The following is a 144179-nucleotide window of genomic DNA, read 5'->3' on the forward strand; positions in this document are numbered from 1 at the left end:
TGGCATCAGGTCGCATTAAAACATTTTACAATACAATATGAGAATTATAAAGATCATTCGGGAGACACGTCGGTGCAATATAAAGATAAACATTCGCGGGATTAGATTTCAGGAGTAAAACGGATTGGATCGCAGGTTCAAAATAGCGTCAAGATAGCGGAGGAAGCGAACGGTGTCCGAAAGCACCGCAAAGAACAAGCCCGAGAACAAGAAGAAGGCCTCGCAGGCTCGCGAAGGCGCTCGACCGCGGGGACGTTCGTCGACGTCGCCGTCTATCGGCACTCGCCGCGGATGAACTTGCGAATCGTGGTTCAATTTAAAAAAAAAAAAAGAAAAAGAAGAGGAAGATCGGACCGATTATCCTCAAAGAGCAAGACGCGAGAATAAAGCGAAGGACGTCGAAGAGCGGGACCGGCACGGAAACCGGCGAGAAGTTGTAGTAGATGCGAGAGCGAGAGATCGACGCGCAGGCGGGAAAAAAAAGGAGAGGGAGAGAGAGAAACGAAGAGTAAGGAAGGGGAGACTTCCGACGCTTCGTTTAAGAACGGATCTACCGGGTGATGGAAGGGAAACTCGCAATGGGATCCCAAGGCAGATCCGAATGGAACCGAGACGGACCGATGAACGGCGAACGGACGGACGACCGGTAGAAAATGTAGGTAGAAGGACAGGGTATGAAACGTGGTTCACCGAGGGAAATGAGGATGGCGAACCGGTCCTCTCTTTCTCTCTCTCTCTCTTTCTCTCCCTCCCTCTCCCTGCCTACCCCTCTCCTCTCTACTCTTTCTCTCTCCCTCTTGTTCGTCTCGGCGTAACGTTGCGACGGTTTGACTCGCTGACGTCACAATATGGATTTGAACGGGCCAATCGGCACTCTCGGTCTTGCTCGCCGGTTACACATATGTTGGGGGAATCGCAGAGAGCCGAGGAACACTACGACGTAGGGGGATCAAAATGATGGTGGGGCGCAAAAGGTGCGTCGGCTAAGATGCAGACAGTCCATCGTCAGTTGTACAGTGAGTGCGGTAGTTGTCTCATCTGGTATCGTGCCAGGTGTTTTCCCTCTCTCTTTCTCTCTTTCTCGGTCTCTGTGTGTCCTTGGTACGACGGAGACAGTGAAGGACTAAATTTTGGGAAATTCTCCGTTGTCGAAACCAGGTAAACTATTTCCGAAAATAGGTATAGTTCTCCACGTGAGAGTAGCAGACTCGCGGTAATAATGCGTAGTTTGGAGAACGCGCGGTGTAGAACTCCGCTCGAAACTCAGCGCTCCAACTTGAAAATCATCGATTTTATTTCATATATACTCGAGTAAAGTCCGCGCGGGGATGCAGATCGATCGGGAGTAGGGTTAGTTGAAATAAATATGAATTTAAATTACAAATTATCGATCTGTTCTTCTTTGTTCTTCAGGAGGGAAAGGATTTCGAATGTTTGGAGATTACAAAGCAATTAGTTTTCCAAGGTCGAGGAAACATCCTACATAGTGAAACCGCAAAGTCATTTCGATATATATGCGAGCGAAAATATATATAATTTTAGAAACTTTTAAAATTGCAGGATATAGAAAAGAAATATTCAACATTTATTAATATTGATGAATAGATAAAGAATTTACTCGCGGAGCAATTAATAACTCTAACGGCTGCGCCGGTATTAAGAAAGAATCAGGTATTTAAAAGAAGCATTTTTGCTCATGATATCTTAGATTGTTAATAAAAATACGCACTGAAGCGTATATTACTGAAGCGAGGATTATTCAATTTGTTTAAAAAATTGCGTGCTCGGATGACTGCATGTGAAAAGTACCTACCAGAGACTCGATTCTTGAATTCATTCGCAAGATAAATGTGCGCAAATTTCGTTCTTATGAAAAATCTACAAATTAATTAGCCATGCGATAGCCAATCTTAAGTTGTAATTTTTCTGTAAGAACATAATTTGCGCATTTGCGTTTTTCTTACAATTGAATTCAAGAATCGAGTTCCATATCAAAATGAGTTAAAGAAAAATGAGAAATAATAAAATATGCAATATATGTACAATAAGTGATTAAACTATTATCATGTGCATGGCAAATTTTTGCAAAATTTATATTAAATTATGATAATTAACTTTGTTTTATTGCATCAGAACCACGTGGGTCAAAGATTTCAAACTGATTTCATGAGAATTGCAATTTTGATGGAGAGAAATTGCAAACCGTTGTCTAATATCTATCCTGGAAGGTCGAGCTCTTTGAAATTATTTATTATAACTGTTTATAGATTTCTGTTCTCCAAAGGACAACTTGATACCGTCCTTTGGAGGGCAGAAATAGTTTAGTGTCGTATATACTGAATAGCAAGTCTGGAATTTAAGCCTGCATCTTTTGCCCGACAGACAATTATACTAACAGTTATCATGCATGATAAATTTTTGCAAAATTTATATTCAAATCGTAATAATTAACTTTTTTTATTGTAGCACAGAACCATGTGAGTCAAAGATTTCAAACTGGTTTCATGATAATTGCAATTTTGATGGAAAAAAATGACCGACAGCCAATATCTATTCTGAAGGAATACTCAGCTGTTTAAAATTATTTATAGTTATTATAATTTATAGATTTCTTTTCTCCAAAGGACGATTGGATATAATACAGTATCACGAGTTGTTTACCCCTATTACCTTGAGATTATAACGTCCTTGTACGCTTTGTTTGTACCAGAGTGGAATATTTTCATATTCAAAATGCTTAGTGTCTTATATGAGAAACGGCAAGTCTGAAAATCGAACCCGGCAACTGCTCTAATAATTATTCAGCACTCCCAATAATTAACTAAGAATCAGAAAATCAAGTAGTAATAAATTAACAAATTTTCCGCGGCCAAGTGTCGTAATTATGATAACCCATATCTACTATAAATGCAAAAACTCATTGATACGTTGCGTCAGAAACGATGATGTTCTAGTACCGAAGAAAAAAATAACGAATGAGAGAATAAAGAAATTAGAAACGATTTCCACAATTAAAAATTTCAGGTTTCTCCGAACGCGACTTTTGCATAGAGCTATCTTCCGTCGATGATCGTACGATGAATACGTAACCAAGCACATTTTGGGATTGCAATTTGAAACGCTGTTGATACACTCGTCCGTAGATAAGAATTCTCTGATTACTTATTTCAATGACCTGAGATAATCAGTAATGCCTGATAGATCTTTTTTCAAGATTACAAAGCAGTAAAAGATTAGTTTTATTAATATTTAGCCTTTTTTTTACGAGCCGCTTATTTTAAGAAGATATAGAGCTAATGTCTTTCCAATTTTCGTCCTACCTGAGAATCGACATAAATGCACGCGCGTTCTTCTACCCGCATCGTTTTATGGAGATTCGTAGTGTTTCAGAACTGGACTTATATCATTCTCGATGTAAGCGGCTCACATACCGGTCGACACGAGAGATACATTAGTTGAAATAAACAGTTTTGAGGGTACCGAAGCGTGGAATGCCTTGATTTCGTGCCTAATAGCTGACCTCCTGCCAAGAACTTTATTTACATTCAATATTTAACCGTCGAACAATCGACGTCGTATTGAATACAGTGTTCTAAAGGCAAGAGAGCACAATAATATGAGCAGGACTCGCTTTCTTCAAAATTTTTAAATCATATAAATTTATAACGTTATATTGCTTTTATTGAGACAAATCTCGCACTTTTCAAAAGTTTTACAATCAACGTCGCGAGCGCAGCACATTTGTTTTCTACTCGTCGAATTATCAAATTATACACACGATTAATCAGCATTAACACGAGGATTTTTGTGTTCATATTCATACATTCATAAATCGGTAAATTATGGGCGTAATTTAAAATTAAAGCTCATTATTGGAGCATATTATTTTCTTTACTTAAATACATTCTTTATTTAAATATATAATACTCTCTAAAATTTCCTTCTGAATTACTAGCATTTTTTTTTCGTGAACATGCATACTCGATATTTATTAAGAATTATTTATGGAATACGCTGAACTTGAAATTCTCGTTTACATCTAGTCAGGAGATGATGATATTCACATTAAAAATTAGCATCCATGTTTAAAGAGGATGCGTCAAATAATGACGCAACGGACGTAATGGAACGGAAATGAGATAAGAAATGAGAAAGCACGAGGATATAAGTTCGCGTACCTCCGATGCGACAAGATATCAGAGAACTTCTTCAAGGTTGAATCGTCTCAGACACTTTGGTCGTTTAATTATCTCGGTGAATTCGAATAGGTCAATTATTACGAGAACGCTTTACGTGGCTAAGATCGAGAAAAATTTCTAATCCTCTTCTTAATCTTTAGATTCTATTAAAGAAACACCATTTCAATTTTCGTTTTCTATACTAATTGTAAATAATTATTTTTTCGCATTCATGCACTTTAGAGTGAATTAGAATTATCGTTTAATAAATTAATGTTTACAATAAATTACGAAAGAGAAATAGCTTCCGCTTACAAAAGGAATCCATAAAAGAAACAACAGGCATCCGAGCTTGACACGGTTATCGGTGGGTGAAATAATTTTACGTATTATTTTAGCAAAGAAACGTTGAAGAAGTCTTTTCAACGAAGGTAGAGAATAACGCGATGTCAAGTGCGTAATATCGAAACCATTAGTTTCTAATGACGTAATCGGTTATGCGAAAGTCAAGGAAGCTTTATCAATCAACTTACGTTCTCACGTTAGATATTAATGAGAAGTTGGCATTGCGAAAAATCTGCTCGCATTATCTCAAAAGAACCTTTTTATTATCTACCGTTAACTATCATTAACGTAACGTCTAATATTACTAATCCGAGCTTTCGCAATTTTTTTGGGGCGACGCGTTCTTTATAATTTCTTTAATTTTCGTACGTTTTATTTTATCTTTCCCAAAGACTGATCGCTGGTTCCGCATTCGCATCGTCCGTGCGCACATCCTCATCGTCGGCGATTCGCACCGTTTCGCGTGCGAATTTCCGCGGGCCTCTTAGCAACAAGTTACGCACACACACCTGCCGTGGAAAAGCCGGAGCCGCGTGAGCGTTCTCGTTGCTGCGCCGCGCGCTGGTGTAACTCAAGCAAGTCTCCTCCTTGTCGCTCGACGATCTCCGTCACATTATTTTTCGTCCGCCTCGTCTGGCTCGTAATCAAGTTTAGCTATTTTGCACGAGATCGTTGATACTTCGTTCAAGTGGATTCTTTTCCACGCGACGAGTGTATGAGAAAAACTGCACGAGATGCAAATTTTGAATTTCCAAGAATTTGGAAACTCGTAACAAGATCCTCGCTTGATCGTCTGTATTTCCTCTCAAAGTGAAATCTCGTGCTAAAGATTTGACACAGAGACCAAAATGTGACCTTTCTTCATAAATAGAATATTTTGGTCCCATTTTTTGGTCAAATATAATTAAACAACATTAATTAAACGATGAAATAAATTTCTTGTTATATTTCGCTCGGCTCGATCTTATTTGTTAGTTTGAATCTGTAACATAATTTACTCACTTCTTAAACAAGATCAGAAAGGAAAGAAATTGCTTATTTGAATCTGATAATAAGTACCTTCTCGCGAACGACGTGGCTTTATTTCAATATACATTTTGCAAAAATTCGCCACACACTGACGCGCACGATAAATCATCCATACATATTACATATCTGATATATTTTATTATATATAATTTATTTAACTCGTCTGATAAAATAAATATAGCAAATACCTTCCACACACAGTCACCCAAGCACGTAATTCTTTAAAGAAACTAAATTATCTCCGATTCAGTAATATGTTCATAAATAAAAGCATGCAGAACTTTTATTTGTGATATCAGCTATTACGGACAAAAAAAGTTCTGTAAAACTTTCTGTAACGTTCGTCCCCCCCCCCTTCATCAATTCTGAAAGTGAATTTCTCCCTGAAGATAAATATGTCCTGTACGAATTTTAACGTGCAATTTTAAATATCTTACGAACCTTGCGTACTATCTGAAAGTAAGTACAACACGTTTGCCCGCATCGATAAGACACAACCGTATAGGAGTATCGGGTATCTACGATAATTCACAGCGTCGTATCTCACGTTGGAAGAGCTTCAGCATCCTTGATTATCCGTTTACACCGTGTAACACGCGCCACCGGTCCGCGTTGAGGTACACGTGCGTATTATGCACAAATTTGCACGCAACATCAACGACGGACCGTTCTCGACCGACATCGGCACAAAAGCCACGTCAGATTTCCTTCCTTTGGATCACTTAGTCTTCAAAGAGATATATATACTTTTCCCCTTTTAGGTGTATAATTTAATTGTCTTACATCCCAGACAGTATACGCATGTCCCAAATAGAGACGTCTTAAGTCTCGATTTTGGACATGGTGCTGTCTGGGATTTATTGTAGGCGTATTTATTGATAATTGTAAATTTCCTTTGTCTTTCCATCTCTGAAATTGGGTTTTTGGGCATTCTTGCCTGGCGATAGCCAGCCCGACATCGGACGAGAAGTCGCTTCTGCGTGGCCGTGCACGTTTGCCGAACACCGCAACCGGTATCATTGCCACGCGGAAGCCTATATCGCGTGCGATCTTCATTGCGTCGGCGAACACGTCCGAGATCGGCACGGTAGAGCGAACCGAGCGTCCGAGAAGCAAAATGCAAACACGCCGCATCTGCCCGGTATTCTGCATACGTATGTACGGCGTTCCGCAAATTTTCGTTCAAAGATCGACGCACCGGCGGAAACGGATCTAGACTAAAGCCAATTAACGCAAAATTATTTCGAGAATGCCTGCCGCAAAATCCGCGGGGTTTCAGTCGATTTGAGAAATTTTTAAGTAGAAAATCGCCAAATTTTTTGAATAAAATAATCTTCCAGCCCGTTCGTCATATTTGGATAAAATATTTAACGCAATATTTATTCATTTGGATTTTGCAAATTGTCATAATAGCAGTCTTGTCTATTTATGTATCTATTATCATTTAATTGATATACATGCACTTTATCTCGTTAGAAGGCAGTCTCATTTCATGCAATTTGAAATTAAAAATATCTCAGCATTCAGCGATAATTTAAACGTTAAAAATGTCTTGTCGGTTTTATTATCGCTTTACAAAAACATAGCGAGAATTACGAATAATTTATCGCTAATGTTCCCGTCTCGGCTCGATCGATGACGTGTAAATATTTATGCATCGAAAGATTATTTTTTAATCAGTTTCGAGACTCTTCGCGAATCATCGATAAGAATACAAGAATACAAATCTATTTCGACCATGTCTGATTTTTAATTTTAATTGTTTCACATTTTTGACATTTAATTATTAAATAATTTTAAAAAATCTATTAGCTAATAACGAACAAAGTTTGGGATAAAAATTAAATGTTTTTTTTAAGAAAAATTTTGATATTTAAATTGCGATTTAATCAATCTAAATTATTATTTATGTTATATAAATTAATTAAAAAATTTTATTTTAATTATAACTTTAGAAAGATATACAAATTTGGATATAAATTTGGATTACATTTTACAGTTTTAAGCAAAATTTATATTATCTAGTTAGCTTTATAATTTCTTTATTTAAGAACAATTTTATTTAATTATTTTATTTAATTATTTAAATGTTTAAAATTATCTTTCAAAATCATTTCCATAGAAGGTACATAGATAGAATTTTCACAGAAAAATAATTTTTCTTACACTTGGGTGCGTTTTTTGCTTTTCTTTCTTACACTTTACATCGCGCGCACGAGTCTGCGCGAGGCGGGGAAATTAAATCGAGAGCTCGATAAGCGTGTAGTCGCAGTGATAATGATAGTCCCTACGTAGCGAAGCGACGGCTATCTCGAGTATTCGCACAGCTGTGTTTACGTAAACGATTGAAAATCACATTGAAAAACCGGGCTCGTTAGAATTGAAATTTATCGGCCGTCACGAAACACCGAGGATATACCGATCGCCAGAAGAACCTCGATCGAGGAGATCATGCGATTTTTCGGATACTTGCGTCGCGCGAAACCGCTCGGTTATTACGAAACGAGATAACAGGTACGGTCAACAGGCCGTATCGCCTGGAGATTTTATAACTGCTGAGCCGAACGGCGTAGCCGTTAATTAGATCGGCAAAGCGAGGACGTCACTGCTAGGACTCTAAGCCGTCTCGAGTCGGAAAGTCATTGCGAAGATCGAAATCACGTACCGAGATCAAATTATCGAAGCAAATATTAGATAATATTATAAATTTATTTCGATACGCGGTAGTTCTTGATTTTTTTTATTTTAGTTGAGATCAGATGATTTAAAAAGTCGTCACTTGTTCAGGTGGAAAAAGAATTGTTTATATTTATTTATACGAAACTTATGTATAATTCACCTCAAATATGTACCTAAATATTCATAAAAGTGTCTCGCAAGTATTTTATAGTTAGAGCTTCAATAATCGATCCGTCATTTACGATTACGCTTGCTTCTTTTAACATGTTAATTATTAACATATGCTAATACTGTCGCATAAATAATTCAGTTTAAAAAAAGGCATTTAATTTTTGGCATTTAATGCGTTTCAAACTTTCCGGTTTCAATCATTGCCTCCGATCTGCGACGCCGGTGTTCTTCGACATTCACGGATGTATTACCGTGAATTTTTTTATCTAATTCGGCCACGATATCATTGATATCGGAGATTAGCCCCAGTTTATAGAATTACACGTCGTGATCGCGGTAGGGATCGCTCGTCGATCGGGGAAAAAAAATTCTAAAGTCCTTGTTACCGATATCGGGAAACTTGTCCTTGAATTCCGCGGATCGACATGCTTCGATCGCATATCAAATTAGCGACGATCCCGCGGTCGTTCATTGATCTCGCAAACAACTTGGCCGCGGTCTTATCAGCAAACGCGCGTGTCTTCGTCTCGACGCGTGTGCCACTGCCGGTTATTTATCGTCGCGAGAATACTCTCGAAAGGTGCGATAATAGAGGCAGTGAATAGTTGAGTTGCAACAACACGGTGCGGGCGAAAAATCGAAGGCCGGTCGGTTATCATCGGCTAGATACTTGCAATATGTGTTCACCGTAAGCTACGCGCGACGTCTGATTTAACGAAAAAGTCGGATAAGGGGATTCGCGACAAAATCGAAAATCACGTTCGGGGGGAAGGCAGCCGAAATCGTCGAATTTATTCGCGTCCGAGATCCAGCGGCGGGAGAGCGCCGATTCGTCGCGACCATTCGGGATCGGCCTTGACATTTTGTGGCGTTGTGATTGCGTGATAATGAAATTAAGCTGTTCTCAACCGAGCGTAAAGTACCGCCGCAGTCCCGAGGCGCGGAGGGTCCGGGCGAATCTCGTCGGACACTTCGTCGAGCCACCGCACCGGTGTGTGTCACTGAACCTGACTCGACACGTGTACGGTTCCGATTCTGTCGCGAGAGCGACGGTTTACGGTGTCACCGTAATTTCTCCTCAGTCAGTTCTCGAGAACTTGTCTTGCCTCGTTCGAGTTACATCGCAACTGCGAACGTAGCCCAGATAGCACGGACGTCCTCAGGTCATCCTCAGTACATCCAGAGACGTCCTCAGGATGTTCTCAAGACGTCCTAGATGTATCTGGGAGATCTACCCCGCGTGGTGATCGCGCTTTCATCCATTTTAGTCACCGAGCGCACGAGATTGCACGTAATATCGCGACTGTGATAAGCGCGTTTGTTAACGATAACCGGGGCGACGTATAATTTATAAAAAAAAAAGAGCGCCACGAACGACTTCGTGATAAAGCGTCGACCGGCTCCGGTTTCTTTTTGAAAGCAGAGATTTATTTTAAGAGCAGAAAGTTTCTGCCGAGATAAAGATCGAGGAAAGGAGAAAGAGAGGAAGAGAGCGAGAAGGTGGAGAGGCGAGGGAGCGGTTTGAAAATAAAATCGAATCCAGACACGCGGGCGATATGGTAAGATCATAACTTTCTCCGAACACAGTTCTCCGAGGTTCTTACGAAACTTCGTACCGGTCTGCACACGACCGCCGCGCCACGCCGGTTCTCGGGGTCTCCGAATGAAAAGCGTGCGAGGCCTTTAATATCGGCAACGTGCGTAACGGAAAGAGCATGCGGATAATATCTCCGCGCCGCGAAGAGAGAATAAAGAGCCGATATATCGCGATATAGTTCTCGAACGGACATTACGCGCATAAAATATCGCGCATAAATCGCGCCTGCTAATTTGTAATTGCGCCTCGCAACACGTGCTTGCAAATCGTCCGTTTAAGTGATAATCCCAGACAGCACGCATGTCCAAATTCGGGACATAAGACCTCTTTAAGACATCTTTAAGACGTCTTATGTTTAGATTTTGGACATGGTGCTGTCTAGGATCGGTTAGGAAGCGAACGCGGATGGAATCGGTTACGGTGTGTTCACGATCTTTAAAGATTCATCGGCGATCCCATGTCCATATAAAACGCGGAAAGACGCGTCTTACTCACGTCGTTCCGCGAATCAATTGCCGGAGGAGAATATGGAGGAATCTCATTAAATCCGCGAAGTCTCAGTGACGTGTCGGCGCGGCGGCGCGGTCGCGTGAGCGATTATGACGTAAAAGAACGCGTAACGCGGCCTAGCACATGACGCAATAATGGTATCTTCATTGATAAAATAACTGATTAACGCGCTTAATGCTGTTCTAATCGGATAGTTTCACAATCAGGATTGTCTGAAAAGGACTCGAGATCGGCGATAATTGTGGCGGTTGGGCGATACGTTTCCACCGCGGGCGGATATCGAATCGAGCTTTAACGAGTCGCTTTCATCGCACGTAACGTTCGTTTTTTTCTCTTTTATTTTTGTTAGGCGTCTCACGCCGAGAAAAGGCCGGTTCTCTCTCTCTCTCTCTCTCTCTCTCTCTCTCTCTCTCTCTCTCTCTCTCTCTCTCTCTCTCTCTCTCTCTCGACGCCGAGTGCCTTTTACAAGAATTTTCAGGTGTATGTGTTCAGTCATCGACATTATGTATGTATCCGCGGGCCCGAGTTACGCGACTTTCACTCTGAAATGTCAACTGCTGTTTCACTTTTCAGCCCCCCACCGTGCGGCTATCGATCAATCCGATTACGCACAACAAAGGGACGACTGTTGTAAAGCGATTTACGATTTCTCTCTGTATCTGTTTCAGGTGGCAGATACGACAGCCGCGTCAGATCACGGAGGAAAGCGGGGCCGGGGTATCACCGCGAACCCCCTCCGACTGGGAAAGGAGAAACTCTCGACCCGGCTCGCGTCTTATATACGCGATTTATATTGATATTCTTATCATGTAGTATTATTCAAAAATTATCAGAGAAAGGAACGATTTGTGGAGTTACTTCTTAGCGAAGCAGAAGATTATTTTATCGTAATACTTGTACTGCGAGAATATTGCGAATTGTATTTATCTTTCTTTAGTTAAAAATTATGATCCGAAAATTAATGTTTGGAGCATTTTGTGGGAATGCAAGGAAATTCGGCGCAATAAAATACTAAACAAACTTAAAAGTCTGAAAATATATTAACAATCAGACTTTTTCTGGTATCTTTCTTATCAAAGGGTCAAGTCATCACGTTCTCAAGTCATCAGATCGAAGACCCCATCCTGGTGCTCAAGAGGATCTTGGCGCGGACATTCTCTTTGGTTATCTAGCTGTATGAGTTTTATTCGACATCATAAAGCTAGGTTACCGGAGTTAAGCTCCTCGCCATATCAACTCCGGCTATCTTCCCTTTATGCGTTTCTACGCTTCAGCGAAAATGAAGCGCCGGTCGACTGTTACACCCGACGCGACGTGTCCTGGACGTCCGTCGTCGCGGATACATCGACCTATCGGGGGCAACAAAGGCGCAGTCGAGAAAAAAGGAAAGATTTTAGTTTGCGATAAACGTTAACAGAGTCTTCAGCGGGCGATGTGATTCGATGGTAATTTGTACGTCGATATAATCATGGTTGCGACGACGAATAAAGCAGCGTACGTACATCCCCGAAATTCATTCTCCTCTCCCACGTTCTCGAATAGGGAAGGACCCACGGGTATTGTCGGGCAATTTTTAGCAGCCGGTTGGGGCCCTCTAACAATGGGTCGAGTGTTCTGGATATGAAGGAGTTTGCCCGGGCAAACACGGATCCATAAAGAGGACACTCCGCCGCGGTCCCGCAAATCGCGACGCGCGAATGCGAATGTCGTCTAGCTTGTATACGGCTCTCTGTATTCCCCTCGCGCGCTCTCGCGCAACTACGAGCTGGGCATTTGTAATTGTTGTTAGTGTCGGCCTGCTCGTGACCGGCCTGTCGAAAGGAGGAGGAGAAGGGGAGGAGGGCTCTCTTTTCAGAGACGCACCTACATCACGCGGTCATCACGCGCGGGCCGAAGACAATTTCTGCAGTTATGATAATCGCTTTGGAGAAAGTTTACGATATCACGCCAGAACCGTCTCGCAAACGAGACGGGGCTGTCCCAATTTCGAGTCTTTCGAGACTTAAAGTAAAGCGATATATTTGCTGGGGGGAAACGATTTTAAATTCGCCGAACGACCCGCGATTAAAATTATAACGACGAACGCCGCGGCGATTTTCGGACGCTTTTCGATTTTGCTGCGTAAGTCAAATTTTATTTTTGATACAATTTTATTAGCTTCAAGGCATTTTTCTTAAATATTATATTTTCTCGTAACTGCAAATATAGCATTATTAATATTATTTCTACTTCTTATTGTATTATTATTATTATTATTATTGTAGATGTGAGCGCGATTTCTGTGGTAGTCTCGTGATAGACAGGCTGATGATTTATTACAACGCCGTTGAACTTTTTGCCAAAGTGCAAAGATTCATGTACAGCACTAACGCAACGAAGGCACGACTCGAGAAAGGAACGAGTTGTTTCATTAAACACACGCTGTGCCTATGAAACGTTACATTTGTGTGCCGACACGGTGCGTGACGACGATGGTTCCCACAATAAAGAAGCCAGGATATGTTTACCAATTATACATATGTATATGCGACCACAGGAACGAACACGTCCGGCGTGATATTGCAGGAAAAACTACTGGCTTTGTTTAAATTGTATATAGAAATTGAAACAATACCGCGAAAAAACCTCTTGATTCTCTGCAAAATACAGAATGTCCAAAAGCGCGAAAAACGGCAATCGAATTTTTCCTCTTTCTGATCACGCTTATTTTTACGCGATAATTATGCTGATAATTATTCGCCGCAGAAAGGTCTTTTATTACATTAATTCTGTAATGCGTTTAATCAAATAAAATATATAATGTTCCTTTCATCTTTTCTCTTTCTTGAAATGGGATTAAAATTTTGCAGAGAGATCTGACAGATTAAAATAAAATAATAAACTGCAGCAAAAATTAATATTAACAGTTAAATAGCTATTTCTGGTTAATTTATTCGAAAGATTTTTCATTTTTGTAATTTTTATCATTCTAAAAAATTTCTCGAAGTCAAATTCGAAAAATGTATCATTATAGGTATTATATAGCTAATAAACATTTACAGGAATACAATAATTTTTAATCAAAGAATAATCATTTGCATATGAAAATGTATATGTAATTCTCTCATTCTCTGCCTCTCTACTGTATCAGTGAAAGTTTCGAATATTGTACCAACTACAGAGGGCAGCATATTACGGTGCTAGAACAAGTTTGCTGATGGGAGTTTCTTATTTATAAAACGCATTCACCTAATGTTAATGTAAAATTCTCATCTTACTTTTTACTGTATCAATATTGATTCAGAGGCATTTATCTTTCGCTCGGAAAGACATAAATTATACTTTTATATCTGCCTAGCCTTCCTCTTCTTGTATTTTTGCCGTAATTTAGAAAGCAATTCGCTATATATAAGATAGTATCGAAAATTTGGGATTTGCTTTATTTACAATTGATATCCATTTCCTTCGAAATAGTCCTCTTGTATTTTGATACAACGATTCTAACGCTTTATAGTCATACTTGAAACCTCGAATTTTTCCAACATTTTCGGGGATTTGTACTGATGCGCGACCACTCGGTGTGCTCGTCGTCTTCGATCGATATTTAGCCTTTTTTAAACGTGATTACCTTTCAAAATACCGTGTACGGTCTACAGCTTCGTCACCAAAAGGTTGACGAAGCATTTTGAGAATCTCGGTGGCCGATTTGCCGAGTTTCACCAGGGCATGGCGGTTTCGGGACGGGTATAATAGATCGAGGTCGAATCGCAGTGCTTGACACGCTACAAAAAAGAAATATAGAGAACGTTTGAAGCTTGGCTGAAGCCCTCCAGCCATGCGTGCTGAAGCATGGCTGGGGTCGCTGTATGAAATCTTAAGGGGGACCCTATTTCCAAGGGGATGGAGACTCTCCAATTGTAAATAAAGAATAAATCTAAAATTTGTTATAGACTGAGTCCAGAAAATTTTCGATATCACTTTGTCAGTAATTGCAGATTCTATATTCGTTCACACTCATTATTTTATCAAAAAATCATATTACCAAAGGTCGGCTGTTCTGTTATATATTGTATCTATTCTGTTATATATTATTAATATCTCGTTCCAAAAAAATATACAGTTGCTGGATTGTTGGTAATTTTAATAAATACGTAATCGTCGTCATTATTTTTTTCACAAGTTTTCACAAACTTGAAATATCTCAATAAATACTCAGAAAGATCGGTTCAAATACTTAATTTTCTTCTTTCGTGATTTAATAATGCTTGCTGCTTAAATCAATACAAGCGATTTAAGAGAGATACATTTTTCATATTTGACATGAGACATGTCTTTTAATGGTACATCATATTCATATTTTCCTATAATCATATAATGGATAATAAAAAATGCCACAAAAATATACATAATTTTTCGTTATCATTTAATAATTAATATTAATTTTCGTAATTAATAAATGACTAAATCTATCTCTGAATCGTTCGTCTCTTTCTTTTTCATTTTCCGTAAGGTCGAGGAAATCAATTCCATTCGTATTAGGAAACAAAATAAAAATCACACATTTTCGAGGAAACTGAAATGCTGTTCCAAGTTGGAAGTATCATTGTCGGTGAAATACGATTAAGTATATGTATACTATGTATAGAATAGGTGTTGAAGCAGCGAACGAGCGATTGCGATTTCCGGGCATGTTAAATTATGAACACGTGTATTCAAACGTGCGAACTCATCAGTTTCATGTCAACAAAACAGATGTAAATAATACGCTCGCAAGTCAAATTATTGTTGGAGCATTGATGGAAAGAGAGCAGACCAGAATATTTTCTTAGAATATTCATTATAATTTATATGTACAAACATTGACACATATTAATATACATATATACATTTATATATGTATAACATGTGTATATATATATAATTTATACATATATATTATAAACAGATTACGCTTTACTTAATCTTACATTGCAAACACATAACCTATGTTCTCAAAGTGAATCGTCAAATAGAAAGCGATCAAGTCCAGTCAGTCAATTTTATTGAGAAGGTATATGATATCTCTTTTTTTTAATATGTACGGCGATAAAGTTATTCTTATTACTGGAATAATTAATCATTTCTGTCTCTTTATTTGCGATAAAATAGTTATCCGTTAATTTCAATCTCAAAAAATGTGAAAAATCGTCTTTATCAGTGGTGGGTCTAAATTTCTGGCAGCTTGAAATTAGTATCCCTATTAGGTATTATAGAGAATTCTTCTCGACGAAAATTTAATTTATAAATATACAACAGATTTGTTTTTAATTAAAATTACATTTCAAAAAATGATATAAAGCAATATAAATACAAATAACAAGTGACAGTTTTTGATGTGGTTGATTGAAGAGATTGAAGATTAAGCTTTATTATATTCTTGTTAGATTAGATCCGCCACTGTTTTAGAAAGAAAAAAAGATAAAATATAAAAATAAACGTTTATGTTTCTGTTGCGTACTAGAACACAAAAATAATAATGTCTCTTTCTGTAAAATAATGTTCCTACATATGTTTTTTTGCAAAACAGAATTGATTTTAAATTATATAGGATAAATTACTTACGCACGTTATAGCTAAATCAAACCACACGCTTTATTTCGTGTGCAGCCCTTTTCTGTAGTTTCTATATTCTTCCCATTATTTTTTGCAATATTAAATTATATATTTTATATTCTTTGACGTAATGGATCATAATGGAAATCTTATCGGTTCGAGATATCTTTTGAATATCTTTTTGTTGAATATCATTACGGAGATGTAACTTTCACATATATACACTGTCATCCATATGTCACTGTAATAACCCTTCAGTGGACGCGTAGGGTATTTTACCCCACAACAGTTTGTAAAAAATGAGTGTTTTGGACTCATTTCAATACACCAGAACCGATTATATTATTATAAAAAAAAACATTAAAATTAAAGTTTCAACCTGTTAATGTACTTTAAGATATGTGCAACAATAAATATTATAATATTAAACAAAAAATAATGTAGGGTGTAATTTACACCCCACGAGCTCTTTTCAAATTTTCACGCGTTCATTGGAGGGTTAATGTTAGATAAAAAAATTAATAAAAAGCACGAGGTAATCCGTTATATTTATTAGCCTGTCTGTAAATTTTGTAAATAAATTCTATTTTATCAAATTTGTAAATATAATTTATATTAGCATTTATATAATTATAAAATAAATTGACAGAAATGCGGGAAAATTGTTTATCTGTATTTGCATATTATCCATAATCTAACTAATCTAGCCATAATAAAGTAAGATTATACACAGTAACTGATGTAAATTAGTGTTTAATCTCCACAATAATATCCATATCTGATAATTTTTTCTAGCAAAATTAATGCTGAGAATTAATTTTTTAGATGACTTAAGAAACGACCCTAAGACTTCGCCCCTTTGGTATAGACGTTCATAAATTTATACCACGGATTATCATAAATATCTACTCAAATCAGGAAATTTTTCTCCGAGAATTAATTTCAAACTTCAACAATGCTTTGGACAAGGTCCGTTACAACTCTTCCATTAATATTGATAACGGAGAAGAATTGTGCATTTATATCATTCTAAACAAGAAGAATCGTACTCTAGCCGTCATGAATAATGGTATCGGTATGACAGAAACTGAAATGATCAACAATCTCGGAACAATCGCAAAATCTGGAACTAAAATTTTCAAGAGTACAATAGATTGTGATTCTATGATCGGTAAATTCGGCATAGGCTTCTACTCCGTGTATCTTGTGGCTGATAAAATAGTTGTTACATCCAAGCGTTATGGTAATGATCTATACGAGTGGGAGTCCAATTCGCATCAACGTTACAGTATTAGGTGTGACCGCACTAACAATTCAATGGTACGTGGCACAAAGGTTGTCCTTTACATAAAAGACAGTCAGTCTAAATATCTAGAAGAGAATAATATCCATTAAATCGTTGAAAAATACTTTCAATTTAATAAATACGCGATCAAACTGCTCGTAGAGAAAGACTGTGAAAACCAACTGGACAAAAATGAGGCTGAGAAGCAGGAAAAGACGAAGAGAACAATTAAAAAAGCCTACAAGATCAATAGAGCAAAGCCTGTCTTTCTCACAAGTGTATTAAGCAACTGTATTACCCCCGAGAGCTTCGAAAAAATTATGAAATTAAACAGTGATCAGAATAGAAGTATGTGTACGATATATTTCTCTGTGAAAAAGCCATTAGAGTTCAACGCTCTATATTCCCAATGTCAATCGCATGTCATTCAATCAAATAAAGAAAAAGAATGAGATAAAATTATACGTTAGACATGTTTTCATTATGGACTGCGAAAAATTAATGCCGAATTACTTGAGTTTCATAAAGGGCATATTTCACAGCAAAAATCTTCCCCTCAATATCTCTCGCGAGAGGGTAAATGGCAGTATCTTGAATATCATCCGTAACAGTATCGTAGAAAATTGCGTCAAGTTCTTCAAGAACGTATCAACGGACCAACGCTACGAGGAATTCTACAATTTGGCAGGAACATCAAACGGGGCATTTGCGAGGACAGACCCAATCGCGATAAACTGGCGCGGCTTCTGAAATCTCGCACTTCCGCGTCCGGTGACGAGGCGTGTTCGCTGCAGGATTATATCAATAGAATGAAGAAGAACCAGCGATACATTTACTTCATCGCCGGCGAGAGTATAAAGCAGGTAGAGGATAGCGTGTTTATCGAGGCGTTGAAGATCCGCGATATCGAAGTGATTTACATGACTGATCCCATCGACGAATTCATGCAGTGGAAAGGATGAGGAGCTTCGATGGAAAACCTCTTATGTCTGTTGCTGAAGGCAAGCTGGTGCTTCCCGAGGATAGAGCCCAGAAAGAGACCCGCATGCTGAAAGTGAACAATCTTTGGGCGTTGTGCAGAGCTATGGAGAACGTTCTGAGCGATAAGGTGGAAAGCATCGTGGTCTCTAATAGATTAGTTAAATCACCTTGCTGCGTCGTAAGCTTGAAACACGACAAGACCGCCAACATGGAGAGGATTGTATAAAGACGCAAATTCTCTATACAAAATGCCGATGGAACGCAAATTCTGTACACAACTCCTATGGCGTTTAACGGCGAAAAAACAATTTGAGATCAATCCCGATCATGTCATTGTGCAGAATCTTGCAACAAGAGTTACTATTAGCGGTGATCTCGATGCAAGCATTAAGAATCTCATAAACCTACTGTTTGAGACTGCTCTGATTTCATCTGATTTTATTCCGGAGAAACCCGAGTTGTATATTAATAGTTATATTTATCAGCTAATCAAGAACAAACTTGGCATGAAGAAAACGGAGACTGGAGACATAAAATATAACGAATCCGCATATACATTTGTGGAGGATAATTTACAGGATGACTTTATAATGGACCAAATAATGGTTGACTAAATAAAGGAGGAAATAAATTAAATTCTGTACATGACGCTATTTTATATTGCTGTATAATAGTATTTATGACATCGCACTTTGTGTATTTATAAAACTTATAGCTCCAAAGTATATACGTGATTTGTGGTCGCGAGGTCCATAATTCGAATCGCTATTCATATGAGAATCATGAAATAGTGTAAACGGTTAGTTTTAGATTTATTGAGTTCGCGTAATTGTTTGTTATTCTGGTTATTCGCATTTCCATTTCGCTGAGAGTAAGATGGTTTTTTAATAAAGTCAAAAATTAATATCAATCGAATCACCACAATCCGATATATAATAATCAATTTGTTGATTCGCGTATACCCCAGACAGCACAATGTCCAAAATCAGATGTCTTATATTTCGATTTTAGACATAGGTCGGTTTTAGACATATAGTCGATTTTTATTTCAAGACCGGCTCTGTGATTGGTTCATGACATCTGAAGATTGTACTTAAGATGGTCTTAAATATAAGAACCGACTACAAATACCGGCTATAGTTATCTTATATTTAAAATCGTTTATCTTTATTTAAGTTAAGTTTATCTTTAGATCCTGTACGACTCGTTTCATTGGCTACGGAGTATTATCTAAAGATGAACTTAAGACGATCTTATATACAAAGAGTACATCCTTATAATAGCGAATGACGAATTTCCGTGAATTTATTGCGAATCGCGAATCATGAATCACAAATCGCGCATAGTCTGACTAATATATTTATTATATATTTACGATAATTGCAATATAAAAATATAATTCATTATATTATATATATTATACATATTATTTACAATAAAATAATTATTTACAATATAATATCATTTTGTTACTTTGTCATTATTCTGCAAATTTTTCCTTTTTAATCATCATTTTATTATTAATTATTATTCTTTTATTATACCATATTATGATCATTACTGCATAAAATTGTATATACTGCAAAGTAGAAGCGAACTCAACGTCAACGAAGTGAAGTAATTCAAAGATTCTATCTTTTAGTATTCTTATTCTTTTATAATAATTATTTATTATTATAATTAGTCTAATTCATTTTCGAGCAAAATTTCTTTCTTTTATTATATATAATTGTATCGTATATCTAGCATGGAAACATCAAAATAATACTGCTTACAGGAAATTTAATTAGTAGTAATAAAAATAGAGACGGAATCTAATCGAATCAATATATGATTAAATGTAAAAAAAAATTATAAAAAAATTTCTTTGAGATTCTGAATCATAACCCAGATAACATAAAACATGAGTGTGCAAAATCATGCAAATTATTACTGGAAACAATTTATGTATTGTTCCCACAAACATTGAATCGTAGCTCTGTTTAGAATTCATATTTATGGTATTTTTGCAGCAAAGATGTGTAAATTATTAAGTACTGCAAACTGTTTGCAGCAACAATATCTAAATTATTTCCATTAATAATATGTAAACCACACATATCCAATAAAGCCTCCGGGCGTAAACTGTTGCTGCAAAAATGTAATATTTAAATAAACCTTTGCTTGAAACAAATTTAATATTGTTGATATATGACAGGCGTTTTGTTATCTGAGTAATATCGAATTTTTCCGTCATTTACAATATCCAAAAAATTTATATTTCGACTAATAAGACTTCAATGAATTCTTTCTTATAACAGTAAAGTATAAGTGAATGGAATTCAGAAATATTGTCTTCAGAATCTGTCTGAAGAAATCTCGATTAGGATTCGGTCACGTGACAGAATCTCATCTAATGCGTTCATTTCTACATTAATTGGGTAACTTAATCTCCGTTTAACTTACTTCTTATCTTTTTAGGAATTAAAAAAAGATCAAAAGTAAATTAAACCAAGATTAATCTACATTGGTAGAAATGAACATAACTCTACTATTTTCGCAGTAAAAGTGCCAGCATCGTAAAACGTTCTTGTCTCATTCCTCTCTCTCTGCCTATGCCTCTTCTAGGCCTGTTGGCCTGTTCTTTTTAACTGAACTTCTTGCACGGTTCATCTTTTTCTCTTCACATTGGAGAAAAAAAGAGAAAAGATGAATTGTGCAAGAAATTCAGCTAAAAAGAACAGGTCCTCTGTTTACCTCTGTTTGAGGTTGATAAAGTTCCTAATTCCTATTGTTACGTGTATTCGTCAGAGAGGTGTGCCAAAACGCCATCTACATGCCGCTGCGATGCGTCGACTGTCGAGAGGAGCCCTTCCACTGCAGACGAAATTAGTCGTGGGCAGTGGGCTATCGCGCGGCTGTTCCTTACAGAAAAAAAAATTATGATGGCAAGCAAGGCTTGGAAGGTCAGTACTGCGGATCCCCGCTGGAACGTGCTGTCATGAGCCGAGTCGTTTCTACGGCCTGACAACGCGCGGCAAGCGACGATCGTGTTCCCGCGGTATGCGCCTCGGCCACAGGTACTGACGCCGTCTTTTCGCAGGTGGTCCAGCCGCACGTGCCGATGATCAAGTTCCGCAAGGGCGGCATCGATCGCGCAGGTAACGTGGACGAAATCAGCATAAGCGATCGTCGATCGTTCCCTTCGCGGGGAAGTGGGAATACCACCCTCTCGCCGATAGATTTTTGATTCGCATTGTTGGTTAGCAGTTGCGGGCACGATGGCCGCGCCATCTGGACGATCAGGATCGGCGCAGATGCAGCAGAGCGCGGGCGGCGCAACGGGCCCCCAGGTAATCGTACTGCCGACGATAGAAGATATTCACTTGCCGCCGCGGTATCAAAGACGACCGATAGATCAAAAGGAAATCGAATATATCAATGTAAGTGTCGACGGTTATTCAACAGATATTTTTATTAACAGACGTAGCACCATAATGGACGTTGGTTTTTACTTGTGATAGCATGTGATATATGTAAAAAGTCCTTTATATTATTTCATATTTTATAAATTCTGTTATTAATATTAATAATGCTGTTATTATATAAAAGAATATATAATTATATATATAATTAATATAGTTATCTTATTAATATCATTATTAATATTAACAGAATATTAATAACATATAAAATTAATAGTTCTGTTAAGCCCTGCGCACAATAGAGCTGCACATACTAGGAATAAGAATAAATATTAAATATTAGGATATACATATAAATATAGGAACATTCCTGCAATATTATTAATATTAAATATTAAATCTTAGGATATGTAAATGTAGGAATATTCCTATATTTATATGTTATAGGAATATTCCTATACTTATATGTTATATTTTATTCTTTTCCATTGTGCGTTACGTTTAGTTATTATTTCTAATTCCGATTTCTAATATTTAATATTTTATTGTTATTCCTAAAATATGCGCTCTATTTTGCGCAGGGCCTTAGTAATTAAGTAATTGATATTAATAATTCTTTATGTAATATTACTCTACGTTCAATGTCTTGTGTACATATAATACTTTCTTGTTTGTGTGTTTCAGCGTGGCGGGCCAGAGTGAATTTGCAGTGCGAGCATTTAGGAAACTCCGTATTTAATTAACTTTGTTATTGACCGACTCGGTGCAATGTGTGTTGTTAAAATAAACGAACCCCTGACAGAGAGCAAGCCGCCCTGCGCCGCGAGTATTATTTCATATTTACACCCGCGATCTATCGGGCAAGGTCTCTTGTGACATTGCCAGGGCCTGCTATTTCTGGAAACAGCTTTCAGCTCACTCCAATAACAGCCGATACTTGTTAATCCTGGATTTACGACAATGAGACTTTAACAAAATACCTTGCTATATCATGACGACTGTCTACTTGCGTTTCTCGTAGCTGAGACGAGACGAGAAGAGATTATTTCTCAATTCTCTGTGATTACGCGAACTACCGAGATATAAATACTGTGGACCTAAAATAAGTCACTATTCTCGATTGTCTTTGATTCATCGCTGTTGACGCGACAGGAGCGTGCGATAGCAGTCCATAAATCCGTAACTTACGAGTCGAATTAAAATCGCGCTCTTTTGCATCGAATCTTGGACACAATACTATCTAATAGAAAGCCTTTTGTAGATACATACTTGGTCTCAATTTTTTGAAAAACCTTTTATTAAAAGTTCATTTGCCTAACAATTTGTGTGATCTTTTTAGGAATATAGAACTCGAGATTTGTAGCAATTGTCTCTGAGAGTTCGATTTTTCTCTTGTTGCAATAATTTTGGAACAAGATGGGCTGCTTTTTGAAGCTCGAGGAAAAGTGACGTTCCGCGGGGCGACGGCGCGCCTTCGTACGGCCCTGCCGCGGCACGACGAAAATAGCAGACGACAGTGCGCTGCGACTCGACTGCGGCGGCCAGCGGCGGCCGCCGTCCCGCGGTCCCGCTCCCGCCTCTTCGCTGTATCCGTACTGTGTATACGTGAACGCGGAGGAGGCCGAGGAGAGGCGATCCGTTCATACTTTTATCGAAAGTTTTCTCGAAGCGCGAAAAATTTTTACGAACGACCGGACCCATCCGCTGCAAAAATGGCCGAGATAACGGACTTCGGACCGAGGAAAACGTTTTTTGTACTCGCGATCGTGTTCGGCTGCTTCACGGTGCTGTGGCCGAAAATTCTGCATCCCATGTTCATAGGATTTGTCACTCCACATCACTCCGCATCGGACAGCTCGGGTAAGACTCCGAAGTTTCTACGCACAAGGCGATGTTGACGACGCGAGAAAAATCGCTAGAAATATCGCTTTTTTATCGTAGAAATATACTTTCTACGTATATAAACAACTTAGATTTTTACGCCACAAAATTGGCTAGATATAAGAATTATTTAGGTGAAATACTTTGGCAAGGAGTAGTTTTTATAATGCCTTGTAAAATCGTTGCTCGTTGATTGATTCGAATCATTCGAATGATAAAACCCACTGAAGGACTACTTTACTGTTCGTATTTGCGCAGTGTGCTGCGAAGTGATATTTGAAAGCGATGTCACCGCAGTGGACATCATGCAGGAAATGTGTCAAAACATATTGAGGCACCATCCGATTGATCCACGCGTGAGAGACGCGTTAAAGCTTAGCAAGCTGACTCCGCAAACCGCGAGCTTGTGTAGGGAGGAGGTCCTAGCCAGATGCGGCATAGACCTGTCATCCTTTCTCGCCGAGAGAGAAAGCTTGGGGAAGACCTACAAGCAGGTGTTGGAGGAGATTAGATCGTTCAATAGCTCCCTTTGTCTTAAAATGAACTTTGGCGTGCCACTGTCACAATTAGGGATACCTCATCTTATCAGATATCATATCCTGATGCCGCACAGTAAGAATCGCAAGGATATATAAGTAATTGCGCGCCAATAGTTGCGATTTACTTGAATTTTATGCCACTCAAATATTCACTAATAACTAATTAACTCTCTGCGATTGCTTACCTAATATATTCTTGAGATAGGTTTGTCATTTTTATAACAGTTTGACGCAACGCTTTGTTATTCAGATTATATAGTTGATTCCGTATTAATATACTTTGACGGTATATGATGACCACATGGCTTGTAAATCGCTTATATAATAATAAGATAAACTTGGAGAATTGTGCCTTTAATGCATCGCATCATCAAGTATATATGGAAGACGACGATTTGAGTTGTTCATTTTGCTTTGGCTGAGTGCCAAAAAAGTAAGCGTGATGTTTGGCAGACAAGTCTGGCCTATAGTCAGTTTCAAACACATCCATACTAATGACCCATTATATTCTCCTCATTCTAGTTTTCAACCAAGGTTTTATCCCAAATTTTACAATATTAAGGTCACCTGGCTCAATACATTTATAACAGTTTTTCTGATTTCTGAATAAAATGCAAAATCCTACTAATCTCTGGGACATTAATATAGAGTAAAAATACATTTTTGTGAATTGAGATAAGCAGACGTATATTTTACAGACAAGTCTTTTCTATGTATACAGGTACTATACCACAGGAGCGTCGTACTCCTCCTCATGCAGGTGGAATGCATCCCGCGCTGAGGGAGAGGGGGAGGGCCATACCAACCTCTCATATTGTACCAAAGGTAACGGACAGACAAAAATCTAACCACGTTGTACCAAAAATGAGGCCACCTCTCGGTAGTGCTGGTCACGGTGTTCAAGCACCCAAAGGAAGCGTTACAATGGGAATTGTCATGCCACTGTATACGATAGGAATAGTCTTATTTTTCTTGTACACCATTGTTAAGGTAATATATAAATCTGCAGAACAATTCTAATAAATATTTGGACGCAATTGAGCCTTAAGGTTTACATTAATAGGTCCTGAAGAAAAATTCCGATAGCGAGATTATATCGGAATACCCGGGAGCAGCTGCTGAAAAGGAATTTCGGAAAATGGTATTCAGTCCAGAAGCTCTTGCTACTGCAATGACTGGAGGTACTCTGCATTATCCGAGAGAAAAGTCACCGCGCAGGACTGCTCCAACTATCGAAGAATTAAACGATCGTAAGTGCGTCTACAAATATATTTACTATTACAAACCACATTTCATTTACATCGTCATCAACGCAATGTTTTTATGAGGAGCTATTTCTTTCTACTTACGAGGAGAAAAATTTAGAATTAAGATATATGTTTTCTTGAATATCTCTGAACAGATTTTTAAGTGGTGTTGCATGATGCAAGGTTTGCACAATTAGAACACACACGTATTTATACACGCGGATATACATTGCAAGATTTCTAAATAAAAATGTGCATATTGCAAGTATTCGTACTTATATTCTGAACACGTTTGGTAATGTTCTACATGCTGGAACACATAGAAGCGGCAGGAGACATAGAGATAGATCAACTGAGACAACGTTTGGTCGAGACGGAAGCAGCCATGGAAAGAATCGTTGCCCAGATGGGCAACATATCACGTTCAGTAATGCATAACTCGAGCTCACAGCCAGAAATCAAGGTTTATCAGATTAATTTTGATGCCATTTCACAGTTTCAGTTTATTTAGTCGTTAGAAATGTGCACGTCGCTGTGTTCTGATTGCGTTACAAGCTTGACCCATCCAATGTACATTAAACATGTTGTACATTTAGTATAAGACCTTATCTTCAATATTTGGCTTCTTCAAATGTCGATGCTTGCGGATAACTGTTGCGAAAAAAATTACAAATTGTTGGTTTAAACGTTTATAGTTTATATGAGATTCATACTGATGTACTAGTCGAGTGCGATATTCGGATATACGACACATTTAGGTCAGAATATGCATTCAGTAATAGAATTCACGTTGTATATTTTACATTTTGAGTAGTAGATGGGTCTCCAAAGTCCAATGGTCTGGCAGGGGTCGATCGCGGCTCTAAGGTATATCCCTTGCCTCAGAAAATATTTCTAACAAGAGTAACCAAGAGTTTGTGGAACACCTATTTCCAGTGCACTAGTTTCACGAATAATGAGTTTATCACAATAAATGTTTTCTCAGGCTTATGTACATATATACGATGGTTTCATTATGACATGATTCTACAATAGTAACAATATTTCAGTGTTTTAAGTGCAGAATGTTATTATCATTTTATCTTTTACACAAGACATACATGATATTTCTCAATGCTAAATATTGTTGAGATATAAGTGAAACGATAGTTGCTCCTCCTATAGCTTCTCACAATTACAAATGCTAATTGTGTGCCTTGCATGATATCCGCTTATTTTATATCTTGTTGATATAATATATTAGGAAATGTACAAGAAAATTACATACATACACATATATGGATTTGTATGACATCTTTTTTGTGACTCGTATATATAATTATATAATTATAATTATATTATGTTTTTTAAATAGACGTAGAATCTTTAACATAGCATATTTTTTTATTCTGAATGGTTTTTGTTTTTGTTATATTAAGATTGTATATACATATAAAATAGCTCTTATCGAATTAATCCGCAAAATGGCTTTGATATTATTACTACATATGTGTTATTATATTTTTTATTTAAAAGATATGTACAAAGTCAGCATATAAGAAACAAGTAATAAATGAGCAGTATATTAAGAATTTAATTTATAGGAGGACACTGCAGACCAGGAATCACATAGTAGGGAAGGTGAAGAATTAGATGTAGCAGAACAGTCGCCAACAGTTAAAGTCATGAGTATGGAAATGACAGCTAGTTGTGAAAGTGGACAAAAATGTAGCAGACCCACCACTCCCATTATTCCTCCACCAAGGTACTTGTTTTTTCCTTGTTTATTTTGCCTATTATTTTATTGTGTATTATTAGTACTTTCCGAATGATTTATTAAATATTATTATATTTGTTTCAGTAATGTTGACAGGGAAAAAACGCCGCCAACACCCATATATTTAGAGGGTGCACTTCCGCCGCAATGTGAATTACTCGTAACCGATTCAGAAACTCAAGCCGAAAAGTCAGAGGACGACGACGACGCTCCAGTTGTTCTCTCAGGCAAAATGACTCTCTCTCTCATCAGCCTCGACCAGATTCCAGCTGTAAGGAAATATTAGAATTACCAACAGAATCAAATGAATCTGCGGAGCCTTGTTTTATTTGGTGATTCTTTCATTCATTTAATTGTTTGCCTAACTTCTGTATAGGTTACTTAATATCGAGATCACAAATCACAGGAACTAAATGCAGAATTAAGTGCAAAGAATGGTTTCTTGGCTATTACATGTATGGGTATGAATAATGCGCTGATTTCATCGTTTATTATTTCTATTCCCATTATTCTCTGTGATTTGTTCGAAATATTAATAACTAGTGCCTTGTATTTCTTATGTTTCGCTAATACCTCTTATTTTAATATAAGATACACTGGCTTGTTAATACAAATTTAAGTTCTGTCAAGAATACCCAATGCTTCTGAAGTAGATTGCCAAACTTGAAGAGTACTTTGCACTTTGCAACTTGGCGATTTATTTCAGAGACAATTTATATTTTGTTTAAGAGAACATGTAATTTATATTTATTTAATATTATTTATGTCCGTGTGTACACAAATTATATATGACTAAACACAGAGTGAATTTGTTTTTAATTTTATTTTTATAATTTTGATAAGTTTATGAATTCTTATACACTTAATGCTAATGAGATATGTTATGCAAATTGCCTTTTGCAAGAAACAACACTATAGCATTAATTATACCTATATTCACATTAACATATTAACCACTTCAACTATACAAATAGTGATATATTTTGATATTTAGTGAAATATATTTGATATGATGTTTGAAGAAGTCTTATACCGCTATTTTTATGCCACTTAATATTGACGTTAAAAATTTATTGATTACATAAAATGAGTCACGTAATTTAATCAAATCGTTTTCTTTTTTTTTTTTGCAATTGATAGCAGAAAAAGGATAGAAGAAAATGTTAATCCAATAATATACTTTGCCTTTTATGACATTTTTTTACAGATGCAACAATATAAAATACATGTATAAAATACGACTGCATTTTCAAAAATAGAATTATAGAAGTTTATTATAATATACAAGATGAACAAAATAAAGCGTGATAAATTTTTATCTCTCCAAAAATATTGTTTCTAGAGAAAAATGTTTCAAACAAAAGTTGTTAAGTTTGAAGGAGGACACATGGTTCCGATGCGAGTCATGTCATAAGTAGATGCTGTCATTTTCAAGAAATTTTAAAGGCGACTAATTTCTTAAATGGAACTTGATTTTTTCCCTTGAGATAAAAGTTGTATCTCGTCGAGACGTGTTTAAAACACTATAAAAAAACTCTTTCATTAAGAATTTTCTAAGATATTTAAATTTTTGTCATAATATTTTTAATATAAAATATGAAATATCTTGAAGTATTCACTTTTCGATTACTTTACCTTCATATTTTTATGAAAGAAAGCGAATAATAATATTAATTTTTACATTTGCAATTTTGCAAAATTGAATGCGTCTACAAAATGCAATCGAATTTTTTACAATAATTTTTTTTTTTTTTTACAACAATTGATTCCTTTCATTATTCTACGTATAAAAGTATAAAGGTAAAATTGAAAAGTGAATACTTTAAAAATATTATAACAAAATTTTAAATATCTTAGAAAATTCTTAACGAAAGAGAGCTTTATTATAGTGTTTTAAACACGTCTCGACGAGATCTACAATTTTGATCTCAGGGTGCTTCCGAAGAGGCGCTCGGGGTTAGGTTTTGGTATAGTGCACGTAACATATGCTATACCAAAATCTAACCCCGAGCCAGGCCCGAAAACGACATCTATGACATGACTCACATCGGAATCATGTGTCCCCCTTCAAACCAAATAACTTTTGTTTGAAACATTTTTCTCTAGAAACAATATCTTTGAGGCTAAAAATTCGTTTTATTTTGTCTGCCCTATATAAATTATTCTCAGTACTTAATATACAGAAGTATTTAAAAATAAAACCCTCAGAAAAGAAATATTTTGCAAAACATTTTAGTTGATATCTATATATGTTTATAAAACTGTTCAAGTATTTAAACCTCATATAATGAAATGTTTACTAATAACGTAGACTGTGAGACACTGAGTACTGTGTTTCTAAATATTCGGGAACCTGCGTACATGTGCGTACATTTTATATCTTATAAGATCGATATTTGATCAGTTAATAACAGCTATATAATGGCTTCGAAAAGTACAAAAATAAAACTCTTGCAATGCATAATCGAGGAGAACAATCAGAAAACTCGGAAACGTAGAAGAATGGTATTGTATTTCACAAATACTTAATAAAGAAGTGACTTGTCCAATGGTATTATTTTGAGTGAATAATTGATCATAAAGACTTCTCGTAGTTAATTTATAGCATCATAATTTTATTATATGCTCATTAACGTGAAAATTATGACAAAAAAAATGTTTCGTAGCCAAAACTTTTTTGTACTCAAAAATTAAATAATTAAAACGTTTGATTATTTTGTATCATCAAGTTTAAAATAGATTCAACTCGGTTAAAAACTGTGTGACTCATCCTTTATTTTATTTAATAAATAATCTGTTTCTTATGTTGAATTATTTTGTTTTCTAATTTAAAATGCAATTTTATAAACAATCATATTTAACGTATAGGATTCGGAGGCTGAAGATCCAGATAAAAAGAGAAAAAAGGTTTCGGACACTCAAGCGGAAATTCGAGATGTAAAAGATAAGAAAAACAAAATATTGCAAAAGAAAGAGGAAGATAAGGAAAATAGAGAAGTAGAGGAAGATGAAAATGAAGAAGTAGAGGAACAGGAAAATGGAGAAGTTAAGGAACAGGAAAATGGAGAAGTAGAGGAAGAGGAAAATGAAGAAGTAGAGGAAGAAGAAAGTGAAGAAGAAGAGGAAGAAGAAAGTGAAGAAGATGAGGAGGAAGAAGAGGAAAGTGAAGAAGAAGAAAAGGAGGAAGAAGAGGAGAAAGAAGAAAAAAAGAAAAAAGAAAAAGAGCTAGAAGAGGAGGAGGACGAGGAATGGGAGGAGGATGAGGAGGACGAGGAAGACGAGGAAGACGAGGATGAAGATGAAGATGAAGATGAAGATGAAGAAGATGAAGATTACAGAAAAGTGACTTACAACCTTAGAAAAAATATAGGAAAAGAAAAAAAATAAAGAACCCAGTTAAGAGTGAAAAGACTTAAAAGTAATTCTGTTTCTTCAGATGTGGATCAGTGTTTACCAATCTTTAATAAGTCCTCTTATTATAATGAAAATAATTATGATTACTATAATATGTAATACTCTCACAATATGAAGATGCATAAACTCGTTGGTTGAGCACTGCCAGATAACCTAAAATGTTATATGCATCACGTTTCCGTTTTCTTTTTTTTTTTTTTTAATCGACATATATTTCACATTTTGTAGAATCCTAAATTTATTAATCACAGGGGCCAAAAGAAAGAGAGGCAGTGCTGTCTATGCCACGTTACAATGCCATGATGGCATAGATACATCGAGCTATAACACATCTACTACTCGTAGTTAGAAATTCATGAAATGGTGTTTTAGGATTGCCCGATAGATAAGAATAACAGAGAGTCATTAATCTGTCCAAGTGTAGCATAATATGATATGCATGTAAAATTCGTGGTGATTGGCAAGCACTGATACAACTTTCACGAAAGTCAAAGATCTTTTCTTTTTTGTACTACAGCTAGGGTTCACTCTCGTAAACTTTTTCTTCATGTACTAATCATTGTTCGATAAATGTTTAATTTTATATCATATTACAGCATTTTTGTGTTTCATATTTTTAATTTTCATATTAAATTCTGTAATTTACGCGCGCTTTCCGATTTTTCTGTATTTATTGTGAAACATAAAATGCTTTATTATTTCTATAATTCTAGTCTCAGTTTGTAATAAATGTAAATTAAAATATATTTGTTTAAAGTATATAAAAATTTTATTTTATTATTAAAAATAAATTTCATTTACAGATTATTTTATTATATATAATTATTGATATTTTATAAAATATAATTTAAAGAACAGGATAGATATATTCGTTGTATTTTAGAATAATTTATAGTATCAAATAAGTTGTAATTTTAATTGCTTTTACATAAAAGTCAATACGGCAAAAAATAGCGAAAAAAACAGGATGTAATTGGTTTGAATAATAAAAATGCAAGAATCTATTATAAAATCATGTAATGGTATAGTTGATCTATATTAGGATATGGCATCAACAACATTCTTGATATAACTATATTTTATATTGCATGAAAATGTTACTGTTTCCGTAATAATATTACATGTTATGAGCATGATTAAATAATATTAGAACGCAACTTAATTAAACAAAGCAGGATATTGTTTAATGTTCTTCGGTCTTTAAATATGTAAACCTGTCGATTTTTTTTTAATTTAACGTTACTTGGAAACATATATTTATACTTAATTAGATCCCTTTGGCTTATACCCAAATAAGCTCTCTTGTGGAAATATTTATGCAAGATGATGATGAGACTAATAATATTTACATTTATTATTATTAGAAAACGCTACGTAGATAAGTTCTAGTGACAAAGCAATCTGTACGAAGGATAAAGTGTTTTGGGTGCAAATAAGGTATTATATAACTTATTAGACAATATTAGTAGTTGTTACTGATTTTTATTAAAAATTAGAAGTACTTGGTCGTGTAATAAAGACAGCCGTTTAAATACAAGTGCTTATTAATCATCCTTATGTAGTGATCAAATATTGTTATTTAAAAAAATGAATATGTAATCTTAATAATATATTTGAAAATCTTACTTACCGTATTATTGCTATATTTGCTTGCAAGATACTATCATGTTTTATCACACATATGTGCAGTAAAAAGTTTCATATTTCTCTTATATATATGCCGAACTGTCAATTATCTCAATAAAATGGGATCTTTTTTTAAAATGCTTCTTAGAACATAAGTTTTAAATTCTCTCATTGATTTGTTTTAAAAATTATGTAACTACTTAATTATTATTATTAAAAAAGGAAAATAAAAATAAGTTTTTTTCTTCAAGAATTGCGTGAATGTAGAAATTTTACTATTGTCAAAGAGAAAAGATTGTATAAATCTTTATATTTTTTAAACCGTAGATTAAATTACGAATTTTATTCTATTATTATCAAATGCAGATTTCTTTACTTGATTTGACTCTGTTGGTCTTGATCTCGCAGGTGCTCCGCACGCAGGCAAAACGGCGTATATACATTTAAATGTTTCACCTGTCTCATCTTACTTTTCTTCCTCCTCATTTTGCTTCCAATTTAACAGAAAAAGGAAACAATATTTTCCACGCATATAAAATATTTCGGTTTAAATTCCTGAGCGTTCTTTTCACAAAATACTGAGTCGGTTGCCATATACAGAGAATTTCGTACACATAACCTATACGAAAGGTTCTTCATACCCTTCATACAGTTCATACATTATCATTAACTTGTGTTGTGGTAATTATGGTGAGATTTGAGATATTTAAAATCAAATCAATTGCACAGGCAACGTAAGTGATGGTCGATCCTTCGTGCTGCCGGACCGAGCGCATTGAGGACGGAAGAGCGCTCCGCACGTTCTCCCCTTCGAAGGTTTGATAAATGAGAATCCCACGTTTTTTACGTAATGTCTTAATCGGCATCCCGATCGGGATTGCTTTCTGCGACACAGTCGGGTATGTCGCGAGGGTGGAAGGGATCTCCATGCAACCCGCGCTGAATCCGGATCTACGGTATCCCGATTACGTGTTCCTGAATCGCTGGGCCATACGGAATCGAGACATCCAGCGCGGCGACATAGTCTGCATCGTGTCCCCCAAGGTGCCGAATCAGACGCTCATCAAGCGAGTCGTGGGACTCGCCGGGGATATTATAGGCACTCACGGATACAAGATCAGTGCCCTTCAAGTATGGATACGATATGTAGAAGTAATTATTGGGTACATAACAGCAAATAACACATGCTTGGGCTCTAACACACTATCGCTATCGACTTGGTATATCGTCATTCTTTGTCTGTGAATTGATTTCAATCTTGTGATTACAGGTGCCGGAAGGCCACTGCTGGCTGGAGGGAGATCACGTTGGACATTCTATGGACTCTAATACCTTTGGGCCGATATCTCTGGGTCTGGTAACGGCGAAAGCTACTCATATAGTTTGGCCGCCAAATCGATGGCAACATTTACATCCTGCGAAACCTAATCATGAGGGCTGTTAGCTTTGTAAAGAGATTGCAGTGGGAATTACCCGGTACTGTATGCAGGTAAGTTCGATCATTGCCATTTTAGCCTAGTAAATAGTCTACAATAAAAATTACTGTTACTATGCGCAGGCATGGCTTAACTATAGGAGATGTTGATAACGATGGTGATAATGAACTAGTTGTTGGCACTGTTGAAGGAGAACTTTATATCTTCAAGGTAAATATGTTAGTGACTACTTAATTCATGTCTTTTCAAACTATAGATAACATTTGTTCTTGTGTAACAGGGATCAGAATTATGGCAGAAGATAACTGGCCTCGGTCTTATAACTAGTGTAGCAATTGGAGATATTTTTAATTACGGACGCAATGCGCTTGTGGTCATCTGTGGCGATGGATGGACGCATATATTTTACAGCCCCAGATCTGTCAATCCCAACAATCCTAACTTGCTTGTGGGCCAACATATTGGTAAAGATACAAACGAGCAAGACAACTTCAAAACAAGTACTGGTAAGTCTTGAGTTTCAGAAGGTACACTTTATGAAATAACTCAAATAACAAAAGATTTAGATAACTCTCATAGGATATATTTGTGCAGATGTAGGAAATTCCCAAAGCACGGAACACGTTGACAATACTAATGAAATAAATGAACTCTCTGGGAAAATGGAATGTGTGCATGTACAAAGAATCCCAACTAATACAAAGACAGTGCTGATAGCTGATGTCGATAAAGATGGTGCTAATGAGATGATACTTGGTCTGACAGATCGTGTTGTGAGATCTTACAGATGGTCAAGTAACGCTGACTTAGAAACAGGAAAGTTAGTTGGCCTAAATAAATGGGAGTGCACTAATCAAATAGGCACGGTTACGTTGCAAGTATGTTGACTGAAACACAGACTCCATTATATGTTATGTAAAAGTATTTGAAGAGTACAGGGGTACAGGGGAAAAACGTTATGCATTCCGATATTTACCAGTACTTTTTTCAATAACTTCTCAAGATATCTGATGTTCTAAAATTAAAATTTAAAAATTCTTGAAATTACTCCAGATGAACATTGATCGTTTTTCCCCTATACTCTTTATTTAATATAATAGTTATATAAGTAGACATTAAAACGATGTTGATACAACATAAATTATTGTTTAGCATACTGGTGATGGTACGCCAACTCTATTGGTTGCACAACCTGGCGGTACATTCATGCGGATTAAGTGCAATCCTGAAGATTGTCAATCAAAGAATAGTTCCTGCGAGGCTGTAGATTATCAGACATTAGGGATATCTAGGATGCGCAATCAAAATATTTCAACGGAGATTATCGGAGATTTAGAGCCGGGAGTAACGCCGTTTATCTCGACGATCGAACCTAAAATGTCTAGTTACATACTCAAAGATAAGTTGCCGAAGCAAAGTTTCACTGACGATAGCCAACTAGACGTGAAAACCTTCAAACCTGCATCGCTCGAGTTCAAAAGGAACTACTCGCAACCGGCATTTCGAAAGAATAGTCTGGATATGGCCGGCGAGTATGGTAGAGATTTTACAGCAGAAAATCCGGGACCAGTTAGATTTTATAGTCCCGTCGAGTCTTCAAGCACTGATGAAATGGATGGCAACTTTATCGGTGGCAATGTTATTCTCGGACAATACGATAGTAAACCTATGAAAGATACATTGTTACCATCTTTTAAAAATTTCTCCCACAATAATAATAATAACAATAATGGAAATAATAGTAATAACAACAACAGCAGCAATATCAATAAATCGAATCAACAGGATGAAATCATAAAAGAAGACATGGATTCAAATAATGAAGTCATTAGTAAAAATGCTCCAAAAGGGAAACCTTATGCCTTGGCAACGCTTGATGGAACTATTATGTTGGTACAAGATGAGGTAATTTTATGGTAAGCAATCACGCGTTTCGACGTTTAGATACATCTGTATGTTTGCCAATATATCGCATTGTTCTCTTCTTACAGGGCTATGCAAGTAGATCATCAGATATTCGCTCTGTGTCGACTGGACGTCACAGGCGATAGTTCCGACGAAATAATCGCCTGTGCCTGGGATGGTCAGACCTACATCTTGGATCAACAACGACATAGCGTGCGTTTTCAATTTGAAGAACCGGTCAGAGCTTTTTGCACAGGAAATTATAACGTGATTCCGGGAACGTCTAGCCCCAGCCTGGTGTATAATACCTTCAGTAACAAGGTTTTTATTCATAACAAGTGAAATAATTAATGTCATTTACAATTGTGACAATGATAATTACATGTATTTTCTATCTTTTAGATTTTTCTTTATTATGACGTCACTCTGCCAAGCATGACGATCACTCCTTTGAATCCCATGAAAGACTGTGAGTCTGATGAAACGCACGTCTTAGAGAAATTACTGGGCGAGTGTAATATAAATGACAAACAGCAAAAGATACAACAGTTAACTGAATGGTTGCTGTATGGCGTACAGTAACATATGGCAGGCAAACGTTATTACAATTATATATAGAGCGTGATTCTTATGTATCATTACATCTGTTTTAAAAATCGGCTTATATAGGCAAAAATGTGTAATAAAACAAACATATTCTGGTACATGTGTTAAATCACTATTCTTAAATCTTTATATCTTTAAGTATAAAAATTAATCGAAAAATATTTGTATCCAATTAAAAAATGTTCGATTCTGATCGTGATAACAAAACATGTTTCTACCTCGGTATCTCTCATATTCGACAGGAATCGCATGTGCGATCGTTCTTATGGGACACGTCACTGCGTTATCGCGAAGGATATACGACCGAAAGTTCGTGCAAATTTTTGACAAACAAGCCAGCGACGATATCGGTGATGAAATTAATTTTGGCGCAGAGTGCAGCATAAAGACGCCTGCCTATTTAAGGATTCTCGTCTATTTACGAGCCGCAGGGTTTTATCTGCGGTGCCGTAAATCAAGCTGATACAGCTGAATATCGGCCTAACATATAGCATCGCATTTCACGTCATCATTGCCAGTGGGTATGCAGATTTCGTTCGGTACTTTTCCAAATTCCAGCGAGGCTGTTTTATTATTAGATACATACATGATTAGATCGTGGACGCGTAAACGACACTTTTCCGAAATTCAGTCGCTTTGTTGCCGGCGCAGTACGTTACTTCAGACACTAATGCGGAACTTAGATCGCTCTACAGTAAGAAGAAAGTAATCGAAATATGTACGTATAATTGGCAATCGCAAAAAAATTTAGGATAAGATCATCTTAGGTTCGTACTTCCATTCGAATATAAAATAACGACATAATTTATTTCAACAAACGAAAAATAAATTAAGATTACTTTTAAACTAAGTAATTAAAGTAGCAGCATTTAAGCTAAGTAATTAAAAAATAATATTACTAAATATTATTACGATACGTAAAGTACACTATTGGGAATACTCCCAATATTTCTCAGTTTAATTAGCGTTCATGTACTTAGCGGAAGATTAATGAGCTTCACCCTCTAATCTTTGAAACGAGTTTCCCACGTTAAACGCGAGATAATCTAGCGACTATACCTTTTGCGCGTGTAACTGTAATATACATGTCGTTATTTTTCTCTGAAATAGTTCCTTAACGCGAATCTTTTGAGCTAGTGAATTCAGGATGAACGTCAATGGCACGGATCCGTTTTTCGCGGGCCACGAGCTGAAAGAACTCACTTTCGGATGGACCGATTATACCCTGTTCGGCGGTCTGCTGGGTATCAGCGTTCTCATCGGCATCTACTTCGGTTTCTTCAGCACGAAGCAGGACAACACCACCGAGTACCTACTCGGCGGAAAAACTATGTCCTTTCTTCCAATTAGCATGAGCCTGATAGCGAGGTGACTTAACACGTTTCGTGTATCTTATCGCCGTTCTCAAATAAAAAAATGCAATTTCTTCTTAATCATTTATTTGAAAGTTTCCTTTTGATATAAGCAATCTCTGATCGAGTAATTTTTATTTATTTATTGTTAGTTTAAAATTTATTTTAAAATTGTGCTATATGTGTAAAACTATTTCAATTCATTAATGTATGTTCGTAACTTTTGTTACAATTTTTAACTTTTATAAGGTTTTAAAAAGTCATTGAATATGTTTTTAACAACAAAATCTTTTGATTTAAATCGATTATTATTAGTGAGGACGAATATTATAATTACACAAAGACATCTTTCTGTCAAAAATAGAGAGTATAATACGCTAAGTGTTGTTTTATTTTTATTTTCTGATGTTTTTCGAAAAAAGCTAGATTATGATTAGAGAAAGTTTATGAAATATATATTTTGGAGATAAAAGAAGAAAGCGAATTAAAATTGAAGAATGTCTCTATAATTTTTTTCTAATTAGGCTTTTAATTAATTCTATTAAAATTGATTAAAGAATAAGATTTTATTACCTTTCAATTAAAGCTCAGCTCGCAAGAAGCCTTTTTATTTTTAATCGCTAATTACTTACAGAAATTATTTTCTCACGACGGAAACTCTACCGACGAAAAATTAATTTCAAATTGATAAGAAAAATTTGAATTTAAACCGAGATTTAAACAAATTGGAACACTTTGAATATATTAAAGCAATTCCTATAATATTTAATCGTTAATAATATCAAGAAAAAAATCCATTTCTCTCTAATGGAAACAAAATTTATTTCAGTCACATATCAGGCGTGTCTTTGCTCGGCGTCCCCTCCGAGGTGTACCAATATGGAACTCAATACGCGGTGTGCATTTTCACATCCTTCATCAGCTGTTTCATAATCGTAAGCGTATACCTGCCGGTGTTTTATAAGCTGCAGCTGACGAGCACTTTCGAATATCTGGAAATGAGATTCGCCAGGCCGGTCCGGCAATTAGCGTCCTTTCTCTACACCCTCGCGCTGGTCATCTACGTGCCGTTGATAATCTACGTGCCGGCGTTAGCCTTCTCGCAAGCGACCGGGATGAATCTGCATTACGTCGCGCCGGTGATATGCATGGTGTGCATCTTCTACACGACCATCGTAAGTGATATGCCTAGACATTTCGATTATAATTATCATTTTAAGAATTTTTAAGTTTTCATGATGAATGTCTGTCGGTCTAATCGGAGATCGCAAAATCTGCATTGCTCCTTGAATTCTTTGAGGAAGAGAGCGCTCAATATTTGTGCAAGTTTTTACGTGTTTTTTGGGACATTCAAATTATATTCTGCGTTCAAACGAGGGCTGTTACTTTTGATAGCTTCGAAGATTCGAAACTTAACTTCAAAGTTAACTTCGGAGCTTCGAAATATATTTGCGACATAATTGCAACATTAGAAATTTTATTTGGATTTTGTCATTTAATTTTATAAATGTATGTCTATCGCGGTACTATTATATTAAATTAATAATTGTATAATTTTGATTCTTCGAAGCTTCGAAGGTTGAAGTATTGAAGTTTCGAAGATTCGAAACTTCGAAAGTTCGAACATTGAAGCTTTCGAAATAAATCACCAATCCTTTTCAAACGGAGAATACTGGTCACCGTTATCGTCTATTAACATTCGCACGTGCTGCATATTGAAACAGAGGTCGTAAAAACCGTAGAATCACGCCTAGGTAATTGGAAGGCCGCGAAATCACGAGATAGAACACGTGTTTCACGCGCGTCATCTTGAAGCCATGACGCGTTATCGAATAAGAATATCACGAGGCGTGTTTGTTTTAGCTCAACTTCTTGCACAGTTCATCTTTTCTCTTTTTCTCAAGAAATTCAGTTAAAACAAACAGGCCTACGGTTTACTTAGACGAAACGTACAGCCGCGACGACCATCGAATAAACGGTTATTTAAAAAAGATTTTGCTGAACATGACTGGCGGTCTTATCAGTTTCGCAGGTTGCTGGATTATTTACGATGTGATGTCGCGTCAACAAACTAACGACTGCATCGCCGCGCCACTTGAATAAAATACACAAAAACGATGACGAAATTGATCGTAATTTGTCTTCGTCTTGGGCTTGTTTGAATAATAGTACGCTGGATAATGATGTGTGTGCGAAATGTGCATAGATATAGATCATGCATCGCTTTGCTTCGTAAAGATAACTCCGATATTTATGGAGATAAAGAACAACAAGCGCTTCTTCAAGGCTTATTATATGCAATAATATTAATATTTGCTGACGATTACTCTTTTATAGAATACACAAGCTTAACACGAATAGTTATGCGTTATAATCGTTTATGCAATTTGCATACCACGCTGTAACATCAACATTGTTATTAAAATATTATGATAATATTACGCCGATTGCGTAGGTTTCTTGATATATGATAAAAAATTTGTATCGATAACGATTTATAAAATGCACATATCGTCCCGTTGCATTGTAAGTATTGTAACATCATTATGCAATTGTGTTGCGATCTCTCCCCCGGGTTTACGTTTCACCGACTCCCCGACCGTTTGATTCTGTGCACGTCGCGCCGTGACTGACACTGATACCTTTATTGTGCGAGTAATCTCTCTTTGAAAAAAAAAATATATATCTTATATAGGGAGGTCTGAAGGCTGTCGTATGGGCGGATACGGTTCAGATGACGGTGACTGTCGGAAGTCTCATTGCCGTTTTGATACTGGGAACGATCGCCGTGGGCGGCGTCGGTGAGACCTGGAGGATAGCCGAGAAGGGCGGTAGAATTGTGTTTTGGAAGTAAGAGAACAGGTGTATTTTTTTACAACTTATTTACAACTTGTTACAATTTAGTTACAATTTATTAATGAGAGAGAGAAAGAGGAAAGAGCATTGTTCGTTAATTAACACATTCATTGCCATGACAGTGTCACTTTTGTCAATCATCAATGACTGTCATATATATTTTTGTGCAACTCAATATTATAAATTGAACACTTTAAAAATTAAGTATTTTATTGTTTGTTTTAATATAAAATTATTTAATCCAGCATGAATGGAAAATCAGCTAAAACATGTTTGGCGATGAATGTATTAAAAATGAGCAAACCAAGGAATATTGTGCGAACTTACTCGTATCTCCATGGATATAGCATTGCTTCATCAAGAATTATTAAATCAAGATGTATCGATTGCAAACCGATCTCGAGAAATGCAAAAATGCGCGCTATTTCTAATGCATGCGTTTCCGTTTTTGTAGATAATAAATTGCATTGTATTTCAACCACTTATTGTTAGATATCAAACATTACTCGCACGATGTTAGATTTAACGTACGGTACCTAGCTCTTTTATTGTGTTCTTCTCCGTTAAATTTGATACAGCAGTGTATATTGACAATAAAACTTAACACGTTTATTCAATGCGTAAAATTTATAGAATAATAATCATAATTTAATGTGCAATCATAACTTTAATATCGTTGTATATATTCTCGCAGTTAATTACGATCTAATATCGTTATTCTGACTATAAATTGATAATCTAGGTATTGATATCTTATTAAATAAATTGACTAATATTCTCAATTCTCTTTCATATAGTATGGATCCCAGTCCTTTCACCAGAAATTCGTTCTGGGGCATGTCAGTGGGAATGGTAATGACATGGCTGGCAGGGTTGGGCATCAGCCAGGTTTCTATGCAAAGATTTCTGGCAGTACCTACTATCAAAGAAGCGCAAAAGTAAGTGCAAAATATTTGCTTTTTGAAATCACTTATGATATAATAGTAGCATCATTCAAACGTTGAGCAACTTCGTGATAAAATAATCGCTTGTCAAACGAAAAAACTCAAGAAAAAGTCTTGTTATGCCGCGAATATAAAAATATATAAAAAATTTTGAACAAAAAATATTCTACCGTGATAAAAGTAAGACAAAAGTTAATCCCAAAGAGTTAAATAAGTAAATAAATTACGATATTATTATGTTCTTTGAAGGAATAAGAAAAATCTAAAAAAAAAAAAAAAGAATAATAACCAGCGTTGTTTTACGCATCATTTTCGCAGGTCGATATGGGTCCTGGCTGTGGGCCTAATATTTGTAAAACTGATTTCCGTTTTTACCGGCCTCACGATGTACGCCAGATATCACAAATGCGATCCCATAACGGCACACGTAAGTTCGACTTCGTTGTTTATTAGCCTTTATCTCATTCTAAGCCGTATACGCTAAGTGCGTAAATAAGACTTGCGAAGACATCAAACCAAGTTTTGAAAGGATGGTATAAGTATATACTCGACTGAAGTTAAAGAAATATAAGCAGATGACTATACCAGAACCGAGTCACCGAAGGATTGCACATGCAATTTTACTGTAAGTTTAGTTAGAGACAGTTTCTAAAGTATCCTATTTAACTCAAGCATCACAAATACCTTCGCTACTTTTGATAATGTAAGAAAATGGAAGGAATTGTTCACTTCGAAAGAACAGTTCGCTATATAGTTAACGATATATCTTTTTCAAAATTACTCTTTGTAAGATTTTAATATCATTGATGTCTTCTCTAACTTTTGAACAGCGCAAGAGATTAAAGCCGTGATAGATATTTTTTCCAAATTTATTTAAAAGTAAACTTTCTTAGATATATCGTATTATTAAACTCCTTTCTGAGATTCTTTATATACATTTCTCTTATCTCCTTCAACGATACTCACGTCCTAAAAATGCGATAAACCCTGTAATTAAAGTAAGATTAAAAAGTTGAGCAATCAAGGATTAAACGAATCGCCTCTCGTGAAGATTCCAGTGAAGAGAATTAGCTTGTTTTCAGGTGGTAGCAAGGAGCGACAAGATATTGCCGTATTACGTGCTGGACGTAGCCGCGAACGTTCCGGGACTTCCTGGCCTCTTTCTCGCCGGTCTGGTTAGCGCCGGTCTCTCGACGATGAGCGCCGGGTTGAACACAGTCACCGGCACGATTTACGAGGATTTCATCGATCCCTGGATGCCAGAGAGTAATGACAAAGAGACTAGAGCCGCCAACATCATGAAGGTACAAAGGCGTAATATATTGCGGTCCGTAACCGCAAGGAAAATAAGAGACTCGCGGTCTTCCTTTCTCCTCCATTTTTCCAGAAAGAAATGTTAAGCGAGAAATATTCGCTAAAACAAATAAGAGTAGAAACAATTCGGGGATGTATATCTCTTACAGTTCGATTCCGAAATTATAAACACGTCCGTGACGGTCCCGGCGATTCCAGAACGGTTTATGTCATCCCCAGATCACGGTGGTACTCCTGGGCATCCTGTGCGTGGGCATGGTGTTCCTCGTGGACCGTCTCGGCGACATCTTCCAGCTGTCACTGACCGTGACCGGTATCACGGCCGGCGCGATGCTGGGTCTGTTCTCGCTGGGGATGTTGATGCCCTGGGCGACGACCAAGGGAGCGGTGGCCGGCGGACTGGTCTCGATGGTGACGATGATCTGGATCATCGTCGGCGCACAATGGCACATGGCCAATCGCCGTCTCTATTACCAGCCGCTTCCCTCCACGACGGAGGGCTGCCTGAACGGGCCCGGTCTGTTTAATCGTACGACCGTAACGACGACCACGCAGAATCCGACGCAAGTCGAGTCTGTAGACGCACCTTTCTTCATGTACAGGATATCCTTCATGTATTATACGCTGCTGGGGGCCCTAATCGTGATGGTGATCGGCACGGTAGTCAGCTTCCTCTGCGGCGCTCCTGATTTAAGCGACATTAACCCAGATCACTTTCCACCGTTCATGACCAGGTATGTCTGAGGATACTTTGTTACGAAGTATAGATTTTTGTTTAAAACGTTTTGAAAAATTAAAAAGAAAATAAAGATATATTTTTTTAATTTTTTAATTAAAGTTTATAAATTTATTCATATATATACCACACATATTGTATCTAAAATTGGTGGAAAGAATATATTATATAGACTATTTATAGATACTATAAAGATGTGTGAACTATTAAAATTTATATCATAAATCGTTGCATCAAATATTTAAGTTTGACTGTTGGACTCAACTTATTTCGAGTATTTTAGTCGCGTTTGACTATTTATGCATTTATAAATATCTAATTTTTTTCGCTATATTTTTATCCATATATTCTCGTAATTTTCAGATTTTTCCCACCGAAAAAATACATGGAAGTGTCGTTACATACAGTGCCAACAGCGTTAGTAACTAATCCAGAGAAAGAAGAACTGAAATCTTGAAACGTGTATATTTGATTCCATCCTTACTTGTTCTCCGTGACCTTACAAGACTTGATTAAAACACACATACATGCACGCACACAATATAAATGTCCTTAAACGTTTGGAAAATCGTTCGATTACAAATTCTATGATCTCTCTGTAACAATATTACGTATTCTCTATATCAAATACATTTAGTACGTAAAGAAAAAAAACTTCTATCGAAATCTAGTTTCCACCGAATAAATTTAGGCCAGTCCACAAGCTTTCAATATATCAACATATTGATACTAAGATGTTTAGAGAGAGATTTCCGTAAACCGTCCGAGGAAGAAAGGCTCCAATCAATAAATTCTTAACGACATAAATTGTACGGGGGACAGCGATCGACAGACAAGCGGACGCATTTGTCCGGGAGAGATAACTGCATCTAACCGGCCTCGTCCTCGGAGTTGAAAGCACCCATTAGAACGTCGATGAGGGTGTCAAATTGACTAGATTATATATCTGCCCCACGCATCTCAATACAAACAAGTCCCCGGCTTCATCTGAAACATCTGGAGGAACGATGCCTATCGGATTAGAGAATGTAAATGCTGCGGGAGTTTCTGTCGAGTCATTCGTCGAGTCTCTCTTTAAAATCCGCGATGGATCGATCGGTGTGTGTGCCAGAGCGTGCCGTCACGCAGCAGACTCGTGACAAATTTCCAAGACTTTTCTCGTCTCTCGAGAGAGACGCGCGAGGCCACCAACTTGACGGGAGAGGGGACGGAGGGGGGACTTATCATTTCGAATTCGGGACGACGAAAGGGAGGACCCTTATCAGCGATCGCCAACTCGCAGAAGACGTAGGAAACCCTCGATCGACTGTTCCTCGCGGGAGAACATTCCACGTCTCCAGCGGAGAAACGACGCTTCTGTCTCGAAGCGGGCGACCACATTCCACCGCGGAACGGTTTTATTTTATTGGACTGAAAGGTGTCAAATATAGGCGGCAGAGACCCATCTACTTACATACCGATGCGCGAGTTTCGGGGAACCTCCTCCCGTCTAGCTCTCCTCGCCGCGTTCCCCCTTTCTATCCGGTCTGATTTCAACGTGTGGGTAAAATCCCGAACTGAGAGGGACCCGGCCTCGCATTGTGGGCCGGGTGACAGATTTTTGACAGATTCTGTCTGATTTGGTGTCGAATGACAGACCTGAGAGGCCCGATCGCACAGCCTCCTCGTGGTTGACGTTGTCGTATATCGCCCCTCTTTATACACCAAGTATCTCTTGAAAGCGGCGCTTGGTTATGCCCCGCCCTCGGTAATCCTTCGTGCCAATTATTATTTTTTTATTTATTAAGATAGAGCGATTGGAGAGTGAACCCGATGAAAAAATAAACCTATATCGAAAGCAAAAAATAATGCATCAAACTTAGGAGTCACGTAATAAAGTGACGAAAATTAAGAATATTGTGCGCAGAAAATAGCCACCAATCTATTGTTGGAAAAATTATTCGAAGATGCTTCACGTTAATTCTACTATATTATAGATATTATATATATATAATATATATGTATATAAAATATAGATATAGATATATAATCTATTTCATAATTTTTTTTTCTTATTTTATCTTTTTTTTTTAAATAATTTTCTATCTGTTTTTTTATATAATTTTTATTTTAATTTTTCTTTTGTCCTATCTTAATTTCTGGAACGCGCGCGTGTTGTGTGTGTATGTGTGTTTATAGCCTAGCTGCCATATTTCAAAATTCAGCTACGATTTGTATATAGCTTCTAAAAATATTATTACATGACGTTGATGACTTTTTATTTTACAACTCTTATATTTTTAAGAGCCGACTTTAAAGAGCCTTTCGTCCTGGAGTTCTACTTACTGCGCCCCTGGCCCGCAGACTTTCCGCTGCGGGCCTGCGGCATAGGTCGAAGACAAATTTCCAGCTTTGGGTCGTAGCTACTACTATACGGTCAAGGTTTCTGGGGGAGAGAGTCGCTGTATATACATGCGAAACGAGCATAAAAGACCAGGGAGCTGTCGTGGCGGGATACGGCTTATTTCGGCGACAATGCGCACGGTCAGGCGCTAGCATAAAGACGCATAATGCATCCCGCTAACGTGAAAATTATTCTGTCAAACATTCGGCCGTCGGATTTATATCGGGACACGCTTTTTCAGGAAGGACACGCCGATCGCGATTCTCTTTGGCAGATGCCGAAAGGATTTCTCTCGGTCAATGAGATGTACGCCGATCCGCCCCGTCGTCGCCGATATTATTAGACAAGCTTGCTGTATGTCACGGGATGTTCGATTCTTAAATAGTCAATTTAACATATATTTTCTAGAATATTTCTTTGGACTTTAAAATAATAACATTTAAATGCGTGACAATTATGTGAAAATCAGTTAAAATGCAAGATAGAAAGGAGAAACATTTTTATTAAACTTATAAACACATTAATTATTTAAAATTATTTTAATTTAAATTTATATTATTTAAGCAGATAAGTGTTAATTCTTTTTCTTATATATATATGACATTCAAATATTAACAGGCGCAATTGTCGATATACGCGATCGCGAGTGGGCAAAAATAAAATTGCAAAATCCAATCGGCTTACTCGAAAGGATCTGGAAACTTTTCGTCTTCGATCGCTATTACTGTTTTCGTTGTAAAAACTGTCGCGTGATGAAGCGCGGCACAATAGCTTTTCGAGAAGCGAAACGAGAAACGAGACGAGAGAAGCTACAAAACAGCTCTCCCGCCAGCCGACACGCGGAATATTGTGACGTTTCTTTTCCGAGTGACATTCAATTTCCCCAGGCTGGGGTAACGTCTCGTGCCCCCAACCGCACGCACTGTATACGCGACAGAATGGAGAATACGATATGCCCGTGCATCCCCAACCCTCCCCCTTTTCATAGCGTCGACGCAGCTTCTCCAGGCGCAGCCGGGGTGCTCTCTCGTAGTAAATACAAACAAACAACAATTGGCCTCCGTTTCTGCCCACGAGGAGACCGACGCCGCGACGCGACGGGTGAAGAGAAGGCATGTCGCATGTAATACAAGGACGATCGCAACCGGCAGCTTCAACGTGATCCTTCGAATTCGGGTTCGTGCTTTGGAAGTTTGTGTCGAAAAGTCAACCTTTTATTATCTTGATGATTCAACATCGGAAATCATATCGTATCATTTTTCTCAAATAACGTGCATAACCGACAAATGTTATTAAATAAAACTATTTTTCAAGTTTATAATTGCAAGGCATTGCAGGAATCTTTCTTTTGGAGAATTATTAGAGACCCCCCTTCGCAGCATTTTCAATTAAAATCTTTTTATAGATCAAATTTCAATTCTCTCAGAAGAAAGTTTACATTTATTGTGTTATATACTTCTTTGTTGTATTATCACTTTCTTCGTTTAAGTTTCCTAATTCACAAGAAAAATATGTTTGATCATCAAGAAAGAGCTCTGACTGTCCCTCTCTACTCGAACGTATTGTACGACCTTAGAAGTTTATGGATATACTAGCGGAATGTCTAAACACCCCTTTAAGAAAAAATATGTCTGAACCGATGCAAATCGCACAAAGAAAACAGCCCAAATAAGCGAGATTTGTCGAAGAGATAGTGAAATATCCATTTCTAAAATATCATATTAAACAGTAATCTCGGACTTTTCAGTACGTCTTGTGATCCCTGTTTTTTGCCTTTATAAATAGCATATGAAAACAAATCAATTGTCTATGTATTACATTGAACAAAAAATTAAAGTTTAACATTCTTATATCGTCGTTTTTCTATAGAATATCTTACGAGACAAAGTTTTTCAGGTCTAGCAAGTTATTTTGAACTGAAAGGCTTTTATTTTATGAACCTGTTCCCATCTATTGTCACAAATTTATAACAAGAAGAAGATATTGCTCACTTTTAGAAAAAAACTTTCTATCTTATGTGTTTTTTTGCTGGTTTTCGTCTTATGTCACAAGTGGAAGTAAAATAAAAAAGGCAGTAAACTAAATAAACCTGTTTCAAGTACATGCGGTATATGTATTTCTAGCAGAATTCAATAACGAATGGAGAGAAAAGTATCATTTAATCTCTAAGAGTTTTAAAAATGGTCTGCTAGAAATGCTAGAAATATTTTTTATTTACCTCGCAGAACATCTTGCATACACTGTTTCTTTTTCAAGTTTGGTTTTAATTTTTGCATTAACGTAAAAAATATCTTCAATTTTGTCAGATAGGATGCATACGTAAAAATTAGGGTGGAGATATTCTATTTGCGATTTCAAATAATTCTACGTTTGAATTTTCGCATGAATATTCGTTTATCTCTCTCTGTCATTTTCTACCATTTTCTAATTAGCCGGTTGAGGACCCGAGGAAAACGTAATATCAGACTGGATGAGAAGTGAGTTCCCCGTTTCTCTAACGCGTGCAAATATATGTGATATCCTGTCGACATAGAGTTATATGTGTACATTCGGCGAAAGAGAAGGAATACATGTATTATTCCAGTAGCGAGATCGTGCAAAGAAAGTTACGATATACACTGCCTGGTTCCAGACCGTCGCGTCGCGAAAGGGTCACGTTTATTCTCGTGTAAAACGTGCTTGCATATTAGATTGTCTCGAAAACATGACGTACTTTTCCGAGTACAGCTATTAGAAGACAAGCTAAGAAAAATGGTTTCTTTCAACGTTGGTTGGCTTCTCACAGTTTCTCACACGATGGAAAATTGAATTTTCGAAGAAAATAGAGAATAAAGTATATTACGGCTCAATCAACGGCTTTGAATACATTTTATTTTAACAAAAGAGTAATCTAGAATTTAAATGAGCAATTGCAAGAGAGATTGATTATATTTTAAACATTTTTCCGTAATATTATTACGTATTTATCAAATAATTTTTACGCGGAGAAATGGGAGAAAATTTCGTATCATCCTGTATGTATCTTCACAATAAATAAAATTTTGATAAGAATAAAAGAACTAGTGGTTTAGAGAAAAAAAAGTTTACTAAAACCAGCATCTTCTAGAACCAACATCCTTGAAAAATAGGACAAATGTTTGATTCATTTATTGTATGAAATGAATGAATAAAATTTGGAAAAAATAAGACAGAAAGAGATTACATTATTTCTTTATTGTAGCACTGGAAAATGATATGACCTAAAATATATGGAAATAAAGAAGTTACAATTAAATTTCTTAAAGTATAAAAAATAATGCTGATAAAAATATGAAAGAGAAAAAGTTAATTAAATTTGATAATTCACTTCCTCATCTTCGTGATTTATTCGCCCTATATAATATATTGCTCTCTGGGAACATCTCTGACAAACTCTCGTACGAATTCTCTCTCGCTCCACGAGCCCCAACTATTCTGCCTCTCAACCGTCGATGCTCAATAGTGGATGCGCAAAATTAAGCGTTCGCGAGATCTGGAATTTCCGGGACTTCCGCCAAACACAGTCGCGCGCGCGCGGGCGCGCACACACATCGGGAGAGACAGAGAGAAAGAGAGAGAGCGGAACAAAAACACGCAAAGTCCCTGGACACGGTGCGCGGGGCTTTTGGCCTGACCTCGCTTTGCCACCAATTAGCATCTCCCTTAATGACGATCGCCGAGCGTGCACGCGCGCTCGCGTGACACTCGCCTGGCGATGTATGTACGTATCGCGCGTATACGCACACGTATACGCGCGAGACGGAGACAACGTGAGATCCATAAAAAAGTCCTTTGCCCCCACCCCCACCGATCGCGGTTTGGCCCCTTCCCCTATCGCGATCTCGCCCTACCAAAAGCGCATACGGGCGCAACGTGCGCAACCCCGCGGATCCCCCACTCCCGGCGATACGCCGTTTTCTCCGCCAGCCGCTCGCCGCGACGAGAGATCTTTATTTTGATCGTCGACCGATTAACGGCCGCCGAGCGCGCGTTCTCCACGCCTCCGCCGTCTCCGCTCGGCCAATCGGCACGTGTGCCGCCAGCCATTTTGGTCCATACGGATGCTGCGCGCACGTGCACCGTCCTTCTCCCTCCCCTCCGCCTTTGCGGCGAGCCGCGAAGGGTGTAGCCTTGCGAATGTGTGCGCGCTTGTCAACCGTGCATGTGAGTGTGTGTGTGTGTGTGTGTGTGTGTGTGTGTGTGTGTGTGTGTGTGTGTCTGTGTGTATGTCTGTGTGTATGTCTGTGTGTATGTCTGTGTGTATGAGTGTGTGCGCGTCGTAGGCGCGCTTGTTCATCGAGGCAGAGTATTTCCATTAGAGAACAGGAGAAAGCCGCCGCATCCCTCACTCGCGGACACAAGCGCACCGCTGATGTTTCGTATGGTTTTCAAGAAGCCGGGATAGGCGATACAATCGTTGAAATCGCGCGTGGTTTCGTGATCGAGATTTTGATACAACCGAGAGAGGGGGAGCTTGCGCCCGAATAAAAAACAATGGCGGCAAAATATATTGTCCTCATCGATTTTTCCATGGTAAACGTGAAAAATTATGAGCAAACCGCCCGAGTTCGGTCTCATTCTCGTCACGTGTGCGTTGCATTGCGCGTAAATAGTTACAACTACCGGCGTTAAATCTCCGACAACGGAGTTGGCAGGGGGAGGGGGGAGAGGAGAGAGAGAGAGAGAGAGAGAGCAAGAGGGTAAGTTAAGAACTCGCGCGCGCGAGCTCGCTGTCCGCTTCTATCAGTGCGCTCTTCTTTTCCTCCCCGTACACGTCGAACACGTTTCTTCGTTCACGTGTGGAGGATATTGTTCGCGCGTTCACGAGGAGGACGCGGATGTGCCCCGCCGAGACACAGAGCCCAGGGAGAACGGGGGTGGGAGATAGGAGGACCGAGTGGGTGAATCGGGAGAGATTGCGCAGTGCCGCGCTCTCCTTTCGCGCGTATGTATCATCGGAGCCAGAGCTCGTTTATAACGATAGCAGAGGGAAAGAGGAAGAACGAGAGGGAGGACATCCCGAACTACCATCGTGAACCCTCCCGCCACATATTCGTATTCCGGCGCGCGGCGATGCGCTAGTGGGGGGACGTTCTCTCGGAGAGGTGGCTGGTAATCGAGGAGTGCATCAGATAGGCAGGGACGAGCCGGAATCTCCTCTCTCTCTCTCTCTCTCTCTCTCTCTCTCTCTCTCTCTCTCATGATGTGTGTGTGTGTGTGTTTGTGGAGCGTGTGCGTGTATGTGTGTGGAGCGCGTACTCACGGGCTGTGAATTCCCCGTCCACCCGGTGGTGTTGGTGGACCCGTCCCCCTGCCCCCTATCTCGTCGTCCAACGGTACACACACATACACAGTCCGCACACACGAGTCCGTCCCCCGCGTATCGTGCTGCGCGAATGGAGGCGGGCGGTTTTCGACGACGGAGAGGGAGGGGAGTATCGAAGGCAGGACGATCCGCGATCAACACACGTAGGTACTCGACTGCGTGCGCGTGTGTGGCCCTCCCCTTCCTCCGTGGCTCTCGCGCCCACATATTCACGCGTATACGAGTATCCCACCGGGGCCCATCCTCCATATACCGCGCGCATTCTCGCTCTCGCTCCAGCTGCCTCTCTCCCTTCCCTTCGTCGCCCCCGCTATCCCTCCTCCCCCCCTGCGGCTGGTCCGCGACACCGTGTATCTCCCCGGCGTCACACGGACACAGGCAGACGCGCCACGGCAGCCGTCCCTGGAACGGAGCTTGTGCGGGTTCCACGGGGGAGACGTGCAGGTTCAGTTTGGTGGGCTCGCGGATGACAGCGGGGAACGTGGTGAAACGGGGTTGATCGAGGGTGGAGGGAGGGGGGTGGTGGTGGTTGTGCGATTCCGGGGGGCACACGCCGTTTTCAGCACCGCCAAACGGCGATAACGCGAAGCGTGCGCGCGCGCGCGACGTCGTGTCGCCCTGCCACCGTCGAATCGTCGTCGCCGATCGACGCCGTCGCCGGCGTTGAGGGAACAACACCCGGGAGGTAACGCTCGCACGCTCGCTCGCTCTCGCGCGCGCGACAATATGAGTCCAAGTGAGTAAAGCTCGGAGCACCCACATTTCGACGGCGACGTCGTCACCCCGCGGCCCGCGCGTTTTCTCTTCGCCGTCGCGAAGAGCGCCGCAGCAGACGCCGGAAAAACGCGAGAAACAGGGCCCCTCTGACACAACGGAGTGAGTAGTCATCCGCTGGTTCTTTGGCGTCCTAGGAACGCGGATTCCCCACTTCCGATCATCCGCGTCGGACGATCGGACGAACGTACGCCGCGTGAGTACTCCGACTCTTGACGTTTTACCGGTGTGACGCGCTCCGTTCGACGAGATTTACGAGATGATCAACAAGATTCGCGAGTGAGAGGACGTACGAAGAGGAGCAGCGAACCGGGAAGCGGCGGCGAGACCGAGGACAAGCTGAAGAGTAGACACGTGCGTGAGAGTACCATATTCCAGAAACATTACTGGCATCCAAGGATATCGTCTTCGGTCGGTACGGAGAAACAGCGAGAACACGCCGAGAACACGTTGGAAAAGGTAAGCGACAGAGTAAACTTGTTAGAGGATTGGAGTGGATGCACGAGATGTTATGTAAACACGGGGGGGGGGGGGGGCAGGGGGGCTCAGAGCGCCCGAGCGTCGCCACCCCGTGGCGAGAGGGCTGCGAATCTTCCGGCTTAGGGATCTCTGTGCTTTTTTTTCCGCATCGTGATTGTACGTGATGAGAGGACAGTGCGACGTGACTGTCAATTTACGAGGAGCACGAGAGAGACGGAGACGCTCCCATTCGATTCCTTATGTCACTTTGCGCTTCACATTCTTCGTCTCTTGTCGAACACGTTCCCTACATCCTTTATGTGCGATTCGAAACGAGCAAATTGCTCTGAAAGTCCACTCGAGCAAATCGAGTATCGGCGCGTTATATATTTTTCATATCGTTACCTCGAGATAGTGTGTTTTCACCTTAGTTTTTTCATTGTTGCTGAATATTTGTGACGGGTATCCATTTCCAGTGCGAATCCGTGACATTGACTGCGACTATTTGTTGTATCTCGCTTTAAGGTAGAAACATTGTGAAAGCATCAATCTTATCGAGATATCGAGATGGTAAAATATAATATAAATTCCAACATAACTTATAAATATAAATTGAAGCCGAGATTGAAGCTGCATCGCCTGAAAAATCTTATGATTCGTATGGCCCCAAGAACGACGCGGTTGTATCGTTTAATTACACATAAATCAATAGACATAAATTTTAATGAAATTTTAAATTTCATATAAACTGTTATTTTTTAAAACACGCATTCTGTGCTTCGATGTATGCTCTCTGTCTCGATCGAAAAAGAATCACGCAGTCTTTTGATTTACTCCAATTGTTTCTCACGCATATTAAATACAGGGGAGCTCTTTAGATGTTTTTCGGCAGAATTTCGCTAGCGACTCAGGAATCTCGCAAACATCCATATAACGCATCCATATAACACAAATAACGAAAGTTGTGGAGGCTACTGTTTAATAACAGCGTCACACGTTTTTGAATCCGATCCTATACGCGTATTTTGAGATTCAGATCTGGTACAATATACTCTAAAATATATCAGAAAATATACTCTAAAATATATTACATGTATAAGTGAAACATAAAAAAAGATCCGCGTCGCGTTTTGAGAAGGAACTGCTATCTATTCTTATTATTGGCAGAACCGTCGCATTATAAATTCTCGCAATTCTCTCGGAAATTGCGACATTTCTTAATTCTTAATGCACCAGTGATTATGCAGTGATCGATATCACACAGTTGTGCATCTTCTAGCGTTTTCTCCAATCGCGTTTTGTTCGGGTGGCCAAACATCGTCTGCTTGTCACACGATTCGCCACTAATTTAATTACCAAAAGCCTTCGATTTGTCGAGACTTTCCGTAAACTGTCATTGTCCTGCTCTCTGAGATATGCTTTCGATTAATATATATTTCTATAAACTGTTTGCAACGATGTTTCCAATAACAACACGATGACACTAAGCATCCTGCGATAATTGCAATCCTGTGTTAACAACGCCTTAAATTAAGGCGTGTCTGAAGGACGAGGATATAGAAATTATTGCCGCGGTAGAGAATAACTGGAAAAACCACCGTGAAAATTAGTGGGCCGTTCTCAGATTAGATTTTGGCCGAAACACGATGACGATTATCCCGACACGCCCTCCGGTCGTTCGAATCACGGAGAAGGAAGCCTCCTTCGTTGAAGCGAGACGGAAATCCTGATTCCTGACACTTATCTAGAGGCTATAAATCTTTCCCCGTGAGGTCAACATACGTATTCGTGACAGCTCCCGGCTTCTCGTGTTACGTCGCATTGTAATAAAAAATTCAAGATACAGAAATCGGGAAATTGCATTCTTTGAGCTCTCGTTGTCTCGGCAGTTACCAACGCGTTTATTTTTCCATTTGTACATATATTTACATATCTGTTACTATTTACATTATTGATTTACGTTGATAGTATAGTACAGCATCAGCGCGTAAATTGATATAAAAGAAAAAGAGAAATCTTCCTCGCTTGGAATAACAAAGATGAAATAATCCTGTCGATAATGTCAAACGAGCGACCGTATGGATAAATAGATCGGCTTAAAATCTCAACCGCGACTTCGTCAAATCATGAAAGAAAACCACCGAGTGTATGCGTATATACCGAATGTCGCGTTCGTTACTCGCGCGACTTGAAATTGGCGTAACGGTCGGTGGATGCGCGGAGTTCTTTTCCGCGTCGCGCTTATAAATCCCTCGATCGAGTCCCGCGCGCGCGCGCGGGGCCCCTGATAAATGAAGTCGCGGAAATCGCGGCCGTGCCGAAAGAAAGCGGCGGACGGGACGGAGCGCGGCTTCTTGCGTAAGAACCACGCGAATAAAAGATCGGCGCGGCGCCTTTTCGCGCGTATCACGCGCGTGAGTGGCACCGGTAGCCAGTCGCATGCTCGTCCTGTTAATTGTCGCCAATTAACGAGGTACACCTCTCGCCGGTGCGGCGTCTCACCTTGCCTTCGCCGAAGCCACCTCCTTATCGGCACTATTCAGGATCGCCGCCGTGCTCTTTTCTCTCCGCCGGCTCGTACACCCCGACGAGCAGCGGTAAACCATCGTTCGCGCTTTTGTCGATATAAACGCCACGTCATCCCCGCTAATCGTCACGAAAACGTATGCCGCGTTTATACGACGTCCACTCGATAAAGACCGCTACCGGCCGCGCGAGAGTGAAACGCGCCGCGCCGAGCATCAATCTTTGTACCGATTTCTTTGGCCGAGCGCGGCCGTCCTAGCCGCGGTAAGATCGGTAATACGAGTTTAGTTACCTATCGCGTCGGGGTTCCGGCACCGAAATCGCCGCTCGTTAGCGAAGCACATTCGCGTTCTCCTTTGCCTTCGGTGAGAAGTGCCTAGACGAAAGAGCGTCTCGTGATAAGATGATTTCCTGAACATTCGCCAGCTTATTCTCTAGTTTTTTGCGCGAGTAAAATTATCGTCCCTTCAAGAACGATTGTTACTAAAAGAATTTTGGTAAACTTCATCACAATGCTTTGAATGAACTCTCTAAATCTCATAGAGCGATTTTGCCATTAATATATATTTGAGTGATTGCGATAGTCACTCCGAAAGAGAGGGCTATCACTCTAATTTGAGTAAATGCGGGCACTCTTAAGATAGGAGTGAATTTTTCACTCAAATTTTTAGAGCGGCTAATCTACCGGAGTGATACGATTTCACTCTAAAGCTGATTTCATCAAATCATCAAATCACGACTCACTAAAGATCAACTGATAAATGACTCTAATAGAGTGAAATTTTCCACTCAAAATTGTAGAGTGACATAATTCACTCTTATGGACACTGATCTACTTCACTCGAAAAGAATGTCCGTTACTCAAATGGAGTGCGATTTCATTACAACTTATATAGGCTCAATTTTCACTTTTCGTTACACTTGATGCATTTCACTTGTTTCGAGTGATATATTTCACTCTTCGATTTTTAGAGAGAATGTACTTTTTTGTTGAGTAAGGCAGTTATTTTAATTGCTGATTGATATATTCGAATCGAGAAATTAATTCTAAAAGTTATATATGATAGAAAAATTTTTGCTTGCATTAGATATTCTATAAATGTCGATATTTATGACGTTGCTAATGAAACTTTTATTGAAATCAAACAGAACGATAAATATCAATTAGAAACTGATACGATTTAATATATTAGATGATGTTTAATGGGGTTATAATCACTGCTCCAACTGTTAGACTAATCACAGTTATAGTCGATTCGCGAGAGGTCCAATTGATCAACCTGTTTCTCTAGATGTTTACAGCAAGGTCTATAAAGCATCGTGTTGTTCCTGTTTTAACCAGGTAGCTAAGAATATATGTACCAACTGTGTAAGGATCAAAGATACACGTGAAGGAATTTTTAAACGTTATTTAACAAACTTTTTAGAGAATTATTTTTTAGGCAAATTAGATTGAAATTTTACCAGGCACGTGATATTTTAACAACATTAAATTTTATAGAATGTCTGTGACGTGTGAAGTAAAATTACACGTGCCAGAAACGCGAATTCTCTTTTCAAGTTGTCATCCAAAGATAATTTTCCCAATGAACGAACGTAATTAACGCATTTGGCTAATACAGTTAATCACGGTAATCTATATTCGACTCAGGTTTCAATTTGGACAATCAAAATAACGAGAACTTAATCGATTTCGATTGTTGTACATCTCTCAACGTCGCGACAACGGGCATCGTGCATCGTCGCCTACGCTTCACTTTCACTCGATTCACTCGCGTCGCGTCGCGTTGCACGTCCCGCAAGGTTCCCGTACCGTGGTGGCTCGTGGTGCCCTTTTTTTTCACGAGTCATCTCCGTAGGTGCCGCGCAGTTTTCACGGGCGAGAAGTGGCCGACGACGGGGGGTTGGCGGGTTGTGTACGTCTCGTGGTGTCCGGGGCCCGACCGAACGAGCTGACGGACAAACGCACAATGAGAACGAGGAATGCCCCGCAGAGCCAGACATGAAGACGTCACTCAGAAACGGTAACGGTCAGGACACGGGGTCAGGCCCGATCTGACCGTTCCGGGCTGGGCTTCGCCATCAGCTGCGCTCTCTCGAGTGAGTCAGCGTCGGCTCGGCAGTCCGTGCCGTCGCTTCGGAGCACCTTCCTCGAGACGAAATTCCGAGGAAGCCCTCGATATCGTCGGCTTTACACGTTTATACGCTTCGAGAGCCACACGTTTTATGATAGATAGGCAGAGAGAGATGTATTTTTAACATTCTGGAATCTGGTCCTCTTAAGTGCTTGAGATAAAATATGTATCGATAATGAACGTTTGTGTGTATTGGTAATGCATTGAAGCAAAGAAGAAAAATATGAACATTTGGAGCAATAGAAAATAGAAGAAGCCGGAAGGAGAGAGAGGACGAGTAACTAAAGGAGAAATAATTCTGAATAATGTAAGTGAAAAGGATATATTTGTCAAAGACAGGACGAGAACTAAATTTCTCTTATAAACATAGTGTAAGTCATAAATAATTAAAAATTACAAATTATAAGGAATATTATTTCGTCGTATTCCTTAAATACAATCATGCAATTAAATCACTTAAACAAAACAATAATAAAGTTTACGAGGACTCTCTGCTGATTTAAAACATCCATCACAAGATTTCCGAGGTACGTCGTGCCGTTTGTAATCGGCCGTAACAAATGTTCATTGAACAATGTGCATATTCGTGTTTAACTATCAGTTATAGCGATTCCGGGAACGTCTGTCTCGGAAATATGAAACAGGAGCTGTCAAATTTTATCGAAAATTCGACGGCGACCGCGACGGAACGCGACGATTAACGCCAGTGGGGGGGGGAGGAGTTGAGGGGGCGAGGTATAAATCTTACGCAATTTAAGCTCGAGCTTCGCGCGGCGGACAATGAATGGCGTAGCGCCATTTCAGCGCTTCGTTGGCTCGTAATGCGGCCGTAAATTAAGTCCCGCGCCGATTGGTGCACGTCCATGTCTCGTGATTTACAAGCGTACGACGCGTCCCCGTCGTACACGCCCAGAAAACCCGAGATCACTCGCGTTTATCGTCCCCGTCGTTCCCGTGACGTAACCGCACGCAAAAAAGCCAAGTTTCACAACGCCCTCGCTGCGCTTAGAAAGAATAAGCTTCGCGCGAAACCTACATTACTCATTCATGTCCATCCGCGAGGCACGCTTGTGTTCGCGAAATATGCTTGCTTCCTGCAGTCGTAATAATTTACTTAGCGATAAAAGCTTGTCGATATTTTCACAAAATATATCATTGATTGTAATCATCAATGCGGCTCGGGACTTAATCGGACTTTTCGTCGCGTATCGCATTGAAGCGAAAATTTTCATCAGCATCAGGTATATTATTGAAAATATCTCTTAATGCCTTCGCGTTGGCATTAAATATAACGTCACGCAGTTTAACTCAGGAACTAATACTGAGACCATCTGTTTGGAGTTCGGTTGTAATTTAACGTAAGTTGATATAACTCTCTAAATCTCGTAGAGTAATTTCGCCACTAATATATTAGAGTGATTGCGATAGTCACTCCAAAAGAGAGGGTTATCACTCTAATTTGAATAAATGCACTTATAAGGTAGGAGTGAATTTTTCACTCAATAATTCTTAGAGCGGCTACTCTACTGAAGTGATACGATCTCACTCCAAAGCTATAGTGAATCACAATTCACTAAGGAACGACTGATAAATGACTCTAAATGACTTACAGTGAAATTTTTCATTCAAAATTATAGAGTGACATAATTCATTCCTATGGACACTGATCTACTGCACTCGAAAAGAATGTCCGTTCACTCAAATGGAGTGTTATTTTACTCTTTCTTAAGCCCGGTTTTCACACGTAATGATTAGTGGCGTCAACTGACTGGCATTCATTGGCGCTAGAACCGACTAGCAAACTCACAAGTATTTACACAGTGATTGGCGTATAATATGGAAAATATTTAACATTTATTAAACACACGGTAAATGACAGCAAGCATATAATCTCAAATTTTGAGGTTATATGCTTTGGCCAATAACCGCCAGTAAACGCCACATTACTAGCGCCAGTTTGTATCAAGTGTTTACACTTGCATTTTTACTGGCGTTAGTCGACTGGCGCGGCCTGACGCCACCAATCATTGCGTGTGAAAACCGGCCTTTAGAGTGGCGAATCACTCGAAGTACACAGGTTTAATTTTTACTTTTCGTTACACTTGCATTTCACTCGTTTTGACTGATATTTTATTCTTCGACTTTTAGAGAGAATATTAACTTTATTAAAGTTAATATTCTCTCGACTACTTAGATCAGATTATCCTGTATAAGCGTTGAAACATTAATAATGCTTAATGCAAACTTTGAAATACGCGACTATAAGTGTACCCACGTGTCGATGAATGCTGATTAGAAGCACGAAACTACCGTTAGTGTAAAAAGAAAATCGTGTCGAATTTTCCGTACCAGTCGGCTCGCTCCTTCACTGAAAATCCTCGACTGAACCTGTTTCGAGAAGTGAACACCTGATCGTCCGGTCGAAAGGTGTGGAAATACCTAGCTGCGAATTGAGGAGGAGCCGTCGCTACGGGCAAGACGAAACGACGATTATTTTTGGTTTTGGCATCTGGCGTGCGGCTCAGGCTACAATCTCTATTTACAAGTCATTCATGCATAGCACGCCCTTTGCGTAACCACAACAGAGGCCCCCTGGGTTGCAATAATAACTCACCTTAGTGTCCTTTAAAACAGCCATTATTTTATATGGAATTTTTCGATAACCGACCTTTCAACAACTCTCGGTTTTTCACATTTCATGGCATGACCTTTCCCTTTTTCTCTTTTTTTCTCTAGCGTCAGTAATTATCCTTTCCGGAACAGTGTCGACAGTTCAGGAAAGCTGTCCAACAGGGAACTGTCAACATTGTGAATTGTAAACCCAGTTGTCAGATAATAAATATCTCAATTCAAGATGGTTTTCAGTTTCTTTCGGACACTAAAGTTTCCTTCTGTCAATTTTTGTTCGAAGAGATATTAATTTTTGAACAGGAAATAACAGTAAATAAGCTTTTAATAACATTTGGCTGTTACTAAAGAGAGACACTTTGCCGTTTGACGAAGCAAAGAACAGAATATTTGCTATAAATATTGGCATACCGCGGATCCCATCAATATAATTAAAAGTTTCCGATACAGTTATTTTTATCTATAGTTATTTACTCCTTTAAATATGGTGTTAAAATATTTTAGAACTTAGTGCTTTAATAATGAGATACACACAGAAATTGTGTAATTATAATCCAAACTCAACCAATTATTGAGTTTAAAAACTACACTACCCTCCATAAGTTTGGAAACACTCTATAAAATGCAATATACAGAAAATAGTACATAATAGTACATATGTTATCCAACAGGCTTTTAAAATAAAGAATTTCCATTAATTTTTACATTCTTCAAAGTAACCACACCTTTTGCTTTAATGACTGCCTTGCATATTCTCGGCATACGGTGGATCAACTTTTGGAGTTCAGTCGGGATACGTTTCCATTCTTGCTGGAGAACTTCCCAAAGGTGCGCACCTGTGACTTGTGATTTGCTGTTCAACAAATTCAACTCCGAGCACTTCGGTGTCGCGAAATAATCATCCGACATATTTTCGGCATGTACAAGTGTTGCAAATGTCCCAGGTGGAAATATATATGATTATTTGAACGTCTTACGATATATTCATACCAAAAATCTGCACAGATCGCTGCCGTGCGACTATTTATCTGTAAATAGTCGCACGTACGGCATCTGTCATAGAGTGTTTCCAAACTTATGGAGGGTAGTGTATATTAGAACGCAGCGGGTGAAATGCATTTCGCGAATCTAATAGTGAGAAAGATATCGAACTCATTTGAAAGTCATTTACACTAATCTGAACAGCGATGACGGCTAATATCTCGCGTTTTCGTATAGCTGCCTGAATAGAAGAATCGGTAGGTACTAAAAAAAAAAGAAGAGAAAGAATAAAAAAAATGATCGTTCTATTCCTGGACAAATCGAAAGTGGGACTACCGACGTTTCTGCGGATCGGGGGACACGATGAGCACAAATCATTATTAACGACTGCCACGGCGCGACAGCCGTTGTACGTTTCGTGAAATATCGCAAGCGGCGGAGCTTTATTAAGCTGCTTTGATCTAACCTGCGGTCTGTGCTCTCGCCATGATTCGAGCGAATCACAATATTACTTTCACAGCATACTGCAGATATTATTATATTCCGGTAGCCGTGTTTTACTCTCGCACATTCTGCTACGCGATAAATTTATCATATCGGTAAAATGTCATTAGCAGCATAATTATGAAATGTAAAATGCAAACGTTTTTAAATGTAAATTTCAGGTTTTTAATTATCCTTGAGATCATGCCTTAATAAACAGATGCTATTGCGCTTAATCAATGCAGCACCGTTCTCTCACGTAAATCTTTCGGATAGCTTCGCGTCATAAAATAAAATTCTAAATATCACCGTGACCTCAAGAATGGATTTTTTGATGATTTATTCGCGTGCTTGGAAAGAACCAATGGTGCGTATCAAAATAGCGAAAGGACTTTAATAATAATCACGTGTTTATTTTCATCTACGTAATAATCAAAAGTCACGTCTGCATAATCGATTACTTTATGCAGCAAACTAATCGCGAGTTAGTCACGACGTTATCATTCTTTGATATTCAACCGTCGGAATCCTCATCTACCTATTTACCCTATATCATACCAGAACATAAAGAAGCGTCTATTCACGCGCGCGCGGGGAAAAGAAAAAGATAGGGTAGACGGAGTCGTTCGAGGAAGGTGGAGGAGAGGCGCGAGAGAACTCTGAATTTCACGGAATCGCCGCGACCGCCTCGCAGTCTCGCGCGGCAGCAAGAATAATTCAAGGTGGAAGGCCGCATCGATTTCGTGGATAGGCGTCCCATCCGTGGCGAGATGCTGAGGCCGCCGGTTTATAATAAGGCGCTATAACACGCCGAGGTCTCTCTCTCTCTTTCTCTCTCGCGCGCGCGCAGGTGTAAGGAGGTGTCCGGCACCTTAAGGCTTCCAGTAGGGTCGAACGGAGCGGCATATTTCATCCATTGTCGCCCCTCAACTCCGGCGGCGGCACTTTTCAACTTTTTATAGAGATTTTTATACCGCTATATCTATACCGTCTCTCTACGCGCGGCTACGTGAGGGAGAGAGAAAGAGAGAAAGAGAGAGAGAGAGAATCTCTCCGGGAGAAGCCGGGAGCAAGCGAGAGAGGAGGGCGCAGGACGCGAAACGAGGGGGAGGGTTCGCCCCATCGTGCCTGAATATGAATATAATAATGAGAACGGGTTTCGTCGTCGTTCCGCTTCTCCGCTTCTCGTCCTTCGGCTTCGCTCACGGGATTTCTTCTCTCGACTCTCGCAGCGACGAGTTGCCTCTCCTCTCTCCACTCCGCTCTCTTCCCCGGATCCCTTTTTCTGCTCTCCGCTTCTATCCCCCTCGTCCTCGCCCGCGCGATCCTGCGGACGCGTATACGCGCGCTTATAATACACATATAGGTACGCGCCGCTCGGCAGTGACAACAAAACCGGACGCGTGTCATTGCGCCTGCTAAATTGCCTCCTCGCGTTGCCCCGCCGCCGGATCCCGCGGTCGCGGGATCCCTCTGACGCGAATCGATCCGCCCCCGGTTATTGAACATCCGCGTGGACGTCGCACCTGCTAATGCATCTTCGCGCTGCCGCGCGAACCGTATCGCGAGAGCAGCGTCTGTGTAAGAGTCAAATGTAGAAGCACAGCGAGATCTCTCTCCGCGGACGGGTTTCCGACGGTAGCAATTTCCCTCCTTGCTTTCTTTTTCGTTATTAGCGTCGCTCATGCAGGCCGGCCGCGCAGTGACCGTTCATTTCTCTCTAATACCTTGAGCTTTCCATTAAATAAAAAGACGATGAAGGAAAATGGAAAATCGTACTCTCTTTTCATAGAGGTTTTGTCACTGATATATTAGAGTGATTGCGATAGTCACTCCAAAAGAGAGGGGGTGTAGTCACTCTAATTTGCATCAGGCACTAGTAAGATAGGAGTGAATTTTTTACTCAAATTTTTAGAGCGGCTACTCTACCGCAGTGATATGATATCACTTCAAGGGCCGGTTGTTCCAATTTATTGGTAAACTAACTAATAGTTAAATCATATGCCTATCCTTGTTTAATTTGAAGGAAAAACAAAGACACATATATGATTTAACTATTAGTTAGTTTACCAACAGGTTGGAACAGCTAGGTTGGAACCGACCCTAAAGCTATATAGTGAATCACGATTCACTAAAAGATCGACTGATAAATGACTTTAATAGAGTGAAGTTTTCTACTCAAAATTGTAGAGTAATATAATTCACTCCTAACTGATCTGCTGCACTCGGAAAGAGTGCTCTTCCACTCAAATGGAGTGCGATTTTCACTCCAATTTCTAGAACGCAATTTTACTCTTTAGAGTGGCGAATCACTCGAAGTGCACAGGCTCAATTTTCACGTTTCGTTACACTTGCATTTCACTCTTTGACTTTTAGAGAGTACTATATCAAGATTGGTGCTGTGTTTTTGACGCTATCTTACGCGACTGCATTTAATTCGGCCCTTAGACAAGACTCTCCCGTGCGTCTACTTTACAATCCATTTCTGCGTATTCTGCCGTCTCCCTCCGTAACTGTGGGAATATTACGAGGTCGACATACTGGAAGTGTTTATATGTACGGACAATTGTTTATTCAACAAACATCTTAATCTTCATAACATTAAAGAAATATGTGTTTGCACGTATATAGCGCACGTGCGAGAGGTACAAGGATTAGAAGCGATTAGCTTCTAGTCGGCTGAAAGAAAAAGTGCATGTGTTTCGGATTGTGTTTTGGCAGTCCCTTCTGAAAGTCGGATGTCGCGTTTGGTGTTAGAACGGTGTTGAGCTAATTCCTTTTAATTAGACACAGCTGTCCATCTGTACATCGATACGTCTATACAGTTGTAAGCTTAATATTTCATTTGTCACATATGATGAGATTGTCGGATGTATGTACCGATTAGCTATCGGACAGGAAATTTTTCATGTACCGGGAAAATTCTCCTGAGGACTCTTTAGAAATTCTCTTTCCGATAGACAATCGATACGTTCGCGGCAGACTCCTCCGCGCGACGAATGAAATATTAGTCCGTGAGATTAGCCTTAGTGTAATTAGATTTCCTCGCGAGCGCAGGATCCTATGTCGCATCCCGTATGCATTCATCTGCTGCAATTCAATATAATGCTGAGAATGAAAAATACTACGTTTCTCAAGTCTATCGCGCAGTTTATCCTACTGTTTCTTTTGTTCGCGCAACACTATACGTATATACAGCGGACGTTGCGTCAATTATACTTAATATCGTCGTATAAGCAAAAGGCGAAGTGGATTTTAAAGAAAATAGTCGTTCATTTCTGTTCCTTTCGAAACTAGTTTAAATTACTCGTTAGGTTACTTCCATGTTCAATTAATGTATTTTCTTTAAACTGCAAACGTTTTAGTTTTATCTGCGCCTTGATCTCATTAATGTGGCATGTTATTGACATGTTATTAGTTTCAAGAATATTCTACCACGTCGTCGTTTCCGAACAATCTGCGCTGGTTAAAAACCTAAATGCTGAAATCACTGCTTATTTGCAGAAGTTTGCATCACAGCTTTGCGTTTTGAAAAACTGCGGACTTGCCACAAACGCGAAATAATGGATATAGTCTCATTAAGTTTCGCACGCGCGACATTCTCGATAGAATGGAGAACCAGTTCGGACAGTTCTCCTTTTTATCTGCGCCTTCTCAGGAGAAGCAGCGGCTTCTCAGGAGCTCCCCATCAATTAATTACTCGATTAATCAATGTCGAAGGCGACGTCGCATGCACGTACGGAGGCGTGCGCAGCTTCCCACAATCGGCGAGCGTTCGCAAAAGCACAGAGACTTCCGAGAGAGAAAGAGAGAGAGAGAGGGAGGAGGAGGGTGCTGTACTTTTCTCCCTCTTATTTTTTCCCTCTCTTTCTCTTTCCTCAGGTATATATCGTCAACTGCAAGTAATAATGGCAAGCGAAAAAGGGAAAAGATACGTCCTCTTTTCTACGAAGATAACGCGAATCAGAAGGAGTCGGCGGAATCAGTGAAAGAGAGAGAGCAAGAGAATGACAGAGAAAGAGAGACGGTGAGAAAATGGAGAAACGAGGGAGAGGCGAGGGTACGGAGCGAGAGTGAGAAGAAAGAAGGAGCAAGGAATGTCGTACACAAAGGTGTTGAGGCCGGATAGCAGCGAGAGAGCAAGAGAGCCGAAGTAAAAGCCGCTGGAAAAAAGGTACGGCCGCGCACGGGAGAGAACGAGCGCGATAGGACGGAACGAGAGAGAGAAAGAGAGAGAGAGAGAGAGAGAGAGAGAGAGAGAGAGAGAGAGAGAGAGAGAGAGAGAGAGAGAGAGAGAGAGAGAGATAGAGAGAGAGGAGAGAGAGAGAGAGAGAGAGAGGTAGAGAGAGAGAGAGAGAGAGAGAGAGAGAGAGGAGAGAGAGAGAGAGAGAGAGAGAGAGAGAGAGAGAGAGAGAGAGAGAGAGAGAGAGAGAGAGAGAGAGAGAGAGAGAGAGAGAGAGAGAGAGAGAGAAAGAGAGAGCAAGCCGGAAAGGGTCGGAGCGCGAGGAGCTCTCGCCTCATCGGCGGAGAGATGCGTGTGTACGGTTATCGATATATTACGGGGGGGGGAGGAGAGAGAGAACAGGGAGTAGGGGGACAGGGGCGCGTCGGTGTGCGTGCAAAAGGGTGAAAAGGAGGGACATATTTTATATTTATGGGTATTTGCCGCTACTGTGCTCTCGCGCCGGCGGCGGCTTGCGGCAGAGAGCTAACCGACCTCCCTCTTTTCCTCCCGTTCCCTCCTCTTCACTTCTTCTTTCTCCTTCGGCACGTCGGATCGGACCGCGCTCCGTCCTGTTCCCGCCGCTGTTCTCCCGGCGGTATCTCTCCGTTCCCGTCGCGTCGCGGAGTCCTCAGCCTCAGCGCGGGACGCGCAAGCCGGCGGCCGGACCATGTGTCATCTCCGGTGTGCCATCCCATATTCCGTTCCTACCATGATATGCTCAAAGCTCGTTCCACGCTCACGTTGGATATCCTTTATAGGTGTGCGCGTTTGTCCCACATCTATATATAGATGCGGGGTGCCGTGCACGGGGTACAGCCAATACCATAAGGAAGGCTCCCGAAGAACGTCGTCGTGGTACCTATCTCGTTTATGTCGAGAGTTTTTTGCGTAGCCTCGGTTGGAAAATCCTCGGTTATAGATACGAGATATCCAAGCGCGGTTCCCTCGCTCGGGATAGAATTGTAGGCGTTGAATCGTGCAATTGGAAAAAATTGGAGGACCGACGGTGTAAAACCTCTTGATTTCCGACTACAAGAGGTTTTACGTAGACCGTTTACGTAGATTTCTCACTCTCGGCGGTCTAATCCCTTCCTTACGACGCAAATATAAATATGTCGCGACAAACGCACGGGAGGGCGAGCTCATTTTGAATTATTCCGGGAGGCCGATCAATTTTCCGCGTTACGACACGTAAATCTAAAAACACGCAGCAATCGAAATGAGTAAAATTCGTAGAATATTTTACGCATCAGATGCGGTTCGGCACACAGTCTATAACTCATTATAAATGCGACGCAATAAATATACAGGATTAATTAGGTGCAAATAGCTATCACTTAAAGATCTGTTGGCAGTACGTTAGTTTCGAATAGTGCGTGTTTATTTTCGGCATGCCGGAGTCAATCAGCCTGGGAACGATTATGTAATCGCATTACTATGTAAGCCGAGAAACAGCACGGATCAGAGAACTAGTCAGACATGCTAATCAGTATACCGGGCAAGGTTAATTTCAACAGTTAGGTACTTTCCGAGTCCGTGTTTACTGTTGCTACTTTTCTCCCTTTCTATATTGACAAGTTCTACAACAAATAATTCGGAAATTTGACTGTAAAGTCAAAAGTACGTGACGTTAATACATTTAATTCGCCTAACTAAGCTTTGGTATCATATTTCAGAAATTAGAATCGAATCGAAGACTCACATATCTATTCGTCCTATTTAGCGGTAAACTACCAAGTTTCATTAATATCAAGATCGCATTGAATGCTATATCAAGCGGAACGTATAATCGCATAAGGAATGCCAGTACGCCTCTAAATGTAGAATAGGGCCAACACTTGTCAAAGAGAGACAACATCACGTTAACAGATATGGCTGTGAAACAATCTTCTCGGCGAAGATGTTTGTATAGTGGACGCGATTTCCTACGAAGACTGTACGTTTGTTGGAGTCATCGCCGGCAGCGGCACCTTCGTCCTCTCCCCATCTTCATCGTCTTCCTTTCTATTTCGATTGCTCTTCTTCCCCGAGCGCTCTTTCGGACTTTTACCTTTTGCATGCGTTTGCCGAAGAATTTACGAGCGTAGTTTGTGACCCGAGCCACCGGGTGCCTCATCCCTTAATTAAGGATTGTGCCACCGATGTGTGCCGTCCCCCTATGATACGTGGATACGTCTCTTCTTCGCGTCGCAATGGCGCTGGCAACCTTGACCTTCCTCCGACCTGTATACGACGAAGTCGCAGAATAGTCTACTCCAATCTTTACTTTTTTAGCAAACAAATATTTACACTTACGTTGCTTACTTAGGAACACTTGGAAAATCGCTGAAGCTTAAAGAATTGTTTGTTGGAAACTTTATATTTAGTACGGTTTTGAACTACATTTTTGAACTTGGAAACGCTATGAAAGTTAAGAAGGCGTAAATTGTTTAAACGCAAAACTATACATTCTCGTGTCATGATGTTACATTGTTGTCGCGCAAAGAGGTAGAGAGTAAAAGAGAAACATTTGTGTACAGTTTCCTAACAAAACAACACTATTTGTATTTGGAAGATAAACTGGGCGGATTAATAGCGCGCCTGGCTAGGATGCATATCTTTTCGACGCTCCGGGGCGCGTTCCTCCGTCAACGAGTGTCTACTCGCGTGATTCGAATCATCGAATTATATCAGCATGCGAATCGCTTACCCACCGCCCACGCACCAGCCAGCCAGGCAGTCGCTTCGGTACTCGCTCGAGAGGATCGAGCGAGAAGGGAAGATCGTGTCGAGCACACCGAACGTGGATCCTTAATGCGGAGCGACTACGGGCGACGAACCGTGAGCGCCCCGTCTAATGCCTTCTAAAAGCATCCTCCGACGCGCAGGCACGCGGGGGTGAAGTAAGGGTGGCTCGGACGAGAGAAAATACGAGAAGCATTAGCGCGCGCGCGGCTTCGGGGAGCGAAGTGAAAGCGGAATTCGAAGAAACGAGAAGGTGGCGGTCGGGGGGCAGGGGCAGGGGGGCAGGGGAGAGAGATCGGGGAAGTAGCGTGCGGAAGCATTGTAAAGTAATTTGCCGAGGCGTGTCCAGGGAGAATCGAGAAGTCCTCACCTTCCTCGTTCCCTTCTCGTTCTCGCGACGCGGTCTCGGCGGGAGAGGAGAAGAGAGAAGAGGAGAGGAGAGGAAGCAGCACCGACGACGCTCTTCGACCATTACCGTTCGCGCGACGCCGCCGCCCTGCATGGCTGTCGGACAGACGGATGAATGGATGGGCGGATATGCCCGCGTAGTGATGGTTTACCGAAGGGGTGGCTTTATTACGCTCGTCGGTTTTCGGCTCGGCCGGGCGTGAAACGTTCAAAGATCGCACCCGCGGTGACGATTTTGAAGAGGGTTGGCTGCGGCACGAAAGAGCGGTGAAAAATTGCGGCGTGTGCCCGGATGCTTCGCGGTGTGCCGTGTACAAGAATCGTTTTATAAGGCAATATATTCTGGATTTAACAATTTGAATTAAATATTTATAGACACTTTTTCGATTTTAAAGATTTCTAGTTTATATTTTATTTATCTGCATTAACTCTTTGTATTATATATTAAAATAAAACCTATATGTGCATAAAACTAGTGGGTCTTGATAGAAAAGAACTACGCGAATATTAAATTAGAAAGAAATAACTCTCAATTAAAAATTTATGTCATTACGTCTCCGATATTTTAGTTTAAATTGTTATAAAGCGATTCTGCTATAGACGATTTTTAAATTCATGTTGCCGAATTACTTCTTCTTTCGAACTCTGATGTTTACAACAAATCAGAGTTGAAACGCAAAACTGTATATCTCAGAGATCTTATCCTCGACAAAATGTCCGAAATTCACCCTCTCTTAGAGAGCCTCATGCCCGCAGCACGCCCTATTTTCGCCAGTCGTCCTTTCGGCTACCGCTACATTTTCGCCGAAAGTATCTACGGGCCTATGAAAGCGCTCGCCGAACCGTTAAGTGATGCAAGGCACAAAAAGGTTCATTCAGGAAACGAGAGCTAGAACAGCATGCCCTTCAAAAGGGCGGGAGGACTTGGACGAGACATGTTAAGTAGCTGCCTCGCACCGCAGGCGTCGGTCGTCAAGGGTCGTCAGTCCGCCAGAGATTGGATCGCTTTTGAAGAGTTTACATCGTTTTCCCGAAACGAAACCGCAAAAATGTCAATAATCTCAGCTGGGTTCCAGCGATTGCTCCGCCCGGGAGAATGTATTTTTTCCCTGGGCGCTAACCGGGTTTCCGGTTGCGGTGAACGTGGAAAACTGCTAATAACGGAAAAATTAATGTGTTATTATAACTCTATGAAAAAAATATTATTACCAGCACTAAAAATCCACAAAAAACCGTAACAGAAGTTTAGGCTTGAATTAATAAAGAAATGCATCACATATGTGTAACACGTCAATTCTTATTATGAGAACCCAACGTCAGACGTGTATGACAATTTCAATTATCTTGTCCTTCCTTTCTTTGTTGCTGAGAATTCTGAATGAAGAAAGACTTTTTTAAAATTATTTCCAACAGTTTGTTATACAGGTTTGCAACTATCGACAAGATTACAGTGAATCTTGTTTTTCTTTGATATTTATATATAATAAGATACACTCTTACTACATCCGCATTAATAGTCTGTTATTGAACATTAGCTAATAAAGAAAGCATTCAAAGCATCTACTATTAATACTACGAGATGCTGCAAAACGGATGCAGATTCATACTTTACATTCCGGCAGATGTTTTTGCACATTATTTATCACTAAACGTTCTTCATTAGCTCCAACCAGTTTTTCGACGTGACAAGGAAATATGTTAAAAAATCCATGCAAATCGACGACCGCTTCATGGCCGATCGCAAATCGCGAGCCGATTCGTCGCCGTTGCTGACAACAACGACAACGACAACGACGACGACGACGATGACGGCGTCGCGGTTGTCCAGATGGAAACCGGTTTGATTTCGAGCTCGCCGTCGTAAGACGCGTGTAAGACGCCCGCTCAATTATTCCACCGTAAATCTGAGCGGCAACGAACCCCGCCGGCCGGGCTGAAGCGATCCTGGATCCAGAAGTCGGCGCGAATCGTTCCGGCTGATTTAGCGCGAGGGCCGCCGTAATTGAATATCTGGATAAGAGCTAGATAACGGGCTATCATTGCACGTGCACGCGTTTACTTTGACGATACCCCGCGGGATATGTTGTCTCCAATATGCGACAGATGTGGAATGCGATCACGAGCGAGCGCCTTCATTCGCGTTGCTGCATGCTCTTTGTTCTTAATCGTGTGCCAAACACACTCGAATTCTCAAAATGTTTGGTCAGAAAACATGAACCGAGCATTTTAATTCAGTGTTCATAGCATGTTTTCATAGCAAAAATGTCCTATGCCTCTGACACGGCCCACGTCATTGCCTATTCAAGGAATTCTTCTACCTGCCAAAACCCGCAGAAATACCGTTACTTCGCATAGCTCTTTTGAAAGAGAGATGCACTTAATGAGGAGGTCTGAATATGTATGAGAAAAACTTCAACAGTAAATGAGTTAACAGTATAAATAAACATATACAATATATATGAATAATATATATGTATTATAGATGAATATTTTTAAATAATTTCCTTGAGAATTATTGCCTGTAATATTTCTTTTTCTGCGAATGCTATAGCTGCTATTAGTGTCGCTTTATGAATTTTAGAGCGTATATATTTTCTTTTTTATCTAGATTTCTAATAATATAAACGTTGAAGATAGAAATGTATTTATATTATTAATAGATAAAAAAAATTAGTAGATGAAATTATGTCTCGAATAAAACAATTTTTAAACATTTCTTTGTTTTTATTTTTAGTAGATCAAATCAACCGAGGAGACATCAATCTCCATGCATCCTTCCAAATCGATAGGGAGATCTCTCTAAACTGGATCTCTCGCTTAGAGCTAGTCACGAGTCACGTTATAGCCTATGAATGAAATTCAGGACTACGAGCGAATCCACACTGGGTGATCCCCGAGATAAGTGACTTAGATTCTCCCGCATCTCTCGATAACGCCTTTTAACGAAATCCCTTAGCGCGACTTAGTTGAATCACCTGATCGTGAAGGGCACTCCGGCACCTCCGAGCAGGAAATATAAATTAATTCGGGGCCGTTTTGAGGGGCGAAAGTCGTGACGTAGTAGAGGGTGGGCATCCATTCAGGGCTCCATTCATTCGTTCTAGCTACAGGACTATAAATCCTACGTTCTCAGATTCATTGTCCAGTTCGACGATCCCTTCGTGAGAACCGGACGTATGGGCACTTTTTCTCGCGTATCTATTTAATCCTTCGCGCACTTGTTTCGACGATAAAATATAACGTATTTGACCTACCAAATATAATAACAATAATGCGGATCACGCGATCGTATTCAAAGTCTGAAAAAAATAACGCAAGTTGATGTTTTGACATCTAGAGAATAACGCCAGTACAAAATGTCTTTTAAAGTTAAACATTTTTAAGAGTACGAAAGAAAAGGCTTAGCTATGTAATTAAAATATTTAGTTACATATCCTTTAAGAACATAATTAAAATTTCCTATCGCGTTTGTCCAATTGCGTGTCGCTTCAGATTCAATTTAAAAAAGATCGACGTTCAGAAGTAGGTGGAAAACGAATTGCATAAGTTTTTCAGAATTATTATCGCGTCAAGGGAATCTCTTTCCCGCTCCAATTCGTAGATAAAATCTCGGCATTCTATTAGCGGTTTGTGCGCAGAGCGATCTTAGTCATCTCCGTACCAATAAACGAGTCGTTTGTCGATAATTAACTACGCCGGGAGATAATAGAAGTCCCTAGAGACGCAGTCATGGGGAACATCCGTGAAGACTCCACCGCAGTCTGGCAGCAGAACGAGGAGTCGTTTCCTGTCGATACTCTCGCTGTTCTCCTCGCACGTTGTGATGCACACGTGGCGCAATACGCGTCACAGAGAAAAGGGCGATTTAATCCTATTGGGAGTGCTAATCTTTGCGCGCAGGAGAAATTCCCCTCCCACTCTGCCAAAACCTCATAAACCCCATGACGTACTGTAATAATAGTCGGATCGCGCCACCGACCGTGAAAATAGGCCGGACGATATGTCAGGCCTCCGGCTCGCCCTATCTTCATTTTTCACAGCCGTCAATTTGTCATCATCGAAAGAATAAGTGGCTCCTATGGCACAATTTCTGTGGGACATTTTTTATAATTTTCTTTTTCTCTTTTGCACGAGATTACTTTCGCCGATATAAATTTTTTCCGAGACAATGGCTGCGACAAAAGGAGTAATGTAAAATGTTTGTTTTATTAGTTGCTATATGCACTTAAATAATATGAAACTAATATCTATTTTTATGAGATTAATGAGATAATCTTTAAAGCGTTGTTTTAATTGGCACTTTAGTTACGAATGCATAGGTATCTGAATTTTGAGTTTAAATACGTTTATATACGTTTGTGGATAGTCACATACAAGTTGAAACACGCCCGTGAACGAAAGAAGTTGAGAGAAGTCTCTGAACGCGCGATTGGCTCTCTGGCATTTCTCCTGTTGGATACAGATGGAGAAACCGTCTTCTCGATTCAACCACGATGTTCGTGTTCACGGCCTTGTCTCCGGTCTCCTTTTCAGAGGATGTCGGAGACAGGTTGGACAGGAGACGCGTGAGATGGAATCTAATCTAGAAATATAAGAAGCCATTTCTACATTTGAACATTTTCGAATTCCTTCTAATATAACATTTTGATGATTTTATACTGTTCATCTCATAAAAGAATAGTCCATCTACAAAGGATAGGTATATAGATATATTTGATTGAGAAACGTTAGAGAATCCAGCTGAGAGTTTGGAATTTAGACCTTTCAAATTTTACACTTCGCTACTGTGACTTGAAACTTGAAACGCTAGGAAAAATTGAAATCTGAGGAGATTGTGATTTCGATTGGGACGACCGTAGTGTCAAAAGTGCCAAACATTGAATACCGTGCTTGCACGGATATGACAGGCGGGAAAATGCAACCTGTTGTGGGAAGACTCAAGTCAGCACTCGAGGCCGCGATCGATTTCAGAGGAATACGACGTATCTGTTGCGCGCCGTTGTATCTTCATTCTCATTTTGACTGAATAGAAGACAATAAAAAGAGAGAGAGAGAGAGAGAGAACGTTTCTCCGTCGGCAGATCGAGCAGCAGTTCAAAAGGGATCGTCCGCCCGCCTTGAATATTCGAGCACGTCCGCGTGGCTCTCGTCCCGGTCAGCTTTCGAGAAACGAGGCGAGACCGGACAGGTTGACGCGCGAGATGGAATCTGCGCCTTACGAGGGACGCCCGCAGAATGTATTCTATGTGTCGCCGATGTCAAACGGTTAAAAGGCCCCAAGACACGCCCGACTCGTGTATCGCGACGTCTAAAGCGCATCCTATACGCCCTGCCCGCGGCGTCATCCGAAGACTTCTCCGAGGACTTTGTACGGGAGGAGAATCCTCCCTCTCAATGCACTCGCGACCGTTAATTATCACGACTCCCCCTGCAATTGCTACCTCTTTCTATTATCGTGGCGGTTGTTGAAGAAATATTTTTCATAGTTTTCCTTAGTTTTGATAGAGGCGACGGAATCCTAATACCTATGTATTAGCCTCCAACGCTGCGAGACTGTAATGAAAGATGAAGATCCATTCAAATGTCGAACCTGTCCATCGAGACGTAAATTTCTTGAAGTCGGGTTATTTTTCTATTTTTGGGATTTATACCTGAATTTTTCTATCTTTTTTCCGTGTGTGAATCGGTTCTTCTGACAGGTGAATTCTCGACACATTGTGTCGAACTAGAATAATATATCTGTCGCGTCTCGACCGGTGTCTCACGTCAGCACTGTGTCGCCACGATTCTTAGGACGTTTCCCTCCTTTATTTATCGTTCTCTCGTCACTTCCTCGGCTGCTGATGATTCTGGATCCGCGTAAACACGTAACTCGATAGGAAATTGCCGGAAAAGTCGCCTCGAGAAAATATCTAGTTTCAGCGTTTTTCCGATTTCCGAAGAGGCGGAGATGAATCGAGGTGTTCTTCGAATATCGTGTAATATGTATATTTTCAGATTAAACGATTAATGGTTAATGGTTATTCGCATAATTATATTTTTTTTATGTATCGAATACGCTTGTGAAAAAATCAGTTGGAACTAAATAATAATTTCGAATGTTACAACACAAAAGTTTCTTCAAGAAAATAATTGTACGTGAGAATATTTCTTCTATGGCTAAAAATAATTAATAATGAATGCCGAATAGATATATAGCTTAGATCTATTAACTATTGAAACAGGTAGATTCAATGTCCTAAAAAGAGAAGATCGTCAAACTGTTATTATTCTAATTCTTATTATTCCAAGTGTCTCTTGAGATTTTTGTTATTTCTATTGAGTTCGTATGCATCATCCAATATGTCACCAGACCTAAGATCTCTTTTTCTTTCTTTTTCTGCATATTGCATTTCATAATGTACTGGGATTTCAAATCCCCGAAGGTTGGACATAATAAATAGACATTTTCTGCAAAATAAATAATCTGAAGATGATTCGCAAACTGAACTGTGAACCGTGGTGTCGTCAATTCCATTCTTTTATGGAAATTGGATATCTGTCAAAACGTGAAAAAGGCTATATATAGAAGAAAATCAATATTAATTATACATGTCCCATCGATGTCCCAATGGGATGTTTTGGAAAAGCTGTTTGTGAAAGTGTTGATCCTATCATTCCGTTTGAGAACCGTGTGAAAACTAACACGAGAGACTGGTAAAGGGGTTCCCTGTCGACAAATATTAATTATTATTTGTATTATTAGATTATTATTAATTAAATATTTTTGAAACTGCAACGTTCTAGAACGTACTTTATAACAATATTTTGTGCAATGTAATTGATTACAAGCGGACTTACATATATTTTGAAATAAACACGATTATATTATCTAGCTATCGGCATGTTAACATTTAATTTTCTTAAATTTTAATATAATAAGATTTTTAAGAAATAGGAATGTTATTGAATAAAGATGATTCTTTGGCAGCGGGCTCCAATTAAGTTTCAAAGATTTAAATGTTTTTCATATTTTACTGAAGTGTAATGCTTTAGAGTCACTGTTTCGTAATCTCTCTACGGATTTTCATATAAAAGAATAAGATGATACATCAATAAGATGATCGTCGATTATTCGCGGATAAATTGAGATATAATAAGAACTTGCTATATGGATTATCCGCAAAAATATACAAATAAAGAAACAATACTCAAAATGATAATATAAGCCATGAAAATATTATCGTAATTTAACTTCAAAATTTATTAAAAATTGGTAGCATTTTAGCATTATTATAAACAAGAGATGTCTCAACCATTCTAACGCCGATTATATACATTTAAAATTGCACGAACTTTCCGGGGGAGGAATATTTCTTTTTCGACACGCGTGCATCTTTGAAGAAATTCGTGGTATAATATAGAATAGAAGAAAAAGAGGACGAAGGGGGGGGGGAGACCAGGCCGTGACGGGGCCCGTTTGCGTCAGTCTCTAAACAGACCGCGTTTATACTCGTCGATCATCAGGAGCCTGGGTAAACAGCGTTTACAGGGCCGACACAAACGAAACGCCAAATTGTAACAAACTGATCTATAACTAAATTACACGCTGTACCCGTCCCGTTTCGTCGCCCTCCGCGCGCAGCTATATAAACACGTCAGCACGCCGCATTGTGCGCGACTCCCGAATACGGATATCGAAGCCGCCTATTGTCAGGTCCTCGCAGCGTTGAGAACGCGATCGCGTCCCGTACTCCCATTCTCTGGACGTGCGTCCCGCGTGCTTGTATGCGTGCGAACAGCGTTCCTGACGGCGGAAACTCGGCAAAATCGGTTCCCGAGCATGCACTGTGCTGTGGTCCCAGAAGAAACGTCGTTTTCTTCGCCTACCTCCTTTTCCACCTTTTCGTTCAGTTTTCTTTTGGTCTCTTCTACAAACACGGGTGTTGCCGTGAGACTAAAGATTTTTCTGCAATGTAACGTTGAGGCCTTTCCAACGCAATTATCCTACAATAGACAATAGGTAGACTTTTTTTAATTTATACATATAATCGTTGGAAATTTAATATATAATGTTCTATTTCAGAATCTACTAACTTCTCGAATACCATAATATAACGACATCTTTTTCTTATGTGAAAATGCGTAAGAGATAAAATCTTTTTAAGTTTACATATGAGATAAGTCGCGGGAAGATGTCTGTCATAGCAGTAAGAAATATTATATATAGAAACATGAACAAACCAATATTATAGTCACAACGCTTCGGAATTTTTGCAAGATGATATTTAAGCTTTCACATAACAGTGCTGAAAAAAATAACTAAGTTATCGTAAAAATGTTGTAATTCGATTATGTTTATTTATGCAAAACTGACATCTTGCCCCTATACCTGGGAGACGATGCAAGATACTGAGGAACATGCAATACTCAATAAATGAAGTGTAATACAAAAATTGCACGTCAGTATTCGTGTATAAATAAAATAGTTTGTCACGTTTAATGGTGTTTTTCCCGAAGTGGCATCTTACACCAATGACGAGAGGAGAAGATGCCACTTCTGACTCTTCACACACACGCACGCACACACACGGACACACACACACAGTGTGACTTATCTACACCTTAAGTGCAATTTTCTTACCTGATTCTATGGAACCTTATGTACACGTTTGTTTGTTGTGTGGTGGAGTCAAAATGGCGGATAACTGCAGTACTTTGTCTAACTAGTAACTTTATTAACGACTAGAAAGCATTATTATCTATCGGATAATGAACGAAATATTAACAAAGTGGCATCTTCTCCCGACTTACTTTATAAGTTACAAGTTTTCTTGGGAGTTTTCTGGATCCTCTTTATCTGTTATATATACGGAAATATACACAACCGTTTGGAAGCACTATCTTCTTAAGAAAAACAACAGTGGTGCCAATACTTCTAAAGAAAAATGTTGTATATGAGAAACTACCTTGTGTTTTAACTATTGAACACAGTATTATTTGTTCCTAATCATTTTCCAAGGAAAAATTTTATTTGAAGAATTTTATTGGCACCACTGTTGTTCTTCTTAAGAAGGTAGTACTTTCAAACTTTTGAACGGTAGTGTATATGTTCGCGAAAGCCCCGAAACAAAACTTTCGTATACGTGCAAATATTTATGTGACAATTAAATTCATTGGTCATGAAAATACGCCAAACATGAAGATCGGTGTATAATAACATTCTATTACGCACGTGTCAATGGATGACAATTGTGGATCGAGGGATTCTTTTGAGAGCCGATTTTTGTTCTCGAAATCATATGACCTTACACTGCGGTAAGATTAAACGAAAGCCCGCTAATCGGTACGTAATCTCAGTTTTAGCTCCCAGCGAAGCACGTGTTCGACACTTCGCGAGTGCCAATCGATCCCTTCACAAGGAATAAGCTATCAATGCGGAAAATCTTATTTATACACATGAAACATCACCTTATTGTTTCGAATAGTCCTCGAGCGATTACACAAATTGACATTGGCATTTTCGCGGAGGAATTTTTGGAAACGCGTTCGCGTATTTCTAATGCAGATCTGACAATAAAAGAAGACAGTAACATAACAGAAATGTTATTTTCCAAGTAGATTATAATAGAAATGGCATTTTTGCTCCAAAATAATTTTCATCAATAAATCGATTTTGAATACCGATTGAATGAGTGAATGGATATAATACGAAGTGAGTGGTTGGAGAAACATGCGGAAAACGGCTACATAAGGTATAGGAAACATTTTATTCATCCTGTAGCGACACACACGTTCGACAAATAATAAGATTACTACTTGCGTCTCTGACTGAGTCGGAGGCTCGTTATTCGAGCGCAGCATCCGGTCGAAGCCGGGAGTTTGGTAACGAGCTTTACATAGAAATGTGGGCGCGCGGCATACCTGGGCGATCAAAGCGGTCACCGCGCGCTATTCACCGACTCCCGATACTTAAAGAATCGTCAACGGGTCCTTTAACCCTTACCGAGGAGAGGTGCGCCTTTCGATCGAACAATATTTTTAGCCCTGCATTCGGAAGCAAATAGGTGTGTCTATATATAGATACAGCCTATCGATGATAATCCGGGCGAGATCTCGGGAAATCTTTCGGTTTCGCCAATTAGGCTTTTCTCTCTCTCTCTCTCTCTCTCTGAGAAAGCGCCAGGGGAGAGAATCCGAAAGAAACGAAGGACGAGAGATCGTTATGAAGGGACGAAGGTATGTAATGCCTAAGGGAGAAAGAGCCGCGGCGCTTCTTCCCGCCGGTGACACGGGGAGAGCCCAGTTAACGCGACCTTTAACCAATTCATAGGCTCGGGTTAAGCCGAGGATTTGCGGCTTACACTGATGGTGTTTACCACCACTACGGGAGATTTAGCAGTTTCTGCGGCGAACCGGCCGCGACCGTGGACCACGCCGTACCCCTCTGGGCCAGGTAGAGGCACCTCTGCGCTTTGGCGCTTTGCGGAAGCACGACAGACGTGATGCCGCTTTTCCGTCGCTTGGCCAAACTGCGCTGGCCGCCGCTAACCGCCGCTTCATATATCATCCGGTGGACCGTATATTGTTGTCCGAGCACTTGAAATACTCTTGAGAAAATTAGGTGGAAGCGCGGATATAGCTGTTAACATTTGGCGATCACATTGAAATACTTATTTTTGGCTACCCAGTTTATATACAATACTTATGTTTAATTGTGAAGATTGAAGAAATATGTATAATATACGTTTTTTTAATATTATGGACGACATCGATATGTCTCATACTAAATTTCCATATTTTTTAGAACCCATTGTAAGCATGCGGATTGTGACGGAGCCAAATATTTAAGGTTTGTGGGCGTGGTGCCAGCATTAGGTACCCGAAGTGTTTCTCGAGTCCTCGAGAGCTCGCGACCGCTAACATGACTACAATACTCTTGCCGTTTTTCCTCGCACAACAAAGAATCTCGCATGTTTTATCAACAACTAATGAGAGCTGTCAAACAAGTTGTATTTCAAAGTTGCCCGTTTCCGGATCGTCGAGAGTTACGATCGAATAAATCCGCGCGTATGTATACAGATGCATTCCGTAATAGCGAGTGATAACGGAATACATCAATGGCCGGCCATTTGATGAAAGGCATCGAGGAGGTTAATTGGAAGCCTGGGGAAGAATTATAATGGCGACGATGACGCACGGACGGGCACCGATAATTCGTTATGTTACGATCATTTCGTAATGGTGCCGGGCCGCGTCTAATGGCCGGGAATCCGTAGGTTCCCGCGTGCGCGTCGTCCTTTCACTTCTTTCCGGCGCGGGATTCTTCTCTCCCGACCAGGCAAGGGTACGTTACGTGGCCGTAAAAATATACCGCTATTCCGTGAAAGACCTACCGATTGCCCTTTATTGCCAATTGTTAGCCTCGCACCGTTACGCGCGAGTCATACTTAGAATATTCACACATTGCACGTACGGGGTTGGGAGATCTCGGAACTTTTTAACGTCACGAATTACAACATTTTGATTAAGTGCTCGTAGACGTTTTTCACGCGCGAGGAAGCGTGGCCTCATGCGCGATGAACGCGCGGATAACGTTAATCGCAGCAAGTGCGCGAGGGATAATGCTAGATCTCGTAATTATTTAATTTATCGGCTCAACTGACTAATAAATCAATGTTCACTTCAGAATTAAATAATTTGCGGACTTTGTCAAATTAAAGTGCGCCTCTTACAATTACTCAAATGTAATAAATCATGGGATAAGTCGTGTGTTGTGTTATTATCGACTCGTATGTGAGATTGGATAATAATTGATGGCGCTTTGTGCTCTCTCTCCCGTATCGTACAACCGTGATATTTTATGATCTTTACGGTATTTTAGCAAAGCCGCCATGTGCTTAAGCGACATTATAACAGAGCAAAATTTCCGGCGAAATTTCCGCGTGCAGATATAGCGCTAAGGCGATGGAGATACGCGATGGAGTGCAATCTTTCGTCGACGTCATTACCTAGCGTCCATTAGGGCTCTCACAAAGCAGTCTCGCTGCCGTGCCCAGAGCCTTTGTGCATTCTATATACACCCAACCACCCACCCACGTGCAGTAAGTTTTCTCGAAATTCACGGAACTGAAAGCTCCCACTTACCCCTCTCACGCTTTCTCCTCTTCCTCGCGCGCCTTTCCGGGGAGAGCTCGCGCAACGTACGCCGTTAATAACTATATACCTTCATATATGTGCTTTGTACATGCACAAGCATTTATTTCGCGTCCGTAACGACAGTGGCACGTAACGAAGAAAAATATACGACAGGCGCTCGCGCTCGCGTTCTCGCTCACAAAGACGAGCTCGTTGGGTATCGCGCGGATAAATATCGCGCACGTATAATTTACACTGAGCGTCTTAAAAAGGGGAAAAATTACCTCGCTCGCAATTAATGCGAGTTTCACTTCTGCCCTAATTAAACAGTATAGCAGAGTAAAGCTGCTTCTCTCGTAGCTTTCCATGCTCTGAAATTGAACTCGATCTTTAATGTCGAACGGTATATGCATACACACCGGGTGATTCAGAGCACCCGTTTTTTTTCAAACATGTGACATGACAGGGAATTAGAAAAAAAAATTTACTACTAAAAATTTTCGCTACTAATAAATACCCAAAAAGTAATCATTGATGACGGTTCTGTTTTTCGAGACAAACCGGAACTAGGTGCATCTATGATCAGTTTTGACATTTTAAATAGAAATATGGGTCGAATGGGATATTTGAATAGAGCTTTGAAAAAGAAACAACTTTTACTAAAACTTAAGAGGGTATTCTGGTTTGAAAATTAAGTCTCAAAAAGGTATCTTACAGGAATTTTCTGTAGGAAAACGAAAAAAGCTAATAAACTTCGCATGTTTTTTTAGCCTTATTTTAAGAATATATTTTTATTTTCTAAGTAACAAAAATGCTTTTTTTATGTTATATCCTGGTCACTAGGACCTCACAAAGAAAAACGCATGAAAATAATTCTAGCTGTTCCAGGTATCTGATGGAAACGCAAAAACCAAAATTTTTCTTATTCAAGAGAAGTGTGGCTATCGTCTGAACTAAAACATTAAACGTTTATTACTTTTTTCTTTTAAAATATTAACATTTTGAGGAAAAACTAACATTTTTAATAAAAAGGCCTCTATTTTATCTAGAATGGAAATATTGGTTTAGTTCTAGTTCAGACGAGATAGCACATATAGAGCCATCTTCTATAAGAGCATTATTTATTTTTGGATCTTTGCTTATCTATTAGAGGTTTTTTTCGTTATTTTGATAAATATTGTCTATCGCCAAAGCTTGTAATTCTTTTTTTAATACTCTGTATGCAAATATATCAACATATTTATTTGTCGAACTTTGACGTCGACTTCTAGTTGTCGACGTAAAATAAGAGTCCCCGAAAATATCCTATTTATCTATAATTTATCTTGAAATTTTACTTTGAGGGATATTCTCACATTTGAAGAATAATATTTATATTATATTTTTCTTCAAATCTAATTGGGTCGACAATTTTTCGATACCGGTTAATTTATCGGAATCTTCCTTCGCGGGTTTATCCAGGCGGCAACGGCGACGTAAACGCGTCGGAGAAAAATATTCTCGCGCCCGTGGAAGTCTCGAACGCATATGAGGCACACGCACGAAGAGGGCCGCGCCTCTAACACGCGTGTGCTCTTCTCACCGCATCGCATCGGCATACCTGTCGGTCGCCGTGGCCAGGTAAATATGTGGCCGGGCCCGCGGCACATATGTATCCGCACATAGCAGCCCAGTTGGGCCCTCTAATGATGATCTACGGTTAGCTACCGCGCACAGCTTCTATAAACCTCCTAATTTCTCCTCTATAAATTCGTCGACCGGGGGGGGGGGAACCACCCGCTTCCTTCGCACGCTCGCCGTTTCTTCTTCTGCCCGCTCGCGTTCTTCTTGATCTTTTTCCCCCCACTGGCCCCCCTCAAGGGCCCCAACGATCGGAGGTCTCAGTGAGGGCCTCTCTTTCCCACCGGAGCCGTCATAAATGCGCGACTGTATTTAATATTTCGCGAGCCTGTGTGACGCGTATCGTTTATTATCGACCGCCGCTCCCGTGCCATGGGCCCCGCGAAGACAGTGGGAGCGGGAGGATGAGAAGAGAATGATCCTGTGCGAGAGAACGAAAGGCGAAACGAAAAAAGACAGAGAAAAAAAGAAGAAAAGAGGATCGCTCTTAGGACGAATCCGATGGTTCTGCGCGAACCGAGGAACCGAGGAGATACGACAAAGGCGACCGTGAGACTCGCGCGTTTTTTTATACCGGCCAGCTGAGAAAACACTGTTCGAAATGTCTATCGACGTTTTCTCCTTCGATTTTTGCTCCTTCGAACCGCGCTGCTCGATCGTCGATCGATCGAGCGGATCGCGAGAACGTCGTTGGAAACGTCACGAACGGCGAAACACGTGTCGGCAGATGGTCGTAAAACGACGCGTTCGCGAAGACGCGAAGGCGGCTCGAGGATTTTAACACGAGGAATGAAGAGGGAAACGCATCGCGCGCGTATCCGCGGCGTTAGAATTTAACGAGCACTCACGCGAATCGTGAATTACATCGGAATGTCTAGTAGATCCATGGTCAGCCGAGTACGCGGTATAAAAATGCCAGCATTATGATTCACCCCGTATTCCCATTTGCGATTGTATTCCCGTGAAATCGTCGCCCGCCGGCGCGACGCGACGATGTCCATTCGATGGCGGTGGGCGAGCTATAGCGGGTAATTTCGATAAATAACCGCGCACCTCTCGCGCATTTACGTGTTTGCACGAAGGTACGAAGTTATGCGACGAGCGATGTCGTGCTACTTGTAGCTAATGCGGATGCTGTCGGAAGATATATGTATAACTCGCGCAGCGAAGCAATAACGCATTCCATCGGGGGAACGAGATGTTGTTGCCTCCGTTGTACCTCACGATGCAAACATCAGCGAGGAATTCCCGTTCGCGAATACCTAACTCGCGAAGTATATAGTTCGACCGATATCTCCGGAATTTGGAATTGAAGTGTGCGACGCAGAGGTGGATGACGAGAAAATGTGGTGTGCGCCCGTAAACCGGTTGAGCGAATATGCCATTGGAATTCGAGTGAAAGTAATGAAGCCAATGGGATAAATAATGCGAGAATGATTGTGGAACGAGTTGCAAAAAGATACGTTGTTAAATTTTTTCATTTCTTAGTTGACATATCGCAATTATTTTTCCGGTCGTTAATCTTGATATTACGTTTACATCTCGATTCATTGAAATTTCTAAGTTTTTGACAAATCACCCAATAATTGTCATTTTAGTCCATCTAAGGCTAAATCTCATAAATTACAAATGCTCGCATGAATATTAACACATTCATCAAGCATTCCGTTTACGCTTTATCGGTCATCGATGACCGTTAAATAAATATGCCACGTATTTTATTTTTATGCGATTCAATACTATAAATTTACTACTACAAATTAAATGCTTCATTGTTCTTTTTAATATTATATTAAATAATTCGATTGGTGTGAATGAAAAATCACGTAAAATACGCTCGGCGGTGAATGTGTTAATATGCATATTGGATTCATAAAACATTACTGAGTAAGATTAATTTACTCACTAATTAATTGTCGATATTTTCAGTAAATTATTAGAATTTCTATAAAATATTTCATAAGTAATTTCCATGTGCCAAAGATCCGTTAGCTTGAAATTGTTAATAGATACCTAATCAAACTCTTGGCATTGTTATCGATCCACTGCGCAGAAATACAGTAGTAAAGTGAAAGCGTTTATCTTGGCAGTGATGTAGTTAACTTAATTGTAAGAAACGACAATATAATTTTATTGCCGTTTGAATCAATGACTTGAAAAATGATTTTCGCCGGTTAGTGTCATCGACATTTCTTAGCACACTGGAAGGTTTATCAATTTATTATTTGCGATGTAAATAGTTAAGAATTTGAAGATCTTTCCGTCACATGGTTTAAACTGCTTAAAACTTCACGCGCGATAAGTCAAGATAATGTATTATAATACACCCGTGTAATTTTCTATTTTCTCTCAATATACACAGTCCGCGAGTTTCGCTGTGTCTGTTGTTTAGACGGGCAGGATTGCAAGTCGAGATGCCGACAAAGTACGATCCCGGCGGTACAGTACAGGAGAAATCGAAGGGCGGATAGGAAAGCCCCGGAGGAGGGAAAACATCAGGGCGGAGCTTGAACACGCCGGGAGGAGGAATAAAACGCGCAAACTCGCAACGAGCGCTCCTCTCTTTCTCCCTCGCCGCCGTCTTTCTTCCTCTTGTCTTTCCTCCCCTTCCCTTTTCCGCCGTCTCTCCCCCTTCGTGCGAGTCACCCCATCCGGTTTTCCTCTTTTCACTTTTATATGGATTTTTTTAGCCGCGCGCGGCCCTTCTTCCTCTCATTCGTCGAGAGCCCTGCGCAAACTTGATGCACGAGCCCTCCTCATTTCTTCTCGCTCTCTCTTTCTCTCTTGCAATCTCCGTCCTTTTTCTCTCTTTATTTTTTCTTCCCCTCATGAGTGCTACAATTCAGTGGCTTTAATATCTCGTCTATTTCTACTCCGTTAAAAGTGGTCATCATCAAGGTTCTTACGTTGCTCCGCTTTTCTTGAATTGTTCCTTGTTATTGTATCGCGCTTCTCTTCAAAATTCGCTCCGCGTGAATCATATTCCGTCATCTGCTCCTGAGAGATATTACTTCTTTATTATCGTAAAACCGCGTTTATATTTCATGTTGTAAAATCTTTCGAATGTCAAGTGTTATTAGCATTATTGGGTCATTATTAGAAATATATTAGGTGGAATACTAAATTTCTAATAGGTATTCTGTAGCTTTAAAAGAGATAAATCAATCTCAGATTCGTCGGAGAATATAATGTATGTATATAATGTGTTGTTTTACTTTTTCTATACCTATATCCAATCTTTTTTTCTTTGCGCAATATATTATATATTTGCACGTATATATTTACTATTATGTTGAGATTGGGTGGTTAGATTATACACGCATAAGGTTGCGCCGAGAGATATTCCACAAACCCGAGGGCAGCAGCGGAAGCGAGCAGGACGCTTTAATAATGGCGACTTACGGTGTGCAAATCGAAGTCCGTGCGCGATTTTCCACGGTCGTTTTGCTGACCGTTCCGTCTTGACTTCCCTCGAACCGGTTGTCGCCCGTAGGAAGTTTCTTTGTTAACTTTTCTTTCCTCTCAATTTATCGGGGCCCCTTCCAGCTCCGGTAACGAGTCACGCTCGTGCCACGCAATGGCGACCGCGACGGCTACTCGTGTATGAAACGGAGACTGCTCGCCGAGTCACACGCGGTCCCCCTCTCTGCCCCCCTCTCTCTCTCTCCCCTAGGTGCAAGCTTGTTATAATCCGAGAATTGATTAACTTTCGATGCGTTTAGAAGAGTCAAAATGTACACACGTGCACACAAATAGCGTGCATTTACACTTATTAGACTGGGGTAATCAAATCTGGAACACTATTTCAGAGGCATATTTTCTTATTGTGTGATTAATTGCAAAGTTCAAATTTGCAGAGAACGTAAGAATCAATTAAAAGAATTCCAGTACAGTCATTTACAATTTAGAAGCCTGGAGGATTATAAAGGGTTTCATTAATTATCACATAGGTTTCTTCTCGGTATTAATGTGACATTGTCATATCAAAATTTTTAAAATCATCAATTTGATTTAAAAAATATATCATATGTGTCTAATGTTTATATAAAATAATTAAACAGACTGTATAAATGTGGATTAATTCTAGAATATATATAGACTTTCCAGAATTTATACTAGAAATGATGTCTAATCTTCTTCTCGCTAATACACGCTAACAAGTTATAGAATTTTTGCTCGAAAAGTAGAAGTGATTTAACATTCGTCAACGGCCGCTGCGTTGAAATAAAAAAAAGAGTTGCAAGCCGTCAGAGATTAATGTTACATCTACCTTGAGGAAGGTTGCTGAAATCACAGCCGTCAGCTCTTTTCAATCCAATTAACGTGAGAGGATTATTTTGGAAACACCGGCTGTGGCGACATATTAAAGTACCACGATCGTCCTTTGCAGCGAAAGGATTAACCCATAAACGAGCGTAACGACTCGAAGCGCTTTTAAAGAATGCGAAATCGCGTCCTCGATGTCGTTTAATCGCTCGGACAATCGTGGCTCGTACTTCTATCCCTCCTTTCGTAGAGGGGGTATGTCAAAGTTTTTCCGGTAGTATTCGCGTTTCACCGAAATCGTCCCGACGGCGACGACGCTAATCGGCTTTCGCGAGCTTTGAGGTGTTTAACGTCGCCGGCGCGATTTTCGCGGAAGTAACACCGATAAACCAGCGAAATCGAATATCGATCGTACCGTCCAATCATAAGATCGTGTACACGGAAGCTATTGATTTCAAGTTTTCGCGCGCGATCGAAACCTCATTCCAAAGGATGACGTCGCACAAATGAGAAAGCATGAAATTTAAGCATACCGAATGTAGTGACCTTTTGCTGGAAAAAAATATTTATTTCGTCGCAAAAATATCGCTGCGAAGTATCTTAATGAATGATATGTTGCTTTCATTTTTTGCTTCCTTAATAATGTTGACTGAAATATTTCCTGGTGACCTACTTCTTCTTTTTCGTAAAAATTTTTAAAAAGAATGGTTACCAGACAGCCCAGCTTTTTCCCAGCTGGAAATTGTGCGGTCCCTCAGGGTATACCGTTATGTTCGGTTTTGAAGACTTGAGGATTTTCCACGATCTTTAACTATATTCAAAGAGAAGAATGGACGAAGGTATAGAACGGGTTTTGACAGCATTCTGTCCTTTTCATTAGACATGGTAGGTAAACATAATGATCGTAAAAATTATTACGAGACGCGCACCTTACGGTTCTTGGGATTTTAATTATTAGGACAATAAAAGGTCACATAATGATCCTCATAATATAATCTGTAAACAAAGATTCATCAAATTCACTTTGCGGTACGTGTATGTGTGTGACCAGGTTAATGTTTATTTACTGAATATTTATAGATATGCGCGGCCAATTGCGTGTGTAGATTGTCACGAGAGCGATCGGGGACTTGCGTAATCGCGCGATAAGCACCGCGTGCAAGACAGAATTCGCGCATACGTTTACATATTTTAGAACGGAAATCGAACCGCGATTCTTTATGATCTCCTTCATGGCGATTTTATTGTCCGCTGCAACACTTTAGCATTAGAAACTACTTATGCTTATACTATTTAACTCCGCTTCAGACACGACCTAGGATTAACGAAGAATAACGTAGAATAAATTATTCTACGCATACAGGATATTAAGAAACGGATACTGGATCTAAATGGCATGTATATAATATTCATGAGATTAAATAAAAAGTCAACGCAAGTCGAGTAATTCATTGTACTCGCAAATAGAAATGATTGATTTTGGTGACGCAAGCTTTTGGTATAATCGATAAAAATAATATACAGTCGAGTGCATTAACGTTTTAAGCATTATTGCTCTGCAAATAATTATCGTTCCTTTAACTGACTTAAATATGGTTTCGCTTACAATCGCATGCATTTAAATTTTGCTAGTATTTATCTACTAAAACCGCGCTATAATAAATCGAAACGGCAGCATTAACTATACCCCGATTTACAATTAGAGTTGCCACTTCTCTGATGGGTTGCGTGAAATGTAAAACATCTTACTGTGAATTTTTAATAAAAGAATAAAAATGAATTTGGACAATTCTCTGAGTGAATGAAAAGTTTAAAAAGTGAAAAGTTTATTTCTGATTTTTGACATACTTTGTGACCTTATCAAGTTATAAGTATAAGTTTGAATATGCGTGAAAAATAGTAAGCTATGGAGTACTAAAAATAAAATAAACTATATAATTTTGTTTTAATTTCCATGTATGCAATTGGATAATATCAATGAATAATGGATATTATACATTAGAGTATTTAAATAATTTATCTATGATTTTTTGTCTAATTGTTTCAGTTGCTGCGACATTAAATAAAATATATTTTATTTGTTTTCTATTAAATATTTAAATATGTTTTTTGCTTTAAAAGGATTTATGTTATATAATCAATATAACTTTTTTGTTTTGGCAATTTTTATAATAAAACGCTTGATACTCATTAACTTGTTTCTTTTTATATCTCCGGTCAAACGATCGTCCAGGTAGTCCTATCTACAACTCGTAGAAGATTGAGACACGGGCACGAAGCCCGTTGCAAGTTATTATTTTCACTCGCACCACCCCGGGGAGATGTATACCAGAGTATACCTATACGCGGCAGAAATGCCATGCCATGCCGGGGAGTACGACTCCGAACGAGGTTTCCTTATCGTACGTCGCAACACTCTGTTGTTTAGCGTAACGCGAGTATCCGCGGAATTATCGCGGGGCTGTCGCTTAGATTACGAACGAGTACACGATGCGCGCAGCGCGCACGGGTGTGCGACAACAGGCCGCATCGGGGTAGGACGGTAGGAGCCGCACGCGCGCCATTCGCGCGTCCTACTCGTTGCACACGGGAGTTCACTATCTCTCACTCAATTTAAGCCTCATCCGCCGTAAGCGGATCGGCCAAGCTGGCCTTTTAACGTCGGATAGTCTCGCCTCTCGCGGCTGCGCGCGGCATAGACGCCTATAACAAACATTATCCGCCATAATGCCCCCGTGTAAACATACCTTGCCTATGTGCCGCGCGTCTGCCACTCGCTTCCTTTCCCCCGTCCCATCCCTCTTTCCCGACGGGATAAAAACGTACCTTGAAGTTTATTTAAGCATTTAGCGCCGAGTTAAGTTTCACGCGGCTAAGCCGACTTTTCGGCACGCTTTCCTCTTCACTTCATTCGATACTTCCGGTTTAGCACGTGGCGCGACGTTGACCGTAGATTCTGCAGCAGACCTCGACTCCGAGGCGCGTACTTTTCACGCGCCGCAACGTAAGAGAGACGATTGAACCACTCCAGTTCGGACCAACAGTCGTATTTTCACGTGTCAATCATGATATTAATGCGTATCGATCAATGTCGATTAACGCGTTTTTGTTTTTCGAGCTTCTTACAAGGGAGGTCCACCTGAATGTTTTAATTTGTTTTTCAATTTCGTTGGTCTTACCTAAATGCAGCACCTTTCAAAGTATAATACGCTAAGGCCATAGGCCAATATAATGCTTAATAACCAAGAAATAGGCCTATGACACTTTCAACAAAAAATTACTTTTTTCGAGCACAAGAACGAAACTTGTTGTTTTCGGTTTCTTTTGGACGCTGAATACGTCCAAATAGAGAAATTTGGCAAACGATCGATCGTATTCAGCGTCCAAAAGACTATCGAAGTTTCGGTTGGACGCACTGTCAACACTTATCTAATCTGATAATATAAATGTAGAGTAAAATGCAAATATCTCGAATGACAAAAAATATATATTTTTCCAAATAGTACAATAAAGTATATTAGGGGATTTTGTACTTTAACTCGTTTGTATTTATATTATAAACATCACACATCTTTACGTCGATTTGTGCACATGGCTTTAATGTGCACTGACAAGTGCGTCTAATCGAATTCGTTATAAGTAAAGGTTTAATAATGGTCGTTCTTCGACGAAGAATTGCAGATTTGACCCTTTCGCACGATGTTCTCACGTAGGTTTGGAAAAAGAATGCGACTAGCCACCTATTCGTTTCCTACCACTGGTCAGTTTTTCTTTAGGCGTTTTTCAAGAAGCTCGTCTTGTATTGGTGCCAGGTAGAAAAAGCTGACAGTGTAGAGACAGTAGGATAAAAGAGAATGATTCACGGATGTGAGGAAGAATTCAAGAGTGCATCAGTAACCGCAGTGCAGTGTTTCTGTGAAGATCGGCTGTGATGTGCATTTTCGTATACGGTGATCGAGATATTAAATATCATGTGAGAACTATAATAAATATTAATTGTGAACTTGTCAGAGAGAACGATGGTACGATTTACCAATAACGGTATTTGATTTTATTTTCTTTAAATGACAACTTATACGAAATTATTGTGCTATTAAGACCGATACTAATTTTTCACAGCGGTTGAACTACCTGAAATTGTTATAGCTCTTTATTTTCTTTTATTGTTGGCCGTATCTCTTTCTTGTATCTCAAAAGACATTTTTATTACACTTTAGAGCAAAAAAGGAAATTAGCGGCGAGATCTGACGAGTCGGAGACGTAGCTGAGAAATAATAAATTGTTCGCTGAAATAATATGTCAACACTTTTGTCATATTAATATATCATCTATCATCATCATGCGAGTCACAATGTTGCGTGACTAAATGGGCATAGAATGTAATTCGTTTCTCTTTAGCCAATCATGCGCTTCGGATAAATAAACGATTGGTTAAAACAGTGCTGGGATAACCGAAATTCTGCTGTATTATTTAAAGATCTAGGACTGAATTACAGTTTCAACGAATGTATTACATTGATCATTTTTATTGTTTCTTTTTTTATATATAGTGCATCCCTCTAAAAATAAACGGAGTAAATAAATAACGAAAAATTATCTAAAACTTAATGTATCACGAGACTTGTGAGCGAGTCTATATAATACTTACACGTTTTTAGGCCCTGCGCACAATACAGCACACATATTAGGAATAAGAATAAATATTAAATATTAGGATATATATATGTATATATATAGGAATATTCTTGTAATAAATATTAATCATTAGGACGTGTAAATGTAGTATTCCTATATTTACATCTTATATTTTATTTTTCTCCATTGTGCGTTACGTTTAATTATTATTTCTAATTCCGATTCCTAATATTTAATATTTATTCTTATTCCTAATATGTGCTCTATTGTACGCTTTACTTTTCATATTCACTGTTTATTTATTATTCGTTCACTCAGGCCGGGTGTCCCAAAACTCTCGCATACGAAGTATACAGGGAAATTCTCGATATCAAATCAACTTATCATTTACCAAAACTCCGTTCAAATAATAATTTTTAAACGAGAGCTATTTGAAGTTGTCGAATTAGCATACTCTAGATTGCGTGCCGCTTGCGAGAGTTTTAGGACACCCTGTATATATTCCAGAATATTTGTAAATTTGAACTTCTTATAAAATGTCTATAATCTTTTTGTGAAACGCCTTTTTGTAGAAAAGTCGGGTAATTCTTTAGAAAAACTCACATCTTTAGAAAAACACAGCTTGGATGACCTTGACCTTGACATATGTTATAGAGGGTTCACTCCTGAGTAACTTTGCTTTAACAATCATGTGGCGGTGTCTTAATTGCACGTAACAATGTTTTGGTCGTAATCGTAAGGCCGTAAGAAAATAGGCCAATCACGGTCGACTGTTCTCCTCGCGCTTGAAGAATAATCGAGTGTGATTGGTCTATTTTCTTACGGCCTCACGATTACGACTAAAACATTGTTACGTGTAATGGCCTTTATACATATATAGTTTCTGAGATATTTGCGAAAAACTAAAATTCTTTTTTTCGAGATATCAAAACAAGACTTGGGGATCTTCCTCAGATCTTGACGAGCTCTACAATTTTCGTTATATTCGTGAATTATTCGTGAAAAATAAAAAATTTTTTTCAAGATATCACTTTATTTTGTATAACAGACTTTTATGGGATATATGGTTTCAATACATATCCGTTCCTAAATACCTCTCACTATTACGATGTTTACATATAAGTTTATATCAATATGTTTATGACAGTTAATGCAAAAGCGAGGTTTATCCCTTCAATTGTTCTGTAGAAATATTCTACAGAATCTTCTGATAGATAGTAGAATATATTTCTGTGCTATCTGAAGGTTACTCTACTATCTACCTCCCCAAATTTGGGGGAAAAAAAAGCTTAAAAAGTTTCCAATTCCTTTCTTCCACAGAGTTTCAAGATATTAAATCAATTTAAAAAAAAATTCTCTTTTTTTTGTACTTTAAAGTAATGAAACACGATATGCAAAAGTATAAGATCACTCGATGGACGATTATATTTTGAAAAATGATATTTTCTTTAGAGTTTGGGAATTTTGAATAGTTTTGGTAATTTTTGATAAGTTTTCTGTCCAGAGTTTATTCCATGAAAACTTAGAAAATTTTCAACCAAAATCTCGTTGGATTCTTTTACTTTTATTTTTATTCCCAAGAGTTAAGAATAATTTATTAGAACTCTTTATCCATAATTTTTACGAAAACATTAATCAATTAATTACTATTTATGAATAAAGAAATGAGAAGTTGCGGATAAATTATTGCAGAAGTATAATATAATCACTGAAATTTTATCAAACGCTGATGATACTTTCGCAGGTAGAAGAGCGCCACTACGGCAGTGCACTGCCGGAAGAATTCACATCAAGACTGACGGAGGACAGCGTGAGGCGGCCATTATACGGCACGAGCGGCGCTGCTCATCGGGTGGAGAACAGCTGGTGGCCGGGCGACCAGGGCGGAGGGAGTCACGCGATAAGGGAGCGTGATAACAACGCCGCGGTGGCGGGTGAACTGGTTTCTCGTATCGCGGGCTGCCTGAATATGGCGGGTTACCTGAAGGCGGCGGGCGCGACCTGCGCCTCGACCGGAAACCCTCATCAATACCACCCACACGGACACCCGATGGGGGTTGGCACCCATCCGCATCCTCACTCACATCCGCATCCCGGCGCGCATCCCGGTTTGCCGTCGCACTTCGCCCTCACCCCGCACGCCCATACGCATCATGCGCTGGAACACGGTCTGGCAGCCGCGTTTCCGCAAGGTAAATCCTCCTCGTTTCTTCCAAGACGAGTTCAAATTTCGCTGCTTAGACACGAATCTATTTGCTTTCAGTAAGACCCTGACTGTAAACTTTTACCATAATCCTGAACTTAACTCTCTAATGCCAAGGTGGTTTTTTAGGACATACAATTTGATCAATGTACAAAATGGATAAAAGAAGTAAATGATAACATGAAGCTTCTTCCTTTGTTTATTTATATGAAGAAGAATACAATAAATAACGCGGGTAACTTTAATGCCGGGATTACGATGAATTTAACGTAACGGGACGCGAAGTAACGTAACCCTAAACACATTGTTTTTATATGCGTTACGTAAAGTCGATCGTAATCAGCCGCATATAAAAACAATGTGTTTAGGTTTTACGTTACTTCGCGTTTCGTCGCGTCTCGTTACGTTAAGTTCATCGTAATTCCGGCATTAATCGACCCAACCGGCCAAATTTATTTTTCTACTTGCGAAGAAAAGTCATTGTTTTCTGTTTTGGATACAATGAAGTTTATTAACTGACTTTAAATAATTGCAGTAAAACAAAGAACTGTAAGTAAAATATATGAAGCCGTGAGTTGCATCTGATCCCACCTTACCATTAGAGGATTAAACGGTTATAATTGTCAACAAAACGTTAAATTTTAGTGAAAAGTCAACGATGTAGTCCATATTTCTTAGCGATGATTTGGAAAATAAGATATACCGTTTTGGTGTCTATTCAATAACATCGAAAATTGAACTCACTTACTGATTATTGCATAAAAGTCTGCAGCACGAGATTTTAGGCGGGCGATTAAAGAATTATACTGCATGCTACATTATTTAGAATCAGGATTGATATCGAGATAATCACAAATCATAGACGCTCGAATAATGGCTAACTAAAATTTTTGAATCGGAGTTAAGAGCGAATAAAGCGAATTGGGTTTTTAACAAGTCGATCGTAGTAATTAATTTAAATACAGTGTCCTACTTGCGGGATGTCATATATTTGAAAAATGAAAAATGAAATTGCTTGCACATTCCTGCTCGAGAATAACGGTAGATCCAGTTATTGGCAATAATGAGACTTAATACCGAATGTACGTATTCGGGACGGTCGTTAATAGCAAGGGATTCGCACGGTTCGATATTGATGTGCATGCACGGAAAAGTTTTCACGTAATCGTGAGGTGGCGACAGCAGTACCGTTCTCCGTGTCCGTGTTTATTAGCCGCATCGCTAATACACTTTTCAAAACGCTTCTCTTTCGCGGAAACATTCATATGAACCGTGAAATGCCGCGAAATGGAGAAAAGATGAGCGAGATTTCCGAAGGTGATCGATCTAGCCGGCTAATCCACTGAAATAAAAGACGATCGAGTGTTTAATCTGCGCGACTCGGCGTTACAGCAGTGTGACAGATTTTACGCTGTATTCATTCAACAAACGCCGTCGGATAATCTCTCCGCGCTTAAGGGAGAGCACTGGAAATTGTAACTTCCGCATGCCTAATAGAATAATTTAATTCTTTGATCATTTTTACGTATAAATTGCTACGTTAAATTTCAATTATTTGTAAGTAGATTCTAAACTAAAAAGCATTTTAAATCAGTTAATAATAAGACTTTCGCAATCAATTTAAATATTAAATTTTTGATGTGTGTTTGTCACACTGCAATTGCTTAATAAATACAGAAATTATACATTTTTACTTTTGAACGTTAAAGTTCAATTATTTATAATGTAGATTCTAAACTAAAAGCATTTTAAATCGGTTGATAACAAGAATTTTGCAATCAATGATATGTGTTTTTATACTGCTTTTAATAAATATAGAAATTATACATGTTTATTTTTAGAGAATTTAAGAGAAATTTTTCTATTTTCTCGAGTCTATCAGATCTTGACACTACCGATTTTATTATTCCTTCTTTTTTTAGTCTGATATTTAATATTGGAAGTAAATATTTTAAAGTATTATACAATTGGAGAAAATTTGGCGTAGATTACCCAACAATTTGTGTGTGATATTCAAAGTACATTTACCGCAGAAAAAACTTTCAAAAAATCTATTGTATATACACACACAAAATAAATCCCCCTTTTTTATCTTGTGCCTCTCTTATACGTTCTATCACGCCCCTAGCATTGCTCCATTTGCTAAGCTCTTTTCTTTCTTCTCTGTATTGCGAACGGATAAAAAACTATTATTATTATAGCTCTCACATGTAATGAATATTTAATTTATTATATACCGAGTTAATTTAGGGTTTTAACACGTTGCTAGCCGTCGTAAGAGCTGTAAGTAAGAGTATTTCACGTGGACGCCATATCCGCCGTTATTGATTGCCATGCAAATCGATGCATCGACTGAAGCCATACGAATGTCGAGCAATCTCGGGGCTTCTCAGCTATAGCTCTCATTGCAAGTTGGCGAAAAACACGCGCCACGAGAGTGCAGTTCTCTCTCGCAAGTTTTAGGTTTCCAAATGAATATATAAAAGTTTTAAATGTTATACAGACAATTGCATACATCCGTTCAAACTTCAAACGCGCGTTACGGAGCACACGCAACGTTTTGAACGTTGGAGATGTGCTTTTTCGATCGCTTCGGGACTGCGAAACGTTCTCGCGACATCGGCACTAGCTTCGAGGGAACCTCGATAAACAGAACATTCGCGAACCGTCCATTATGCCTTTCGTGGTCGAGCGAAGCCAGAAATGTCCTCCCTGTAGAGAACCGATGTTTTCCAAGCACCTGGCGAACGGAAAACCCCGGAGGATCGGCCGCGCCGCGGTACATCAAACAGAAAGATAAAGAAGCGCGGCGGTTTCGGAGAGAAATTCCCTTCGTGCCCGCGATTCCACTCTCGAAGGTCGTGTTGCCGTAGTTGCCGGTAATTGACTGCATAAATTTTCCAGTGTGCCACAGAACGCGCGTAGACGAAAAGAGATCGCAGAAGGAGGATGGGGATGAAGGTGCGCTACTGAGAGAGAAAGGGTATAGAGCGAGAGTAGAGTATAGAGGGTATAGAGTAGAGCGGGACAAAGTAAAGAGAGGAGAGAGAGCGTGCTTTCACGTCGCTTTTCTTTAGCGGCACGATTCGGCGGAAAGCAGCATCATCTCTCCTCTCTTTCCCGTCCGTCTTTCGCCGTTTCGCTCTCTTTCACCCACCGCTCGAAAGAGGGCTCGGCGGCGGGAGACACGGGGGTGCCGGGGGCAGAGTGTCGAGGAGATGAAGTGGTTGGGAGCGGGGGCAGGGAGAGGAGGAGGGGGAGGGGGCCGGGGGATGCTTCGGCGAAGAAGAGTGGAGAGAACCATGAGAGTAAGCCGCTTATCAGGGTGGCAGCAGGCAGTATAGGTCCAACCGACGCAGATAGGTGGGTTTCCATGGAAACACGGATCTGTCCGTTAGGTCCCTACGTACCTACGTCCAGCGGCTGCCTCTATCCGGTGTAGGCGTGTATCCGCGCTACACGAAAAGCCGCCGAACGCGAGAGGGACAACGATTCGAGAATGCGGCGCGGCACGGTCTAGGTATATAGACGGAAATAGAAACAAAGGACGCGGAACGGAGGGAACGGAGAGCGACAGTGCGCGGCGGCTCGTGCCGTCCTGCCGAGTCGTACTTAGACTTCGCTTTTATAGTCCGCATGCGAAGCAAACGCCTCGCTTATTAGCCACGGTCACGAGGCCGCGAGATTCACTTTTCTCCTAATCTCACAGCTTCTCGCGGATAATTCCGCGAGGTTTATATTCTCCTCATTGATATCCTTACTCTCCAAATCTGATAGAGTGATTTCGCTACTAATATATTAGAGTGATTGCGATAGTCATTCCAAAAGAGAGAGTTGTTACTTTAATTTGAGTAAATGCGGCACTCATAAGGTAGGAGTTTTCCACTCAAATTTTTAGAGTGGTTACTCTACTGGAGTGACACGATCTCATTCTAAAGCTATAGTGAATCACAATTCACTAAAGATCGACTGATAAATGACTCTAGCAGAGTGAAATTTCCCACACTGAGAGAAAAAATAGTTGCAGTTTTACTACCACAATTTCACTATAATTTTTAGTTATTTTCTGTGCCAACTATATTTTTATAGTTATTTTTACAATGCGAATTATAGCTGATCATATTATATTACATTATTGTTGTCATAGCTTTAGCATGTATTCATTCAACCATAACATGGTTTTATACACTATAACCTATAATTTATGTATAGTAGGGTAGAGCGGGGTCAAAAGTAACAATTTGACTTTAGAACTTGATTGTGGAAGAACTATTACAATAAAAGAAAAACTCTTGATACCCTAAGTTAATGTGATCATTTCACTTTATGGAAATCCTCTTATTTAAATATTGTGATAAACCAAATAAGAATTATTAATCAAAAACATAAACGAGGGAAAATATTACAATCGCCCCCGACTCCAGGTCGGTTGCAACACTATTAGGGGGTCGATAGTAATAGTTTTAAATAATCAGAATAAAAAATGTTTATTATATTATATTATATTCTCATACAAAAGAAGTAAAATAAAATCTTATTTTATTAAAACATAACTTCTTGATATCAATTATAGAAAACATTAACTTTGTTCAATTAATTATAAACATTTTTTGTTCTTATATTTTTAAATGATAGGAACACAATGTCTTTAAGGACTAGTACAAATAAAAATTACTTTTTATTCGACCCCACACAATGATGTTACAATCGTCCCGAATATGTTTTTGAACTTTGACTTAAAATTTTTAATAATAAAATGCCAAAAATGAATAAGTAATAATTATTATAATAAGCAAAAATAACGAAACTCAAATATAACCTAAAAGAAAAAGTACTTACTTGCAGTGGATATATTATATTAAAAGTTTAAGATTGACGGAAGAAACTACTTTACGGCCTCAAAAACATATTTTATTTATTACACACGTCCATTCAATACCCAGGCCGCAGACGTTCTGAGACACGTTATATGTATATAGCTTGTTCAGCTTCATCCGTTAACCAACAGACACATGCGCATCTATGCCTATAACTATAGATATTTGAGTTGTTACTTTCGCCCCGCGTTACTTTTGACCCCGCTCTACCCTAAGTCTACTATAAATATGATGAAAATGACCATACTCGAAAAATCTATACATATATAGACTTTACTAATATTATAGCAGTAATAACTATATATAAAAATAAGAACCTCAACCATAATTATTTTTCTATGCAATTATAGTCGCAAATATCAAATACTTTTCTCTTAGTGCACTCAAAATTGTAAAGTGACATAATTCACTTCTATAGACACTGATCTACTGCAGTCGAAAAAGGTGTCCTTTCGCTCAAATAGAGTGCGATTTCACTCCAACTTATAGAGCACAATTTAACTCTTTCTTAGAGTGAATCACTCGAAGTGCACAGGCTCAATTTTCACTTTTTGTTACACTTGCCTTTCACTCACTTTGAGTGATATTTCACTCTTTGACTTTTAGAGAATATAGGTATCTGCAGACATTGAGGTGTCTTAATCTTCTTCACACTCCATTTTTCGCGCGTAAAAAAATGATAATTAGATTGTGGAGTTATCGTGTGGCAGACATTTCTCGCGAATTAATTCACGTGACGTCCGTCAACGACAACGCGTGGACGGAAAAGGGCTATTCCATGTCGCTCGACACGACGTTAATTTCAGTCGCGCGTCGGTGTTTATTTTGTTATGCAATCGCGCGCAGGCAGGCGGAGGTATGATCGCACCCTGATCGACGAAAGAACGATAGCTTCGGGCGAAAGGTTTTGCCCGAGGAGGCGTGAAGGGGATGTGCAAACGTAGGACTCCTCTCCCCAGGACTCGTGGCATGCAGCGAGATACGTGGGAATCGCGTCATGTGGCTACCGCCCTTTCCCATCCGAGCTACTATTTGTTGTTACAGAGAAATTGCCCGTCCACTTAACTTCCTCCCGCTCGTCGTAAGCGACAGCGGCGGTGGCAGCGGCGGCGGCGGCGTTGTGGCGTATGAATAAAGACACCGTTGTCGACAATTTCCTCCCGTCGATTGTCAATCGAAGGGGAGCGACGGAACAAGTGATTTTGATCCCAGGCTCTCGTGTACGCGACATGCGCCTCTCGGAGTCGCGAGACGTAATGTATCTGTCGTGTAACGTTAAGAGATACGTTGTCGTTGGAAGATACTCAACGACGGAATAATTTCCGCCCTAAATATTTGACTTGAAACCACGCTTGCCGAAAGATATCGCGATTTATTTGCGATTGTTACGAGTTTTTGTTGAAACTATTTTTGAAAAATTAGTGACAAACGGGGCACATTTGATCCGATATTAACTTTCTAGTGGACGCGTGAAAATTTGAAACGTAAAAGGATGCGTGGGGTGTAAATTACACCCTACATTATTTATGAGCAGAGTTGGGAAGTAACGTGTTACCGTTACTTTTACTTTTTTTTCTGTAACGGTAACATTGTTATATATTTTTACAGTAACGGTAACGAATTTAATAGTTACTTTTATCGTTACTTCAGTTATCTCTATTTAAAAGATTGCGCGCTGCTATAGCGCACTGATATCGCGTAGATATTAGATATTCTTGATTGGATAGAAATATTCCCTTCTAGCATCTTTTCTCGCATTACGCAGTTAATGAAGTTTGGTATTGTATACGTAATATGAAACTAAAGACTAGTTTAGCGAGTTTGAATATTGATTATTAAGTAATTTAATTTTAAAGTCAAATATTTTATTTTAATACCTATTATAAAATAATAGCGAAAAAGTAACGATAACGGTTACTAACGATAGCGTTACTTTTTAAAATTAGTAACGATAACGGATTACTTTTTACAAAAGTAACGGTAACGTTACTTTTACGAAGTAACGTTTCCAACTCTGTCTTAAAGTATATTAACAATTTGAAACTTTCAATATTTTTTCGATAATCGGTTCTATATTGAAATGAGTCTAGAACACTCATTTTTGTCAACTGCTGTGGGATGTAAAATACATGCCACGCGCCCACTGGAGGGTTAAAAACTTCTCGAGATTATTGCAATGTATGTACAATTTGTTAATTCAGTCATTTTGAAGCAAACGTCGCGATTATAGCTGCTGGTAAAGGCCAGCTCGTTCCTCGCTTGTCAATTCGGTACGATTTCAATCACTCAATTAGGCGTCGGGTTAAGGGCGGCACGTGGCGCGGGCACGTGCTACACGCTCGCCGCCGTTACCAAGTGGCCGCGAAACGCGACGAAAGAGCCGCTTCCGTGGCGGGCGCGTGTCACGGCTAAATTGAGTAGGCGGACGTGGAGAGGCCAAACACAAATCCAAACCTAATTGCAAGACAAACACTCGAGGCTGAGTGAAATGTCACGTACGGCAGGACATCGACACTCGCTCTCGGAAATCTCGCTTCTTCTTCCGTCGCGTCGTGTTTCTTTCGCATTTTATTACCGCGCGACGGTCCTATCGGAATTATGTCTTCTGTTATTGATACGGCGCGAGAGATCCGGGCTGCGTTTACCCAGGTTCCTCTCGTACGCGCCTGGAATTCCCTTACGCAAACATCGCAAACACTTGGAAATTTTGCTGACGTTATACACGCGGTCCTCACGTTGCTACGTGGGAAATCGATGCATAAAATATATAAAGTCTTCATCTCACGATTCCTCGTGGTTCCCGAAATTAGTAATTCATGCTCGCCATCGTTACTTAATAAGTACCAAATAACTTTTCGAGAGAGTGGACGTAGCGAGGAGAACAGCTCGGAACATTGCAACGCGAAACTTATCCGCTTACACGCCCGTCCCTGACGCATGTTGGTATTCTGTTACGTCCTTACCGTTCATATCCGTTAGATTATCGCATGGGAACGGTTATCTGCCACGGCTGCACTTTGCATCTCTTCCTGCTGGAACTTCCTTGTGAATGACGGCTTCTTTCGGTTTCTTCTAATGTCGATGCAGTATGAATAATTACTTGGCAGCTGAAACAGTTTAACAAAAGTGTTTTAGCTTAACAAAGAAAGAATCTATTTTGTATTTGCTTTAGACGATCTTTAATTCGGGACAGATTTTGGAACGTAATTTTATTTACAGTTTTATGGTCTAGTTAATAAAATTTGTTTGAAAAATCAGGATCCCTAACAGCAAATGAATATTCTGAGAATGTTCAGAGGATATCGTAAAGTATAAAATTATTTTAAGGATGTTCTTAGTATATTAGGTACATTGATCCTATATTCTATAGATATACAGAATATTATTGTTGTTATGGATACGTGGTACGAAATACACACACATGATACATATTACATTACACATAACATATGTCGGGATATATGTTATAAAATGGTAACTATTATTTGTTCTGTATTCTGTCGTAAATTATAGATGTCTAAAGTGGTTCTTGAAATATCTTTGCACTTTTCGGAACAACCGAAGAATTTTTAACAAAAATTTTCCATTACTTGCAATATTGATTCACAGCAAATCAACAAATTTCTTACGTACCAAACCAACAAACGAATTACCATCAATTTGGCAACGGGTTTAAACACAGGATACCGAGATACCATCCGTACTACATTCGCGAAGGTATGATTTTGAAGAAAATATATATAATGATAATGGTGGTGGTGTCTATGACTGAGAGAAATAAAGGTTTTTTAAAAATCTCAGAACTTTCTTAAATTTTTACATAGAAATAAGATGCACAAAAGTAATACGCGATGGACATTAAAGTCGATCAAAAATGAATATTTTTAGGCTATCTATAACTTGCGACAAAGTTCAAAACAGAATCCTGTTTACAATTTTATGCACTATGTGATCTGCAAATGATTTGAAGAATCAGAATATTTATATACAGAATGAAGTTTTTACCTTGCCTATTTCAAATATATGTCTATTATTTTTTACGATAATACAAAAAACATGCAAAGAAAAAATTTGATGGAAAAAACTATGATCAGAATAAAACTTTTTTGCTAAGAATAATGAAATTTTTTGTTGTCTCTAAAGTGGCGAATTATACTTGAAATTTTTATCTAATCTAAAGATTTTTTTGGAAATAAAAGCAAATATAAAATCATTAAAGATACGTTATTAAAATTATTATGTTTAAAGAATGAGCTGAATGCTCATAATTGGAATGTATGTTGACGAAAAGGTTGACGAAACTAACGCGTCACTTTCGCAGTTTCTTGTCTCGAATCTTCGATTCATTGCGATCACACGGTGGTCACGTTGTAAACGCAAAGTCGGCCAAATGTTTTCGTAGCTGATGGCCTTTTAGAATTCCCTCTTCTGTCACCGCCCGCCACGTGCTGTCATCCCACGGTGCCCCCCCAATAATCCAGCCCTCCGCCCCTGGCACCGCCATGTAGCAGCCTATTCGCGTTTTAGCTTTTAATTAATTTTCGATTCTGTGTGCCCGAGCGTGCCCCGCCTTCCACTGTCTTCTCCATCCACGTTTCGCCTCTATGAATATCAAAGTAGTCATCCGGTTCTCCGGCGAACCCCGCCATTTTACGGTTCTTCGACACTCTCCGTTCTTTGTTTACGATTTTTATCAATCCATCGTTTTAAGGATTCCTAGCGTTTCATTATATCGTTAATGATTAAAATTCCATTCACAGTTGCAAAATTGCTATTTTAAGTATATAGATACTTTTTTCATTTTATCAATAATCTGCTAGGACAGTTATAGTAAAGGCCATTGTACGTAACAATGTTTTAGTTGTAATCGTAAGGCCGTAAGAAAATAGACCGATCACAGTCGATTATTTTCCTCGCACTTGAAGAATAATCGAGTGTGATTGGTCTATTTTCTTACGGCCTTACAATTACAATTAAAACTTTGTTACGTGCAATGACCTTTAAATCTATTAAAATCGAGATATGATCGCGCACTTTTTTCATCCATGGAGGTATATGGCAAAAACCAGCGCTCCGCGGTTTAAGGGTCAACCTGCGCAAAACCACGAGGGAAAATAGTCTCGAGTTATACAATGCGTCTGCCTGAAATAAAATTTTTTTAAATCGGGAATGACGCGCCAGACAAAACCGCGATTAAACGATGGTGGAAACTTTACTGGTGCGCGTATTATTCAGTCGACTGTACCTACATGTAATTGCGATTAATTACCGTCAATTCTCTGGCGTATCAGTAATATGTTGCACTCGAGATAAATTTCTGACGCCGTATTTCAGCAGTAACGGGGATTTTCGACGTTATCTAAATCGGACATGCATTTATTTGTATTAATTTACGGCGCGTAGTCTAGATACATCGAGGAACAATAAGTAATAACGTGTCAACGCCGTTAATTATTTCCACGTCGCTGCGTACTTTGTCGTGCAGTCGGTGTTAATTATACACCTCACTGACGTCAATTAAATCTAACTATAGTTAAATAAATCCACTCTTTTCTCAGATATTTCATCAGATCTCTGCATATGATTTAGATACACGAAGAAAGGATATTTATTTAATTAGCTTCGAATGACGTTGGTGAAATCAATTAAGATTAACTCCTACATATGTTACGTTATTCTTGATATTCTATTCTATGCTTTAACGTGTAAGTTGCAAAATACACAATTATGAGCGTTAAATATCGCAGTTATCACATATAAATAATTGGCGAGATTACCACAGCAAATATTTCTGTTTTCGGTCGCGATGAGATTTATCCAACGTGTTTCGAGTTTCGGACGCACACGCGAAGAGCACCGCCAGATCGCACCGTTGCGTCGGACTGTTGCGTGAAAGAGATTACGGTGAAATTTTGTTAGCGGTCCATTGACTTACGACGAAACGGCGAAACGTGACGAGCGCGGAAGAATCCTATAAACGCAAAACGAATTTGCTATTAGGGTCGCGTCTGATCTCATTGCAGGCCAATGAGGCGGAGCAACCCTTATATCAACCCTCCCGGTATCGCGTCTCACTGACGATAATAAATCGAATCATACTCCGGGAGTCAGCGGGTGTTTGCCAATCCATTAGGGTCGCTTAGCTGACTGTCTCTCTTTAAAACACGATACGGTTGTCAAGAGTTTTTTGTTCGCGCATTTAAATCAGTTGATACGAATTCTAAAATGCTCTCGTTCGTCATTAAATAATATGTAACTTTTACCAATTTTTCAGAATTTTAGATTAGATTTGAAAAAAATGGTAACGTGGTTAGCATCTTCGTTGAAAACAGATATTTCAACGTTATCGTGTTAAACATAGCGAGCGACGGAAAACATATTTCTTCCCGGTCGCGGGAATTTTAGGCTCGTTTTTTCATCGCGATTTAGAATCACAATGTCGTGCTTGGAATATTTAGGCGTCAGATAAAGTGCACAAAATACGGCTTTGGAGAACTTGTTCGGTGGCGCCTTGCGTGTCAAGGAAGCGAGTGGAGGGCCATAATCGGGGAGCCATTGTCTTGGCTGTGTAGAAGTGCCCGGCTCTCTCACCGGACCGATGCGATGGTAAAGGCCGTCGTTAACAGTAGCACCGACGCCCACTCGACAATCAGAGCGTCCTCTCTGAGCTATTCTCCATGCCCACCGCCACGGTGCGGCGACGGGATCCAGTGACTATGGACACGAAAAGATTCCCAATCAAATGGGATTTGTTCAACGAATAATTCAGTGTGCGTAAGACCCTAAGACCGTTATATGCAACCGCTGTAAGCTTGAATATAGACGAACACATGTAACAAATATTGAGTCAGAGTTAAGTAAGTCACTAGCAAAAGTAAATGGAAGTTGTTTATGACTATTGCGATTGTGTAATGCTGAGGAAATTTTAACAAAATGTATAGACACTTTCTTGATACGCTGCATGTTATCTCGGGAGTGACGGCCCGAGATTGTTTTACTCCACAATGTCCATAATCAATGGCAGATCCGTGCCGGAGGCGGCGAGATACGTATCATAGATCGAACGATCGCGGGTGTGTCGCGTCTGTCACACGAAGCAATGGCGGTGATACCGACCACCATTGGCGTTTGTACATTGTGAGTTCGACGCAATCTGTTCCGAGGATCTACTCCGGTGCCATACTGGTAGCCCACTCGACCAGTTCGTTAGCCAATCACGCAGGTACCGTCGTTCGTCGTCATCCTCCTTATCCTGGGTTCTCTTCGAACCCGAGAAGAGCACCCACAAGAGATTGATACGACGTTGTTTCCTTCTTTTGGACCGCTCCTTCCTTCAGGGCTTCGGTTACCTCGCTTTTGTCGTCGTTGCTCCTATTGATAAACTATCGTCTCACGTCGAAACGCTTTCGATTGAGTCCCAAGTTGTATAATTTTAGGTATATTTATTGGACGAGTGGTAAGCTTCGCCGATTCGTTTTTCTCGTGAAATAACTTTTTTGTGATAATTATTTGAACACTGTATCATATTATATGTACTAGATATAGAGTACAGATTAGAGTTAATTTAATTTCTTCAATTATTATATAGCCATTTAATTAAATTTCTTGCTGTCCTGGTACTCAATCAGTCACTTATTCCAGTCATTCTTCGTTATTATTTGTTTTTGCCATGGTTCACCACGTTTATACGCAGTTTCTAGGAGTTACTTCGGGAGCCACTTTTTTCTGCTATTCGCGTCTTTAAATCGCTGTCCCGCTTTTTGTTCTGCATCATATCTTTCCCCGCTGACGCGAACTTTCTCCTTTTTTGCATCGCGACGATGCGTCTCTTTTTCTTTATCGTGCTACGGTGAGCGGTGGGCTTTCAAGTATGGCGGATAAGAGGAATATGGAAGAGGAGAAAGAGAAAGCATCGATCGTCTCGTAAACAGCTGCCTCGCGTGTCTCCCAAGTCTTAACGGGACGATTACAGACGTATACCTACTTTACGAGGCGGGGCTTCGCCAATCTTCCGTGAATGACCCTATTCTCTCAATTATTCAACTCGTATGACCGTCGGTCATTCGCGGGCTGTGAAATCGGATAAAACTTTTGCTTTGAAAAAAAATCTCGCAGGTTCGAGACCCGTGCAGATTAGAACGCATCTTGATCGAATACTTCTGCTTTCTTCTTTTCTTCCTTTTCTTCCCTCATTAACACCGCGAGTTCTCCGCACGGAACGACGAGCTTGAAAATTTGGCGCATAAAAATACTTCACGACCCGGTCTCCGGATTCCACCATTCCGCTTGCGACTTTACGATCCGGCTTCCAACCCGAAGACACTGGCGAGGCGCAGTTTTCTAGTCGCTCTTTTTTATTGGTTCGCGACGAGGACGCGCCGGGTACACTCACCGGCGCGGCGTGGCGTGCCCGCCGAGGGCCCAGCGTCGTCGTTTTCAGCGGCAGCTGGGAGCGTACCGCGACTTCGGTCCTCTTGCTCGTGTATTCCGGGGTGTATTCCCTCCCTCCATTCCCCTCACCGGCACCCCCGTGACCCCCTCATAAGCGGATTACGTGGGTCCCGAAACGAGCCAAGCGAGGCTCGATGGCACGAGGAAGGTAGCATGGGGTGAACCGAAGGGGGGAAGGGGAGCTGTTCAAAATTACGCTATCGCGACCTCGCAACGCTCACACCCCTCCTCGTCAAACCCCCCTTTGCGCGCGGGGCAGCAACCCCCGTCTTCGTACAAGACACCGATGTCGCAAACGTTCCATATTTGAAGACGTCGTATCGATGGTCGTTCCACGTGAATGTATTGAAGACTCAATATCGAAGCCGCTCTCACGATAACGGCGTACAATTCTCTGGCGGTTACAACCTTCGTTTTTTTTTATTTCCCGCGCATTTTATGAAAAGCATCTAAAACCGTATTACGAAATCATTGATTGATTTAACGGATTAAAACGCTCAGATTAGATATCAATCTTTCATTGCTTTTTTTGAACGCTGTGAAGAATAATTTTGAGATTGCAACGGGGATCAGTGCGCGACGAAAGAAAATTTCTGAGATTTATGAAACGCCACAATTAATAACGAGCGCTCCCTTCGCTCATGTTGCAGGAATGAATCAACGCAAACAACGTCGCGAGAGGACGACCTTCACTAGAGCTCAACTGGATGTGCTGGAGGGGCTATTCTCGAAAACGAGATATCCGGACATCTTTATGCGAGAGGAGGTTGCCCTCAAGATCAACCTGCCGGAGTCGCGAGTCCAGGTAATTATTTTTTTCTTCTTTTTTCCTTCTCTCTCGTCCTGCCCGCAGAGAGAGATTTTACAGCTTCTAAAATATCGCTGTCAACAATATATAGAAATAATCGTGGAGGCAGACGGAAAATTAAGTTTTCTGAACTTTCGGTGAATAAATCGCGCTCTTTGGCGAGTAATCCGAGATTGCTATCGTCAATTTCGCCTACGGTATATTAACTTGACATTTAAAGTCATTACATTCTTTGCGCGTCAAATTGCACAAAATGTAAAACGCTGCGGTACGCGACGAAAACGAGAAGACGGGGAAGAGAGGCAGGAGAGGGAGCGAGAGAGAGAGAGAGAGAGAGAGAGAGAGAGAGAGAGGCGGACGAGAGCGCGTTTCGTGCTTCGGCAATCGCGGACGAGATTTAAGATATTTACACAGCGCGACGTTCGCGCCCTATGTCGTTCCATTTCGCCATTGTCCCAACCCCGCGTCTCGTACATTGATAGATGTGCCGACGAGCTCGTTGACGCTTTTATTGCGGTTCCCGTGACATCTTTATTTCACGACGGGACGTTACCGAGTCACGATCGCGCGCGGATCTTGAGTTCGTGTCTCGAATACCGAGCCTCGACTGCGCCCGACCTCCGCTATTTACATGCAATTTTCAAGAAAAGTCTCGCGATACGCGAGTTGAAAGATGAAAATTTATTTAGACTCGTGTTATGTTACATTTCCATATTAATAAACTCATTAGACTTCTATGATTGTGTGATCTTTATAATTAGGAATGGGAGGAGGTCCAAATTCGGTCTTTAACCGACTTTTACCCAACAGTATATTCTGATAGATCATGGCATACTTTCTTTGTAAACTTTTTGAATTTTTGCAATATCTTCAAAATTGAAGAAAATATAGTACACGAAAATGTGCGTGACGTCATAATGTTGTTGCGAAATCTTTTGAAGTTGCCGTCATCAAAGAAACTTTAGAAAGCTATAACTTTCTCAAATTTAGGTTTTTTTTTTAAATTCAAAAAGTACTAAAAATCGGCTTAGATTCTCTACATTAATTATGGATACCGCTTAATAAAAAAATTTTACTTGAGAACCCAATTGTCAAGTAAAATATCGAACGTGGACTTAATGAGAGATATTTATCAAGAATTAGACTGTTTCTTTGTCCAGTCCTCGTTAAAATAAATTGCTCCTGTAGATACATTCGTCATGCTAGTACACTCGTCAATATCACGCAAATTCGTTAGTTTGAAATCTAGAGACACCAATTGTTTAACATTTCTTCAATGTATATAGGTATATATACGTGGATTTTTACATATCTCTTTTAAAGCTCTCTCTAAAGCTTTCTTCCTCAATAGATCTTGTTCGTAGTCCAGCGCGTTTGCCTGTTATCTGAGTCCGTTTGAGTCACTGCGCGGATATCGCAGCATCGTAACTGGTGTTTCTACCGGGAATCGTGAAATATATAGGACAGAAGCGTGGAAATTTAGCCCGGGGAAGTGAAGTTTCCACGTGAAGTTAAGCCGCCGTGAATGGCGACGCAACTGCAAAAGGGTGTACCGCGCACGCACACGCACACACACACACACACACACACACACACACACACGAAACACACGAAACACACGAAACACACGAAACACGCGTATGTGTATGTATCTAGGTACATGTACATATACGCACGCTGGCGCACAGTGAAGGGTATGCAATCGGCGTATATGCGGTATAGATACATGCCGTATATACGTAGAACGGCGTAATACGGCGTATGTATGTAGCCATATCTGTGCGAGCGAATAATATCTGGGAGGAGGGATGCTATCTGTAAATTTTAAAGGCAGGGTTGGAAGACGGCTAGGGGGCAGAGGTCTGATGTGCAGGGCCATAGGTGTGTGTACGGATGGAAAGCTACACATGGTAGCGCGGCGTGCGAGGTACAACATATCGTTGATTTGTTCCTGGATTATAGCCCCCGGTTCTGTCTCGCTCGCGAGAGCTCTATACGCGGCTCCTCTCTCGTCGAGAGAACCACGCAGCTGCGTGCGATGCAACGCGCTGAATGAATTCCGCGTTCGTCGCCGTTCGTCGCCGTTCATCGCCGTTCGTTCGTCACTTACGACCATCGGAAAATGTTGGTCTCGTCGATGGGAAAAAAAGCGAGGATAGAGAATCCGGCCGCACACGACGCGAACAGTTCCGTGCGAATGGAACTGTTGCGAAACTCTCCGACCGTTTACTGCGCGAAACGTTTTGTCTCACAGTATTCCATGGTCGGAAATCTGCGATATATATAGAATATACGAGTAGAGAGCACTAATCTAAAACGAGAAATTTATATATTAGAAATCTCCTGTTGTATTTCTTAAGGCTCCTGTTCGCTCACTGCAGCCATCTTGGATTAAAGACATTAGAAGCAAGAAGAATATCATGAAAATTCTTGCGACGTACATTAAAATAAAAATGTTTTTCAATGAGATAATATTTGTAATCGATAGAATAAACTTGTAAAATATATCGAAAACTCCCCTTTTGCTCTTGGATAATCCGCATATGTCGAATTGAATTGTGCCTAACCAAGCCCTCTGACAGCTGCAGAATTGAAATAAATATTTGCTTTCACATATTAAATTATAACAAAATGGAAGTTTTTGGTATATTTTGACAGTACGACAATTATTTTAAATATAAAAACGTTACACTAAAACGAAAAATAACGCTGTATGTCGCAAGAATAATTTAGCTTTTTAACGTCATTTTTCGCGCCTTTTAGTTCACAATTTTGCCAGGTGCGACGCTGTGTGTATGTGTACTGTCAACGCGGACTTGGCAATCGAGCCAGCAGGAACTTTAGAATAATTTATACATTTATCATTATTTTTTTATTGCGTTTGAATAATTTATCGTATTATCATGTTTTAAAAATAAATATAATGTAAAAGAATATATATTAACCCTATTCGCTCCAACCATGCCTTTCGTGTCCCACGAATTTCTAACAGTCGTTTGTTCCGAAAAACAAATGATCGTGGGAGAATCCCCTCCACGCCGGAAAAAAGTTATTGTGGCAGGGAACCTCAGGTAAAAATTTCAAAGTCCTAGCTCATTTACTCTCGAAACGGGGAACAATCAAAATCTCGGTGGGACATGAAAGTGCATGGTTGGAAGATTACGTCAGTGTTGTGTGAAAGGTAAATGAGCATTTTTTTCGATAAAAATGTATTTTTGTGTATAATTTAACCGTATTTAAAATATTTTTGTCGTTAAAAAAGAAATTTAACATTCCACAGAGGTCTATTATGGCTCAGAGGCAGGTGGAAGAGGTGGGGAGGAGCTACGATTATATAAAAAAAATTAATTTTTTTACATAAAAAAATATCTGTCACACTTCAAATTCGCCTTTTCTTATTCAGAAATTCTTTTTCTAGCATTCTTTAAGTCCTTAAAGTCCTTCTGTACCATTTAAAAATTACCAAATTTGCGGCGACGAAATTAAGTATTCCTATTTAATTAATAATTATCTCATATTTTTTTTCTCATTTGCACTGCTTTTAGCTTTAATTTGCGTTTTGGTTCATTAAGCTTCGTCAATTTGTTCGTGAGTTATGATTTTTTAAGTAAAACGAGTCGTAACGTGTGTTTGTCAACATATAATTGTTGTAAAAAAATATTTAAATAAATGATTTTCAAATGTTCTTTACATTGATTTTTAGTCGAAGGTACAAAGATATTATAATAATTTTTGGAGAATTTTTCAAAGCTATTAACATTATAAAAAACACGTGGGACTCGAAAGTGCATGGTTGGAGGATTATTGGGGCGAAAAAAACGTTGGAGTGAATAGGGTTAAATATATAATAAATTTTTTTCAATATTATCTCTTTCGTATTTTTAATTTGAAGATTTAAAAGTTTATCGATATTTTCACAGTGTTGCGAAATGCGTAAACATTATAATGATACAGCGCGAGCAGAACGTTCATCACGTTCGCATTAGCAAACCACGCCCGCGGTTCTCTCGCGTGCTGTTTTCTCCATCAATCCTTCGTGCTGGACGATGACACGTTCCCGGACGGGTATCGTCAGTGGGGTCGTATTAATAGTACAAATAAGAAAATATATTTGTCATAACAGAGTGTCAACGCAGCTGCGCCGCCTCCCCCCGGCTATTGGGGTGGTTTTCCGTTCGCTGGATGTAAACCAGATGGTGGCGCAATTTGCACCTCGGCCTCGCCGACGGTCCTCTCGTGTGTACGGGCGTGAAACCGTCGGTGGTTGCCCCCGGGGGTCCCCGGATGCCATCGCGGCCTGTTTGGTTGATTTTTGGGGGTAGCGCTCTCTCTCTCTCTCCCTCTTCTTGTCGCTTCTGAAGGGGGTGTCGTTGTGCAAACATGCCGCTATAATGGGATCGTTCTCTGTCTGCCGCGCCAACCTCAACGTAAACCCGTCTTTCTCGCCCTCCCGGAGGCTCGTTTCGCCCGCGCTGATACGCAATATCCGCGTATATACGTCGCGTCCAACAGATTTCAACGCCCTATTGCGCGGCGTGGAGGATGACTTCTGCGAAATAAGGATCTGCCTATCGCGGCACCATGGCGAAGCAGAAGCCAAACAAACGAGAGAAAGACTTGTAGGGACGAGCGATTATAGTTTTAGAATTAGCTCGCATACACTTTCCGACTTGAGATTGGAAAGATGTGAAAATTTTCATTCTGTCTAATTGCTTGAGATTAAGCACGACGCGTAAAAAATAATTTAAACTTTATGAATAATACTTTCAAAAATTATAAGTCCATCTAAATCTTTCATATTTATTCAATACATTTTGGTACTAATATCTCAATAAATCGATGTCGCCAGAATATTTTTCTAATACAAACAGTAGCTGCGACGCGCGACGGCTCGATGAACGATTAAAGTTCCCGTCTATTCTTTCGACGCGTTTCGAAACAAAAGACGAAGGGATTGCGCGTGGCTTCTGTCTCGGCGGCCGAATGTGCATGCAGCTCGAAATCTCTCATACGCTTCGGCGATTCGCGCTCTCCGTAACAACTGTTACAATGCCGCCGATAATAACAACAACGACGATGGGTCCCGCTTTTAAAGGCGCGGACATAGATTCATAGGATCGCACCCCTGGCCACATTGTGCCCCAGCGGGGATTATAAGGGGATGCGTGAGGGGGAGTATTACGGGGGACGAGAAGAAGGTGGAGGGAAGGAGGGGCGATCACAACGCACTCGCGGAGCTTGCGGCCTACGAAGGGTTGCTTTTTGTCCCTCGTCCCTCCTCCCTTGCCCCATCCTTTTTCCCGAAAAGAAAAACCCCACATAGGTGTGCGCATCTTTCGGATAGTCGTGCGTGTGTGCGCGTCCCGTGTTTGTAGCCTTAACGTGTGGCCAGGGAAAACTTACGTGTGTGTGCGTTACTCTACACGAGACACGCACACGTACATACACGCGAAACTATTCGATCTCAGGGGTGAAAACAACCCTACGACGAGCTCTGATTCGCGCATGCGTGCCGACGAACGGTGCCGTAGCCACCGAGGATCCCAGGGGATGGCTCCAATACACGCGTGTCAGGACGTCGCGCTCGTACACGGGCTCCTCCCTTCAGGTCCTTGTTATTGTTGCGATTTAATGAAATGTTACGCCCGCTCGCCCGCGATTACTTTCCCATTGCACCGATTAACTCCCCATTCGGTCGGCCTCGTCTCTCCGTGGCGGGATACTGGAACATCTTTCCTCCCTGACGATCCCTGGGGCTACGGCTTCTATATCGGGGACTTTTGTACCTTGTTGAAAGGTATACCAATATCGTATATACGATATCTATCGGGAGAGCTTAATTGATTTCTAGGCCAGCCACGTTGTTTTTTAATATCCGTGAAATAACATATAATAAAGATACTATCGTAAAAATCTCACGGCATCTCCGCCGTTTCTCTGCTCCAGGTCTGGTTCAAAAATCGCCGAGCCAAATGCAGACAGCAATTGCAGCAGCATCAACAACAGCAGCAGCAGCAGCAACAACAACAACAGCAGACCCCACCGTCGAAGGGCTCGCCCAGATCGAATCAGAATCACAGCAACAGCAGTACCGGCAGCAGAATATCGACGAGCTCGTCGACGACGCCGAGCAGGCGATCCTCGCCGGATTCTCCGGCGCAGGGTCGGGAGGCACCGGTAGCCGGCAACTCACCCTTGTCGACCCCGCTCCTGTCGACGCAGTCGACGTATCCTCGGGTCGGAACGACGCCAACCGGTGGCAGCGGCGCCAACAGCAATCTGACAACCCCGTCGCCGCCATTGACACCGAGCTCCAATCAACTGCAGCCGTCGTCCTATCCGAGCGCGATGAATCAGATACATCACGGCGAGACTTACAGCTTCGGCTGGAGCTCGGCGGGGTCCGCTTCTGTGAACCACAGTCAGTACGCCGGCCAGGGTTACAACGCTTACGCTCAGACCCCGGGCGTGTACGGTGGCGACTATTATCAGGCTCAAATCCCCCACATGCACCATAGCCCGCAGGCCAACTACCATCATCCGCAGTATCATCCCAACATGACGCTGACCCCGTCCATGTCACATCTGACCAGTCATCACCTGAATCCGGTGACCACCCAGACGCAAGCCACCAGCAACGATTTAGCGGCCGCCGCCGCCGTCGCCGCTGCCGCTGCCGCGTCGGGCGACGAAGCCGCCGGTTACGTGCTGCCCGATCAGAAGTATTCGCCATTGGTATAGCGGTCCGGCAGGTCCTCCGGGATCTTTCAGCGGGGCCAGGAGACAACGAGCACGGCCGGCACCTCGATGCCCTATCACTGGCGACTGAACACAGCGATTTGTCACGAGATCAACGGTAATCTCGACTCCGACGACAATTGATCGTACGAAAAAGAGACTTCGCCGAAGCAACGCTAATATTATAGATGTGCTCCAGACTTGATGGGTATGGTAATTGAAATCAGTGTGCGCGAATCAGTTACACGAACGTTCTCCATCCGGAATGTCTGTGACGACAAAATTTGCGATATTAATATCGCAACAATACGCGTTCGAATGAAACTTAACGGAGAAAACAATAATATCTGTGGCGACCTTATTTTAATTCGATACCATTTTACATTTATTACAAAGCATCTTTTCAGATAACGCGCATGCACGCGCGAATAAAAATTGAAAACTAAAACAATATACAAGATGAATCAGTTTAAGCAGGCAATATGTATCTCTATGATGCACCAAAGCGCAATTGTATATTTTCTAAATGAAACTATATGTTGTTTTTACATAAATTGATTTCTGCAATAATTCTTTCTAGGAGAGCGATCTCCACATATCGTTCTATATATAAAAATTGTAGAGATTATAGAGAATAATTTACAAAATATTTTGTCTTTAATTCCGCGTAATTTTGTTACATACTCCATATGTAATTTTGTTTATCAACATCATTACGCATGTAGAAAAAATAACTTTGCAGAAAGTTAAACACAATTCTTAAACTTTTTCTCCTATTATTTCGTGAATTTATTAATAAAAAACGTTATTTTTTAAATTAATTCACAAGATGGTTCGTATTTAATCCCAAGTGTGCGTAATTTCGTCTTGCAACATCATTGCGCACGTGGAGGTGAAAGTTTTTACAGAAAGTTAAATGCCATTAAACTCTGTAACTTTTACCCCTATCATTTTGTGCATTTATTAATAAAAACATTACTTTTTTATTAATGAATTCTTTCACAGATGATTAATTAAATTTGTTTTGGAAGAGAGAAAATGCGAAATTTACTCTTTAGCCGATTTTAATTATATTCCAGGAAATATTTCATATTCCACAAACATGTTGATATATCGAACATGTTTTTGACTTTCTTTAATGTAATGTTTATAGTTCACAAAATGTAGGTATTAATCATTGACATGCAAATGTTTAGTCATTTAGCAACAACAGTATTCATTTTTTTGCTTCTTTTCTTTTTGGAATTTTTTATTATGAAATAGCTAATTTTTATCTCGTGTTTTTTTACTTCTTTAAATAAAATCAACGCCAAATATCTAAAATATATTTTTTGAGATATTAAAAACGTTGTGTAATTTGTTCTTACAAATATCTTTAATGTAACATTTTATTGACATTACTGAATAAAAGCTACATCATGAAAGTTTATTACTTTTAATTAATATTACCAATAATATAAAACAAGATTTATTATTAATCTTAGGAATCGGTCCTAAGAATCGAATCACAGACAATCCACAAAATGCTAATTCGCAATTATCGATAGGCGATTTTTAACAAAGCGCATATCTAGAAATCGCAAAAATTATTATTTTCCTTTTCACATTTTTGCAACAATTCCGTCGAAAATAAAATCCACACTCGTAGCTCATGTTTAATACTGAACTCTACATTGTCTGAATTTGAGTTTTAACTAAATAACATATAGGTACTGTGAGGACAAATATTTTATTTATTTTGAATGAAGATAAGCGGATTTAGCAATAAATGTGAATTACGAATGTGCAACACTTGATAAACGACCGATGTTAGTCCGTAGGGAAGAATTTTATTTTTGAGCCGAGCCGAAAAGGAACAAGAAAGTAAGCTTTTATCCTTGTAATTAAAAATAAAAGGCTATATTCGTGAGGAATTGTCATAAAATTTCTTATAAAAAGCTTGTACGCGTCACACGTCGGAATTTGTTTTAAGATCTAATCTATGATTACATCCTTTCCATTTTTAAGATTAAAAGACGAGTATTCATCACTGCCGTCTTTATCATTGCGGTATTATCCTTATTATTACGATTAACATAGATAATTATCCATATCAAATACGGCTATAATAGCCAAGAAAATCTTGTAAATATATAGTAATAATAAATATGATTATGCGTGAATAAGAGAGAGAGAGAGAGAGATAGATAGACAGAGAGAGAGCGAGAGGAAAAATAAAAACAGATTCAGAGTTCTGTATATCACGGAGATCTCGAGAATATCTCTATATGTTAGAAAGAGTGGGAAGGAGGGGGGAGGGAGGGAGGGAGGGGGGAGAGAGAGAGAGAGAGAGAGAGAGAGAGAGAGAGAGAGAGAGAGAGAGAGAGAGAGAGAATGATGAAGTGAGAATTGCCTCGTTCTACAGTCTTGTTATATAGTCATTTCTTTCTATGACACTGTTTGTCTGTTCGAGGTACTTAAACTTTGTAAAAGTTCACATTGTACTTTTCCGCGCGCGATAATTTAATTATCATAATGTGTTTTCTGCTAAAAGACAGGTATATGCGAGAATGCCTACTTAATCGTGAGTGTATATTTCGTGTATACAACCTAATGTATATTATCCTGCAACATTAAATTAGAAGATGTATAATTAAAGAATTAAAAAAATATATCATTAAGATTAATGATAGGAAAGGCGATAAAATCGTAAAATCGTAAATATATTATGGACACGCGTAGATCTAAGCTACTTTGTAATAATACGATGCAAATGTACATAAAAACATATATCTCTTGTAAGATACATGATTGTTCTATCATGTGCGAAGGAATCTTCCTACATCAGAAAAAAAATATCGCATATTATTAATAAGTGGTGTCAATTACTTCCCCCCCCCCGCTCTTCGCATCTCTTCCTAGTAGGTGCTTCCGCTAGATACCTATCGGAAGCACTGCCTCGATTGTTTTTAAATCGAAATTCTGTCGGTTTCCCCATATGCGGCCTGGCGTGCGGATTACGTTTTTGAATTGTATATCTGTGTGACAGAGTTGCCAGCATGCGATACGCAATCCCTCTTTTCATTTTGGCCTGGCAGCTTTATAGATCGCAAACGCGGTTCTTATTAATCACACTGATGTTCGCAAGACCCTATCGCCGCGGGCTGCAATTCTGCTAATGCACTTGAAATTAATTAACGTCAAAGCGACCGCGTTTCGTTATTTGAGCGGCCGCGCGTGTATCGATCTTGAACCATTAAGCCTATATTAATTACAAACTCGCGGTTGCGCGAGGTAATCGCGATGCAACATCACGCGCTGCCAGCAGCGTTCCCCAGCGTCTAATTTTTCTACCACGCGAAATACCTACATACGCCGAATGCATCGCCGAGCAGATAAAGGCAATTAAAAAACTTTCTCCCGTCCATTGCACTTAATTTCTGAAATTAAAAGATCTACGCGGCTACGTGACACATCTCTCTGAATCTAAAATACATATAGATCTGCCACGCACTTAATTTAATTATTTACATATATATAAAAACGAAAGTATTAATAATTAGCTGATAGAAAGATTACGGACTATTCAGTGAACGCACATGAGCGTGATCTCACAAACAAGATGGAGAGAAATGTGCAATCTTGATTGCGAGACTCATCCTTCGTACTCGGTTCATTAGGAAATCACTGCAGGTGTTATGGATTCTGTGGTAGAATACGTACGTAAACACAACGATAGAAGGGTGTGTCTAGGCAGTAGCGTATTTCTAAATGGCCTAAACATCACGGCACAAAGGACCCCATGCGAGCACCAGAAGGAGAGCGAGAGCCGCCCCTATGCCCGGCTAATTGGACAGATCGCGTACCTGTCTACCTTTTGACGACGTAATCCGGCATCCTTTCTAACTCATCAAATTAACGAGCTATAACGAATCGTTCGTTGCCCGCTCGGTGCGCGCTTTGATGACCCTTTCGCATAATCGAGGCGCAAATCCTCCGCGACTTTCTCTTTAAAGAGGATATCTACCACGAGTGAAAGACACTCGAGATTATAATCGATTCAATCTCCGCGCTGGATTTGCGTCATTCGTTTTAAGCAGGCTTGATGATAGCCAAATCCCATCTTACGTCATAACAGCGAACAATACTTTCGCAGAAATAATCGTACGGGAACTCTTTGATTTATTAATTCTCGGAGGTGAAAGACAACTAAATTAGCTGTTATAATGATGCCAGCTCAAAAGTTTCAGGAACAGATTGAAGCACGAAAGAAAGAAGGTAAAACAAATCAAATGAATATTGGAGATACGTCAAAAGGTTGTTTCGTGTCGAATCTCGGGACAGATCGAAACTGTCGGAGTGTATTGTTATAGAGAAAAATAAAAGGCGCCTCTGGAAGGAAAGAAGCAGTGCAACGCTTTGCGGGGGGTGGTGTCGTTGATTCTCTCACTGTGATGCCGCGTCGCAAGGGCCGCCGGCCGACGACGTTTCATTCTTGCGGCGAAGACAATGGCCTTGAACTTGGCCGAGTGTCGTAGCGAAGAGTTAAAATCGGCTTGCGTTTAGCCGGATCCCATTATAACAACTACGGGAGAGTCGCCGGTAAGCTTCATGCCACGGTTCCGCTTACTGTGTCACCGGGCTAAGCCCCGACTTACCTACCTATATCCTCGCAAACGGTTCTCTTACCCCTTTTCCTGTAGCGGGTCTCCCTGTCTATTCCGGGTTAATACTTGCATTATCTCCCTTTCCTTCCCACCTACCTAAAACTTTGTCTCGCTATGGATGTCGGTATGGACAGCTAGTGACCTGAGAAGAAGGCGGCTCGTACAAAAGACGCCCAAAATGTTCACCGTCGATGAATAATTTGGAGTCTTCCACAAATCAACCAGTTTCTGTCAGGTTACCGAAAAGCGACTCCGATCTCGAAAAGAAACCCGATTCTCTCGCCTCGACAAGTAAACATCTTTTTAGCTTTTTTCCATGACTTTCTTAGATGCGAAAATAATTCAATTCAAAAATTCATTTGGTAGAAGACCAGCAAATTTAGATTATTACAAAATACATGAACTGTAATTTTATATATTCAATTAAACATTATTTCTCTTTGTAAAGATATAAGGTCCTTTGAGAGAAAGTTGAAAGTGAATTTTTTAATTGAATTGCTCTTGCATCTAAAAAGCTAAAAAGATTCTTACCTACTTATTTATTAACACATATTTTTACAAAGTATCGGACGTTAACGTTTCCATATATTTAAAACATATCGTAAGAGGATTGATTGTAAAACGGGATGTACCGACGATATATCTCCGGCATTTGTTTAACCTATATTTTATGTTTTTTCTCCCGTTACTGGATCACAGGTGAAAATTTCGCAGGACAGGCCAGTCCGCATCCAACTCTGTTTATGTACATGATATTTTTCACCTGTGTCCTCCCTCCCGTTCCGTTCGAACGCGCCGGAGAGTGCGAGACATAAATTATGTACTCGTTTGTGAAAAGTCTCTACGCTGAATCGTCGCTGAACTCGATTCGCCGCAGATTCCTAATATTTCGCTCAATCGCGCGAACAATTTCCATGAGCAAACAGTATAAATAATGAAACCCCGCAGCGCGCCAGTTTGATAATTCGGCCGACGGTTAAATAATTAAATCGCGCCACAAGGGGGAGGAGGGGCGGGGCGCGGGCGCATGATTATTCCGCGACTTATATATTTCCGCGCGCGGAAAATTAACGACGGCTGCCATATGGAAGATTAATTTATGCCGGAAGAGATGGAAAAAAGAAGAGGAAGACACGGAGAAATGGAAAGAGGACAAAGTGTGATCTGCGGAAGCGGGACGAAAAGGATAAAGAGCGAATGAAATTTTCACGCAATCTCGGAGGTCCGTAAAGTCCAGAAGGGAATTCTTTCTCGATTGGCAATATCCCTAACGAGAGGAAGGGGCCGCGTTGAGTCGCGAGGGGGGACTAGAAGGAGCAAAGAATGAGTTTGGACTCGAAGGGTGGACGGGAGGGGGGGTAGCAAATCGGCAGGATCAAAGAGGCCAGCCTCGTGCAGCCGTAACTAGATTTCCCGTTTCCACTTTGAGGATCGCTTAATGCTCTATAAGCGGCCGTTTTAAACTCGAGAAAATCGAATCAGGAAGGAATCGGAGAATCGCGCCGCCGTGCCGTAAATTCAATTGAAAAAGTCGCTAGTCAGTGCGCATCGAGACGCCGGGCGAGGACACGTTCTTGCCTCCGCGTTGACATCGTACCCTTTGATCTTCCTCATATACCTCTTTGTCCCTCGCGTTCTCTCGTATTTCCGCACGATCGGCCAGAGCAGCAATTTTTGCGGCAAACTCGATCATAAATCTATATCGTCGTTAACTAATTAGGAACGAACGCTGACGATAGGAAATGACGATATGGGCAGACAAGCTGCGCGAAATAACGATAGTTAACAATTAGGTGCGCGTAGCTGACGGCCGAGACTTGACTTTTAAATTAATAGAATTACAATAGTTTAAAAATTTTAGTGCAAAAACGACGTGATTACGCATTAAAATAATTCCAGCGGTATTAATAATTTCTCACTTTAACGGTGAATTTCTAAGGTCTGGAATGGATCGAAGTATAAAATAGTTACTCGCGTAGCGCGCAAACGGGAAGTAGGGATTCGAGTTATTAAAAATTCAACATCACCGCGCTTGAAAAGACCTCCGTTCGTCCGTATTGAATCGCTCGATAATCGACGGGGCTTCGCCGAGGAAGAGAGAGCGTATATACGATGCGTCGTTCGCTTCAGCAGTCGTCGCGCGCAAAAAAATACATTCGATTCTTCGGGATATAGACGCGCGCCGCGCCGCGCCGCGCCGCGCCGCCTCATTTAATCAGCACAATATTATCGACAGCTCTCATCCCGGTGGATTAGCCGTCCTCGCGAGGCTTCGGGGCCTCGGGAGGATCGCAACTCGCTTCGCCGAGGATGCCTTCGTCGCGCTCGTTTACGGTGCTCCGACGGAGCGGGGGCGGGGCAGCGGAGGGATACGGAGCACCTGTGCAACGGCGAAAAACCGATCGCGCACTCGATCGAGAATTCGAGAAATCGCTCTCGGGAGCGATTTTTTGCTCCAGCCTCCCACGTTCGACCCAATTTCGACCTCAACCGGCGCGGCGTGGCAGCCAGGAAGATCAGACGCTCCGCCAGGAAGTCAAGGGGGACGTGAGCGCATTGTTGAGCTCCCTCTGTCCAAACATTCGACTCGCCCTGCAAGCGATCAACGCACCTATCCTCCGCGCGTCCCCCCTTTTGCCCTGTCGACCTCCCCCGTTCGTTTTCATCGCCCCCTTCGATCCTTCCGTTAGCTACGGGAAAAGCAGGTAATCCTAAAAAATGGACCGTCGGCTTCCGCTGTCGGGGGGCCGCGCATACGCGAAGAAATTCCTTCGTCGGTATACATCCGCGCGACGCGTTATACGCGCGCATCATCGATGCGCTGGGTCGGAAGGCCAATTGCGTAACTCGTTCCTGGATGGATGAAAAAGCGAAAAAGTTCATTGAAAATAATCATGCGAACGGGGGAACTAGCGAGTAGCAATTTTCGCGGCATGACCGATTAACCGTGCGTAATATGTGCGCAATCACGGGGCTCTTGATCAATGGTAGACAATTGCATCGCATATCATCGTGATTACCCGATACTGTCAAATGTTATTATTGTTGTTGCGCTGCCGTTGTTCGGATTTTTACGCGATTTTTCCTCTGCGCGTTACGAGTTCGCGGTTAATGGAATCATCATATCGAGCCTATTCGTCGTCTGTGATATTTGCACTTATTTATAATCACGCATTTACGAGTAACGTAAAGTATTGTAACAGTATAAAACTATTAACATTTATAATAAATTATAATACAGTGAAAAATGTTGTGTTAAATATAATGCATTTCACATGTCCCAATTTATCCACTCTACTTTTGTGTTAATTTAACAAGTAAATAAATAACACAAATAACTTAGGTGTTAACTTAGGTGTTCATTTTGACATACAAAATATGTCACCAAGAATTTGTGCATTTACATATAAATTGTGTTAGTTTAACTCCTAGAAACCGTGAATATAAACTTAACGCAGAAAAGTCAAAATAACACAACGACAATATGTTACATTAACACAAGTGTATATTAAAAATTTAACACAAAGTTTCTATACGGATAGAAATCCACTTAAATACAAAATGTTTTTTACCGTGTAGAATTTCATACGATATATTAAATATAACATTATGTTCCAACCTTATCAATTATACTTTTTATCGCCGTGACATTACATTTTAACGAAAATTGTCACATACAATGTGTTTTTTATCACGTCGTATAGCTGATTATTATGTAGTATCATGTTTGTATGTAATATAAGATAATATCTGATAAAAAACACATGTAGTATAAATTATCTATTGTAGAGCTGGCTACTGATCTCATCAAATAAACATAATTTCACTGACATGTTAGCGTCGTCAATATCGAATATCACTTTGTAAATCCCAAATTGCATCCTTATCGTTCTTAGAGCCGCGTTTCGAGTTAAGCCATGCACTTCGTCCCGCCTCTATATCAACCTGCCTGAAGTTCCATACTCTCCGCTCTTACGACTCCAAAACCTTTCCCATTTTAGGGAACACTCACTGTCGCGGTAAAAGAGTACCGTGCAGTTATAAGTTCTGCACACAGAATAAAAGTATATAGCGGACCGGTCGGATGGCGGGGGGGGGAGGAGACAAGAAACCGCGGTCGTAAGAGTAAAAAGAGGAACGGAAAAGAGGACGTTGAACGAGGTTGGTAGCAAACGATGGAGAGAGAGAGAGAGAGAGAGAGAAAGAGAGATGACGAGAGAGAGAGGGAAGATGGGACGGGGTGGTGGGAGGAGAAGGGGGGCAAAAAGGGAGGCGAGCTCGTCTCCACGAAGGATCTCTCGTGCAAGAAGAGAGAGCCGAGAGAGGGTCCTATAAATAATTAGCGAGGAGTCGCTCTCCGCTCGGCGGGCGTAAGCGGCTTACAACCCCCGCTTCCACTCTCCTCCACCTCCCGCCGCTTTCCGCTCGTTCCTCCACGAGCGCCACCCGCCCGCGCCATTCCCCCGATCCTGCACCGCCCGCGATTGCTGCCCCTCGCGACCAGCAACTACCCTCGCCGCGCTACACCCTCTCTCTCGTCCGGCTCCTCTGCCTTCTCTCTGCTGGCGGAACTCGCCAGCCACGATCGCTCTTCAGCTCTCCCTACGAGCGATCCCTACGCACACTACCGAGGGCTCCTGGCACCAGAGATAGGAAAGAACTCGCCGTTACGCTACCATAAAGACGTGGATGTATCTACGGAAGCATTGGACATGGGGGAATGAAAAGGACGACAGAGGGGATGGTTTGCGTTGAGGTGCAGCTATCAGTCCGAGAAGATCGGTTCATTAATTGTCGATAATGAGTGGGTCACGTGTCGTGCTTCGATATAAGCCTTGATCGCGACGATAGGTGAAAAAGATTTTTCATCCGGGAAAAGTTTTATCTAGTCTCTCTCACTATATTTTTATAAAGAAAACGAAATATATATTAGTTTGTATAGTTGTATGTTTTTACTAACTCTTAATCTCTCTCTCTCTCTCTCTTTCTATTTATTTTTCTTTTCAATATTCGCTATTTCCTCACATATTCGTGATATTTTGCAAAATGTTATCTCTACGAACATGATAGAGCTTTTACTGTAATCTGAATATGTCGGCATTGTTGGCATCCGTTAAGAGTAATGACTTTAATATTACTCAAAATATTACCTCATAATTTCACGTGTTATTTTCGTCTACCGCAGAATTATCGACATAATCTTAAATTAAAGCATTCTAATTTTAAATAAAAGCATTTTATAAAAAAAAGATTTCAATATGCGCGGCTGTAATCAATTTTGCGAGTTAATATTTGATAGCGAAACTTCGAATTCCGGCAGTTTCATGGAACACCGTTTAATTAATTATCCGAGGCGTGCTTGACGCCAACAACGTTTGTCAAAAGCCTTTTAAAAGTGAATCAAAAGTTAAGAGCGCTACTTGGGCGGTTAAACTGGATTAACGTTCCCGATTGTTAAGCCCGTGGACAACTGCTAGAGTTTGTTGCGACCGAAAGTCCCTAATCGTCCGAGGTGGCCCGTTCGGTCACCGAGATCCGCGATCGATAGCACGTACGTCAAAAGTCCGGCCGATCTACCGCACACACGAGATTAACGAGCGGAAAATGTTAAGCCGGAGATGAATGACATTATTCGTTGCGGGCTGTGGAGCTTGCGGCTGGGAAAAACTAGCTCGTTATCGAGATTGGAAATCGATGAAAAATTAAACGGCCGACGTGACTTGACCCGGGGATGTAGGTATATTTCCCGGAGGGATGTAAGCGTTGTGTTGCCTTCGCGAAAAGTATTACATTTCCGATTATGATACGTAGTACGTCAGGACAACTTAACAGAACTGTACATGAGTATTTACGGCGTTGTACATATAAAGAATCTTTATTAATTAATATGTTAAAAAAATAAAGAATTATTACGTAACATTATGTTATATTTATATTTTAATTAACAGATGCAAATAATTGAAAGATTTGATTTAAAAGTAACAGTAACAAACTTGTTGTATGATTTTCATTACATAAATGTTAATTAATTTATATTAATATTAAAATTAAAATATAAGAGAAAATATTTAGCACCTATATATATGTTATTACTCTGTTTTAATTTTATCGTAAGCAAGATAGTTATTTCAGTTCTCATTCTGTTATCTTTGGACGGGAAACAATCGGCGACGTACCACCGGACGGGTGATCCGTGTGCACGATCGACAGGAAAAGGGAATGGCAGGGGTGGGTTAGTCACTGTTACAACGGGTCGGCTTAACATCCGAGGCGCCGATGTTGACTAACTGGGCTAACAACGCACGCAGTGGTATTTGCCACCGGCGTTGCGTCGCGTCGGTCGGCACGTGGCTCCAGTTGCTCTGCCTATTCGATTAGCCAAGCTTATGCTTATTTACGAGCAACGATCGTACTCGTTGCTCGTTTCGAAGTCATCTTTCCTACTGCCCTTTTGAGATTTCAATACAAGACGAGTACTTTTTACTTTATAACATATAATTTTATGTAGCATCCCGTTATTATTCTCTACATGACAGATTATTTATTTATTCAAGAGATTATTGAAATATTTAAATAGGCAATATTATTCCATATCGAAGAGTTCAAAGTGATACGATATATAAGACTCTTTGTATTTGAATAACTTCATAATAAATAATCCATATATAGGGTGTCTGGTAATTACCTCTCTGGTGCTACCTCTCGTGAGCAGGTAGAGCGGATTACCAGACACCCTGTATATACTATGCATATATGTATTGTTTGCTAAATATACATATAAAATTCAGCTAAATCTGTTTGGCTAAAGAAAGTTCAGGCTGTGATTTGTAATCTGAGATGTGATCCTCATCGGAAGGAACGCGAAAGATAGCGACCCAATGCGGCACCGAAATCGAAGCGGTGCGCTCGAAGTCGCATCGGCACCGGCCCGTTGCGGATTCGATCCGAATGCAGTGCGTGGCGAGCGCACGTCACTGACGTAACGCGTACATCATGGAACGGCCGCGTGTTCTACGGGTCCTTATGCACAAAGTGAATCTCGGATTACCGGTCCCTGGGGCTCCCGGAAACCCTACACCGTCGCTCATAGCTAAAGCGAGACGTGACGTAGACGAGGACGAGGGAGACCGAGGAAGAAAACGCGAGAGAGAGAGAGAGAGAAGAGAGAGGAAGATAGAGCGATGGGGAAGGTGAGGGGGGAGAGGGGGGCGGTGGAAGGAGACGTGGTCGGGCTTGATGGATGTCTGGTACTGGTACCCGCGATTCCCGTGTCGGTCGGCGCACGTCTCGTGGCCGCGCTCTATTAATGGGTCTGTAATAGCCTATTTGTGATCGCTAATAGCCGAAGCCCCGTCTTCTTCACCCTCCGAGCGCGTTACGGCCCGTGTCTCCTTCTCTTTCATCCCTTCGCCGCGAGAGATTCCCTCGGGAAATCTGGATGGTACCCTGCAAAATGGATCCGATCTATCGCGTTCGACCCTCTCTCGGTGATCCCGCTCTTTTTCTCCTTACTCTTTCGCGACGACCTCGAAATTACCACGGAGAGACCATGAAAATTACCGCCGTTGGTAATCTCCCGTAATGTGGATCTTATGGAATATCGGCATACTTACCTTACGTTAGATTACATATACACGTAACGTTTAATCAATAACATGACTGTTATGGACGCAACGCGATATTCGGAGAACTTGACAGACTTTTCGTTTGTTAATTTCGACATCACACAGTTGAAATTATAGCGCACGAAAAATTGACAATTTTATCAAAAGGCTCGGCGTGCTACGTGCTACGTTGCTACGTGCAACGAAAGCGTCTTCTAAGAGATGTGTTGGTAACCGGCTTATCCGTCAAGTCCTATTGTAAAATTTCGTCAGCCGCTCTATTTTCAGATAATGTAAAAGCTTGTGCTTTTTATGTCATTTAATCTTGTCGAACTGGCAAGAGAGAGAGAGATTTTTCGGTTATATCAAACCGTTTATATAATAACTTCTAAAAAATAATGCAATAATTAAATGCAAATTGAAGTAATCACATATACAGTGATTTAGTAATAATAGTAACGATATTTTTTACATAATTTGTAGAAATAATTAAAAATAGAGAAATTGTAGTATTTGTTATACATGTACATGTTATGTCAAACAGAATTCGCTTCACGGATAAAGAATCGTTTCACTCCATGTATTGATCGCTTCCGGAAGCTGGCTTTATATCTCGCATTGCGACATTTTAACAAATCGCAGTGTAGGTTCATTTTAGCCACGTGTCGCTCACGCCGCGGATGCGTCACCTTAAAAATGATTCACGCTGCAGGAAGAAGGAGGAAGAAAGACCGAATTAAGGAGCCCCGATTTCCTTCCTTCGCACAAGGAAATCTTACGTCCAGCGCAACGCCGGATTCCTCCTCGTACAATGCTGGGCGGTGAATGAGAGGGGCCAGAAGGAGTCGATGTAGCAGGTAGCCCCCGAATGGCCGATCGGTGCAAAGAGGAACCGATCTGAATGGACCACGCACCGACGCGAATGATCAAAAACTCGTTAGTCTCGGCTTCCAGGATAATAAATGTGGGAACACGAAATGGCATTATCAAAGACACCTCATTCCCGCTGCCCGAGATTCTATCGTCCATCGCGCTACTCGTGTTACGCGACTTATGGATCTCGATATTGTAATAGAATCGCTATTATTGAGATCGATGACGGCATTGACTTTCTGCCACACAAAAGTTTTATGTTCTAACCGTTTTCCTCGATCTAACCTATAATAATGGAGAGAAGATATATCTATCTATTTTGTAGACCAACAATTGAAATGCCAGCACAGTTTGATGTTTACTATATGTAACTAAATTATAGGAACTGCAAGAATTAAAATCTGCATTTTTTATTTTAAGTCATGTGACCGTTTTAAATCGTGACTTACGAAAAACCTCGTGGTTGCTGGGTACTGGCTACTATATTTTGACACCGGGCAGAAATTCGTGGTAAGGCGATGACGCTGAGGTTGGTGACTGTGTGGAATCAATTTCTTATTGGTCGTACGCGATCGGTATCTTGCGTCCCGCGAGTATTACGCTGCAGAATTACGTGAATGGGCCGTGGGATTGGGCCCTCCGCGGGGTACCCGCTTAGAAACTCACTATTGGCTGGCACAATCAAATTATCTGCGAGCGTATCGGGAGTCGGTGCTCGACGATCTCAACTTCACGCGAGAAACTTGTTCATATAATTCTTTTGATCCGTTTAAACCTTATTCTCGTAAAAACATCGCTGTTTTATCGCGTGTTTGTACACAAAATTATGGTAATGTATATAAAGGTAGCAACTATCTCTTTTCTTATCAACTGATCAACAATTAGTAGTTCTGCAATGTATCGACGATATTATCTGTCTTATATTAGAAATTCTTCATTCTTTGTACATCTATTTTATTACAATCAATTGAATATCATGTTTATCGGAATTATTAGTAATGCAAAAACAGATTTCGAGGGACGCAATGAAAAACGATATAGGTTCCATCAGTTTACACCTCAAAATGTAAACAATCTTTTAAAATATCACTCTTTTTTATTTTCTGAAAAATATATTCGTGTAAAAGTCGTAGTTTCGTGAAACACCTGTAAAGCTAGAATCATGACGCTGAAAACGCATGCAGGGACGACCGAGATGACCAGCAAAACTGTCTTAGAAAAGAATAGACCGATGCATCTGCAACGAAATGCACTCGAAACCTGTGGAGCATCTAAAGTCCACTTTTCTCCCGTGATTCTATCTGAACTCGCGTGATCAATCACTATCAATGGCGTTCGTTGTCACTCCGGAAAGTGTTCGCCGTACGAGACGGTGGGTGGACATTCCGAGCACAATGCTTGCAATGGAATCCACCGTGTCGATGGAGTCAATCGAATTTACATTACGGTGCTGGATCGAACGGTAGTCGTATGACGAAAGTAAATCTCGCGAGATGTACGATTGGAAGATTATCGAATGAGAGTCGACGTTCGAATCGATTGATATTGAGTTGGTCGAAATGCGCGCTCAATCTTTCGACAGAATTATTTTTAAACAAAGAATTATTTTTATTTGTATATAAATTTGAAACATAAAATTTAGTAAATCAGTAAATGTATATACATTGACTAGAGTATAACATTTACTGAATTTCATACTTTTATTGATGTAACATATAATACGAAATAAAAATTACTATTTTTAATTATATTATATGATTATACGTATATTATTATCGCGTGTGATATATATTCAATATTATTTTTATGCTATTTATATAATTATCAGCCGACCAAGAAAAAATTTTTGAAAAATTTACATAAATTCCATTGCGTGTTCTAATTAGAAAATTTTTTAACGATGATACGAAGTTAAATGATCATATAATCAATGTCAGGTAGTTAGTGCGGGGCGAGGTATATGTATCCTATTAAAACCGGAAGACACTTATCATTCTCACTAACCCCAAGGCGCACGTGACCCCGTCGGGTATAGCGAGGTGGGTAATTCATTGACTTGATGGTAACTCGGTGACTTTCACCGGTGATTTACGCGAAAGCTTCATAAGCGGCTTGCCTCAGTTTCAAATTCCGTTCTCTCCTCGCCAATGAGCCCTGCATCGCGCGCGAGCGCAACAAGGAAAGTCCTTGTCGCGGCGAAGGGAGCCTTCGCCGGGGCCGCGCGGCCGGGACGGAAAAGAGAGACGGGCAAATCCTGGGCAAAAGGACATAACGCTTGCCGGGGCAAAAGAGAAAGGAAGATGAGAGGAAGGGAGATGAGAGACGCGCGCGGGATAAAGGGGGGAAACGATGGGGCGGAACGTAGCAAAGGTTATTTGCACCGAGTTGTCTTTTTTCAGTGCTTTTTGTTCGAACAGTTTGTCGAACAGCTCAGCCGGCTGATCTTCGGGATGATGAGCATGAACTACATTCTATATAAAATCCGTGAGCGTTTCAAGCGCCAAAGCACGAATGCGCTTTCGCGCGCATCGATCGTTTAACGAGAGTCGTCCTTAAGCGTCTCTGTGCAAGAAGAGATTTCGGGAACGACTTTGGCGCCCGCAGAAAAGGGATGACCTTCCGAATATCCGGGGCTGATCTCCTCTGTCGAGGTTCTTGGAAGATTGTGTGTTGAGCGCACCGAGGTCATAATTCGCGATTTAATTTCGTGACGAAAGGTCCTCTCTCTGTCGTCACTTTGTTATTTAATTCACAATACTCCGATTTGCATATATAAGCTTCTTTGGATACGTATATGCGTATATGTTTCCACTTGTTTCTACCCTATTACTTCAAATTAGACACATAAATCTGATTTATCTATTTATCTATATACATACAGAATATAATTATTTAAATATTTAAGAAGCAAATTTTGATCTAATGCATAAAATGTATTTTGAAATATGTTTGTTCGAAAGGTTTGTTCTGTAAATCTATACCGACAGATTTCACGACAGCAGTCACGGAATGGAATTCAATGGAAATAATCCTCAGCTTTGGGCATTTGTCTCGTTCAGTGACGAGGATAATAATCTTTAAGTGCCGTCTTACATTAATTGAAATCGGCGTAGCGAGTACACAAGATAACAGAGGTGCGAACGCCTGTCTGTTTTGGCGTTACGAGCGGGATAAGCTATATACACTGAATATAAATAGATAACGAACCAATTTTAGATACTGACAAATGGCGATAGCACTCGCTAAAACTATAACGCGCTCGATACCTGTAGGAGAAAATTTTATGACAGGTCACGTGAATCTTAATGTTGCGCCGCAAATATTACAGTTAGGTATACAAAATTTCACGGATAAAAAGCGGTAGAATTGCCGTCGGTTAATTAATTAATCGTGTCAAACTGGGATCGGTGGTTCTTACTTTAATGCCGTGTAATACCTGTAATACCACTATCGATTTGATGCAGATCTCTTAATGCCACGAGAGTAGATTACGGTTCAAAAACTGCAAGCGTTTTATGCGCCTTATCGCGCAATTTGAGCTAAAACCGGCAATAAATCTGTAATCTTTCTATCCATATTATCCCGTTGTTTGCAAATACTAGCGTTTTATTCCAAAATAAATAATTTTGACAAAAAATTCTTCTTTCTTTTGCTCATACTTTTAGTTTAAGAAAGTTAACATGCTTGTATATATTTATTGTTAACATAACTAAACAAATTGAACATTAATTGTTTATTTCAGATAAATAAATGGACTAAAAATGCTTCATTTTCTAGGTACATAAAATAGAATGAAAATACTAAATGGTATAAGACAAATAATTTCTTTTACCAATTTTCGACTATCATCCGCTGATGGCATAATAAAAACATGAATACTTGATTTATGTACATACACATTATCAATAAATAAATAATACCGTTTATGTGACAATTAATAAAAAAAACTGTACCAAAACTAAAATATACAACAGCTATGTAACTTTTCTTAAACGAACAATGAAACTCATCTGTAAATAATGTGTATTCATGAAACTTGTTAGCCCAAATCCTGTAGAATGATGATACGGAATGATGATCTGTCGTTTCACTGCTCCTCGTCACTCGCATATTTCCGGAGAAACTCAAGAGAACAGGCCAAACGCATTCCGCGCTAAATTACTGCCTGCACACGACATTATTTACATTGGCCGATCGGCGCCACGTGCGTCCATCAGAATCGTTAATTCCCACGAGCTGCGAGCGAGAGATAGAGAGCGTGAGCGAGACAACGGTGTCTCGCCGATGTTTCACCTGTCCGTCAAAACGGACGTGCCGTACCGTGAGAGAGATTCCCATCCGTGTCCCATCCGTCGTCGCCGTAAAATCGGTGGCACGCGCAGATGCGGAATCGGCGGCGGCGATCGCGGCGCCTAATCGCGATGTCTCGTACGGCGCGACGGTAGTCGGGTAGTCCCGATCCGTCAATGAGGAAAATTGGCGTAAGAGCGCATGAATGGGCCCCGGCGGTGAATAAAGTGGCCTGCGCGTTAGTATAGGTTTATGGAAGCAAGCCGGTTTTAGCTACGCTAATAGCATAGTAATGCTGGCTGATCTTTTCGAAATCCCGTAAGAGCATTAACCGCTCGCACGTGAGCAAGTTAAATTGCTATGTTGCGGGTATACCGCGGGTATGTAGCTATCACCTGGCTACAGAGCGCGTCAAAAGAAAGGGTGGAGAATCGCCGACGGATCAAGGGGGGCGAGACCCATCGTCGGGCGGAAAAAAATTATTCGCACTAGGCGTCTTGAAGCCGGTAACGAGATTAGGCATTGAGATCTAGCGTGCGAGAGGATCTGACGATCCGAGTCGAGGATCCCAATCACGTACCGGGATTATTATCGCGCGTGCTATCAGGTTTTGAGATGGGCTGTAATGTGATTTTCGATAACGTGCTAATAAGGCGTGATCTGTACTCCGTCGGTGCGTTTAATATTACGGTGGACGATCGCGGAAATTATTGCGTGTGATTACCATAGCCTTACAAACATAAAGTAACGTACAAGTTTACGTAATGACACGTAATGACACGGTGTATTTTATTTAGTTTACTAAATCCTTATCTATTTTGATAAGGACTTACACAGCTTTTTTGCTGATTGCTGAAATTTATAACTTATTTGTATAAGTGAGATAGATGGTGCGAGTAAATAAATTAGTAAAGCTTGTTGTGATTACAGTATGATAATACTCAAGTTTGTGCTTGCCAAACGCGAAAGAGAGTAAAAGAATAATTAATCCTTCCGATATTAATATTTTAATGATGCTATCGAGAGAAATTTTTTTTTCAATATAATTGTTTCCCTTGTTTAGAGCTCGGATATAACTTACGAATATAAATGTAATATACAAAATTCGCTCGTTAACCCTTGACTTTGTACCAAATGTGTTAATCCTTCCTCCATCTTATAAATTTTAAGCCCCCACGCGGATAACCACGAATAAGAGTCAATTGCTCTTTCGCGTCTACTGTACGGAGTGCCAAAACATGCTCGTTCTTAACATCGCAAAGTAATGGCCAGCGACTCTCTCTTGCCCATTTTCTCGTAATCTATTCGTACACCTTCGAGCGGGAAAGATACATTGCGGATGAGGACGAGAGAAGACTGCGTTGCGAAGCGGAAAAAGAGACGGGGCGAAGCCGAGAGAAGAGGGACTCCGGGTTTGAGTATATTTTTAGAGACGGACTGTACCTAACGCCGTTGTCACACGACGTTGCCATCGCGGTTGGTGAGATTGGCGTATCCCAGGCTGCGATTGGTGCCCCACCACGCGGCAGGAACGACGTTGGTACAGCCTCTGCCACGCCAATTCCGGAACGAGTCGACGCCGGTTCGACGGCGCATGTTGTTCCTTCTCGCTTCGTACCGTGGCGGAGAATCGATCTTCGTCTCTTTTTCTTTCGTCTCTTTCGCTTCCCTCTCTCTCGCACCCATTCCTTCCGCTCCCTCCCCATCTTCTTTATCCCCTCCTCGCCACGGGATGCGCGTCTCTCCCTCTTTTCGGAACACCTTCTCTCAGTTCGGTCCCGCACCTTCTCTCACTTCCACATTTACCTTTCTCGTATACCGTTGTGACTATTTCTCTGTCGGTTCGCGACCGCGTTGCGCACCCCATTCCCTCTCCATGCGCTTTCAACGTCGAGCGTCCTTCCCCCGCCAGAGACCGGCGAGCGAACATCCCCCTCGCGCATAACCCCTCGACCAAGAGAGCGATCTGTAACAACTAAAGTTCTCGTGAAAAGTTGAGCCGGGCGCTCTCCTACGCCCTCCTGCTATAATAGCCGCTCGCACTGGTCTCTCTACCGACCATCGTCGCTGTCTCTCGCGCTGTCTCTCCCGTCTCTGTCCATCTGTCCCACATTCCGTGAGGCAAAGAGAGAGAAGGAGCGGGACAGACGTACGTGGATAAAGGGAGGGAACGGGAGAGAGTGTGAGAGAAAAAGAGAGATAGAGATAGTGGGAGAGAGAGAGAGAGAGAGAGAGAGAGAGAGGGCGAGAGAAAGAAAGATAGAGAGAGAGAGAGAAAGAGAGGGAGGAAGAAAGGGCAAGCACGAGAGAACGAGACGGAGGGAGAAAGAGAAGAGCCACGCCGGTGGACGACTCCGGTGGATTAGGGAATAGAATAGTCATTATCGTGTATACATCCGTATTCTACGAGCTATCGGTCGCGCTCGTTCGGTGAGTCGGTCGTTGGTGGAGTGGCGAAACGCCGTGGCGAAGCGCCGGTTTTCAGTGGTGTGCGCGGTGCCGAGAGATCGAACGACCTAGCCCGTCTCTTTTCTGACATTGAGAGGCGCGCCGACGAGTATTACGCGCCGGGCCACGGTGTGTGTTGGAGTGCGAATTCGGGGGCTACCCGTCTGGGATTATCGGGCTCAAGACGAGGAATATCGACGCGGGAGCAACGGTGCCGGTAATTACAAGTGCCCGCGGGTGAGTAGCGTCCTCTCCGCTATTTCCGAGACGACGTTTCATCGGAAATGTCGTGTGTCGTGGCATTTTCCGCCAGTTGTTCCCGCCGGGAAGTGGTGTGGTCTCTGAGGGTCAAAGGGTGCACCGATTCGAGGATTGATTCGCCGGGGACGAACTGCATTCGCCGAGTTCGCTCATTTTTCTGTTGTAATTTTCGTCTCTCTTGGTGTTCTCGTGGTGTTCCTCGGAGTTCCCATCATTGTCTGGCGATTTGCTGACCCACATAACGTCCACGTGTTCGTAGATAGACGCGAGGAAAGATTGTTCATCTATTCGTGCAGTCTAATGTTCCGTTTACTTGAGGCTAATCAATAGGACCGCGTCTTCTAGTTGGAGTCTACCAAGAGGTTGACCTAATTCTGTTGTCGCGAGTTTTGATAAGCGTGCGTTCAGTAAGACGTGTGATAACATCGGTAGTATTTTTAGATTGTTATTATAGCTTCTCTTCAATGAAATAAATCTTGAGAGCAAAACCTTGATTCTCCGAGTTCATTGCCATTTATTATTTAATTCCTATTTCTGCCTTAATATCGTCTTTTGCGTATTGTCAGAGTTGTAGTGGATTATGTGATTATTATAGGTTACAGCGTTAAAAACGGCTGTATAATGAAATAACTGCGTATGTATCTTTTCTAAATAATCGTCAGATAATAAGTTTGTATATCCAGATAACAATCGAGTAACTGACTCGAGTATGTCGTTTATCGCTGCTGATGTAGGTTCATCGCGAATCACGACGATATTTCTGTCGAACCAACGACTCGTTTCGTAACAGCCATAAAGCTTCCTCTACGTTTCTACAAATGTCAGAAATCTTGACAACAATTTCAATTATTTGTTACTTGATTGCAAGCGTCACGATGGCCGAATCCTGCCTCTAAATATCCGAAATGGTGTGATATTTTATTCGAGAAAAGTGCGCTCTGAAAAAATCTTGTATTGACAGTGCAAAACGTATTTATAACGATAAATGAATTCACGTGAACACGATAATGCAACTACGTACAACGATAACTTCAAATTTAGTTAAAAAATGTCATCGTGCTTAGTAAACTAATTATTATTAATAACCATTCCTCTCTCTCTTTCTCTCCCCCTCCCCCTTCCTCCCAACTACGTAGATTCCCTTGTGGAACAGAATTCGACTGCGTACGCCACGGTTTTTATGATTTCTGCGGATTGCGGATATCCTCTGCGATTACTCCCCGCGGTAAACGAGAAAAAAAAGAGACAGAGAGAATCCCGGCCGAGCGAATCAACCGAATTCGAGCGCTGCGGTGCGCGAATACCTCGAAAACGCCGACATTTAATCGGCGAGGCGTACATGGAAGCTTTCATCCGGCCAAAGAGAGAATGTATAAATTTGTAGGCGAACTTGTTTCGAAATAACCGTGCGAAATTCCGCAGAGCGAGGGAAATTTCGCGAGTGACGGCCGGGGAAAGAGAGTGCGTGGCCCCAGGAAATATGCGGGTGTTAACATTTATGCGCTGAAAGGAGCATACCGTATTTGCCGGGGGGCTATTAATTGAGCCCGCGCGCGCGCCCGGAATTAAATACGCGAAAAAGATTCACAATCGTCGGCAAAATTCCACTATCTCGCGTTGCACGATTAATAATTCTATACCAATCACAATGCTGCATTTTTCGTGAAAAAAATTGAGAAATATTTGTTGCTCCGGAAACGGCCAAGCCGATAAAAATCCGAAATTTTTTCAAAGTACAATATGTATCACCATAGCGAGAGGTTGAAAAAAAATCCACGTTCTCCTTCACCACGGTCTATGTAAGACCGTGTCCTTCACCTACGAGAATTTGTTGCGTACTTCGTATACATAAATAATTGATGATTTTATCAACAGATTATCACGTTAAAACGGATCAAACACAAAATTATGGCGCACGTTCACGGAGAATTAAATCATTGTGCAAAAATAAAATGTTATATTTACCTCGAGACCTCACTATTAATGCCATACATATATATCAGTTAAACATATATAATCGACAAAATCTTAGTTTTAATAATTAACACTGTTAACCATTAAAATTATAGTAATTAAATGAGAATTCACCAACGACCTTGTACGATTTTTGCAAAGTTTAGAAAAGCAGCTCCGAAGCAGATGGTTCTACGACGCTGCGCGACAGAGCTCGTCAGGATCTATTTTACATCGTACGATGTTTGATCCTTCCAATAATCTTATCTGCGATGTCCGACGGCTGCTGTCAGAGCAGATCTTGTAACGCGCTGCGCCGAGCTTCGACTACTTCCGTTCGCGCCTGCAGTTTCGCGGGAAGTTTCGATCCCGAAATGCCCCGGCGTGGTAGCGTGCCGAGAGAGTTGGCCAGCGGGATTTCCACGGAAATAATCTGCTTACGGTAATCTTCTTGGCTTGCCTCCCTCTCGGTTAAGGTCCGCCTTCCACGAGGAGGTCCTTCGTCTCCTCGTCGTCGTCGCCGTCGTCAGTCTATACACGCTAGGGCGTCCTCCGCAGGACATTTCGGATATCCTAGTCGGTGCTCGATCTTCGTATCCGATGCGGCAATTTGGTCGCGAACGACTCTGAAACGAAAGAGCACGTGTTTTTTAAGTGAAAAATAAAGAGTGCTGCTACCTATGTGACTCGAAATCGTGCGCATTGCGTTAGATTTTCGTGTATATTGTGGCAAAAAAATGTGATGCAATGACGACTGTTTATTACCAGAGTATTAGACTTATCGTTAGTATATACAAGCTCGAGGAGATCGAAAAAAAGATGACGTCATATTGTATTTGTGTCGAAAAAATTCTGATATAGTCTACATTGGAGTGTGAAAAAATGATGCTTCGTGACAATTCCAAATGAAGAGGCATCGGGGAATATTGCAGAAATGATTGGTTTTCGTTTAAAAAGAATTTTATTTGTTTTCCGTCTGTAAATCGTGTCGTATAAAAAACCGTCTGCCATCTGGTATGTGAATAGAATATTGCTTTCTGGATATGCAGCTGCCTGAGAGATTGAAAATGTCGCGTTGAGACCATTTGATGGGTAAAAAGGAAGTTATGCATGATTATCGTAAATTTCAAAATTCACGCATAGATTCCACCACATCGAGGTGAAGTAGACATTGAAATCACGTGAATGCGAGAACCTCGGCGAGAACGATATTTATGAAGATATCCGAATGCATCGTTATATAACAACGAATTAACTCGAATGAAGATAATTCTAAGATCAGAGAATTTAAAAAAATTTAAATGACTTGTGAAGTCACTCGAAATAATTCATTCGCAGCTTTCTAATAAATAGTCTTGTAACAAAACGTTAAAAAATTGGATTTATATTATTTTCTATTAATGCTCAACACGACCAAAAATAACTTCGCGAAGTGACGTAGTTTATAATCCGCATACATTTGAATCATATGATCACTTCAATGCTGAAGAAGATACGGAAGCCGAACAACGAAGTTGACAAGTTTTTCCAAGGCTTCTACGATGGATGGTTTGCATGCAAAGGACAAAGTTTATCTTCTAACAAGAATTTATTCTTTCCGCAATGAGATTTTACGTCATGGCGTTAAAATGCAATATCGGGTGATAGATTTTATTATAAAAATGCAAACTAATTTAATCTTAATAGACTTGTAATATACGTGTAAACTTCCATAAGAAAGAATACGTAATATGAACTAAAATTAATTCTTTAACCGTGAAGATCTTAAAGAAACCATAATTCCCGTTCTCGGTTTACTGTCACAAATTGAATCTCGTCTTCGGCATCGAAGCATCAAGTCTCTCGGAATCCCTGGTCGATGTTATCACGTGCGAACGGGTCCCAATGTCGCGCCGTGCGCCTTCGACGGTAGGATTGACGTGGCCACCGTAGAACCGTGAATGTCGGCCCGAGGGAACAAAACCTCCTCGAAATTGGCTCGGAGAAATCAGTAACTTCCACCGTCCGTCAGGGCGGAACATAAAGAAGCATGAAGCGGAATGGAGGCAGGTGGAGGCGAGAGAGGGAGGCGAGGGACAGCGAAACGAAGGAGGCTCATCCCCGTCGGTGGCGGGCAGCAGCCCCCATTGGCATCTCCTTTTTTGCAGCCCGGGAATAAAGACTAACTACCGGAGAACAAGCCCCCGGCGCGGCGCGGCGCGGGGCGGAGCGGAGGTATACCCCGCCGCGCCGTCGTGTATACCTCGTGGAATTTCTACGGGAATTAAGTTTTACGCTCAATGAACGCGCAACAAAACGCCGTATACCCGGGGCTAAGATTGCATTCAATGCGATTCCTTTCCTCCTAGAGAGAGAGACGCTTCCCCGTGCACGACTCGGTGCGCATGGTTACGTGCATGCGGCCCCTTGACAGAGGTATCCGAATACAATCTAGGGTATACATAAAGTGTGTGCGACTCCGCAACATAAAACCGCCTCTCTGAGGAAAAAGTTCAAACTCGATGCCGAAATAATTATTTCACAAGGCGCTACAGTCTGACGTGAATTCGATTTCGAGCTTGGCGCAGCTGCCAGCGCCGCGTCTATAAGTATTATTATCATTAGGTAATTGAATTATGATTCTATTAATCAATAGGTAATAAGAAAGTTTTTCGTGTTTTTTTTGTGTTTGCTTCACAATGTGTAATATTGAGACTATTTTTTTTATTACGGCTGACGTCGAAGACATTAAGTTACGTATTTGGGAATATGAACAGAGATGTACTTGACGCGTAAAGATTATTGCAAACTTATCACGACGAGAGCACACGTACGTGCATTTACGCACCACACCGGCGTAATCTCGAAAAATCGTCCATGGAATCAGTTAATGCCTCGCTCGTTTCATAAGTACCTTCTGGCTTTCCTCGCGATACTCGCGCACGGCTGTACTTCACGCAACGTACATACGTATACGAATTCATTGTGGAACTATACTATTGTGAAGGAGAGGGGGGAGGGGCGGGCTCTTCAGGAACAATGCGGTTGTGTGCAAATACTCCTGGAAACAATGCGGCCGCGACTTAACTTTCTGGGATAGCTACGGCAGTGTGTCGTTCTTCGTGTACCGTCGGATGTACCGAAGCCGCAAACCGCGCTACCTAATGCAGAAACGACGTTGCATCTCCCGCGATGAATCCCCAGTTGCTGCGAGTTGTTCCCGATGTGTGCGATCTTGTCGCGAGTGTTCACCTTCGCGTTATGATTCCCCCCCCGCGAATTATTTTATTTCGGAAGATACGTATTTCGAATTAGTCATGTAGACATTTTTCCGCATGAGACTTGTAACTACGATATTGAAAATTCTGACTTTAGTTTACCTAGATTTACTGTAAACTCCGGTTTGTACCGTTGTATAAAATTCTGCTATTATTTAATTATGTTTAATTTATATTTATTTATATTTAATTTATTTAATTTATGTCAAGACGTTTTTTTATAAGGGCAACTACTTATTGTTAGATAGATCAAAACGAGGTCTAACTTTATAAATTTTATGTGGAAAAACGAAAAGAGATAAAAAGGTTGTGTTCTAATTACAAAGATCATACTTTCCTTTATTTGAAAATTCAAGTTTTTATTAAAAAAATATTGCCGCGCGAGCCGAGAACGAACTGCTGAAAAATATTCAACTGTCTCTGAAACTTACGAAGTAATCGGAATATTGCTTCGTGTTTACAGATAAGAAAAATTCCACTCTAAAAGTAGCGTTGCGATGATAGGAAGAATTTAGAATCGCTGCCAGGCTAGGCTCCGCAGAAATTTGTTGCCGATTTAAGAATACAACGGCGAAGCGCATATCCGCGCACGTGCGCCTTGTTGGCTTAACTTTAACTGATCCGCACAGATACGATCTGCCGGACGTATCTACAAATCGTAATATTCTTTGGCGACGCGCGAGAGGGTGAACTTCCATCTCTCTCCCTCTCGCGCGGCACACACGCCGGGACGTAATAATAGGGATTTAACAGTCATTAGGGATGGCATGCCGGTATATCTCTCGATTGGTAACGCAAAGTGTTTGCACTAGGGCCGAACTGCCGCAGGACTGGGGAGGGGGGGGGGGTAAAACTCGTTGCAACGGGAGATGGATTTTCGGAAAGGAGGGTCGAAAAAGTGCGCGCGGGTGTAAAAGGTACCCTAACTATCTTTCTCTAGTTTGATCGTTTCTCTCTCGGGCTCTCTGTAGAGTCGTGGACTACTCGAGTGCCCTCAAGGGCCAATCGAGTGGCCCGGCCTGGGCATTTTGTCCACACTTGGCGGTCTGTAACAAGTGCATTGTCTCGTGCACCAAAGTGCACAAAAATAAAGAGACTTCTGGCTATTGCAATAAGAGGGACCATCGAGTGCCCGTTCTTGCGCTCTCCCTCGCATTCTATTTCTATTTTTGTTTTTCTCCCGTGACGCCGTTTTAATATGACGAAAGTGCAAATAAATCTACCGCTTTGTCGACAATAGACTTCAGTAGTGCTCTTATCTTTGACGCAATAATCAGAATTTTAAGATAAAAAATTTAATTAGGCTTAATGATAAAGATATTATTATATTTGAATTTTGTCAAAGCGGCAGATTTATTTGCACTTTCGTCATATTAAAACGGCGTCACGAGGGAAAAACAAAGATAAAAATAGAACACGAGGGAGAAAGCGAGAACGGGCACCCAAGGTAAAATCATTAAGAGAAAAGCTGTATAGGTGCGTATTTGTTATTGAAAAAAAAAAAAAAAAAAAAAAACAGATAGAGAGGAGAGAGAGAAAGAACATTTATTTCGTGCACAACAATGCGCGAGGGTGCAGACGTTAAAAATTTCACGAAAGTGACAGTTGTTTTCAGCATTTTTCGCCCATTCTGGGTGGTATGTATGTAACAAGTGCTTTGTGGCCAGCGCGAGGCACACAAGAGTACAAAAGTGGAGATTCGCGCTTGACTGATTTCAGGAGGATACTCGGGAGAATATTCCGCCTTTCTTCGTCCTTCGTCCTCTTCCTTTCATAGCGAGCAAAATTTTAATATAACCAGGACGAGAGAGGCGGCGTCCCGGGGTAGTGTATACTCTATGGATTCTTTTTCAACGAGCAACTTTATTCCGGTCCCGGGGAGAGATCGGAGGAAATTCGCACGCGAGCGTAATGAGACGTAATATTAGAAACGCAATACGGCGCGAGCTCACCTTTTACATCCACAATATTAAGTATTCGTAATTTCATCGAGCGATGTAACGTCCATGCGCTCGTCGTTCTATCTACTCTAAAAAAAAGAAGTGTTATTTTATCGGCGTAAAACATCCCTTTCAGAGTGTAAATTGCTACACGGATCATATTCAATTGCATAAAGTAAATAATTTTAATTTTCTATAACGATAAATTTACGAGATAAAAATTTCTTTTCTCACGTAAGGTTGTAACATTTATTTATGAGAAATCGTTATTACATTTAAATCGTTAGAGGGTGACGACCCGATAGGTATGTCATAAAGCCACTTATCATACGCATTACGCGTCCGGTAGTTAAATTGCAGCGGAACAAATTTCAACGGTAGTCGGGCACAAATTTCAATTGCGGACGCAACAGGATGCAATGCGGTACATACGCTACGGGGGTGAATGGGGTGTTTCATCTATATTTGCGCGAAAAGACTCACTCAGCTCTATTAATACTTTAAAGAGGCCTTTTGTATATATGACGCGGTTCTATTCAACGAAATTCTGGTTTCAATATAGCGCGCGGTTAAGAGAGGAAATGGAACAATACGTTATTAAAGGCAGTGCAATATTTTATTTCGGAAGTACATATTTCGAATCAGCCGTGTAGAAATTTTTCCGCGTGAGATTTGTAACTACGGTATTGAAAATTGCAACTTAAGTTTACTTAGATTTAACTGTAAACCCCATAGATTGTGTCGTTGTATAAAATTCATTGCGTCGAAAAATATTTAATTATTAATTGCTTCCTCATAGAGGAAGCTTTGTGATGGTGGAAAAACATTTTTTCTAGATTTTGATGGAAATAGGTTTATAATGTTCCAAAATGTGTGTGTGTGTGTGTACGGATTTTTGTATGCATCTACTTCTACAATTTTTTAGATACCGGGCTGAACATTTGCACACAAATAGAGTATCATAGAAAGTATGTTCTCCTCTAATTTTCTTAAAATCCATCAAACGGTATGGATTTTAGGGGGGTTTTCATTTTTCAGAAAAATGTGTTTTACACTGTAACTTTTCCAATATTTGAGATATCGGTCTATTTTTAATTCTATTATATTCTTCAGTCTTTTCTACTCCTATTTCATATATCATTTTTTAACATTTAGTTAATCAATTCTTGAGTTACAGACGTTTGAAATTTTGGAGAATCCGTACATACATAGAAGCCTTATAAAGTTTGGTCTAATCAATTAAATTGTAAAGAATTATATATGAAATAGGGGTAGAAAAGACTGAAAGATATAACAGAATTAAAAATAGACCGATATCTCAAATATTGAGAAAATCCAGACAATTAAGCCAATTAAGTAATTATTTTCTAATTTTATTAATAAAAGCAGTTTTTATATATTTAAAAAATTATTTTAAAGTAGAAATAAAAAACTATTGTAATAGTATAACAAATATAATATTAGTCGCAATAAAGATTATCACAATAAAAAAGTGTGCAAGTAGAAACTTGCACATTGCTTCCTCATAGTTTTTAAGTGTGCAAGTAGAAACTTGCACATTGCTTCCTTATAATTTTTAAGTGTACAAATTATAAATTTGAACATTACTTTCTTACAATTTTTAAGTATGCAAATTATAAATTTGCACGTTGTTTAATCAACATTTTATTTCGCTCATAAAGCTTTCTCTATGAGGAAGCCAAATTAATAAATATCTGCTAATAATTATACATAAAAAAGGCTTCCTCATAAAAGGAAGCTTTATGAGCGAAATAAAATGTTGATTAAGCAACGTGCGTTAATTTGCATACTTGAAAATTGTGAAAAAGTAATGTTCAAATTTATAATTCGTACACTTAAAAATTATAAGGAAGTAATGTGCAAGTTTCTACTTACACACTTAAAAACTGAGGAAGCAATGTGCAAGTTTCTACTTGTGTTTAATTTATATTTATTTCAAATTTATTTGTGTCAAGATGTTTTTTTAAGAAAGTGACATTTATTTATACAATTAGACTAGTTACAATTAGGGTAAAAAAACGAGGTCCAACTTTATAAATTTTTTGCGGAAACAGATAGAGAAATCATATTTGTTCCATTGCAAAGATCGCACATACTTTCCTCTATTAAAAAAAATTTTAATTTTATTCAAAAATATTACAAAATGGCGGTTTTATACAATATTTGGGAAACCATGTTTTTTAAAACAGCGTTTACGATGACCATAAGACTGATCTAAAAGCAAAATTGCACAAAGTTTATAAAATTAAAACATAAATGCAGTTTTTGACGTAGCCGTTTTTTGAAATATTGCATTTGAACAAAATGACAGTCGGTCAAAGTCAACATAGCGATTTTCCATAAAAAATGTTGCTCGTTTTTGGCTGTGACAAAACTAAGCATCGGAAAAAATATGTCAAAGGTATTCATTAAAAACGACTAGTTTTTAATATCTAGAAAAAGTGTGTAAAACTATGCAAGCCGATTAGTTGAACCGTTTTCGAGATCTAGTAGTCACGCGTTTTGAAAACTACGTTTTGAGAAAAATGTTTTAAACATCAAGTTTATACGAAACGTATACTACGAAAATATTATTTTTTACATTTAATCATTTACTTCAGGACCATAAAGTAAACCTTCTGCCGAAGTGAGTGCCTCTAGAAAGTCTCTTTGCTCTTTTCTACAATATTTTTCAACTATTATCTTCTCTTTTTGTACCACTTATAGAGATGTGCAAACTATTCGAATTTGAATTTCTAT

The 144179-nt window shown here is 40.3% G+C and overlaps 7 protein-coding genes, 1 long non-coding RNA gene and 2 pseudogenes across 15 annotated transcripts in view; all 10 read left to right on the forward strand.

Moving 5' to 3' along the window:
• The first annotated feature begins 1023 nt into the window (after positions 1-1023).
• LOC139823078 (uncharacterized) lies at positions 1024-12012 on the forward strand. The gene is made up of 2 exons (XR_011734686.1): positions 1024-1158; positions 11178-12012. It is a non-coding gene; the product is annotated as an uncharacterized lncRNA (long non-coding RNA).
• A 4198-nt stretch (positions 12013-16210) lies between these two features.
• Positions 16211-17740, forward strand: LOC139823227 (heat shock protein 83-like; annotated as a pseudogene).
• A 45-nt stretch (positions 17741-17785) lies between these two features.
• Positions 17786-18960, forward strand: LOC139823228 (heat shock protein 83-like; annotated as a pseudogene).
• A 2177-nt stretch (positions 18961-21137) lies between these two features.
• On the forward strand, positions 21138-22559 carry LOC139823427 (alpha-ketoglutarate dehydrogenase component 4). 2 transcript variants are annotated; one of them, XM_071795977.1, is made up of 4 exons: positions 21138-21291; positions 21429-21486; positions 21593-21768; positions 22435-22559. In XM_071795977.1, exons 1-4 carry the CDS (start codon positions 21268-21270, stop codon positions 22450-22452), a joined length of 276 nt encoding a protein of 91 aa, XP_071652078.1. In that variant the 5' UTR covers positions 21138-21267; the 3' UTR covers positions 22453-22559. The 2 variants fall into 2 exon arrangements, with proteins under 2 accessions (XP_071652078.1, XP_071652079.1); XM_071795978.1 differs by having other exon boundaries at positions 21141-21291; positions 21596-21768.
• A 147-nt stretch (positions 22560-22706) lies between these two features.
• Ric-3 (RIC3 acetylcholine receptor chaperone) lies at positions 22707-32212 on the forward strand. 3 transcript variants are annotated; one of them, XM_071795969.1, is made up of 8 exons: positions 22707-23610; positions 23890-24243; positions 24892-25160; positions 25234-25420; positions 25741-25880; positions 27001-27161; positions 27258-27444; positions 30042-32212. In XM_071795969.1, the coding sequence occupies exons 1-8, from the start codon at positions 23463-23465 to the stop codon at positions 30558-30560; spliced, it is 1965 nt and encodes a 654-aa protein (XP_071652070.1). In that variant the 5' UTR covers positions 22707-23462; the 3' UTR covers positions 30561-32212. The 3 variants fall into 3 exon arrangements, with proteins under 3 accessions (XP_071652070.1, XP_071652072.1, XP_071652073.1); XM_071795971.1 differs by lacking the exon at positions 25741-25880 and adding an exon at positions 26232-26284; XM_071795972.1 differs by lacking the exon at positions 23890-24243.
• Positions 32213-33140: 928 nt separating this feature from the next.
• On the forward strand, positions 33141-33574 carry LOC139823229 (mitochondrial inner membrane protease subunit 2). The gene is made up of 2 exons (XM_071795612.1): positions 33141-33376; positions 33484-33574. The coding sequence occupies exons 1-2, from the start codon at positions 33141-33143 to the stop codon at positions 33572-33574; spliced, it is 327 nt and encodes a 108-aa protein (XP_071651713.1).
• Positions 33508-36258, forward strand: LOC139823425 (KICSTOR complex protein ITFG2). Of its 2 annotated transcripts, none has more exons than XM_071795973.1 (7): positions 33508-33702; positions 33772-33859; positions 33930-34155; positions 34244-34527; positions 34802-35565; positions 35641-35875; positions 35957-36258. In XM_071795973.1, exons 1-7 carry the CDS (start codon positions 33644-33646, stop codon positions 36134-36136), a joined length of 1836 nt encoding a protein of 611 aa, XP_071652074.1. In that variant the 5' UTR covers positions 33508-33643; the 3' UTR covers positions 36137-36258. The 2 variants fall into 2 exon arrangements, with proteins under 2 accessions (XP_071652074.1, XP_071652075.1); XM_071795974.1 differs by having other exon boundaries at positions 34415-34527.
• A 135-nt stretch (positions 36259-36393) lies between these two features.
• On the forward strand, positions 36394-45622 carry LOC139823426 (sodium-coupled monocarboxylate transporter 1). Of its 2 annotated transcripts, none has more exons than XM_071795975.1 (9): positions 36394-36878; positions 37271-37528; positions 38342-38687; positions 40208-40362; positions 41166-41306; positions 41631-41739; positions 42395-42616; positions 42846-43360; positions 43726-45622. In XM_071795975.1, the coding sequence occupies exons 2-9, from the start codon at positions 37308-37310 to the stop codon at positions 43817-43819; spliced, it is 1803 nt and encodes a 600-aa protein (XP_071652076.1). In that variant the 5' UTR covers positions 36394-36878; positions 37271-37307; the 3' UTR covers positions 43820-45622. The 2 variants fall into 2 exon arrangements, with proteins under 2 accessions (XP_071652076.1, XP_071652077.1); XM_071795976.1 differs by having other exon boundaries at positions 37298-37528.
• Positions 45623-52082: 6460 nt separating this feature from the next.
• LOC139823005 (uncharacterized) lies at positions 52083-116988 on the forward strand. Of its 2 annotated transcripts, none has more exons than XM_071795267.1 (4): positions 52083-52322; positions 92815-93262; positions 107252-107406; positions 113356-116988. In XM_071795267.1, the coding sequence occupies exons 2-4, from the start codon at positions 93040-93042 to the stop codon at positions 114148-114150; spliced, it is 1173 nt and encodes a 390-aa protein (XP_071651368.1). In that variant the 5' UTR covers positions 52083-52322; positions 92815-93039; the 3' UTR covers positions 114151-116988. The 2 variants fall into 2 exon arrangements, with proteins under 2 accessions (XP_071651368.1, XP_071651367.1); XM_071795266.1 differs by lacking the exon at positions 52083-52322 and adding an exon at positions 101760-101867 and having other exon boundaries at positions 92905-93262.
• Positions 116989-133365: 16377 nt separating this feature from the next.
• Positions 133366-144179, forward strand: part of Otd2 (uncharacterized protein LOC551357 homolog) — a 22130-nt gene continuing 11316 nt past the window's right edge. The window contains exon 1 of one of the 2 annotated variants that reach the window (XM_071795177.1): positions 133366-134245. The gene's annotated coding sequence lies outside the window, so the exon portion shown is untranslated. The remainder of the gene's footprint in view (positions 134246-144179) is intronic. The other variant, XM_071795175.1, reaches the window with a different exon arrangement.

Source organism: Temnothorax longispinosus, chromosome 12 (assembly GCF_030848805.1).
Source record: "Temnothorax longispinosus isolate EJ_2023e chromosome 12, Tlon_JGU_v1, whole genome shotgun sequence".
NCBI classification, from domain to species: domain Eukaryota; kingdom Metazoa; phylum Arthropoda; class Insecta; order Hymenoptera; family Formicidae; genus Temnothorax; species Temnothorax longispinosus.

Bases quoted from the DNA above. Each gene is read 5' to 3' on its own strand.
- LOC139823426 (XM_071795975.1), top strand. From the start codon at position 37,308: ATGAACGTCAATGGCACGGATCCGTTTTTCGCGGGCCACGAGCTGAAA. The intron at 37,529-38,341 runs GTGACTTAACAC...AATTTATTTCAG, and splicing joins AGCATGAGCCTGATAGCGAG to TCACATATCAGGCGTGTCTT. The intron at 42,617-42,845 runs GTACAAAGGCGT...TGTCATCCCCAG, and splicing joins GAGCCGCCAACATCATGAAG to ATCACGGTGGTACTCCTGGG.
- LOC139823427 (XM_071795977.1), top strand. From the start codon at position 21,268: ATGATGGCAAGCAAGGCTTGGAAG. The intron at 21,292-21,428 runs GTCAGTACTGCG...GTCTTTTCGCAG, and splicing joins TGGCAAGCAAGGCTTGGAAG to GTGGTCCAGCCGCACGTGCC. The intron at 21,487-21,592 runs GTAACGTGGACG...ATTGTTGGTTAG, and splicing joins GGGCGGCATCGATCGCGCAG to CAGTTGCGGGCACGATGGCC.
- LOC139823425 (XM_071795973.1), top strand. From the start codon at position 33,644: ATGAGGGCTGTTAGCTTTGTAAAGAGATTGCAGTGGGAATTACCCGGT. The intron at 35,566-35,640 runs GTAAGCAATCAC...CTCTTCTTACAG, and splicing joins CAAGATGAGGTAATTTTATG to GGCTATGCAAGTAGATCATC. The intron at 35,876-35,956 runs GTTTTTATTCAT...TCTATCTTTTAG, and splicing joins ATAATACCTTCAGTAACAAG to ATTTTTCTTTATTATGACGT.
- LOC139823005 (XM_071795266.1), top strand. From the start codon at position 93,040: ATGGCGGGTTACCTGAAGGCGGCGGGCGCGACCTGCGCCTCGACCGGA. The intron at 93,263-101,759 runs GTAAATCCTCCT...ATTGATTCACAG, and splicing joins GGCAGCCGCGTTTCCGCAAG to CAAATCAACAAATTTCTTAC. The intron at 101,868-107,251 runs GTATGATTTTGA...CTCATGTTGCAG, and splicing joins TCCGTACTACATTCGCGAAG to GAATGAATCAACGCAAACAA.
- LOC139823229 (XM_071795612.1), top strand. From the start codon at position 33,141: ATGCAACCCGCGCTGAATCCGGATCTACGGTATCCCGATTACGTGTTC. The intron at 33,377-33,483 runs GTACATAACAGC...TTGTGATTACAG, and splicing joins TATGTAGAAGTAATTATTGG to GTGCCGGAAGGCCACTGCTG.
- Ric-3 (XM_071795969.1), top strand. From the start codon at position 23,463: ATGGCCGAGATAACGGACTTCGGACCGAGGAAAACGTTTTTTGTACTC. The intron at 23,611-23,889 runs GTAAGACTCCGA...GTATTTGCGCAG, and splicing joins CTCCGCATCGGACAGCTCGG to TGTGCTGCGAAGTGATATTT. The intron at 27,445-30,041 runs GTAAGGAAATAT...TTTAACGTATAG, and splicing joins GCCTCGACCAGATTCCAGCT to GATTCGGAGGCTGAAGATCC.